The sequence below is a fragment of the Anolis sagrei genome, chromosome 1 (assembly GCF_037176765.1).
Source record: "Anolis sagrei isolate rAnoSag1 chromosome 1, rAnoSag1.mat, whole genome shotgun sequence".
NCBI lineage: Eukaryota > Metazoa > Chordata > Lepidosauria > Squamata > Dactyloidae > Anolis > Anolis sagrei.
The window spans coordinates 161,621,734-161,765,912 of NC_090021.1; the positions used below are offsets into that span (position 1 = coordinate 161,621,734).

The 144,179-nt window shown below is 43.3% G+C and overlaps 1 protein-coding gene and 1 long non-coding RNA gene across 2 annotated transcripts; both read left to right on the forward strand.

The window, feature by feature from the left end:
- Nucleotides 1–16,256: 16,256 nt before the first annotated feature.
- SH3BP4 (SH3 domain binding protein 4) lies at nt 16,257–106,468 on the forward strand. The gene is made up of 5 exons (XM_060783772.2): nt 16,257–16,439; nt 78,206–78,463; nt 89,059–91,412; nt 101,391–101,579; nt 105,871–106,468. Exons 2-5 carry the CDS (start codon nt 78,346–78,348, stop codon nt 106,096–106,098), a joined length of 2,889 nt encoding a protein of 962 aa, XP_060639755.2. The 5' UTR covers nt 16,257–16,439; nt 78,206–78,345; the 3' UTR covers nt 106,099–106,468.
- LOC132761977 (uncharacterized) lies at nt 60,884–61,739 on the forward strand. Its single transcript, XR_009630038.2, has 2 exons — nt 60,884–61,437; nt 61,501–61,739. It is a non-coding gene; the product is annotated as an uncharacterized lncRNA (long non-coding RNA).
- Nucleotides 106,469–144,179: the final 37,711 nt, after the last annotated feature.

A 144,179-nucleotide genomic window follows, 5' to 3' on the forward strand; every position in this document is an offset into this window, starting at 1 on the left:
AGAAGCAGGATTATTGCATTCAAATCACCCATGACAGATGGCTATCCAGCCTCTGTTTAAAAGCCTCCAAAGAAGGCGCCTCCACCACACTCCGGGGCAGAGAGTTCCACTGCTGAACGGCTCTCACAGTCAGGAAGTTCTTCCTCATGTTTAGATGGAATCTCCTCTCTTGTAGTTTGAAGCCATTGTTTCGTGTCCTAGTCTCCAGGGAAGCAGAAAACAAGCTTGTTCCCTCCTCCCTGTGGCTTCCTCTCACATATTTATACATGGCTATCATATCTCCTCTCAGCCTTCTCTTCTTTAGGCTAAACATGCCTAGCTCCTTAAACCGCTCCTCATAGGGCTTGTTCTCCAGACCCTTGATCATTTTAGTCACCCTCCTCTGGACACATTCCAGCTTGTCAATATCTCTCTTGAATTGTGGTGCCCAGAATTGGACACAATATTCCAGGTGTGGTCTAACCAAAGCAGAATAGAGGGGTAACATTACTTCCCTGGATCTAGACACTATGCTCCTATTGATGCAGGTCAATATCCCATTGGCTTTTTTTGCCGCCACATCACATTGTTGGCTCATGTTTAACTTCTTGTCCACGAGGACTCCAAGATCTTTTTCACACGTACTGTTCTTGAGCCAGGCATTGTCCCCTATTCTGTATCTTTGCATTTCGTTTTTTCTGCCTAAGTGGAGTATCTTGCATTTGTCCCTGTTGAACTTCATTTTGATGGTTTTGGCCCATCTCTCTAATCTGTCAAAATCGTTTTGAATTCTGCTCCTGTCCTCTGGAGTATTGGCTATCCCTCCCAATTTGGTGTCGTCTGCAAACTTGATGATCATGCCTTCTAGCCCTTCATCTAAGTCATTAATAAAGATGTTGAACAGGACCGGGCCCAGGACTGAACCCTGCAGCACTCCACTTGTCACTGTTTGCAAGAATACCGTTTAGAAGGTGGAGTAAATTTATTTTCTGCTGCTTCAGAAATTAGGACACAGAGCAATAGATTCAGAGCATAGAAAAAGTGATCCCACCTAAACATTAGGAAGAACTTCCTGACAATAAGACCTGTTCAGCATTGGAATCCACTGCTGCCTTGGAGTGGATTGCCATTTTGTCAGGGGTGCTTTAATTGTGTTTTTATGCCTAGCAGAATAAGGTGAGACTGGATGACACTTGTGGCCTCTTCCAACGCTATGATTCCATAAGTACCATTGACCTAAATCCAGGGTGCACTTACACTGTAGAATTAATGTAATCCGATGCCATTTTAACGGTCATAGTTGGGTGCTATGAGACCATGGAAGTTGTAGTTTTATCAGGTCTTGAGCCTTATCTGCTAAAGAGTGTTCCAAATCATTGAGTCATGACAACTAAAGTGGTGTCAAACTACATTAATTCTACAGTGTAGATGCCCACCCGTTTTGTTGTTCCCAATTAGAATATACCCATTCATTCAATCAATGGGAACTTGGAACATCAATACTTGATGCAGTAAGTTTACTCTAACTGACATTAGCACTTGGATTTAGGCCATACTTTTAGTGGGCTTTTCCCAACTCTATAGCAGCCCTAGTTGAAATGTAGACATGAATGAGTTTGCTGCCTCCTGTGTTCAGTTTTAGAAAATCTCATTCTAACAATGCTTTGAAGAAATTTTGGAAAATTTTGAACAAAAATCAAACAAATCAAATTCCCAACTATCTGTGTTGGGTAATTTGACTGAGTGCACTGTTTGAGGTAAGGAAACACTATGGCTGCATTCTTTGAGCCACAAACTTCAACACGCATAATCTCGAGGGCTTTGAGTCTCACATATTCCCTTCTTAATTAGGATTTTTTTTTAACATACAGTAAAAGATGGGGAACAATCAGGTGTATAGGAAAGTAGGAAGTGGTGAGTCTCACTTATTCCTTTCTTAAGACTGCAAATAGTAAGCCTGTTTCTTTTGCATGAGCTAATTTTCTTCCATATAAACTTCAACACGTGCACACAAGGTTCATTGAAGGTCTTTGACTGCTGTTGCTAAACCAACACTTTCTGTGATCATTTTGAAAACAATCTTCTTCATACTCAAAGTGTACAATCATGCACTATTTTAGCAGTGTGCCTCCAATGAAGAAAAGCCCATTTAATGCCTTTTACAATGAAAGGGCTTTCTTGTCACAGTTTTGTTTCCTCTAATGGGATACACTGTGTTCTTGGAGGGGGAAGGGTATAAGAGAGAGGAAAATAGCTTTTTATTGTGATAACACTGTGCCTCTGAATCTCTCCAGTTCAAGGCTTCCTCTCTCAGGTCTAGGTTTCCTTTCTGATTTTCAGCAACAGATTCTAGATTTGTATGATCCTACTGAACTGAAGCTCAGTTATATTCCACTGACATAATTTTTTTTTGTCGTGTCAGGAGTAACTTGAGAAACTGCAAGTCGCTTCTGATGCGAGAGAATTGGCCATCTGCAATGACGTTGCCCAGGGGACACCCGGATGATTTTGATGTTTTATCATCCTTGTGGGAGGCTTCTATCATGTCCTCGCATGAGGAGCTGGAGTTGATAGAGGGAGCTCATCTGCACTCTCCCCGGATTCGAACCTACAACCTGTCGGTCTTCAGTCCTGCTGGCACAGGCGTTTAACCCACTGTGCCACCAACATAATGTCACCGCCACTGACATAATGTGAAAGAGTGAAACATCTGTCTCTCCCATTGAAACCAATGGTATTTTCAAGTACTTTATTTTGCCTGAAATTGTGTCCCACATTCCTTCAACTTGATGTCCAGGCATGACACAAAAGGGCATCACGGTTGGGTGCCACCGACCTTCCTATTGGCTCTGTTCTGGACAATGATAGATGTGGTAGCAAGGAAAAAGGTGAACTGGAAGAATCCCAGCTATAAACTGTACAGGTTACTTGGTATGTTCATTAGGGGATGGAGCATATTGATTATGCCTTTGCTGGAAAAAGGGAGAAATCACCAAAGAAGAATTCAAACAAATAGCCAACAACTGTAGGGAAAAGGTCCGCAAGGCTAAAGCACAAAACGAGCTCAGGCTTGCCAGGGACATTAAAAACAATAAAAAGGGATTCTTTTCTTATGTCAGTAGAAAAAGGAAAAACAAGGAGGCGATAGGGCCTCTTCGAGGAGAAGATGGGGCAATGCTGACAGGGGATAGGGAAAAGGCAGAATTACTTAATACCTTCTTTGCCTCGGTCTTCTCACAAAAAGAAAGTCATCTTCAACCTCAGCAAGACGGAGTGGATGAGGGATTTGAGGACATCCAACTCCAAATTGGGAAACAAGTCGTACAGGAATACTTGGCCGCTCTAAATGAGTTCAAGTCCCCAGGGCCAGATCAACTACACCCCAGAGTATTGAAGGAACTAGCGGAAGTCATTTCGGAACCATTGGCAATCATCTTTGAGAGTTCTTGGAGAACAGGAGAAGTTCCAGCAGATTGGAGGAGGGCCAATGTGGTCCCAATTTTCAAGAAGGGAAAAAAGGACAACCCAAACAACTACCGTCCGGTCAGCCTCACGTCAATACCAGGCAAGATTCTGGAAAAGATTGTTAAGGAAGTGGTCTGCAAACACTTAGAAACAAATGCGGTCATTGCTAATAGTCAACATGGATTTATCAAAAACAAGTCATGCCAGACTAATCTGATCTCTTTTTTCGATAGAGTTACAAGCTGGGTAGATGCGGGAAATGTCGTGGATGTAGCGTACCTGGATTTCAGTAAGGCCTTCGACAAGGTCCCCCATGACCTGCTGGCAAGGAAACTAGTCCAATGTGGGCTAGGCAAAACTACGGTGAGGTGGATCTGTAATTGGTTAAATGGACAAACCCAGAGGGTGCTCACCAATGCTTCCTCTTCATCCTGGAAAGAAGTGACGAGCGGAGTGCCGCAGGGTTCCGTCCTGGGCCCGGTCCTGTTCAACATCCATATTAATGACTTAGATGAAGGGTTAGAAGGCAGGATCATCAAGTTTGCAGACAACACCAAATTGGGAGGGATAGCCAATACTCCAGAGGACAGGAGCAGGATTCAAAACGATCTTGACAGATTAGAGAGATGGGCCAAAACTAACAAAATGAAGTTCAACAGTGACAAATGCAAGATACTCCACTTAGGCAGAAAAAACGAAATGCAAAGATACAGAATGGGGGACAATGCCTGGCTCGAGAGCAGTACGTGTGAAAAAGATCTTGGAGTCCTCGTGGACAACAAGTTAAACATGAGCCACCAATGTGATGTGGTGGCAAAAAAAGCCAATGGGATTTTGGTCTGCATCAATAGGAGCATAGTGTCTAGATCTAGGAAAGTAATGCTACCCCTCTATTCTGCTTTGGTTAGACCACACCTGGAATATTGTGTCCAATTCTGGACAACACAATTCAAGAGAGATATTGACAAGCTGGAATGTGTCCAGAGGAGAGCGACTAAAATGATCAAGGGTCTGGAGAACAAGCCCTATGAGGAGCGGCTTAGGGAACTGGGCATGTTTAGCCTGAAGAAGAGAAGGCTGAGAGGGGATATGATAGCCATGTATAAATATGTGAGAGGAAGCCACAGGGAGGAGGGAACAAGCTTGTTTTCTGCTTCCTTGGAGACTAGAACGCGGAACAATGGCTTCAAACTACAAGAGAGGAGATTCCATCTGAACAATAGGAAGAACTTCCTGACTGTGAGAGCCGTTCAGCAGTGGAACTCTCTGCCCTGGAGTGTGGTGGAGGCTCCTTCTTTGGAAGCTTTTAAACTGAGGCTGGATGGCCATCTGTCAGGGGTGAGTTGAATGCAATATTCCTGCTTCTTGGCAGGGGGTTGGACTGGATGGCCCATGAGGTCTCTTCCAACTCTTTGATTCTATGATTCTATTATTCTAAGGAACCTTCAAAATCTAGGGATCTTCCATTTGTAAACCTCCCATTTTTCCATCCTTTGGGACAAAAGCAAGAACATCCCTTATGGAGGAGAAAAACAAAACAGTACAGTGCTAACTGGCAGTCTCAGAGCCATCCTCCAGACACACATAGAATCATAGAATCAAAGAGTTGGAAGAGACCTCATGGGCCATCCAGTCCAACCCCCTGCCAAGACCCCCCTGCCAAGAATTCAAATCACCCCTGACAGGTGGCCATCCAGACTCTGTTTAAAAGCTTCCAAAGAAGGAGCCTCCATCACACTCCGGGACAGAGAGTTCCACTGCTGAACGGCGCTCACAGTCAGAAAGTTCTTCCTCATGTTCAGATGGAATCTCCTTTCTTGTAGTTTGAAGCCATTGTTTTGAGTCCTAGTCTCCAGAGAAGCAGAAAACAAGCTTGCTCCCTCCTCCCTGTGGCTTCCTTTCACATATCTATACATGGCTATCGTATCTCCTCTCAGCCTTCTCTTCTTCAGGCTAAACATGCCCAGTTCCTTAAGCCGCTCCTCATAGGGCTTGTTCTCCAGACCCTTGATCATTTTAGTCGCCCTCCTCTGGACACATTCCAGCTTGTCAATATCTCTCTTGAATTGTGGTGTCCAGAATTGGTCACAATATTCCAGGTGTGGTCTAACCAAAGCAGAATAGAGAGGTAGCATGACTTCTTTGGATCTAGACACTATGCTCCCATTGATGCAGGCCAAAATCCCATTGGCTTTTTTTGCCGCCACATCACATTGTTGGCTCATGTTTAACTTGTCCACAAGGACTCCAAGATCTTTTTCACACGTACTGCTCTCGAGCCAGGCATTGTCCCCCATTCTGTATCTTTGCATTTTGTTTTTCCAGCCAAAGTGGATTATCTTGCATTTGTCTCTGTTGAACTTCATTTTGTTAGTTTTGGCCCATCTCTCCAATCTGTCAAGATCGTTTTGAATTCTGCTCCTGTTTTCTGGAGTATTGGCTATCCCTCCCAATTTGGTGTCATCTACAAACTTGATGATCCTGCCTTCTAGCCCTTCATCTAAGTCATTAATAAAGATGTTGAACAGGACCGGGCCCAGGACGGGACCCTGAGGCACTCTGCTCGTCTCTTCTTTCCAGGATGAAGAGGAAGCATTGGTGAGAATCACCCTCTGGGTTCGTCCACCTTTCTTTCCTTTCTTTTCCTTACTTTCAGACTTTGGATAGTTTCTCTTGCTTCTTCACTCCGACCCTTTTTTAAAAAGCAATGTCTTTCTGTTGCCGCTGCCTGCATGCTTACCTTTATTAATGTATTGGTTATGTTTCTATATTACTCAATGGCCAAACTACTGAAAGTGACAAAGGAAGCAGAGTAAACACATTATTGTAAAATTGCAAAGAAGTGCAGCAACCACATAAAATAACATAAGCATGCTCAGATCAACCGTTTTTAGTTTTTATTGTCTAAAATCAATGGGGTAGATTTAATCTGAAACAGAATAAAAATGGCAGCACATATTATCCTGGCAATGTCTAAAATGTAATTATATGCATAAGAAAAATATTTATGTAGTTTTTGCTCAGTATGTGTGTGTCCCAGTCTTTGAGGAAATATTCTGCATAGAAATTCACATGGTTTTCCTGCTAAAGATTGTGGGGATTTTGTGTAGAAGCTGCATTATGCAAACATCCCACTCCCAATTTCAGAAACCAGCATGGGTTTTTCACAGAATGTGTTTATGGAAACAGTATCCTTTGTATGAAACAGTTTGACACAGAAACCTCAGCATTTCCATACATTTCAGCTGCCTTTATGGATTCTTGTGCAAAACAAAATCCTAGCAATTTGGCCCCAAACAAATCTTTTTTTTTCTTTTTTTTTTTTTTGCATTTTGTTCTGTCGCACGCTGGGCCTGTAAAGAATTTCCTTTAGAACAGGACATGCCCCATGACTTCAACCAAAGGAAGCCACCCATCTGGAGAGTCTCCGAAACCCTGGACTGCAAGCAAACATTTAATACAAAGCAAATAATATTGGAGTTCCTGGTACAGCCGTACCAGAACACATTTAAAATGTAATTTTCACAAAAATATATGATTTTCACACATACACAAATGTATTATTGCCCAGAATAATTTTCTGAAATAATTCATGGGTGAAAATGCATAGAAAACGTGACCTATGTGTTATTCTGCTCCACTTGGGGTGCATCTACGTTGTGGAACCAATGCAGTTTGTAATTAGCTGCCATGGCTCATTGCAATGGGATCATGGAAGCTATGTTGGTGCCTTGTCAAACCACAACTCCCACAATACAGCACTGAGTCGTGGCAGTTCAACTGCTGCCAAACTGCATTAATTCCACAGTGTAGATGGGTCTACAGGTTTGGGGAAACCCATTTTTCAGCCATGAAACAACCTAGAAAATTCTTTGCACCCCAAGGGAGAGGAGCACCCTGGGTGGTTTTCCCCTGCTCTGGTGATGGCTATGCAGCAACATCAGCAGAGCTTTCCTGTGCAATTAGGATAGTATGTGATCTTGTCCAGGGCTGTAGTGGAGCCAGGTGTCTCCGCCTGGAGCACCAGCACTTTTTGATCAGTTGAGACTAATCTGCCATTCCCCGGAGGGTTTCTTGCCTCCTCTGGGCTTACATGTTGTCTTCACAGCAGGAGAAAGTGATGGATATTGCCAACAGCAAGACGTTATTTGTGTTGCAATGCAGAGTCTCTCGGAGAGGATTGGTTTTGAATGAGCTATTAAATCTCATTAGGTTATCTGGTCCTGGAGGAGATGCAGACTGTTAGAACTAGTATGTTGAAAAATAAAGTTCTGGAAAGTCTTGAGCTGGATATCTTATGTTGTTTAAAATGATGTCCGTCCCCCCCCCCCCCTTTTCACCATTTTCATGTAGTGTTTCCAGTCCTAACGCAGTGGCCAATACACTAACCTTTGTGAACTTTTTATGCTATGACTAACAGTTGTTCCTAATAACCTGGATGGTGGGGCGAGGAGAGAGTGAGAGAGATATCAATACAGATAGCTGTATAGTCGAAGGCTTTCATGGCCGGAATCACTGGGTTGTTGCTGCCCCAGCTCACCTGCCATGTTCTAGAGTAATTCTCTCCTGATGTTTCACCTGCATCTATGGCAAGCATCCTCACTACCTCTGAGGATGCTTGCCACAGATGCAGGTGAAACGTCAGGAGAGAATGCCTCTAGAACACGGCCATATAGCCCGAAAAAACCTACAACAACCCAGGTGGTTACACTATGTAACATGATTTTTGTTCCTGGGTTATAAATATAATTTCCTAATTTGTTCTATCATAAAAGACACAGGAAAAGTTAATTACCCTACTTAGGCAGAAAAAACGAAATGCAAAGATACAGAATGCCTGGCTCGAGAGCAGTACGCATGAAAAAGATCTTGGAGTCCTCATGGACAACAAGTTAAACATGAGCCAACAATGTGATGTGGCGACAAAAAAAGCCAGTGGGATTTTGGCCTGCATCAATAGGAGCATAGTGTCTAGATCTAGGGAAGTAATGCTACCCCTCTATTCTGCTTTGGACAGACCACACCTGGAATATTCTGTCCAATTCTGGGTACCACAATTGAAGAGAGATATTGACAAGCTGGAATGTGTCCAGAGGAGGGTGATTAAAATGATCAAGGGTCTGGAGAACAAGCCCTATGAGGAGCGGCTTAAGGAGCTGGGCATGTTTGCCTGAAGAAGAGAAGGATGAGAGGAGATATGATAGCCATGATATGATATGTGGCTTCTCTCACATATGTATAAATATGTGAGAGAAGCCACAGGGAGGAGGGAGTAAGCTTGTTTCCTGCTTCCATGGAGATTAGGACAAGGAACAATGGCTTCAACTACAAGAAAGGAGATTCCATCTGAACATGAGGAGGAACTTCCTGACTGTGAGAGCCGTTCAGCAGTGGAACTCTCTGCCTCGGAGTGTGGTGGAGGCTGCATCTATTCAAATCACCCATGACAGATGGCCATCCAGCCTCTGTTTAAAAGTTTCCAAAGAAGGAGCTTCTTTGGAAACTTTTAAACAGAGGCTGGATGGCCATCTGTCATGGGTGATTTGAATGCAATATTCCTGCTTCTTGGCAGGGGGTTGGACTGGATGGCCCATGAGGTCTCTTCCAACTCTTAGATTCTATGATTCTATTAAACTGAAAAAGCTTTCTTTTTGTGGGAGACCCTGCAGCACATTTTGCTCTAGCTTTTCAATGAATGTCTCACAAAGACATTCATCACTGAGCCTGGAACCCCAGGTTCCAGTGACCAGGGGGGCTTTTGCAAAATCAAAGCTTGTGCACCAGTTGCCCCCTTTACCTTAGGAACTCAGACCTGGCCACGGTATTCCATGCTCTGGTTGCATCCCGTATGGACTACTGCAATGCACTCTACGTGGGGTTGCCTTTAAAGACTTTTTGAAAGCTTCAATTGGTCCAATGTGCAGCAGCCAGATTACTAATTGGTTTGGGCTACAAGGGAGGATATAACCCCCCTGTTGTGCCAGCTCCACTGGCTGCCAGTCTGCTATTGAGCACAATTCAAAGTGCTTGCTTTAGCCTATAAAGCCCTAAACCAGTGGTTCTCAACCTGTGGGTCCCCAGGTGTTTTGGCCTACAACTCCCAGAAATCCCAGCCAGTTTACCAGTTGTTAGGATTTCTGAGAGTTGAAGGCCAAAACATTTGGGAACCCACAGGCTGCGAACCACTGCCCTAAACTGTTCTGGCCCAGCTCACCTGTCTGAATATATCTCCCTCTATGAACCATCTCAGAGATTAAGATCATCTGGGGAGGCCCGGCTCTCGGTCCCACCTTCTTCGCAAGTGCGGTTGGTGGGGATGAGAGACAGGGCCTTTTCAGTGGTGGCCCCTTGGCCCTGGAACTCCGTCAACAATTAAATTAAATCAGCACCTCCCTCCTGGCATTCAAAACTTCGCTGTGGGACCAATCTTTTAGGCAGTGAGCAATACAAGGAAGGGTCAGGAATATTTGGAATGGCCAGGATTACGATTGTTGGATTGCGTGATTTTAATTGTTTACATTGATATGTTTTTAATTCCAAGTTTTAATGTTAAATGATGTCACGTTTATGATTTAATTGATAATCATATGTTATTATTGTTATGTTAGGTTTCTGTATGCGAGGCATTGAATTTTGCTGGGAACCACTTTGAGGCCTCCGCTGGGGTGAGAAAAGCAATATACAATTGAAGTAAATAAATAAATAAATAAACAAACAAATTCAACACAGTTTGGGGCAGCCACAAAACGACGTTTCTGTAGTATATCAACTACTTTCAAAGTAAGTACTGCACAATTAAACAGAAAATCACACTTTCAAACCAGGAACAGAAAAAATTTCAAATTTTGTTACATAATATTATGGGTGGCAAGCAAAGGTATCTTGCCAATCCTGCTTGTCACTGTCCTATGCCATTGCCTGGCTCCTGTTGACAACTCAATGATAAAAAAACCCCCAGATTTAACTGAAAATGTTGTCAACATTGATATTGAAGACACTGGTATCTGTCATGGTTTTTATTTGTCTAAAAGTAAGGCAAACACTGCTTGCTGAAATACAAATCAAAACAGAGTACCGTATATTCCGGCATATAAGACTACTTTTTAACCCAAGAAAATCTTCTCAAAAGTCAGGGGTCGTCTTATACGCAGGAGTCGTCTTATACGCTGGAGTAGCCTTATGCATGGGAGTCGTCTTATATTTGGGAGTAGTCTTTTATGTTGGGAGTTGTCTTATAGAGCGGGTGCTGAACCTTCTAATCCGGATTGGAGAATCTGTGGTTGCTGCATATTTTGGGGGGGGGGGGCTCAAAAATGTCAGTGGCCGCGTCCCTGCCGTATGCAGCGACTGTATGAAAGCATTAAGGGCAACGCTGTACAAGTATGGTAGAAGAAAATCCATTCATCAGGATTCGTGGATTTAATGTGGTCCCGATGGTGAGGTGAAGGGGCGCCTCACCAGGAAGGTGTAAGTGAAGGGCGGAGCAAGCTGCAGGTGCCTGGGGCGCTTGGGGTATGGAAAAAGGGATAGAGTGGCTCTGGGCCCAGAAAAACACATCTCTTTTACCTGTCTGGCCCGCCCTTGTATCCTATTACCGTACCACCTCCTCTGCCTCTCAGATCTCGCTCCTGAAGACTGCAGTGAAGCGGTGCAGGTGCACATGTGTGAGATCTGAGAGGCAGAGAAGGAGGTATGGTAATAGGAAAATTACCATATTGAAATCAAATCTGATGCTTTTTAAATTTTTATTTGGTGTGCGTTGGAAGAGGGGCAGTCTTATACAGCGAGTATATCCCAAACTTTATATTTTAACTGGAAAAGTTGGGGGTCTTACACACTCAGTTGTCTTATATGTCGGAATATACGGTACTCACTGTGCACCTATAAAGTAAACAGGGGCAGATGAGGGCAAGAAACCCACTTGATCAAACATTATTGCTGTCATCTGTTTGCTCAAAAATGTAAAGGATGTTCACCCCCGATTCTTTTTCTGACACTGTCATAAACCTCTTCTGGATTTCAGTTTCTTCCTGAAAGAAAGCTAGACTACAAAGTGTACAATTAAGTTTGTACAGAATAAAAATTATTAGGGTTAATGGTATCTTTTCTTTAATGGACATGACTCAGAAATAATTGAACTCTTATTGCTGTATATCCAGGGAACCATTCCCCAAATGGCAAGGCCATAAATATAACCAGCAATTGTTACACATTAGTTAAATTCATACAAAGCCTCAAGTGATGGTCTGACAGTTGGATTATGACTCTGGAAAACCTGCTCAGCCGCTGAAACTCACAGAGTCACCTTGGGCAAGTTATGCTCTCTCCGCCAAAGAGGAAGGCAGGGTGGACATTATCTGAATAAATGCTGTCAAAGAAACCCCAGGACAGGGTCACCAAGAGTCCAAATTGACTTGAAGACACACAACAACAACCATTTCAAAATGTAAGCTCATTCATATATCTTGACCCAACAATGTGATGCGGCGGCAAAAAAAGCCAATGGGATTTTGGCCTGCATCAATAGGAGTATAGTATCTAGATCCAGGGAAGTCATGCTACCCCTCTTTTCTGTCATGGTTAGACCACACCTGGAATATTGTGTCCAATTCTGGGCACCACAATTCAAGAGAGATATTGACAAACTGGAATGTATCTAGGGGAAGGTGACTAAAATGATCAAGGGTCTGGAGAACAAGTCTTATGAGGAGCGGCTTAAAGAGCTGGGCATGTTTAGCCTGAAGAAGAGAAGGCTGAGAGGAGACATGGTAAGGGCCATGTATAAATACGTGAGAGGAAGTCATGGGTAGGAGGGAGCTAATAAATCATCTCGGTGGCTTCTGCTTCAACTTGGTGAGATTTATTTTGCAATATTGGCTTCTCCTTTCTCACCAGGCAATCCACAATGGCTTGGGCCTAATCCACAGCCATTCTAAATTGCTCTACAACAGTTATGTGTCTCTAAGTCAATGCCACCGCATCACATTGTTGGCTCATGTTTAACTTGTTGTCCACGAGGACCCCAAGATCTTTTTCACATATACCACTGTCGAGCCACAAGTCCCCCATTCTGTATCTTTGCATTTCATTTTTTCTGCATATCCTCACTCTCTTCCGGACTACGGCTCCCAGCATCCCCTAGACCAGGCCTTTTAGGAGAAGATGATCCAAATGCACTTCTTCCAAGATGCAAGTTTTCTTCTCCTTGGATCTCTCTGAGAGCATCCCAATCCCTGCATGTTTCCAATTTCCTATTCCTGGACTGCAACTCCCAGCAATCCTCCAGATCAGAGGTCCTCAAACTTTTTAAACAAAGGGCCAGGTCACAGTCCTTCAAACTGTTGGAGGGCCGGATTATAATTTGAAAAAAAAAATGAATGAATTCCTATGCACACTGCACATATCTTATTTATTGTGCAAAAACACTTAAAAACAATATAATAATTAAAATGAAGAACAATTTTAACAAATATAAGCTTATTAGTACTTTAATGGGAAGTGTGGGCCTGCTTTTGGCTTATGAGATAGGATTGTTGTTGTAGTTGTGTGTCTAGTCGTTTCAGACTTAGATTGACCCTGAGCGAGGGCCGGGTAAATGACCTTGGAGGGCCGTGTCCGGTCCCCGGGCCATAGTTTGAGGACCTCTGCTCCAGATCGATAAGATAAATAGATTAGATCAGTGGTTCTCAACCTTCCTAATGCCACGGTCCCTTAATACAGGTCGTCATGTTGTGGTGACCCCCAACCATAACGTTATTTTTGTTGCTACTTCATAACTGTAATTTTGCTACTGTTATGAATTGTAATGTAAATATCTGATATGCGGAATATATTTTCAGTCCCTGGACCAAATTTGGCACAAATACTCGATACGCCCAAAATTTGAATACTGGTGGGGTCGGGGAGATTGATTTTGTCATTTGGTAATGCTGGAGTTACTGGGATTTATAGTTCACCTTAAATCAAAGAGCCTTCTGAACTCCATCAATGATGGAAATGAATCAAAAATGGCACACAGAAATCCCACGACTAAGAGAAAATACTGGGAAGGTCTGGTGGACATTGACCTTGGCTTTTTGGAGTTGTAGTTCACCTACATCCAGAGAACACTGTGGACTCAAGCAATGATGGATCCGGATCAAACTTGGCACAAATACTCAATATGCCCAAATGTGAACACTGTTTGGAGAAAATAGACCTTGCCATTTGGGAGTTGTAGTTGTTGGGATTTATAGTTCATCCACAATGAAATAGTATTCTCAACCCCACCAACGATACAATTGGACCAAACTTTCCACACAGAACCCCCATGACCAACTGAAAATACTATGTTATCTGATGGTCTTTGGCGACCCCTCTGACACCCCCTCATGACCCCAACAGGGGTCCCGACCCCCAGGTTGAGAAACACTGGATTAAATAGAGATAGATAGGTAGATAGGTACATAAATCAATCAGGAGGACTGCTGGGATTTGCAGTCCAATAATAAGTAGAGAAGGAAGAAAGGGGAGAAGGAGAAGGGAAAGAAAAGGGGGGGGGGAGATGAAGAGAAGGAAGGAAAGAAAGGGAGGGAGGAAAGGAGAGAAAGAAAGGAAAGAGGGAGGGAAGGAAGGTTGGGCACAGCAACGCATAGCGGGTACAGCTAGTAAATAAATCATAGAATCATAGAATCAAAGTGTTGGAAGAGACCTCATGGGCCATCACGTCCAACCCCTGCCAAGAAGCAGGAATATTGCATTCAAATCACCCCTGACAGATGGCCATCCAGCCTTTGTTTAAAAGCTTCCAAAGGAGCCTCCACCACACTCCAGGGCAGAGAGTTCCACTGCTGAACGGCTCTCACAGTCAGGAAGTTCTGACTGTGAGAGCCGTATATGGTGAGGATGTATTGTCGGAATCACTGGGTTGTTGTAGGTTTTTCGGGCTATATGGCCATGGTCTAGAGGCATTCCCTCCTGACGTTTTGCCTGCATCTATGGCAAGCATCCTCAGAGGTAGTGAGGTCTGTTGGAACTAGGAGAAAGGGTTTATATATCTGTGGAATGACCAGGGTGAGACAAAGGACTCTTGTCTGCTGGAGCTAGGTGTGAATGTTTCAACTGACCACCTTGATTAGCATACAATGGGCTGACTGTGCCTGGAGCAAACTTTTGTTGAGAGGTAATTAGATATCCCAGCCTGCTTCCTCTCTGTTGTTGTGCTGCTGCAATTTTAGAGTTTTTCAATACTGGTAGCCAGATTTTGTTCATTTTCATGGTTTCCTCCTTTCTGTTGAAATTGTTCACATGCTTGTGGATTTCAATGGCTTCTCTGTGTAGTCTGACATGGTGGTTGTGAGAGTGGTCCAGCATTTCTGTGTTCTCAAATAAAATGCTGTGTCCAGGTTGGTTCATCAGGTGCTCTGCTATGGCTGATTTCTCTGGTTGAAGTAGTCTGCAGTGCCTTTCATGTTCCTTGATTCGTGTTTGGGCAATGCTGCGTTTGGTGGTCCCTATGTAGACATCTAATTACCTCTCAACAAAAGTTTGCTCCAGGCACAGTCAGCCCATTGTATGCTAATCAAGGTGGTCAGTTGAAACATTCATACCCTAGCTCCAGCAGACAAGAGTCATTTGTCTCACCCTGGTCATTCCACAGATATATAAACTAGGGCTGGGCAGTTTCATTTCGTTAATTCGTAATTTGTTAATAATTCATTAATTTTGTTGATTACGAAGCGATAACGAACCATTCTGGAGCAATTTTTTAAAAAAACGAATTTTTAAAGACGTTTTGTAAATGCTTCATATTTCGTTATTGTATTCGTTTCGTTATTGTTCTGAGGTCGTTTCGTTATTATTTCCGCATATCTGGGCCAGTTTTATGGTTTAATTAGTGAAAAAAAATTATAATATCACACCAACAGTCAACAACAGAGGGAGAGGGAAGCTTCAGAAGTTTTTGGAGGTTTTTTAGCGTATTTTGCGGTTGCGTCTGCCATTAACGAATCGATTCGTTATTGTTTCGGAAATCGATTCGTTATTTTTTTAGCATTTACGAAATTTCATAAATATCGAACTTTTTAAAAGGAAAATTTTGTAATTATTTTAAATATCGAAACGCAAAATCCCCCAAAAAATGAATGGATTTTAGAAACAAATTTTTCCGTTGTTACCCAGGCCTAATATAAACCCTTTTTCCTAGTTCCTCAGAACTACCTCTGAGGAGGCTTGCCATAGATGAAGGTGAAACGTCAGGAGAGAATGCCTCTAGACCAGGCATGGGGAACCTTCGGCCCTCCAGGTGTGGTGGACTTCAACTCCCACAATTCCTTGAGGCTCGGCATTTGTCCCAAAGGCTTACCTTGGCCCAAGGAATTGTCGGAGTTGAAGTCCACCACACCTGGAAGGCCGAAGGTTCCTGACCCCTGCTCTAGACCATGGCCATACAGCCCGAAAAAACCTACAACAACCCAGTGATTCCGGCCATGAAAGCCTTCGACAATACATTGTTTCTTTATTTTTACCTGCTTTTTTCTCTCCACAAGGAGACTATTATTATAATTATCTTGCCCCGTATAGGGGGCAGCCATTCTCCCCACACACCTCCCCTCCGCCTTCCCACCCTCAGGTTGAAAGTTCTCCTTGCTCCCCACTTGTGGCTATCGGGGGCGCGCGCTCTCCCTCTCCTCCCCTTGGGCGCGTGCCCTGGCGTGGCGAGGGGGCGGGGCTCTTCCTCCGGGCTTCCCCCTCCCGGCCCCTCCCCCTGCTCCTTCCCTCCCCTCTCCCTCCCTCCCCCCCCTCCCTCCCCCGTGACATCAGCGAGGAGGTCCCTGCCGCGGCCGCCCAGGGGACGCCCCCGCCTTGCCTTGCCTTGCCTCGCCTCCCTGGCGGAGAGAAAGGATGAGAGAGCCCCGGAGTTGGCTGCCTGCTTGACCCCCTGACCGCCTGCGCTGGATCTATCTGCCTTGGCCGCGCTTCTACTCCTCCACATCCGGCTGGAGAGCAGCGGAGAGGTAAGCCGCTCCGAGAGGCGCCCATGGAGTGGGGGGGGGGGGGGGTCAGTACTGAGTGCCTCCTCTCTCTCTCTCTCTCTCTCTCCCTCGCCCCCCCCCCCCCCCCCAAAGCGCCAGCCTGCAAAGCGGAATGGATCCATTGGCTGGATGCCTCCTTGAGAAGGCGCCTCGGGTGTTGGAAGGAGCCACTCCCACCACACTTTCCGAGACTTGCTGCGGGTTGCTTCTTGATGCGGATTAGTTTCCCCTCCCCAGGGCCCCCCGCTCCTGGGGTCTGTAATTGTATCGAGTTAGTGGAGACTTTCCACGGGAAAGGGAGGGGGGCTCGTTTCTCTTCGGCATGGCTTCGGGGCTTTAGGGGTGCCCCCCCCCTTCTTTGGACTCCAGGTCTGGGGGCGTCTGCTTCTCAGGCTGGGGAGTCTCCCCTCCCAAAGAATGCCGCCTGGACTTCATTCCACGGCCAGTGTAGTGCAGACCCATAGAAACACATACTTTATATGGTCTACGCCAGGCATGGGCAAACTTCGGTCCTCCCTCCAGGTGTTTTGAAGTCCAAAATACCTGGAGGGAGGGCCGAAGTTTGCCCATGCACGGCTGTTGGGAATTGTGGGAGTTGAAGTCCAAAATACCTGGAGGGAGGGCTGAAGTTTGCCCATGCACGGCTGTTAGGAATTGTGGGAGTTGAAGTCCAAAACACCTGGAGGGAGGGACGAAGTTTGCCCATGCACGGCTGTTAGGAATTGTGGGAGTTGAAGTCCAAAATACCTGGAGGGAGGGACGAAGTTTGCCCATGCACGGCTGTTAGGAATTGTGGGAGTTGAAGTCCAAAATACCTGGAGGGAGGGACGAAGTTTGCCCATGCCTGGTCTATACTGACCATATAAGGTAAAACCTTTCCCCTGACATCAAGTCCAGTCGTGTCCGACTCTGGGGGTTGGTGCTCATCTCCATTTCTAAGCCGAAGAGCCGGCATTGTCCGTAGACACCTGCAAGGTCATGTAGCTGGCCAACCTGCATGGAAGCTTTTAAACAGAGGCTGGATGGCCATCTGTCAGGGGTGATTTGAATGCAATATTCCTGCTTCTTGGCAGGGGGTTGGACTGGATGGCCCATGAGGTCTCTTCCAACTCTTTGATTCTATGATTCTATGAACACCCTTACCTTCCTGCTGGAGGTAAGGTACCTATTGATCTACTCACATTTGCATGTTTTCGAACTGCTAGGTTGGCAGAAGTTGGGGCTGACAGCGGAAGCTCACACCACTCCCCGGATTTGAACCTACAACCTTTTGGTCAACAAGTTCAGCAGCTCAGCGGTTTAACCCACTGCGCCACCGGGGGCTCCATATAGCGCAGTCCAAACTGCATTCCTTTGCAAACGTATCCCATGGCTTTTTCTTGGTCCATTTGGAGGCTTTCAATGGGAGAAGAGCAGGCGGGAAACCCTGGTTCCCTGCGAGATTTTGGAGGGTTATTGGTCGGGTTTTGCATATGGAGACACTCAGAGCGAGACTTGTTGTCACTGGCTTGGGTTAGGATCATTGGGTTGGAACCTAAGCCCCTTCCACACCACACAATTTCTGCTTTGAACTGGAATATATGGGAGTGTGGACTCAGATAACCCAGTTCAAAGCAGATATTGTGGGATTTTCTGCCTTGATATTCTGGGATATAGGGCTGTGTGCAGGCCCGTAGCCAGGATTTTGATTCGGGGGGGGGGGGGGGGGTGAGTTTGATTCTTGGGGTGGGGCTGAGTCTGGGTGAAAGAGGGTCTACCTTAGCAAACCTTTTGTATCGTTACCCCAATACACATGAGATATATTGAGCATGGTGATCAGATCATGATATTAATAAACATAACAGTTTAAATAATGTACCAGTAAGGCCTTCTCACGGACCACCATGAGAATTTGGGGGGGGGGGGGGGTGAAGCTACATGCCTGGCTGTGTGGAAGAGCCCCTAGCGGACCCTGTGAATTTGTGGGGCAAACACTAGGAAGGAGGAGGATCATAAGGTTGGAAGAGACCCCAAGGGCCATCCAATCCAACTCTCTGCCCAGCAGGAAAAGCACAATCAAAAACCCCTGACAGATGGCCACCTAGCCTCTGTTTAAAAGCCTCCAAAGAAGGAGCCCTCACCACACTGCAAAGCAGAGAGTTCCACTGTTACATAGCTCTCACAGGACGTTCTTCCTCAAGTTCAGGTGGAATCTCCTTTCCTGTAGTTTGAACCCAGTCCTAGTCTCTAAGGCAGCGGAAAGCAAGCCAGTTCCCTCTTCTTTATGAAATTCCTGGCAATCATGTCTCCTCTCAGCTTCCTCTTCTTCAGCCTAAATATCCACAGCTCTTTTAAGACACTATTCATAGCGATTTATGGTCTCCAGATCTTTCATCATTTTAGTCTGGCTGCTTTTTTATTTATTAGGTAAAATAATGCCTTGTCCATGTGCTGGGCAAAAGCACTCAGAGGATTTCCTTGCCTAAGGGAACTTGAAGGCACACGCATTGAAGCAGATCAATCCATTCAACATCCCTAGAACTGGGAGGATGCCCTGATACATTCTGACAGCCAGCATGGGATAGTGCCTTTTGGCTGTGCCTCTGGAGCAGGGGTCCCCAAACTATGGCCTAGGGCAGGGGTCCTCAAACTAAGGCCCGAGGGGTGGATACAGCCCTCCAAGGTCATTGCCTGGCCCTCGCTCAGGGTCAACTTAAGTCTGAAATTACTTGAAAGCACACAACAACAACAACAACAACAAGCAGTCCCACATTTCCCATTGAAATACCAATAAGTTTATGTTTGTTACAATTGTTCTTCATTTTAATTATTATAGTGTTTTTTCACTACAAATAAGATATGTTCAGTGTGCATAGGAATTCAGTCATGTTTTTTTAAATTATAATCCGCCCCTCCAACAGTTTGAGGGGCTGTGATCTGGCCCTCTGTTTAAAAAGTTTGAGGACCCCTGGCCTAGGGGCTGGATACGGCCCTCCAAGGTCATTTACCTGGCCCTTACTCAGGGTCAACCTAAGTCTGAAACAACTTGAAAGCACACAATAACAATCCTATCTCATCAGCCAAAAACAGGCCCACACTCCCCATTGAAATACTAATAAGTTTATGGCAAAAGTATGATAGCTGGGACCCAATACCGAGACAACACAGCGAGTGAGAGACACGGGTGCAACAGAGTTGTGGCAAGATAGTTTGCCAGAAAGGACAACAAACAGCCAAGCATAGTGCTTAAGGCTATCCAGATATCATATGCAAATATGTTCAAATACGTAAGTCTTCATTTCTTTAATTCTGACCTGCGTCGCGCAACCAGCATTGGGTCCCAGCTATCACACTTTTGCCAAGTTCATATTTGTTAAACTTGTTCTTCATTTGAATTATTGTATTGTTTTTAAGTGTGTTTTTTTGCATTACAGATAAGATATGTGCAGTGTGCGTAGGAATTCATTCATGGTTTTTTTTTCTTCGAATTATAATCAACAATTTAAGGGGCTGTGACCTCGCCCTCTGTTTAAAAAGTTTGAGGACCCCTGCTCTGGAGGCTAGGGTTTGAATCTTTGATGGCCATAGGGATCCACTCTGTGCCTAGGCAAGTCACGCACTCTCCACCTCAGAGATGAAATGACTGAGGGCCCTTCCAGGCAGGTCCTATATCTCAGGATCTGATCCCATGTTTTCTGCTTTAAACTGGATTATATGAGTCCGCACTGGCAGATAATCAGGAATAAACAGAAAACCTGGGATCAAATGTCTGGAAGGGCCCTTAAAGACAAAACAGCAGCAAGAACAGCACCAACTCATGGTAGCGAATAGGGTACCTATTTTTTGCATTAGAATTTTAGCTGTGTATATATTACAGTGCATATATATGTGTAGCTATATCTATATATCTATATCAGCACTGTAAAACATATTGTAGAAGAAAGTGTTTTCAGACCTCACAATCTCTGAGGATGCTTGCCATGCATGCATGCGAAACATCAGGAGAGAATGGCTCTAGAACAGGGGTCCCCAAACTACGGCCCGTGGGCTGTATGCGGCCCGCCGAAGGCATTTCTCTGGCCCGCGCGGCCTGGCCTGGCCACGCCCACCTGGTGCCGCTCCGCCAATTGCGGACACCCTCTTCTCCGGCCACTCTGCCTGTGTGGGAGGGAGAAGCCTCCCAGGTGGGTCCTCTGCAGAGCAGAGGGTGTCCGCAATTGGCGGAGCGGCGCAGGGTGGGCGTGGCCAAGGAATGTTGGCTTCCCTGGCCACGCCCACCCGGCATCGCTCCGTCAATTGCGGACACCCTCTGCTCTGGCCGCTCTGCCTGTGTGGGAGGGAGAAGCCTCCCAGGTGGGTCCTCTGCATAGCAGAGCGGCTGGAGCAGAGGGTGTCCGCAATTGACGGAGCGGCGCTGGGTGTCTTGTGTCCAAAATTGGTGTCAATTCGTCCAGTGGTTTTTGAGTTCTGTTAATCCCACAAACAAACATTACATTTTTATTTATATAGAAGTGTGGGTTTTTGTTTTTTGATTTTGGGGGGGGGGGGGTTGCACTGCAAATAATATATGTGCAGAGTGCATAGGAATTCATTCATTTTTTTTTCCAAATTATAATTCGGCCCTCCAACAGTTTGCGGGACTGTGACCCGGCCCTCTGTTCAAAAGGTTTGGGGACCCCTGCTCTAGAACATGGCCATATAGCCCGAAAAAAACCTACAACAAACCAGTGTTTTCTGTTTGCTTAACCCTGAAAGAAGATCCTCTTGCAGCAACACCAGAGGCACTCCAAGTGGCCAGCTACTGGTCAAAGGACATTTAATCAACTACCAAACTTGCAAACTTTGTGTTTTTGTTTGTCTGCTTGTTTGTTTGTTAAAAAAATGCAATGCAATTGTTTGGTCTGCCCCTGACACGATAAATAAGTAAATAAATACCTTGAAAGAACACATAGTATCAACCTACTATCAATTTTTGGAGTTGAGTAAACTGCTTAATCTAATTAGCCACAGAACAAGAATCAGTAGAATAGTTTCTGTTTAGGCAGTGGATGGTGTAAAATTGGATACCAGGTATTTATTACCCGCTTAACAATATTTGCAGCACGGCAGGGAAGACACTCACAGCATTCATTCTCTGGGCTGAGTTAGAAATGTAAACCATCTTAACTTTATTTAATAAAACAAAGATATAAGAGTGAAATAAGTCAGAAATAACTTGGATCACATAACAATAATGCATTGATTGAATTAATTATCATTTCAAATGAAGGCCCTTCCCTCTGTTCTGTTTACACTTGGAAATAAGCCCAGTTGAGAATGATTGATACAGTCTACTTCTAAGTAAACAGACATAAGATTAGTTTTCTAGTTCTTAGGGGAAAAGCCTGTCTGATTCTTCCACCCACACATTCTTGCTTAATAAAAAGATTTTTTAAAACCCCTTTGAAATTGTTTTTTAAATTAAATGTTTGGCTCACACACTACTTGTTTTGAGGTTATCCTGAGGATTTCACATAAGAAAGGGATAGAATTTAAAGTCATATACTGCCTTAAATGTGATCCAACCTTTCAGAAAAGGTCTCAAGAGGTGATTATAGTTCATTGTTTTTGTTTCAAACTTTTTAATTCAAGGCAGCTGAAAATACTGGCATTTCCTCATGAAGGGTATAGAACTTCTTGTTTTTGACTAAAACGTATTAGAACAATTCTGGGAAGCTCATGGAGCCACTTGTGAAGCAGTTTCATGCTACGGATTTGTGCCCCCCCAAACATTGCTGGCTTGAAACTCCTATTAGCCATGGTCAGCGTAGGGTCTTGAGTCCCCGGTGGTGCAGTGGGTTAAACCCATGTGCCGGCAGAACTGAAGACCGACAGGTTACAGGTTCGAATCCGGGGAGAGGCAGATGAGCTCCCTCTATTTATTTGCATTATTTCTACCCTGCTCATATCAGCCCGAAGGCTATCAGCTCCAGCTCCTCATGCAGGGACATGAGAGAAGCCTCCCACAAGGATGATAAAAACATCAAATCATCCGGGCGTCCCCTGGGCAATGTCCTTGCAGACGGCCAATTCTCACACACCAGAAAAATATAGGGCCTGCCCATATGCCACTTTGAAAATATCTGAAGGGCCATGGTTGCCCATCCTTATCTTAGGACAGGGATGCCAAATACATTTTCATCAAGGCTGACATCAGCCTTATGATGGCCTCAAGGTGCAGTTGAATCCATAGATGGAGAATCCATGGATACAGAGGGCTGACTACCTGCAGATCTATATAATAGAGGCTGATGCTCTTTAGTTTTTACTGAATTTGGGTCCCCAGTTATTGTTGAACTAGCCGTCCCCTGCCACGCGTTGCTGTGGCTCACATGGGGGTTCTGTGTGGGAGGTTTGGCCCAATTATGTAGTTGGTGGGGTTCAGAATGCTCTGTGATTGTAGATGAACTATAAATTCCAGCAACTACAACTCCCAAATGTCAAGATTCTATTTTCCCCAAACTCCACCAGTCTTCACATTTGGGCATATTGAGTATTTGTGTAGTTTGGTCCAGACCCATCATTGTTTGAGTCCACAGTGATCTCTGGATGTGGGTGAACTACAACTCCAAAACCAAAGGACATTGCCCACCAAACCCTTCCAATATTTTCTGTTGGTTATGGGAGAACTGTGCGCCAAGTTTGATTCAATTCTATCGTTGGTGGGGTTCAGAATGCTCTTTGATTGTAGGTGAACTATAAATCCCAGCAACTACAACTCCCAAATGACAAAAATCAGGTTTTTTGAGTGAAGGACATTGGGTTGGTAGGTGTCTTGTGTCCAAATGTGGTGTCAATTTGTCCAATGGTTTTTGAGTTCTGTTAATCCCACAAACGAACATTACATTTTTATTCATACAGATGACAACTCCCATCACTTTTGATTATCCACCATGCAGACTGGGGATAATGGGAATTGCACCCAACAACACTTGTGGTTCTGACGTTGGGAAAAGGGTAAAGGACATTTTAACATTAGACATCATACCCACGAGCCTTGTATATAAAGTCAAACCCAGCTCTCCTAACTAAACAAAGCAAACTGCAGCCTTCCAGATGTTATTGTATCACAACTCCTGTCAGATCTAGTCATTATGTCTAATGATGAGGAACAGAGGAGTTGTAGTCCCCATAAATGGCATGATGGGCTGGATTCGGCCCATGGGCCTTGCGTTTGACACGAGTGTTAGGATATCAAACTAAAAACTAAAAGCATGGATATGGGACCAGGCCTTTGAGTAATATGGCAAATAGACAAAGGACAACGACGACTAGAATTGATAGGATTTGACATTGTGGAATGAATTTACGGATTCTGAGCTGGCGAACGTTGAGCATTAGATTGGTTTTATTGATTGTGATATATAATTGATTGTTTTAATTGTTTTATAATAACTGTTTATATATGTTTTATCCTATTGTTTGTGTTGGCATCGAATTGTGCCTTTTGTAAGCCGCCCTGAGTCCCCCTTCGGGGGTTGAGAAGGGTGGGGTAGAAATGCGCGAAATAAATAAATAAATAAATAATATTTGATTTCAAATTAAAGCAAAATTTAAGAAGCCAACCAAACAATGGTTGTTAACCAATTGCATACATTATAGTAGTGATGGATAGTTTCACAAATACTTGTTTACAGAAAGGAGAGTTGTTTTGAGAAGCATAATAAAACTTTGTTCATTCGTTCAGTCGTCTCCGACTCTTCGTGACTTCATGGACCAGCCCACGCCAGAGCTCCCTGTCGGCCGTCACCACCCCCAGCTCCTTCAAGGTCAGTCCAGTCACTTCAAGGATGCCATCCATCCATCTTGCCCTTGGTCGGCCCCTCTTCCTTTTGCCTTCCACTTTCCCCAGCATAATTGTCTTCTCTAGACTTTGCTGTCTCCTCATGATGTGGCCAAAGTACTTCAACTTTGTCTCTAGTATCCTTCCCTCCAATGAGCAGCCGGGCTTTATTTCCTGGAGGATGGATCTTCTCGCAGTCCAAGGCACTCTCAGCACTTTCCTCCAACACCACAGCTCAAAAGCATCGATCTTCCTTCGCTCAGCCTTCCCTAAGGTCCAGCTCTCACATCCGTAGGTTACTACAGGGAATACCATGGCTTTGACTAGGCGGATCTTTGTTGCCAGTCTGATGTCTCTACTCTTTACTATTTTATCAAGACTGGACATTGCTCTCCTCCCAAGAAGTAAGCGTCTTCTGATTTCCTGGCCACAGTCTGCATCTGCAGTCATCTTTGCGCCTAGAAATACAAAGTTTGTCACGGCCTCCACATTTTCTCCCTCTATTTTCCAGTTGTCAATCATTCTTGTTGCCATAATCTTGGTTTTTTTGATGTTTAGCTGCAACCCAGCTTTTGCGCTTTCTTCTTTCACCTTGATTAGAAGGCTCCTCAGCTCCTCCTCGCTTTCGGCCATCAGAGTGGTGTCATCTGCATATCTGAGGTTGTTAATGTTTCTTCCAGCAATCTTAACCCCAGCCTTGCATTCTTCAAGCCCCGCACATCGCATGATGTGTTCTGCATACAAGTTAAAAAGGTTGGGTGAGAGGATGCAGCCTTGCCGTACGCCTTTCCCAATCTTGAACCATTCTGTTGTTCCGTGTCAGTTCTTACTGTTGCTACTTGGTCCTTGTACAGATTCCTCAGGCGAGAGACAAGGTGGCTCTAAACTTCCTAATGACTGAGTGACTAATAGATACTAAGTCTGTGTGTGAAGCATAATAAACCTACCAAAGTAAATTGCTTCACCTTTCCAATAACCTGTTGATACTTTTTGCATTGTAATGAATTGCATGTTTATAGCAACAATATCCCGTTATGGTCAATGCTTTGCTTGATGCCTTTCATAGCCAGTGGTAGTCTGAACTCTTAGAAAGCACTTGGTGAAAAATCAGAAGATAATACTAAGTCAGAATTTATTCTTTGCGTTTTACGTCACTCTCTCTGTTTCGTGTTTGCTCCCTCAAACTGTGGGGAGCCAGGCATTGTCTTAAAAAGCAAACAACCCAATTGCTCTGCAGCAGCTCATGAGAGGCAGTCAATTCAAGATTTTTGCCTCCCCGGAACAGTGCATATAATTTCAAGGTTAATGTGACTGCTGGAGAGGATGTATTAGTATGGCGACCCAAAAGGTTAAAAAAGTTATAAATAGCAGGAGACTTGCTGTTAGGACTTCCTTCTAACACTGCCATGGCCACTGGTTCTACTTAACACATTGTATTATCCTGGAGGAGGAGTTGTTCCCGGCTGGACTGTGGTTTCCACAGTGGATGCGAATGGCCCACTGAACCATGAATATGACTAAATGCCATTCAATAATATAGCATACGATTACATTGGAAGATGTAGAGCAGGGGTCCTCAACCTAAAGCCCATGGTTACGTCTTTTCTTTCCATTCCTATAGCCCTTCAAGGACATGTACCTGCCCCCCCCCCCCCCGCATCCTAAATTTAAGACTTAGGATCACTCTTGGTCTGAAACAACCTGAAGGCACACAACTGCAACAATCCTAATTCATGTGGCTATCTCTACAGCCAAAAGCAGACCCACACTTCATAGAATCAAAGAGTTGGAAGAGACCTCATGGGCCATCCAGTCCAACCCCCTGCCAAGAAGCAGGAATATTGTATTCAAAGCACCCCTGACAGATGGCCATCCAGCCTCTGTTTAAAAGCTTCCAAAGAAGAAGCCTCCACCACACTCCGGGGCAGAGAGTTCCACTGCTGAACGGTTCTCACAGTCAGGAAGTTCTTCCTCATGTTCAGATGGAATCTCCTTTCTTGTAGTTTGAAGCCATTGTTCCATGTCCTAGTCTCCAGGGAAGCAGAAAACAAGTTTGCTCCCTTCTGCCTGTGACTTCCTCTCACATATTTATACATGGCTATCATGTCTCCTCTCAGCCTTCTCTTCTTCTGGCTAAACATGCCCAGCTCTTTAAGCCACTCCTCATAGGGCTTGTTCTCCAGACCCTTGATCATTTTAGTCGCCCTCCTCTGGACATATTCCTCCTCTGGACATATTCCCATTGAAATGCTGGTGAGCTTATGTTGGTTAAAATTGTTCATCATTTTAAATATTATATTGTTCTTTTCTTTTTTTTGCCCTATAACTAAAATATGTGCAGTGTGCAAAGGAATTCATTTATTTACAGAGTATACACACACACAGACACAGACACAGACACACACACACACACACACACATATATATATAACAGTATTTATATACCGCCTTTCTCACCCCTGGGGGACTCATGTTTTCTTCATAATCCATCTCACCAAAAGTCTGAAGGACTGTGAATTGGCCCTCCGCTTAAAAGGTTGAGGAATCCTGACATAGAGATTCCTAGAGAAATACCTGTCTAGGAATTTGCTAGATCCTCAATTTCCAGGGAGACGCACGCTATAGAATCACCTGGAAGACCCAGCATATTCTTGCATTGTGCTTTTCCTGCATAGTAGGGGGTTGAACTAGATGGTCCATGTGGTCTCTTCCAACTCTGTGATTATATTCCTAAAGAGACAATTTTCCGTGAGTGTGAGAAAATGGAGATGAGTTCCATAGTTACCAGGACTGTATTGTGTATGCCAATATAAATGGCTGCTGCAAGTAATGGTGGTGTGACAGAGACAACCCCGATAGAAAAAGAAGTTTAGTTTTGTACACTTTACTATACTTAGGCTATAGGAATGGATAGAAAAAATGTAACTAGTGGGGAAGGCGAGTGTTGTACTCCATCTTTTGATATATAATCCACTTCTGTCCCTTAAGCCAAGGGTGGTAGGAGGTACAACTCCAAGCAGTGCCTAACTAGCAGCACCAAGAGTGAGGAATGTTGGGAACTGCGGGAGTCTTTGGGGATGGGAGGGGATGTTACATGATTCCTTCCAACTCTCAACTATTTGGATGTATCTTGTGGAGAACCTGGAAAGTGAGACAGAGGGTAGGGTTAGCATCCTCTCTTTTCTCATTCATAATGCCTTGTACAGTACTGTGCTGGGATGTGTGTTGGCAACATGGAACAAATCACTCTGCTCATTCATTTTAATGACTCTAGCCATGTGAGCTGTTTGTGACTTTGGTTGTAAGAGTACGTAAACAATATTGCATGACCTTGAGCATAATTTATCTTCATTACTGTTCTCATTTTGCTTGTATGTTACCTGTTATGGGCAGTACATTGGTAACTATGCTTGCAGCTCTCTGCATATTTACTGGAAAGTAAATTCTATGTTCAGTCTCTATAGGATAAGTTCAAAGGCAGTGGTTAACTCTTACTAAGTTGTCCAGTTGAATCAATGGAAACTGCACAAGCCAACAATTATTTCAGTTCCACTGATTCACAAAATACTACTTATCCATAGTAAGTCCTCCATATCCACAGATTCTGCAACTTGAAAATATTCAAAAACAAATTTCAAAAAGAACACCGTGATTTTGCCATTTTATACAAGGAGCATCATTTTACTTGTTGTTGTTGCTCATTCGTTCAATCGTTTCCAAGTCTTCGTGACTTCACGTACCCTTTAATGTAGAATCTACATTATATATGATCACAGTGTAAACATTTCTATAAATGCTTCAGAAATTGCTTTATTTCAGTAATAAGTTTTCACTGTCAAAGTTATTAGACATAGAACTTGACCCCTGAATTCCTCCTTCAAGGGATTTCAAGCAGAATCTTGTGTCTGTATGAGATATAGTACAAGTCGCCTGCTGATTTATGGCAACCCCGTTAATTTCAAAAGCAAAAAAAAAAAAAAATGCTCAGAAGTGGTTTTTTCAGTTCCTTCCTGTGAAGTATAGCCTACAGCATCTTATACTGGACAACAAACTCAGTACTCTGGAAAAAAACTATGCTTTGATATGGTTGAAGTATTAATGTAATGTAAGCATGTAGGATGTATTCTGAATTCCAGTAATTTCGAAAACTTAGCTACAAAATGTTTGTAAATGAGATTATATTATTCCCCCAAGCTAGCAATAAATGGGGTGATATGTGTGTGTCGTGTCAGGAGCACGTCGCTTCTGGTGTGAGAGAATTGGCCGTCTGCAAGGACGTAGCCCAGGGGTGAACAACTGCTATTAAATATATTAACACCATCTTAAAAGAAATCCTATTAATTTCATTTGTAATTGAAGAGTACTATGAAAAGTTAAATAATATAATTTGAGAGAAGAAAAAAAGGACTGATCTGTAATCTGCTAATCCAGTGTTTTGGATCAAGCAGAGTTAAGGCAAAGTCAGTTCATAGATTTTGAAAACATGTTTAGTTCATGTTGATTTCCTTTGTATGTAATGTGTCACCCAGCCTTGCAGACCATTGCTCAGTTGTATGAGTATTAGCAAAGATGCCTACTTAAAAATACCAAATGCTATCTTGTACATTTCATATTTTGTTAGAAAGACTAGAAGGCTTACTTTTAGAGTTTAGTTTACACTGTTTACAAATTTGTCATTACAATTGTTCTAGTGTTTTTGTGATCATGGAAATATGTGTAAACAACATATACCTCAAGATTTTTTTAAAATTAAGAACAGAACTTTTTAAAAATAAAAAACCTAACTGATATTTTTACAGCTGATATTGCAAAAAAAAAAGGGGAGGGGGAGGGGGATTTTCTTCACTAGTCTAACACAGAAAGAAAAATAACACTTCCTTTCTTGCATGTTAAAGCCCAAATTGTGATAACTTTCAGGAATATTTTGGAAAATGGCATTAATGACTTTTTGGACACCTTTTGGAGATCATAACTTTTTAGTTAGAAAAGCATGACTTTTCAGAGAAGAGCCAAAAACCCTTTACAGAAGAATCTTTTTTTGTGGTATACAACCAGATTTGGGTTTTTTTGGTCGTGTCAGGAGTGACTTGAGAATCTGCAAGTCGCTTCTGGTGTGAGAGAATTGGCTGTCTGGAAGGACTCTGTCCGGGGGACGCACAGATGTTGTGATGTTTTAACATCCTTGTGGGAGGCTTCTCTCATGTCCCCGCAGGAGGAGCTGGAGCTGATAGAGGGAGCCTATCTGCACTCTCCCCGGATTTGAACCTGTGACCTGTCAGTCTTCAGTCCTGCCGGCACAGGGGTTTAACCCACTGCGGCACCGGGGGCTCCTATACAACCAGATATAATAATGGAAGGCAATGATTTCAGTTTTTAGACTGAATGACATGGTATCTCTGATCTGTTAGGAGAACAGAGGTTTGCCAGTACATAAAAAACCAGCAGTGCTTCAGAAGTGTTTTTCAGTGCCCAAAAGTGTATATACTCTGCCATAAAACAACTTATTTTATATCATGCACTCAAGAGACAAAATGAAGTAGACTTTGATAAAAATAATATATTTGGTTTACTCTCAACCTTCATGTGCTCAGCATACACAGGTACAAAACGTATCAGTCCAGTTTCAGATATGTTTGAGATAATTCTCTGTGCCATCTGGCCAGGACATATCTTGCAGCAAAAGAACTATCAACAGATCACATAGTCAAAAGGAGAGAGAGAAAGAACATGTGGTCTGGATCCCCTTTTATAACTTCTCAGGAACTATAGAGTAAAGGAAGCTGCATACCAGAACATAATGCAGGAAACAGTAAGCAACAGGATCATAGATAAGCTTTACTAGAGAGGGCTTGAAGAAGGTTGCAATTTCCAACAGAATAAGCAGATTTTATGCACTGATGAATTGAGAAGGCTGGCCTATATAGAAACCAGGTATCTATTCTGTCTTTCAAGATGATGCATGTTTTGCAAATAGTGGTATTTAGATGCCAGCTGAGAAATCAATGTAGTTTCCAATGATAATTTTAATTGGTATTTGTCTCCTAATAAAATAGATAACCTAAATTCTTATGAGCCATTATAATATCACTGTAATGTACGTGTATTTGGCCAATTTGAATATGTTTTCATTTCATTATGTCCATCTTAGCAAATGCCTGGAAGTCTTGGCTCTCTACAGAGCTTCTGGTGTGCTTAGGCTTGGACATGGCAGCTTCCTAGCCATGAGAGAGCTTGCTGACATGACCTCTGCTCCATTTTTACATTACTGTTTGATAATATTTTTCCTATCCTCATTTGGATTGCCTCTAAATGTGCCTGCTTTCTCCTTCTTTCCAAGAGAAGAGGGCAATTGTGTACAACAAGGGATAGGAAAATATGAGAGATCTGAGAGCTAGAGCCGATGTAGTGGTTTGAGCATTGACTATGAGCTTGGAATTCATGGTCTGAATCTCTGCCCCAACATAACAAACTACCGGGTGACCTCTGGCAAGTCACACTCTCTCAGTCTCAAAAGGAGGCAAAAGCAAATCCCCTCTGAACAAATTTTCCCAAGGAAGCACCATGATAATTAGGTTCACAACACCATACTGGAAACATGTAGAGTAGTGGTTTGAATGTTGGATTACCACTCTGGAAACCAGGATTTGAATCTCTGCTCAGCCATGAAGCATAGATAAAGATAAGAAAACCCAAAGGTCAGAAACAGCTTGAGGGCACACAACAAGAAGTCAGAAATGACGTGAAAATACACAGTAACACCAACAGCAGTGATAGATTTCCATACAGATTAAGCATTCACACTGTCCTGTGGGTCAAAGAGGCAACGGTTAGGTGATCGTTATCAAGAAAATCAAAGATTGTTTAGTGTTTCCGTTTTACTACCTTGTCCCTTAATCTGAGCTAAAGTCTGCTCAAGACCCAGATTAAAAAAAGCTTTTCAAAGAAGATGTTAATGGAACTGTTTGGCTCATTTCAGTTTATTCTTGGTGAATGTACTGTTTTGTGTGTAACTCCTCTGACATCTGAAAGTTTGTGTTATTGAAATTAAGCCATATATGGCTAACTTTAGTGCTAACATTTGTTTCTGGTGAATGAACAGATTGAAAAGTAAATTATTTTCTGTCATTTGAGGTGCTATATGTGGAATAGGGAGCAAGAGACCTCAAGCAAAGGGTTTGCAAGCCTTCTGCACCAGTGAAAAGTCTGGAATAATTGTATTGCTTTCTGTCAAGTCCTGTTTCTGTTCCTTGCTTTTGACAAATGCCAAATGTATCTGACATCAGTCGTGACCCAGTTTATTCCACAGTACGTGCAGCCTTCTTTTGTGCTTGCTTACAGTTGCCATGGGTTTTTTTGGGGGGGGGGGGGGGGGGTTGTGGCTGACCACAGAGCCACAGATTTGGAGGTTGCCGTTCTAGCATGGAATAAAAATTGGAAGAGGGGTGTAAGGGAGTTCTAGTCTTTGGAGGTGGCAACTGCGAGCCTCAATAGAGGCTGAAACCCCCTGTTTGTGCCATGCTTAATGGAGGCCCTTTTCAGGAGGCTAGATTCCAGTGAGCTATAAGTGGATATTTACAAGCCTGATTATTACAATCAATTTTTCAGCAAATCATTGTACTTGTAAAATTTCAGTGTTCCCCCGCTCACTCCATCCAATGCAGTAATTACTTACTGTCGTGATTACTATTTGAGATATGACGGTTGAGATATTTCATACATTTGTTGTATAATGTGGGGCGCATTACTGATCATACAGGTTGAGTAACCCTTACCTGAAATGCTTGAGACCACAAATGCTTTGGATTTTGGATTGGGGGGGGGGGGGCTCTTTGGCATACCTGCATTTACATAATGGGATATCTTTGAGACGGAACCCAAGTTTAAACACAAAATTTCACTTTTTTGTGGTTTATATATAGCACTAGCTGTATCCACCACTAGTTGCTGTGGCCAACCTTCCTTCTCTCTTTCTCTCCTTTATTTCTTTCCTTTCTTCCCTCCCTCCCTCCTTCCTTCTTTCCTTCTTTTCTTTCCTGCTCTCCTTTCATATTTCTCATCCTCTTCCCTTCCTTCCCCCCCTTTTCTTTCCCTTCCTCTTTCAGCCCTTCCTTCCTACTCTACCTATGCTTGGACTGATCGATCTTTCTACCTACCTACCTCTATCTAAGGATTGCTAGGAGTTGCAGTCCAGGAAATTGGAAACATGCAGGGATTGTGGTGCTCTCAAAGAAATCCAAGGAGAAGAAAGCTTCCATCTTGGAAGCAGTGCATTTGGATCATCCTCCTCTCCTAAAGGGCCTGGTCTAGGGGGTGTTGGGAGCTGTAGTTCGAAAGAGAGTGTGGAAATACGATTGTGTGTTTTGTTTGCTGAGGGAGTCGTTTTTGCGCATGCACTGTTGTGTCTTTTTGCTTCTTTGGATTTTTAAGTCCCTTCCGCTTTGTTTTTCAGTGTTCTATGAATGATGGTCACTCAATGGCGTGATAGGTGTATTGTGTCCAAATTTGACAGCAATTTGTCCAGTGGTTTTTGAGTTATGTTAATCCCACAAACGAAAATTACATTTTTATTTATATAGATAAATAGTTTTATATACATTGTTTTTAAAAATGATTTTGTACATGAAACCAAGTTTGTGAGCACTGAACCATCAGGCAGAAAGCGTGTCACTATCTCAGCAACGCATCTGGACACTTTTGGTTTTTGGAGTGCCGTACTTTGAATTTTGGAATTCCAGATAAGGGATGCTCAACTTTAATTTCACCCTTGCCATTCACCCTGCTTCTGCACAGATATGTGAACATCTAAAATGGCCTTATCCAAACCCCAGAAAACTTTCAGTCTTTCACCGGCAGTCCCCGAGTTACAAACATCTGATGCACAAACAACTCACAGTTAAGAACAAGGGTGAGTCAACAGGAGTGAGAGAAATGCATCGCTCAGAAGGGAAATTCAGTCCTTAAAGAGTTTTCATGGGGAAAAGGTATATCTACTGAAGCTTTATTACCAATGCCTGTTTCAACAACAAGCCAAATATTTCAAAATCCAATTATCACAGAGACAGAAAGTGAGGTGAAATCTTCTGAACAGGGGCGCAAACACCGAAACAAACACCACAGGGACACCCTATGTGATCTAAAGCTCCCCTTTGCAATCCAGAGTGTAACCCTAGCTATATATCTATATAAATAAAAATGTAATGTTTGTTTGTGGGATTAACATAACTCAAAAACCACTGGATGAATTTACACCAAATTTAGACACAATACACCTATCAGGCCAACAAGTGACCATCACTCATAAAAACACTGGAAAACACAGCATAAGAGACTTAAAAAGCCAAAAAAAACCCCAAAAAATTACATTACAACGCATGCTTAAAACCACATATATATACGCAAACACACATATAGACACATACACACAAATATAGACACACTCAAAACGCATCTACACAGACTGGGCCACAGCATCACGTGGCAGGGGACAGCTAGTATAGTTTAAAAATGAACCTGTTCCAACTTCAAGGAAGGTTGGGACAAAGTGTTTCCCTTCTTACTGTGTTGTGCACAAAACAAAAAGTTTAAACAGAACAGCACCTTCTGGAGCAAAATTTCCAATCATGGCAGGTAAGCAGGATCAGGCCTAGTTAGAAGGTGGACTTGGAGCTGACAACGAAGGGTGATATGAGTCCTGTATTGGGAGACATGCAGTATATAAAACAAATAAAATGGGTTTTTATTTCAGAAAAAAAAATGGCAAACTCTCTGGCAGTGTTCTTTCCCTAGCCCAGGAGTCCCAGAACTAAGTTCCACAGGCTGGATGCAGCCCTCCAAGGTCATAAAATTTAGACTTAGGATTGCCCTCAGTCTGAAATGACTTGAAGGCACACAACAACAATCCTATTATCTTGGCTCCCTCATCAGTCAAAAACAGACCCACACTTCCTATTGAAATACTGGTACATTTATGTTGTTTAAAATTGTTCTGCATTTTAAATATTGTTATTTTGTGGAGATGGGGTTGCACTACAAATAAGATATGTGCAATGTGCTTAGTAATTCAGTCATATGTTTTTCAAACTATTGCCCTGCCCCCAACTGTCTGAGGGACCGTGAATCGACCCATGGCTTTAAAAGTTTGTGGACCCCTGACCTAGGAAAACCCTAGTTGCTTTAAGTCAACAGGCAGCTTGAAGACATATATGCATACATAGATTCTATAGATTGCACATTAGGCATTAGTGTTATTGTTACCGCTGTCATCAGTCATGTGGTTGTTTTTGAAATTGTGTGCCTTGAAGTCATTTCTGACTTGTGACAAACCTATCATGGTTTTGGTTTTTTTCTTGGCAGGGTTTGTTCAGAGAGGGTTTGCTTTTGCTTTGCTCTGAGGCTGACCGAATGTGACTTGTCCAAGGTGACCCAGTAGCCATGGCCAGGTGGGGGTTCAAGTCTGTGATCTTCAGAGTTGAAATTACACCACACTGGCTTTCAGTATAACACTGCAGATGGTGAAACTGCATTGCAGAAGTAGTTACATTAACCAGTTTGAGGTACGTGCAAATGTATGGTAGACTTGTGTTATAGGCTGCTGTTAAATCTGAAATGAGGTCAAGAGAATGCTTTCACCTTGCTTGTTACAAATTAACTAGTCACATTTGACTGTATTCATCCCAAAATTGACATGGGCTAAAATTTGTTTTATTCTGGAGTATTATTGCAGTTTCTTTTCACACTAGAGCTGAAGGAGTACGCAAAGAGTCTCCATTCCATCTGAAATCCTGTGGCTGCCTCCTGCAGAATTCTGGGGCTTATAGTTTAATGAGACCTAGGACTTCTCTGGCTGAGCATTTCAAAGGCCTATCTCCTAAAATACAGGCCCCAGAATCCTTCAGGAGGCAACCACAGGATTTCAGATGGGATGCAAACTCTTTGCCTACTCCTTCAGATTTAGTGTGATACTGTCCTTAAGAGATTTGAGACTTTGAAACGAACAAAACAAGTAGGAAGTATAAAACCATATACTTGCATAAAACCAATCTCTTTTTAACCCGAGCTGCAGTGGTTGATGCTTAAGCAGCAGCATGGGACTCTTAACTCAGCAGCCGATTTAACTACTGTTTTATGTTTCATTATTTATCTTTTCAACATCTTGAAAAGATGAAGTACTTTCAGTGGGTAAACATGGTTTTATAAAGTGTTGTTTTCTGATCGTACTGGCGCAAACCACCTTTGATCAGAAGCAAGGAACTGTAAAGAACAGTTCTGTTAAAGTGCTTCCCACATTAAAGTGTTTCTACATTAATTGCCCCCTTTCTTCCATCTAATCACCATCAATTACAGAACTGCAGAAGCAAAATTCAATTTAGAATATGCTGTAGCAGGAAACAATAAACTGCAGTTGAAGATTTGTAAATAGGAGATGCAGATGTTGTTCTCCCCTTTCAAAAGCAGGGGAAAACCCACCGCAACCATTTTTGGCTTAAAATGCCATCAGCATTTTGTAAATAATTAGTAATTGATCCACTCACAATATATTCAATCATAAATTGTGGTCTGACATTAATGAGGCTCTATGGGATAGTGAGTTATGCCCACAATTTCCACTACATGAAAGTATACCAAGATCAACTGCAATTACTTAGCTGGTTTTTGAGTCTGATGACTTATTATGAAATAAAGCTGAAAATAAAACTGGATGAGATCTCGATTGAGGAATTAGTGCCCACCTTTGCTCTGTCTGCCAAGAGCCCTTTTTAATGGGGCAGTAGTGACCTAAAATAGTGAAGAGACATCACACTGGCAATGAAGATCCGCATAGTTAAAGCAATGGTAGGGAAGGCTGAGCAAAGGAAGATAGATGCTTTTGAACTGTGGTGCTGGAGGAAAGTTCTGAGAGTGCCTTGGACTGCGAGAAGATCCAACCAGTCTATACTTTAGGAAATAAAGCCCGACTGCTCATTGGAGGAAGGATATTAGAGACAAAGTTGAAGTACTTTGACCACATCATGTGGAGACAGGAAAGCTTAGAGAAGACAATTATGCTGGGGGAAATGGAAGGAAAAAGGAAGAGGGGTCGACCAAGGGCAAGATTTATGGATGGCATCCTTGAAGTGACTGGCTTGACTCTGAAGAAGCTGGGGGAGCTGACAAGGAGCTCTGGTGTTGGCTGGTCCATGAAGTCACGAAGAGTCAGAAACGACTGAATGAATGAACAACACAACAACAAGTGACTTAAAATATAAACATGCATGCAACCTGAACGGCAAACAAGCAAATCATCTCACTGGAAGGAAGAGGAATAGTACTTCATCTTTTGCATTGGCAGAGCCTACCTACCATGGTTGAGTTAGAAACGTTTACTCCCAGATACATTCGCATGAGTGAATTCTGTCTCAGTTACTGAGGAATCTCTGTTCTGAAGATTAGCATGCAGATTACAGCAGCAAACAAAATATATCAATTTCAACTGCATTAAAGTCTTTCTCAGTTGTCATTAGAATTAATTTGCAGAGCCATCTCTAAAAAAATTCTGGACCCATCTACACTGCCACATAATGCAATTTGAAATGGCATTATGTGTTCAGTGTAGACTCATATAATGCAATTTAACTGCACCAAACTCCATTATATGACTCAGCATTGACCATATAATGCAATTTCAAATTGCATTATATGGCAGTATAAATGAGGCCAAAGTTGTGGTGGGAAAAGTAGGTTAATCGTAAACAGTATGTTTTCCCTTTAACATTAAATTTTCTCTTCTTCAGGCTAAACATGCCCAGCTCCTTAAGCCACTCCTCATAGGGCTTGTTCTCCAGACCCAGTTTGAAATCCACAAGCATGTGGACAATTTCAACAGAAAGGAGGAAACCATGAAAATGAACAAAATCTGGCTACCAGTATTAAAAAACTCTAAAATTACAACAGCAAAACAACAGAGAGGAAACAAAAAGGACTTCTAATCACCGCTCAACAAAAGATTGCTCCAGACACTGCCAGGCAATCAAATGCTAATCAAGATCTTGGAGTCCTCATGGACAACAAGTTAAACATCAGCCAACAATGTGATGTGGCGGCAAAAAAAGCCAATGGGATTTTGGCCTGCATCAATAGGAGCATAGTGTCTATATCTGGGGAAGTAATGCTACCCCTTTATCCTGCTTTGGTTAGACCACACCTGGAATATTGTGTCCAATCCTGGGCACCACAATTCAAGAGAGATATTGACAAGCTGGAATGTGTCCAGAGGAGGGCGACTAAAATGATCAAGGGTCTGGAGAGCAAGCCCTATGCGGAGTGGCTTAAGGAGCTGGGCATGTTTAGGCTGAAGAAGAGAAGGCTGAGAGGAGATACGATAGCCATGTATAAATATGTGAGAGGAAGCCACAGGGAAGAGGGAGCAAGCTTGTTTTCTGCTTCCCTGGAGACTGGGACGCGAAACAATGGCTTCAAACTACAAGAAAAGAGATTCCATCTGAACATGAGGAAGAACTTCCTGACAGTGAGAGCCATTAAGCAGTGGAACTCTCTGCCCCGGAGTGTGGTGGAGGCTCCTTCTTTGGAAGCTTTTAAACAGAGGCTGGATAGCCATCTGTCAGGGGTGATTTCATAGAATCATAGAATCATAGAATCAAAGAGTTGGAAGAGACCTCATGGGCCATCCAGTCCAACCCCCTGCCAAGAAGCAGGAATATTGCATTCAAATCACCCCTGACAAATGGCCATCCAGCCTCTGCTTAAAAGCTTCCAAAGAAGGAGCCTCCACCACACTCCGGGGCAGAGAGTTCCACTGCTGAACGGCTCTCACAGTCAGGAAGTTCTTCCTAATGTTCAGATGGAATCTCCTCTCTTGTAGTTTGAAGCCATTGTTCCGCGTCCTAGTCTCCAAGGAAGCAGAAAACAAGCTTGCTCCCTCCTCCCTGTGGCTTCCTCTCACATATTTATACATGGCTATCATATCTCCTCTCAGCCTTCTCTTCTTCAGGCTAAACATGCCCAGTTCCCTAAGCCGCTCCTCATAGGGCTTGTTCTCCAGACCCTTGATCATTTTAGTCGCCCTCCTCTGGACACTTTCCAGCTTGTCAATATCTCTCTTGAATTGTGGTGCCCAGAATTGGACACAATATTCCAGATGTGGTCTAACCAAAGCAGAATAGAGGGGTAGCATGACTTCCTTAGATCTAGACACTATGCTCCTATTGATGCAGGCCAAAATCCCATTGGCTTTTTTGCCGCCACATCACATTGTTGGCTCATGTTTAACTTGTTGTCCACGAGGACTCCAAGATCTTTTTCACACGTACTGCTCTCGAGCCAGGCGTCCCCCATTCTGTATCTTTGCATTTCATTTTTTCTGCCAAAGTGGAGTATCTTGCATTTGTCACTGTTGAACTTCATTTTGTTAGTTTTGGCCCATCTCTCTAATCTGTCAAGATCGTTTTGAATTCTGCTCCTGTCCTCTGGACTATTGGCTATCCCTCCCAATTTGGTGTCGTCTGCAAACTTGATGATCATGCCTTCTAGCCCTTCATCTAAGTCATTAATAAAGATGTTGAACAGGACCGGGCCCAGGACGGAACCCTGCGGCACTCCACTTGTCACTTCTTTCCAAGATGAGGAGGAAGCATTAGTGAGCACTCTCTGTGTTCGTCCACTTAACCAATTACAGATCCACCTCACCGTAGTTTTGCCTAGCCCACATTGGACTAGTTTCCTTGCCAGAAGGTCATGGGGGACCTTGTCGAAGGCCTTACTGAAATCCAGGTACGCTACATCCACGGCATTTGAATGGAATATTCCTGCTTCTTGGCAGGACTGGATGGCCCATGAGGTCTCTTCCAACTCTTTGATTCTATGATTCTAAGGTGATCAGTTGAAACATTCACACCTAGCTCCAGTAGACAAGAGTCCTTTGTCCCACCCTGGTCATTCCACAGATATATAAACTCCTAGTTCTAACAGACCTCACTACCTCTGAGGATGCTTGCCATAGATGCAGGCGAAACGTCAGGAGAGAATGCCTCTAGAACCTGGCCATATAGCCCGAAAAAACCTACAACCCTATAAGTAACATTATTACTTTTCTTCTTCTGTATGATTTTAACATTTTTACCTAGTGAAGAAGCCAATAAAAACTTTGAAAACTTACTTGATTTATTTTGGGCCAATAAAGATAGATCCTAATTTAATATGAGAGTTGAAAGCTGCACAAATGTTCATTAATTGTTCAGATGTCTCTAGAGCAGAGAGTCCAAAATAACCAACATGTTTAGAAAAACATAATAGAGGATTGCCATTTCTGCATCAGTTTGAGTTTCTCGAAAATAATGTTGGGCAGACAGCATCTTGCAGACCAGTCTGCAAAATGTCCAAGACTTGAAGGAGTATGAGAAAAGCCCATTGTTACAGTGATGATCAAAGAAACGTTCAAATCAGCCAAAATCTGCAATAGAATCCATTGAAGAATTGCATTTCCTCCTGTAAGAGTGGCTTTCATTGGATAGTCATAGAGCAAGAAATACGTTCATGTTTTGAATGTGTGTTTTTCCATAGCAGTATAAAATGAAGGCTGGTTTGGCAAAGCACCAGGTCATTCTTTTCATGTTTTGTCACAAACCTCTGGGGACCTATTCTTAGTTTGCTGTTACGTAATGCCATTCTTTTGCAATGAAAGAGAAAAGAATTCATATACAGTCGTATCCTGTAGAATTAAAGAACTTTGCAGGACACTGCAAACCAAACAAGCTATTTTTGGTTAGCTTGTTGGTTTTAAGGGTACACTTTCAAGCTGCTGGGTAGAGAACAAGAGTCTGTGGTGATCACAGTAAAAGTACATGGCCAAGACCTTTTCCTCAAGAACAACTTTCAAAGATCTGAAGTGAGAAAAAATTCCTCTTTGATCTGGTTTTATCTATTTGGCCCATAGCTTCTGACATGTGCCTGAATTGTTGCCAGGTTAGGACTGTCTGTTTCAGCAATCAGCTTTGAACTATAGTGTTGGTGAACTTAGCCACCTATTGCAGCTTCTCATTGCAGCTTGCTTTAAATTTAAATGTGTATTTACATGTAGTGTCTGCATTAGTATGTCCTGGAATCGATGTATCACCCTGAAACCATTTTTAACATTCCAGTGATGGGGATAGAAAATAAATCCCATTAATTTTGTAATTGGACAAAAAGTGAAGATAGATTTAGATCCAAATTCTTTTGTTGGTTACTTACTTACTTACTTAGGTGATCCCTTGTTGTCCAAGTAGGATAGCTTTCCAGGATCAGTGTACTGGCGGTAGGTCCGTAGGTGACTGTGGAGCCCTATTCTTGATCTGCATCTTCTCCCACAGAGAGGGCATTGGTTTCCAGGTGGAAGGTGGTCCCAGTCGGGGTTGGCTTGATGCGCCTTCCTCTTGGCACATATCTCTCTTTCGCCCTCCATTTGTGCCTCTTCAAATTCTGCAGCACTGCTGGTCACAGCTGACCTCCAGCTGGAGCGATCAAGTGCCAGTGCTTCCCAGTTCTCAGTGTCTATGGCAGAGTTTTTAAGGTTGGCTTTGAGCCCATCTTTAAATCTCTTTTCCAGCCCTCCAACATTACGTTTTCCGTTCTTGAGTTCGGAGTAGAGCTATTGCTTTGGGTCAGGCATCCGGACAACGTGGCAAGTCCAGTGGAGTTGATGACGAAAGACCATCGCTTCAATGCTGGTGGTTTTTATTCTTATTATATTATTATAACTTTATTTGTACCCCGCTAGCATCTCCCGCAGGACTCGATGTGGCTTACATAGGCCAAGGCCTCAAAACACAATACAACAGTGCAATACCTAGAGCAAATTAAAAACAGTTAAGCAGAAAAACAACAACAATAACAATACATCGAGACAACAAGACAATATAAAACTGGGCCAGGCCAGAGTGATGGGTACAAGATTAAAAGTGCTGATGTGGCAGGAGGTATGTAGGATTATAAAGCAAGTGCAGTGTGCAGTGATCTTAATTCTACTAAAGTGCTTCTAGGACTTGGTATTGGGGGTTCCTAATCTGGAAAGGCACATCGGAACAGCCAGGTCTTCAAGTTCTTTCTGAAGACTGCCAGCGAAGGGACCTGTCTAAGATCTTTTGGGAGGGCGTTCCAGAGTCGGGGGGCCACCACAGAAAAGGCCCTGTCTCGAGTTCCCACCAAGCGCACCTGCGATGCGGGTGGGATCACGAGCAGGGCCTCTCCAGGTGACCGGAGTGAGCTTGTGGGTTCATAGACGGAGATGCGGTCACGTAGGTAGGGTGGTCCCAAACCGTTCAGGGCTTTGTAGGTAAGCACCTGCACCTTGAATTGGGCTCGGAAGATAAACGGCAGCCAGTGGAGCTCCTTGAACAGGAGAGGGTTGACCTCTCTCTGTAATGAGCCCCGGTTAACATCCTGGCTGCTGGTTGGAATTTCCGAGCCGTTTTCAAGGGCAGCCCTACGTAGAGCGCATTGCAGTAGTCCAATCTAGAGGTGACCAAGGCATGGACCACCCCGGCCAGATCAGCCTTCGCGAGGTACAGTCGCAGCGCACAAGTCTCAATTGTGCAAAAGCCCTCCCGGACACCGCCGACGCCTGAGCCTCAAGCGTGAGCGATGAGTCCAAGAGGACTCCCAAACAGCGCATCTGACCACGGCGATGGACTGCCGAAAGACTACTGCGACCCCTCCTCCCCGGCCCCCCTGTCTGGCCTGCTGATGCACCCCGAAACCCGGTGGACACAACTGAGTGAGATTTACTCCCCCCAGCTCATCCAACCAAGTCTCAGTAATGCATGCCAGATCCGCTCTCTCATCCAGAATCAAGTCCTGAATGGCAGCGGTCTTACCATTAACGGATCTAGCATTAATCAGCAGGACCTTGAGATCGAGGGGACTGCCATGGAGCCTACCACTTCCTACTTTCTTCAGGGTCGCAAGAACTCTGTTGCGCTTCTCCCTGGGGTGTTGGTGACCTGCAATTCTCCTCCCCCACACGACCTGAATGGCGCCCCCCTCCTCCGGGCCCCCCTCCCCCCCTACATGGTTGAAATCTGTGGCTAGTCAGCTCTCAGAAGAAGTAAGGCTGGTGTATAGTCTCCCTTGGGTGTCAGGTAGGGATGCTTCCGATGTTGAGGAGGACAGAGAATCAGCGAGGGAACTAAGTGGGCTGAAGAGGGGAAGTGTTCTTGGGTGGGAAAGTGTGGCTGATTGTGTGGGGACAACTGGGGCAGATGGGGTCTCAAATTGATACGAGCCAGGAGGGGAGGCCCTAACCGGGGAGCTATCTGTGGAATTTTGCTTCTTCCAGCACGCTGACGTTTGTCCACTTGTCTTCCCAAGAGATTTGCAGGATTTTCCGGAGGCAGCACTAATGGAATCGTTCCAGGAGTTGCATGTGACGTCTGTAGACAGTCCACGTCTCGCAGGCATTCTAATTGTTATAAACATATTGGATCAACAGAATTTACTTATGTATTCATTCACCATGTAACGATTAATTGAATGGATCCCTTCTAATTGGGAATAATTAGCAATATGTTTCCTAGATGGTTTGAACCACAAGTCCTATGCATTTTATCCAACATGGTCAATGATCAGGGAAGCTAAAAGTTGTACAGACACCCACCCCGTATCCCTTGGCTTTCATGTAGGATAAGAGATCTCAATCTTGGATCTCGAGATTATGTTAACATTAAAGCACCACCAGCGTGGCTACCTCTCGTGGATTTTAGGAGTCCTAGTCCAAATGGGTGACTGCTAATATACAAATCCCATTTTCTCACTATGTTGCAGTTTTCCCTCAGACAAGGGGCCCATTGGACTATAACTCCCCTTTATTTGACATGGTTCCCTTCTCTTCTTTGTGACCTGGCCAGAGGCCCTGGGGAGGATTCTGTGTCTACGGGTTGAAGACGCCTCTCCCATAACTGCCAATTCCAGGATTCCACAAGATGTTGCAAGGACTCATAAAGTGTAATTGCAATGCTATAATTCTATAGTGTGAAGGACCTCCTGATTTGGTAACGCTGCCTGTAATTCCAAGGCATAACTGTCAGGGATCTCTGTTCACTTGGTGAAGCAGATTGGGCTTTCCCCTTTTCATCATTTACATAGGATTGCATGGCTTCACAATAATGCACCTTCAGAGCTTTCTTTAAAGTCAGTTTTGGAAAGCGATAAACATACCTTGACCATTATTGTGCAAAATATAAAATTCTTGTCTTCCAGAGTTCTGAATATGAATGTACAAATGTCAGCAAGGATGCATGTGAATAAAAATACAATGCATAATGTGAACAGTGAACAATGAACAAAATGTGTATTAATATATGGGCACAGTTAGACAATGATAAGTGCTTCTGAGCCGAACTGATTACAATGGAAAAGCTAAATGTTGTCAGTGAGACAAAAGTATCCTACTGTATCAGGACAATGTGCTTGTCTTTCATATAATACAATTCTGGTGCTCAAATGCTTGCTTATATTCTCTCAGTAAAACGTTTATGCAGGTTGAGTATCCCTTTTCCAGAATACTGTAATCCAAAATGGGCCACACAGCTTTTTGATAGTTCGATTTACACAGAATGATTGTGTATAAAATTACCTTCATCCTATGTGTATAATGTGAATATGAAACATAAATGAATTCCATATTTAGAATGACTCTCATTGCTACATTCGTAATAATACTACATTATTACATTCGTGGAGCCCCTGGTGGCGCGGTGGGTTAAACCGCTGAGCTGCTGAGCTTATTATTATTATTATTATTATTATTATTAATTTTATTTGTACCCCGCTAGCATCTCCCGAAGGACTCGATGCGGCTTACAAAGGCCATGGCCTCAAAACATAGCATAAACAATACACAACTAAAAACAAATCAAAACAATTAAAGCAATATTAAAACAACAAAACAATAAAAGCAACACAGTAAAACTGGGGCCGGGCCAAAGTAATGGGTACAGATTAAAAGTGCTGATGTGACAGGTGTTGTGTTGGATTTCAGGGCAAGTGCAGTGTGCCAGCAATCTTAAGTTCTACTAAAGTGCTTCTGGGACTTGTTGTTGGAGTTTTCCTATTTTGGAAAGGTGCATTGGAACAGCCAGGTCTTCAAATTCTTCCTGAAGACTGCCAATGTAGGGGCCTGTCTAATATCTTTGGGGAGGCTGTTCCAGAGTTGGGGGACCACTACAGAAAAGGCCCTGTCTCGCGTCCCCACCAGATGCGCCTGCAATGCAGGTGGAATCACAAACAGGGCCTCTCCAGATGAACGAAGCGAATGCGTGGGTTCATAAACGGAGATGCGGTCACGCAGGTAGGATGGTCCCAAACCGTTTAGGGCTTTGTAGGTAAGCACCTGCACTTTGAATTGGGCCCGGAAAATAAACGGCAGCCAATGGAGCTCCTCTCTGTAGGGAGCACCAGTTAACATCCTGGCCACCGCCCGTTGGACCAGTTGCAGTTTCCGGGCCATTTTCAAGGGCAGCCCCACATAGAGCGCATTACAGTAGTCCAATCTAGAGGTGACCAAGGCATGGACCACTCCGGCCAGATCAGCCTTTGCAAGGTACGGTCGCAGTTGGTGCACAAGTCTCAATTGTGCGAAAGCCCTCCTGGATACCGCCGACACCTGAGCCTCAAGCGTAAGTGCTGAATCCAAGAAAACTCCCAAACTGCGGATGTGTGGCTTCAGGGGGAGTGTAACCTCGTCCAACACAGGTTGCCACCCTATACCCCGATCAGATTTGCGATTGACCAGGAGGACCTCTGTCTTGTCAGGATTGATCTTCAGCTTGTTCCTCCTCATCCAGATAGACACAGCAGCCAGGCACTCGTGCAGCACCCGAGAAGCCTCCTTGGAGTTGGGTGGAAATGAGTAATAGAGTTGCGTGTCATCTGCATAGAGGTGGCACCTAACTCCAAAACTCCGGATGACCTCTCCCAGCAGTTTCATGTAGATGTTAAAGAGAATGGGAGACAGGATAGAGCCCTGCGGGACCCCACAGGTCAAAGGCCAGGGGTCCGAGCAGGCATCCCAGCTTCACCATCTGGGATCGACCCTCCACGAAGGATCGGAGCCACGACAAAACCGTGCCCCCGAGACCCATCCCAGAGAGTCAACCCAGAAGGATACCTTGATCAATGGTATCGAAAGCCGCTGAAATGTCCAAGAGAACCAACAAGGTCAAACTCCCCCTGTCCTGCTCTCTACGGAGGTCATCCACCAAGGAGACCAAGGCGGTCTCAGTGCCGTGACCAGGCCTAAAACCAGACTGTGACTAATCTAGGTAGTTGATATCGTCTAGAAAGCCCTGGAGCTGGGAGGCAACCACCCGCTCCAGCACCTTGCCCAGAAAAGGGAGGTTGGAGATTGGTCTGAAATTGTTCAGCACCATGGAGTCAAGGGAGACCTTTGTAAGGAGTGGACGAACCACAGCTTGTTTCAGTCGAGATGGAAAAACCCCCTGCTCCAGCGATGCATTAATGATCAACACAAACCAATCAACCAACCCCTCCCTGGCCGATTTGATTGGCCAAGACGGGCAAGGGTCTAGAGCCGACGTGGTCGCCCTCACAGCACCAAGGACCTCTTCCACGGTCTCAGGAAGTACAAGCCTAAAAGAATCCCACAAAATTGAACAAGCAGATGCCTCAATCACCTCTTCTGGCACTGTGGTGAAACTGGAGTCCAGTTCAAGGCGTATCTGAGCAACTTTGTCTGTAAAATGGCGTGCAAACTCGCGTCACTGAGTTGCTGGGTCATCGAAGGTCTCCTCCACCACAGGTGGCTGGAGGAGTTCCCTGACGACCCGAAATGTCGCAGGTTCGAATCCGGGAAGCAGCCTGCCCCAGCTTCTGCCAACCTAGTAGTTCGAAAACATGCAAATGTGAGTAGATCAATAGGTACTGCTCCGGCAGGAAGGTAACAGCGCTCCATGCAGTCATTCTGGTCACATGATCTTGGAGGTGTCTACGGACAGCGCCGGCTCTTCGGCTTAAAAATTGAGATGAGCACCAATCCCCAGAGTCGGACACGACTGGACTTAATGTCAGGGGACAACAGTTACCTTTTTACTCATTACTACAAATCTCATTATATACAAATATATCAAGTTCAAGTTCAGTTTATTATGGTCAATGACCAGCTCATGAGAAGAGGGACACAAATATATCAAAATCTGAAAGAAATTTCAAAAAACCGTTCTGGTCCCAAGCATGTGAGATATAATCAACCCCTTAAAAATTCCTGCTTCATCCTTTGGCCTGATGAGGTTGAGCAGTTTTGTGATGGAGAGCAGTTACCTTTTCCAGTGATTCCTATTTATGTGCCAATCATGCTAAGTCCAGAACATGGGTGAGCTACCTGACTTGCTAATGGAAAATCTACATAGGCACATTCATTGCCTTTTCCAATTATATGTAGAGGAGCAAGAACAATATTGAGGACAGGAAGTGTGACTCTATAGGTAACTCAGTATATTATATAATGGTTTCAAACTGCAAGAAAGGAGATTCCATCTGAACATGAGAAAGAACTTCCTGACTGTGAGAGACGTTCAGCAGTGGAACTCTCTGCCCCGAAGTGTGGTGGAGGCTCCTTCTTTGGAAGCTTTTAAACAGAGGCTGGATGGCCATCTGTCAGGGGTGATTTGAATGCAATATTCCTGCTTCTTGGCAGGGGGTTGGACTGGATGTTCCAACTCTTTGATTCTATGATTCTATTAATTGACAATGCTACTTTGAATAGTAACATTTTCCTGTAGGCAGTTAAGATTTGGAGAAATATGCATTAAATATCGTTACTCGCCAACATAGTTTTCCATTTCTTATTTTGTTGGATTTATGTTTAAGGGTGGAAACATAGTCTACAGAAGCTTATACTTGCAGCGTTTTCTCTCAGTCCCAAAGGTGCCACAAGATCCCTTTGCACACTAATATTTTATTATACGAGTTGATGTTTCAGTGCAAAGCATTTTTGTTCTGGCCATTCTCCACTTGATACCCCACTGACCTTATTGTGTGTCTTGGTCATCAAAGCATGGAGCCTGCAACTTTGCATCGTGCGTGTCTCTCATTCACAGGCCATCACTCCTAGCAACTCAACAATAGCACTTTGTGCACAAAGCCAGCTGCACAGCTGAATAGAGCATAGTTGCAGCGTTAAGCAGTGTTAGCACACAATTCAGAATAGCCCCTGAAACAGCATCCAGATATTGTGGTCTCCCTAGCATTCCCAGTGCCGCACCAACTGATTAAACCCACAATCCCATGATGGACTCTCATGGCCTGTTCACACAACACAACAAGAGCACTAATATTCCAGTGTAACTGTCATGACTCTGTTCTATGGAACTGGCAGCTAAGGGAGGAATACTTAGAATGTTCTGCCAGAGAGTCCCACTGCTTCATCTGCCTCATCTGCCATAGGACAGAATCATGGCAATTAAAATGGAATAGTGGTGTTAATGGACCCCTGCCCCATTTATGGCTACACTTTGGAATTTTTATATTGACAGCCTGTTCCTTTCTGCTCTACCTTCACACATTTCAGTGTGCACAACACTGTACATTTGATTCTGCAGTGCCAAGCTGCCCACTTCTGTCTTTGTGTCTGTGTAGTTCCTTTTTTTTTTTTTTGTCGTGTCAGGAGCGACCTGAGAAACTGCAAGTCGCTTCTGGCGTGAGAGAATTGGCTGTCTGCAAGGACGTTGCCCAGGGGATGCCCGGATGATTTGAAGTTTTATCATCCTTGTGGGAGGCTTCTCTCACGTCCCCGCATGAGGAGCTGGAGTTGATAAGAGGGAGCTCATCCGCCTCTCCCCGGATTCAAACTTGCAACCTGTCGGTCTTCAGTCCTGCCAGTACAGGGGTTTAACCCACTGCGCCACCGGGGGCTCCCCTTCACAAGGTGGAAGTGGGCAATTGGCAGGACTTGCTGCTCTATGCCATTTTTCATAGGGGCTTATAGTATGAGCCTCGCCTTGAGAGGCTTTGCAATCTGCTAATGTCTTCAAGCAAGGCTTATATTTAAAATGATGTAGAATAGCAGCAGATGCAGCCTCTGGGCAATATTTCAGATACCTGCTTCTGCCTCACATCTTAAAGCATCCATGTGGGTAGTGGTCCCCCATGGATACTGAGGGCCCAATGCAATAGGGGGTTTTTTTTGGTTTGTTTTTTGGAGTGGGGGCTTGCCATTGCAGACCCTCTTATCACATGGAAGAACATATGACAGAAGGATTGCAACCTTTTTTATTGTGGAGTGCTCAGATTTCCTAATGAACTATAGAAATGGGAAAAAGCAATTATTCTAGCAGTTTAAAAATGTATACATGTACTCTACAGAGTGACTCATAATGGCCTAGTAAGTTCTAGTAAGTAGTCCCAGCTAAAGTAGAACTATCAAATCAATTTTTGAATTGTGAGTTGGCAGATCTAGTCTACTTGGGACGAAGAGCAGCATTCAGACCAAAGTGTTTATAGATTTCAAAGGATTGTGCTTGTGAGAAAATTATTTAGTTTTACTCAAACTGTCATAAATACAAGTGTTCTTGTGTCATTGATTACAAACAACTAGAATAACTATATACCTGTTCAAAAGCTCTACCACAATTCTGCGTGAGACATGTATTTACCATGTCATAGCTGTACTTTGTCTCCTAATATGAACTGCTAAAACTCATCTTAAAACCTGGACGCTGTATTGAGTGAAGAACCTTGTGGGGAGAAGGGCGGGATAGAAATGTATGAAATAAATAACCGGGGGTGGGGAAGAGAGAGGGGCCCAGCTCATCCCTGCCACTGAGGAGCCCCCCCCCCCCACTGAACCAGGGGTGGGGAAGTGAGGAGGCCTTCTCGCTGTTGGGGAATGGAGGAATTTTCCATCGCCGCTGCTATGACTTCCACCATCTTGAACTTATTTAATTTATTTTTTGGCATCTATGTGAGTTACATTAATTGTACTGTTTTATTTGCTTGCTGTTTTGTTTTTACTGATGTGTTGTTGGGCTTGGCCTCATGTAAGCCGCCCTGAGTCCCCTTGGGGAGATGGTGGTGGGGTATAAATAAAGGATTATTATTATTATTATTATTATTATTATTATTATTATTAATAATGCTGATAAGCTGGTTCCTTCCTGCCAGACAGTTGCAGCATGATGGGAAGTTGCAACTACACTTTGTTGGGGCCTCTGTTTCTGTTCAATATATTGTACCTTACTGGCGAGAGGATTGGAGGATATGTCATCCTACCTGTTTTAAAGGTGTGTTCTAGGGGCCTTTGCAGTCATGGCAATGATGCCACACCAATCAATGTGACCATCCAACAGTTATGAGGTTTTACATCTTGTGTACAAAATCACAACTGTGTATTGGGATGTGAGCCTGTTATGAAGTTTTCCAAAATTTAAATTAATGATATTCAAAAAACATTTTACTGACAAAAATTAAAAAGGCAGGAAAAGGAGGAAAGAACAAAACTGTGATAAATCCACATTTTGTTTTCCTAACAAAATGAAGCATGGAGTCCATACATTAGGTATCCACTACTGAGCAATTAGGGTCTCTTTTCTCAGACTGCTACCCAGCCCTGGAATGCAAGCTGTCGGCTTCACCCTGTCACTCCTAAACTATTGTTGATGAGCTCTGTGTGATGGCATTTGGATACAGTACTGTCTTTCCTAGGTGGTATTTTAGTCTCCCTTTGATCTCCTCGCTCTTCCATAATTTCTCTGAATTACCTCTCAACCACCACCCCACCACTGTCTTAGGGACCAATTAGGTATGTTCTAGTCATCTCTGCAGGTTATATTTGATAGGGGTGGTAAAAGTTCATATATGTGATCCTACAACTGTGTCATTCCAGTTAGGTAATAATAATAATAATAATAATAATAATAATCTTTATTTATATACCACACCATCTCCCCGAGGGGACTCAGAGCGGTTCCCAGGTAACATCACAAAACATACAAAGTAAAAACAACATAACCATAAGATTAACAAAACAAAATATAAGCATAAAAATTGTCGTCATAACACACATATTTTAAAAGTAACCCTGCCTGTTCAAGGCAATTACAAAATTTAAAAGGGCAGGCCAAGATTTGTGCAAGTCCAAAAATTCTAGGGGGCCCGGGAATTAAGTGCAATGTTATGGCAGGCAACAATAATATTAGGTACGGGTCTGTGGCTGTTCATTCCGGGGCCGATTAGAGGAAAAAATCTGGGTAATTGGTAGGAAGAATAAGGCAGTATTCAACAATGTGTAGGGCTGAGTTAGAACCGGTCATTTTCAAAGGCTTGTTGAAACCACCAGGTCTTCAAGCTCTTACGAAAGGAGGGGAGGAATGGGGCCTGTCTTATTTCCCTTGGAAGTGTGTTCCAGAGGTGGGGGCCACCACCAAGAAGGCCCTCTCTCTCGTCCCCACCAACCGTGCTTGAGACGGTAGTGGGACCGAGAGGAGGGTCTCCCCAGAAGATCTTAGAGCTCGTGCTGGTTCATAGAAGGAGATGCGATTGCGGAGATAGTCAGGGCCCGAACCGTTTTGGTACTGGTGTGTACAGTTGGCCCGCCATGTCCACGGATACTGCATCGACAAGTTCAACCATCCACAGCTTGATGTTTTTTAATTCGTAAAGGTAAACTGTGATTTTGCTATTTTATGTAAGGAACATTATACTGTGACATTGTTTGAACTTGAGCATCCATGAATTTTGGTATCCACGGAGCCTCCTGGAACCAAACCCTGGTACATTACTTAGTTTTGGGAGTAAGTTGTGAAGTGAGGTACCTGGGTTAAAAGAAAGGTATGAACATACACAGTTTTGTACATCTACCTGTGAATATGTGAACACAGGATGAATTGATGTTTATTGTAATATTTATTTATTTATTTGACTTGTATACTGCTACTCCCAATTTGGCTCGGAGCGGTTTACAGCAGCAGATTAAAACAATACTATTAACTTTAAAATACTATAAAAAAAAAGAACAGACACCCATCAAAAGCTTGTTAGGAGAGAAAGGTTTTACAGGCTTTCCGAAAAGCAAGTAGGTCTCGGATAAATCGGGTTTCAACAGGCAAGGCATTCCATAAATAAGGGGCCACAATCGAGAAGGCTCTCTGCCTAGTAGAGGACAGATGATAAGTCCAGATGTTGGGGACTTCAAGCAAATTTTGGTCTTCAGACCGAAGTAATCTCTGGGGTTGGTAGGGGGATAAGTGGGCCCTCAGGTACGCCGGCCCCAGAGACCATATAAGGCCTTAAAGATTAATACTAGCACCTTTAAAGTAATCCGGTACTCAATCCGTAGCCAGTGCAGCTGTTGTAGAATTGGGGTGATACCACACCTCGCCGGCACCCGGGCAAGAAGACGAGCCGCCGCATTTTGCACCAGCTTCAGTTTCCGGATAACTGACAAAGGAAGGCCAATGTAGAGGGTGTTACAGTAGTCAAGCCTCAAGATGATATGTGAATATCTCATATTTTTTTTGCATTGCTGCACGACAGTAGACTGCTGTGCAGTCTACTATTGACAACAGTAGACTGCGGGATGCATTTTTGGCAAAAAGTCTCTTTCTATTAAAACAACTGGGCTGAACAGAAGGCACAGCCCCTAGGACTCTTGGCATATGATAATCTCACAGATTCTTAGCTACATATGTCAATAATCTATTGGTCTTTAAGGTACAATAACACTCACTGTTGTCTTCTGCAGCTTCAAATGACTGCAATGGTTTTGTCATGAGCAGAGCACCCTAATATTTAATCATCTTTCTCCTACAAGCAGACTTTCTAATATTTGGGGAATATTTGGGGTTGTTTTAATCTCTTCCAGTTAAATTACATTTTTCTGTAGTTACCCCTCAATCTAGGTCAACAATGAAATTGCTCAAGTCAGGCAAACAATCCCCCTAGTTTAACTTTAGCCTGTGAATTGTTGCTGTTTGGAGGCTGCATCCTAACACAATTTGCCGACAGCGCCTTCAGAACCAGAGTGCTCTAATTGCTGTATGCTTCAATTACTCTCAAAAATTCTTTTCCTATGACATCTTAGTTTGTAACAATTTAACCTACTTGAGCTGATTTGTTTCCTGGCAAGAGGAACGCCTTGTAAAATTCTGCTTTTTCAAATTGCTTCCTGGTAATCCGGAGTTTTAAAAAGCCCCACCAAGGACTTGGAATGTGGTTTGGAGAGAGATGACGACCATACATTGTGGCGGCTTTCGTTACACCATTTTTTTTCCTTTTCAAAAGAAGGGGTTAATACCGCTTGTGTTTTTGATCACTTCCTTTATAAAGTGTATGGATGAAACTCAAAAATAGGCAAGTCATTCTCCTTGTTTTGTGATGACGCACCTGTCATATTATGTCAACAATGCCTGAGAGTAAATATTTTCCTTGACAAAGTATTTTTCCTCCGGCATTTGTTTAAAAGTTTGACTCCTTTGGTCTTAGGCATAGTCTCTTTAAATAATATTTTTCTAAAGCAAGCTCTTAAAAACTGATAAGCAGAAACAATATATGTTTCTGCAACACTGTGATATAAATCTGTTCAGGAAAAGGTTCAGAGGTTCTGTTTTCTGAGCAGTTCACGAGGTTGTCTAGTCTGCTTTAGCAGGTTTGGTTTTAATATGGAGTTAAATACTAGTTTTCACTATGTTGAACCAGCTGTCGTAAGTGCAACCTGAAATCTTCATTATTGAAAGTTTCATTTTTAAAAGTTTCATTTTGGCATCTGTTTGTGTGTGAGTAAGTGCAGCTAAACATAATAAAGTATAATATTAAAGTCATAGAATCAAAGAGTTGGAAGAGACCTCATGGGCCATCCAGTCCAACCCCCTGCCAAGATGCAGGAATATTGCATTCAAATCACCCCTGACAGATGGCCATCCAGCCTCTGTTTTAAAAGCCTCCAAAGAAGGAGCCTCCACCACACTCTGGGGAAGAGAGTTCCACTGCTGAACGGCTCTCACAGTCAGGAAGTTCTCCCTAATGTTCAGATGGAATCTCCTCTCTTGAAGTTTGAAGCCATTGTTTCACGTTCTAGTCTCCAGGGAAGCAAGCTTGCTCCCTCCTCCCTGTGGCTTCCTCTCACATATTTATACATGGCTATCATATCTCCTCTCAGCCTTCTCTTCTTCAGGCTAAACATGCCCAGCACCTTAAGCTGCTCCTCCTCAGCAGTGTTGCAAAAATGTTCTCCAGACCCTTGATCATTTTAGTCGCCCTCCTCTGGACACATTCCAGCTTGTCAATATCTCTCTTGAATTGTGGTGCCCAGAATTGGACACAATATTCCAGGTGTGGTCTAACCAAAGCGGAATAGAGGGGTATCATTACTTCCCTGGACCTAGACACTATGCTCCTATTGATGCGGGCCAAAATCCCATTGGCTTTTTTTGCCACCACATCACATTGTTCGCTCATGTTTAACTTGTTGTCCATGAGGACTCCCAAGATCTTTTTCACACGTACTGCTCTCGAACCAGGCATTGTCCCCCATTCTGTATCTTTGCATTTCGTTTTTCCTGCCTAAGTGGAGTATCTTGCATTTGTCACTGTTGAAAGTAAGATTAGCCATCATATAACAATTGAAAGGATCTCACAACAAATCAAATATAACACTCCCCATTAAGATTTTCAGCAGCCAGATGGACTGATTCAATTTTTTTTCTCCAATGGTAGAAGTTCAAAAGGAAAGAACCAAGGAGCCTAAGACACTCTCATTGGAAGAAAGTTCGACAGCCTTGTAGAAGCCACTGAAAATTTCCCTACATTTCCCTACATTTCATATTAACACCCTGTATACTAAATGTAGATAAGACATTAATATAAGCCATTCCCCTTGTGCATAATATCCAGACCAGTAGGAATTTCTAAAGAACTAAGATTAAAAGTTAAGATTAATTGAGGAATCATAGAATCATAGAGACATGTTTAGCCTGAAGAAGAGAAGGCTGAGAGGAGATATGATAGCCATGTATAAATATGTGAGACGAAGCCACAGGGAGGAGGGAGCAAACTTGTTTTCTGCTTCCCTGGAGACTAGGACGTGAAACAATGGCTTCAAACTTCAAGAGAGGAGATTCCATCTGAACATGAGGAAGAACTTCCTGACTGTGAGAGCCGTTCAGCAGTGGAACTCTCTGCCCCGGAGTGTGGTGGAGGCTCCTTCTTTGGAAGCTTTTAAACAGAGGCTGGATGGCCATCTATCAGGGGTGATTTGAATGCAATATTCCTGCTTCTTGGCAGGGGGTTGGACTGGATGGCCCATGAGGTCTCTTCCAACTCTTTATTTCTATGATTCTATGAGCGGGCCACATGCACATAAAATGATTTAAAAACTCAGGGTGAGATAAAGGAGCAGATATATTCCTGCTTCTTGGCAGGGGGTTGGACTGGATGGCCCATGAGGTCTCTTCCAACTCTTCGATTCTATGATTCTATGAGTTATTTTTAAGTGAGAACTCGTAGAGAGACAAGGGGCGGAGTACTCCTAGGGCAGGAACATTGAGGGGAGCAATAACTTAAGATTATGTAACTACTCTCCAAAAGCGCAACAGCAGAGCCAGGTCTTGAGATTCTTTTTAAAGGTTTCTAAGGTAGGGGCTTTCCTAATCTCTCCGGGCAATGTGTTCCAGAGTCGGGGGGGGGGGGCACAGAGGAGAAGGCTCTCTCCCTTGTACCCACAAGGCGAATCTGAGAAACTGGTAAGGTAGAAAGGAGGGCCTGCCCCGAAGATCGAAGAGCTCGGGCTGTGAAAGAGGTTATAGCCCTCGATGTCTACATTCCAGCGATAGGAGTCATCCCACCAGGTTTCAGTGATACCTATGATATCATATTTGTGGTGTTGTGCTAAAAGTTGGAGTTCGTCTTGTTTATTTCCCATGCTCTGTGCATTAGTGTAAAGACATGTGAGCCCCTGAGATCTTCCCCTGAGCTGTTTAATTGGGATTATTGTGTTCTTGGTACTTGGTCCTCGTTGGTTTGTGCAGCCCTCCGTTTAGCCTTCTGGCAGTTCCCTGACATTGTGGGTAAAGTAGGGTTCGCAACGCTGTTGTCCCTCTCCCCGGTGGACCTAGTTTAAAGTGCACCTAATGAGGTTTGCGAGTCTGTGAGCAAAAAGATGTTTTCCTTCTTGTGTGAGATGCACCCCATCCCTTGCCAGTAGGCCATCCTCCTCAAAAAGCAGGCCATGGTCGAGGAAGCCAAAGCGTTCCCCCTGACACCATTTTCTAAGCTAGTTATTGGCGTGTACTATTTTTCTGACCCTTGTAGGACCGTGTCTTACATTGACTCTCTGTAGCTTTTCTCAAAAGGTTAAGACAATTTCCTCTACTTTTTCTGTATTTCATTATAATGGCTCATTAGGCTTAAGGCGAGGATTGGGAAAACTGTGGCCCTTCACTTGCTTTGGACTTAAACTGTTAGAACACTCTAGACGAGGCAGGAGGAGGTTGATACTTAAATGGCTAGGGGGATAATGCTGGGAATAATATTCATTTTTAAAAAATGGTTTGGCTTTCTCAAGCATCAAGAACCCCAGCCTAGGAAAATCTTAGACAATTGAGAATTTCGGCAGTTCAAGACACATTCGGCAAAAAATATTGCACATCCTTGCACACAAAAATATTTCTACACAGAAAACAGCATTTTCCATACAGAAGAGAGAGAGAAAGAATGAGTAGGGAGAGCAAACAGATTATGTCCCAAACTACAAATAGTCCTCAAAAGGTACTTCAAATAATAACTTGTTAATCATTACACAGATGTTGTGTTTTCAGTGGGGACAAGTATGGGGAGATGAAAAACTGGACAAAATTCCCAAACCACAAAATGCAGGGAGCACACTATTTCATATTGTGACTTAAATAGTTTTCTACATTTTTAAAATTATCTCTTTTTTTCTCCAAAACATAAGCAAATAGGGGATCAAAGGTATTGATAACTTCCATTAAGTTTGTATGCAGTATGCACAATGAAGCAATAATCCCTATCACAGACTAGTGGTTCCCAACCTTTGACTCTCCAGATCTTTGAATGTCAATTTCCAGAAACCAAGTCAGCAGAGCTGTACATTTTTTGTGGGTCAAAGATTGAGGAACTCTGGCATCCAGCTCTCTCCAAAATGGCTCTTTCAGAATACACATAAAAGCTATTTTGCCATATTCAGATTATCTGGCACATTTCTAAACTGCACCATTTTCAATCCATGAATCCATGATAAAATACAAAAGGGTTTCAGGGAAGACACTCTCAAGACTGCTGATTCAGGGGTTGTCAAAGTGAGTTGTTGGCTAAAAATAATGTAGTATCTAATCGCTTGCAGAGCAGCAGCAGACCTCAGTTCTAATTAGTGGGCTGGCATAGTTACAAGAACAGTTACAAAAACTTCTTCTAGAACAGTGAAAAGGTTATTGGGAAACTTTTGTTTCCATTTCCAGATTTACCACTGTTCAATGTGTTTTCTGAATCCTGGCATACCATAGGTAAAGGAAGCAAATCCATGACCATTCACTTCACTTCACTTTATTTCTTAATTACTCACTCTCCACTAAGGAGCTCCGAGCGACTTACAATCTAAAATAGCATTTACACAATATAAAAACATTCAACATAAAAACATACAACAGTGACTATTTGGCAAATTAGATCTGATCACTTTACTTAAATGCACAACCAAACAGCCAAGTCTTGAGTGCCTTTACAAAAGGTTGCAACTCTGACATTGCTCTAATATATGGAGGCAATGAGTTCCACAGAATTGGAGCATAGGTCGAAAAAGCTCTACGCCTTGTAGCTTCCAGGTGTACCTCCCTAGGGCCCGGTATGTATAGGGGATTTTCTTAGGTGGATCGAGGTAACCACTGATGGAGAAAAGGAATGAGGTGGTCCCTAAGATATAAAGGTCCTTGGCCATTTTGAGCTCTAAATGTCAGGATCAGTATCTTGTAAGAGATCCGATGTTCTATTGGTAGCCAATGCAGTTGTTGCAGAATCGGTGTAATATGGGATCTTATAGGTGATCACACTAGCAACCTGGCCGCCGCATTTTGGACCATCCGAATCTTCTGAGTTGTTGACTTCGGAAGGCCAGCATATAAGGCGTTGCAATAGTCCAACCTAGTGGTGACTGTTGCGTGGATTACCATTGCCAATGCTTCTACCGAAAGGTAGGATGCCAATTTCCTTGCCTGGCGAAGATGAAAAAAGGCCTGCTTACTTATGGCAGTGATCTGGGCCTCCATCGTCAGCGATGAGTCCAATGCAACCCCAAGGCTTTTAACAGTGGCAGATGGAACCAGAGCTTCCCCATCGAAATCAGGCAGAGACTGGATTAATTCAGGCAGCTGGCCGGGCCAGAGTATCTCAGTTTTTGCAGGATTCACTTTTAGTCTGCTCGCTCGCAGCCAACTCATCACTGCTTCCAAACACAGCCTAAAGTTCTCAGGAATCACGGTTGTCTGAGGTTCGAGATGCGAGAGTAGCTGGGTATCATCTGCATACTGGTAGCACTCTATGCCAAAGCTCCGCACCAGTCCAGCAAGTGGCCGGACGTAGATGTTAAATAACAGGGGCGAGAGGATAGCACCCTGTGGAACTCCACAGCAAAGGCAGGAGCTCTCAGAGCTTTGGCCTAACCACTCCACCCTCTGTCTCCGGTCCCGGAGGAATGAATTGAACCATTTCAGGGCTAAACCTCGTACACCAGACATAGCCAATCGATGAATCAGCAAGTCATGGTCCACGGTATCGAATGCAGCTGCGAGGTCCAAGAGTACCAATATTTTATTTATTTATTTATTTCCGTTACTTTTACCCTGCCCTTCTCACCCCCGAGGGGGGACTCAGGGCGGCTTACAGAAGAAGGCACAATTCGATGCCTTTATAACATATACATACATATATAAAAGCAATTAAACAGTTACAACTTAAAATTAAAATCATCAGTACAGACAATACAATAACACAATAGTAAACTAAACCTGAGCTCAGCGTTCAGATTTCCGTAAATCCATTCCGTTTGATCCACCTCGGTCTAATTGATGACGAATTCATCGGTAATAGCTACCAAGACAGTCTGTCCCATGACCTGAACAAATGGCCATCCAGCCTCTTTTTAAAAGCTTCCAAAGAAGGAGCTTCCACCACACTCCGGGCAGAGAGTTCCACTGCTGAACGGCTCTCACAGTCAGGAAGTTCTTCCTCATGTTCAGATGGAATCTCCTTTCTTGTAGTTTGAAGCCATTGTTTCACGTCCTAGTCTCCAGGGAAGCTGAAAACAAGCTTGCTCCCTCCTCCCTGTGGCTTCCTCTCACATATTTATACATAGCTCTCATCATATCTCCTCTCATCCTTCTCTTCTTCAGGCTAAACATGCCCAGCTCCTTAAGTCGCTCCTCATAGGGCTTGTTCTCCAGACCCCTGATCATTTTAGTCGCCCTCCTCTGGACACATTCCAGCTTGACAATATCTCTCTTGAATTGTGGTGGCCAGAATTGGACACAATATTCCAGGTGTGGTCTAACCAAAGCAGAATAGAGGGGTAGCATTACTTCCCTGGATCTAGACACTATACTCCTATTGATGCAGGCCAAAATCCCAAAATTGGCTTTTTTTGCCGCTACATCACATTGTTGGCTCATGTTTAACTTGTTGTCCACGAGGACTCCAAGATCTTTTTCACACGTACTGCTCTCGAGCCAGGCATTGTCCCCCATTCTTTAGATATTTGGTTATAGGTGTCCAGTCTGTTTTTCCCTTGTCTTCCCTTTGGATATCAAATAAGTTAGCCTATCCATGTTCCTTATATCCATGATTTTTTTATTCCAATCTTCCAGTTTGGATATATCCGTTTTCCTCCATACTCTGGCGTAACACATTCTTGCAGCCGTTGTTACTAAAAAGAGGAGTTTATCTGTATTGTTGTCTATTGTTTTGATCATTTATTCCCAGTAAAAAGAGTTCTGGTCTCAATGGTATTTTTATTTTTAATAATCTTTTGTAGATTTTCATGTATTTCCTTCCAAAAAAATTGGGTCCTTTTGCATGTCCACCACATATGATAGAAGGTTCCTTCCATTTGTCCACATTTCCAATATTTCGAATTGATGTTTTTATAATTTTTTTTAATTTATGTGGTGTCATGTACCATCTATGCATCATTTTTGTCCAGTTTTCTTTTAGATAATAAGCACATGTATATCTTAATTTTTTATTCCAGATTTTCTCCCATTCTTCAATTCCTATAGATCTCATTTTATCATGCATTCCTTTACTCTCTCTTCCTCTGTATTCCAGTCTAGTAATTTCTTATATATTTTGGTTATTGTTTTCTTTTCTGTTTTCAATATTTTATCCCATGTATTTTCTGTCATTGAGAAGCCGAATTCTTTGTCTTTTATAAAGTACTAGCTTGGGGACCCGGCGCTGCCCGGGTTATTAGAGAAAGTGGGTAATGGTGGTTCTCTATGCCAAGTTTGGTCTTTATTGGTCATTGTATGATGGTTGCATTGTTTTCAGGAAGTGAGTGAAGGTACTTGAAGTGCCATCATCCATGGTCCACCCTTCTCCAAACAGCAGCAGGATATAGACTGGGTCATGGGGGCTCTGTGTGCCAAGTTTGGTCTTTATCAGCCATTGGGTGAGGGTGGTAGTGGTTTCAGTAAGTGAGTGAAGGTAATGCAAGTCCCATCATCCAAAGTCCATCCTCCTTCAAACTGCAGCAGGATGTAGAGTGGGTCATGGGGACTCTGTGTGCTAAGTTTGGTCTAGATTGGTCTATGGATGAGGGTTGCAGCAATCTTGGGAAGGAAGTGGAGGTACTTGAAGTCCCATCATCCATGGTCTGTCCTCCTCCAAACTGCACCAAGATGTAGAGTGGGTCATGGGGGCTCTGTGTGCTAAGTTTGGTCTTGATCAGTCATTGGATTAGGGTCACAGTGGTTTCAGTAAGTGAGTAAACATACTGCAAGTCCCATCATCCATGGTCCATCCCCAGCCAAACCACACCAGGACGTAAAGTGGGTCATGAGAGGTCTATGTGTCAATTTTGGTCCTGATCAGTCATTGGATGAGGTTAACAGCAGTCTCAGAATGTGAGTGATGGTACTACAAGTCCCATCATACATGGTTCATCCTCCTCCAAACTGCAGTAGGATGTCAAGTGGGTCTTGTGTGCTCTGTTTGCAAAGTGTGGTCTGTATTGGTAATTTTCTGACAGAGCCCCTGACCTTTCCTTTCCTCTCTTTGTCATCTCGGAATCTTGGAATTGAGGCTGGCCTATCAGAGACCATATGCAAATTTCCTTCTGTCATGTCCCTGTTTCTGTCATGAACCCTTTTCTCCACCAGGGGCTCCTGTTGAAGCAGGCCAATCAGGGATCTTATGCAAATAGCACAACAGCAGCAGCCAGTCAGAATCTTGGAACTTTCAGGCTGGCCAATCAGAAAGCCGGCACATACACCGCCACACATCCGCCGCATACAAATTTTGACTTTTATTATATATATAGATTGTTTTATTTGCCAATATTGCAGCCATGTTATATTTGTAAATCTCTCCTTTATTTTTGTTTGCGATTTTAATACTATTTCTCTTCCCTGTTTCTTTATTATGTCTTTGTAGGTGGGCCAGTTATCCCACCCATTTTCTCTACGTTGGGTGGATTCTAGCGAAGATACCCATAGTGGTGTTTTGTTATATATCCTTTCTTTATATTTTTTCCAGATTTTGGTGATAGACGGCCTTATGAAATGATTCCCGATATTTTTTTCATTTTTTGCTTTTCCGTACCATACTTATTTTTGGGGGGAAACTGTATGTTAAAAAGATTAAATTATAATCTATATAAATAAGAATGTAATGTTCTTTTGTGGGATCAACAGAACTCAAAAACCACTGGACGAATTGACACCAAATTTGGTCACTATACCCCTAACAGACCAACAAGTGACCATCACTCATAACCCTCCCCAAAAAACAGTGGAAAGGACTTAAAAACCCAAATATGCTAAATGATTAAAAGCTAAATGACAATACAGAAAAAAGGAAGGAAGGGGAGAGAGAAAGAGAGAAAGGAAGGAAGGAAGGAGAGAAAGAGGGAGGGAAAGAAAGAAGTAAAGGGAGAAGGAAGCATGGAGGCATAGAGCAAAGGAAGGAAGGAAAGAGGTAGAGAAGGAAGAAAGGAGAGAAATAAAGAAGGAAAAGAAAAAGGGGGAAGGAAGGAAAGAGGTAGAGAAGGAAAGAAAAAAGGGAGGGAAGGAAAGAGGGATAGAAGGAAAGAGAAGGATGGAAAGAGGTAGAGCAAGAAGAAAGAGAGGGAAAGAAGGAAAGAAAGAAGGAAAGAGAGAAGGAGGGATAGAAGCAAAAAGAGAAGGAAGGAAGGAAGGAAAGAGGTAGAGAAGAAAGGAAGGAAGGCGAGAAGGAAAGAAAAAAGGGAGGGAAGGAAAGAGGGAAAGAAGGAAAAAGAAGGAAGGAAAGAGGTAGAGCAGGAAGAAAGAGGGAGGGAAGGAAGGAAGGAAAGAAAGAAGGAAAGAGAGAAGGAGTATAGAAGCAAAAAGCGAAGGAAGGAAGGAAAGAGGTAGAGAAGGAAGGAGAGAAGAAAAAAGGGAGGGAAGGAAAGAAAGAAGGAAAGAGAGAAGGAGTATAGAAGCAAAAAGCGAAGGAAGGAAGGAGAGAGGTAGAGAAGGAAGGAAGGAGAGAAGGAAAGAAGAAAAGGAAAAGAAGGAAAGAGGGAGCAAAGGAAGGAGGGAAAGAAGGAGAGAAAGAGGGAGGTGAGATCGGTCACAGCAACGCGTGGCGGGTACAGCTAGTATCCTAATATAAGTCAATGAGGTAAGATTGGCAATTCAGATTTTATTTGGATTTAACTGGAGCCCCCGGTGGCGCAGTGGATTAAACTCCTGTACCAGCAGGACTGAAGACCAACAGGTCGCAGGTTCGAATCCGGGGAGAGCACGGATGAGCTCCTTCTATCAGCTCCAGCTCCTCATGCGAGGACATGAGAGAAGCTTCCCACAAGGATGGTAAAAACATCAAAACATCCGGAGGTCCCCTGGGCAACGTCCTTGCATACGGCCAATTCTCTCACACCAGAAGTGACTTGCAGTTTCTCAAGTCACTCCTGACACGATAAAAAAATGGATTTAAGATCCAAAGTAGAATGGATGTGGGTTTTGGTTGAATTGGGCTCCAATCAGAATTGCTGTAAGAACCTCCAAATTGTGTTGAGGACCATTACAATGATAAGGGTCTTGTTACCACCTCCATTGATATTATGGAGCCTATATTCTCCCAAGTGACTGTTAAAAAGACTGTATTTCAGAGAGTTTTTAGTGCAAACCAGTCGTAAGGGGGAAGTTTACATAGTTTTTGTTCTTCTGTACCATGTTTCCACTTCAAATTATTGCTTCAACAGGTACATTACTTTGGGTTTTTAAAATAAAAAATGAGGAATGGCACATAATTTTATTTTTATTTATTTATTATTCGAACTTATATGCCACCACTCCCCTGCGGCTCGGAGCGGCTTACAAGAACAGGCTAAAATCGAACACAATTTAAAAACAATTTAAAACAATTTAAATGTAGGTGTATTCCCCCTACCCCCACCTCCTGTTACTACCCATGGCCTGGCAGCAATTTACCATATTACTGTAAGATTAGTAAATCCCTTCTGTTCAAAGGCTAATCCATTCTTATTTCATATCCATCAGCTGTGCCATTAATTGGAGTAATCCTCATTTCATTTGTCAGAGCTTTGGTTTGAATTTCACTGTGAATGTGACTGTGACAGCTTTATGTGGCAAAAAGTGTCAGGGCAGATGGCTGGGCTACCTCCAGTCGATAAATGGAGCCAGCTTACAAAGTCTGTGTGTGTGGGGTGTGTGTGTATATACACGCACACTTTACCATGCCTTCTGTTTTTCTGGTGCTGCCACAGTAATTGATGTTCTGGCATGTTGCATGCCTTGTTAGAACATGTATAAAGTTCTCGCTCCCTAGTTATTGTGTATTTAGTCGCAAGATGGGTAGATAAACAACTTGAAATGACAAGATGAATGCTCCCTCATTAAGCATGGTAAACTTCTAGGGCTAGGATTTCCAAATTTGGGAGTGCAGATGAAGGTGAGTTGAATCTGACTCCATCTAATGTGTAAAAGTGGAATTTTGCTTATTATCAGAACAGTTTCCAAGCTGAAACAGATTTCCAATCTTGACAGATTAGAGAGATGGGCCAAAACTAACAAAATGAAGTTCAATAGTGACAAATGCAAGATACTCCATTTTGGCAGGAAAAACGAAATGCAAAGATACAGAATGGGGGATGATGCCTGGCTCGAGAGCAGTACGTATGAAAAAGATCTTGGAGTCCTCGTGGACAACAAGTTAAACATGAGCCAACAATGTGATGTGGCGGCAAAAAAAGCCAATTTTGGGATTTTGGCCTGCATCAATAGGAGCATAGTGTCTAGATCTAGGGAAGTAATGCTACCCCTCTATTCCGCTTTGGTTAGACCACACCTGGAATATTGTATTCTTGTGTATCCGTAGGTGGCTGTGGAGCCCTATTCTAACTCCAAGAAATTGGGCACCACAGTTCAAGAGAGATATTGACAAGCTGGAATGTGTCCAGAGGAGAGCGACTAAAATGATCAAGGGTCTGGAGAACAAGCCCTATGAGGAGCGGCTTAAGGAACTGGGCATGTTTAGCCTGAAGAAGAGAAGGATGAGAGGAGATATGATATGTATAAATATGTGAGAAGAAGCCACAGGGAGGAGGGAGCAAGCTTGTTTTCTGCTTCCCTGGAGACTAGGACACGAAACAATGGCTTCAAACTACAAGAAAGGAGATTCCATCTGAACATGAGGAAGAACTTCCTGACTGTGAGAGCCGTTCAGCAGTGGAACTCTCTGCCCTGGAGTGTGGTAGAGGCTCCTTCTTTAGAAGCTTTTAAACAGAGGCTGGATGGCTATCTGTCAGGGGTGATTTGAATGCAATATTCCTGCTTCTTGGCAGGGGGTTGGACTGGATGGCCCATGAGGTGTCTTCCAACTCTATGATTCTACGATTCTGTGAAAGGTTCTGTAGCATTGAAATGTGTTCTGCGTTTATGTTTAGAAACAAGTGGGTTAGCTTTCTCTTCTCCAGCCTAAAGCTCAGCCCCTCTTTCCTATTTTGCATATCAGAGATGTGACTCAGTATGTTGCCCCTCAAACACAAATTGAAGGGAGTGATGGCATTTGAATGTTCAAAGCCTAGCTCCCTTGCCCAAAGATGTGTTGTGATCAACTGCAGTTATTATCAATTGCTAAAAAATTAAGACGTCAATGCAACATTCCTTGTAATGTTCAGAACCCAACTTTCGAAAATGTGATCAAAGAGATGCATTTTTCTTTTCAGTGTGTCTGATCCTTTGAGGCAAAGAAGCACTCTGAACAAGACTTTCAACCGAGTTAATGGTAAAATCAATATTGTAGCCGAATAACTCCAATCCTAATTGATAGTATCAGCTCTAAAGCTCAACTAAGACTTATGCTAGCTGCAGTTTAGAACTCAAGAAAATTCTGTTTTGAACAATTTTTTACCCATGTTTTAATGTTTTACCCATTTTTTAAAGTTGTGTGTCTGCTCTGCCCACCACATCTACTCAGTGCCCAATTTCTTGGAGTTAGAATAGGGCTCCACAGCCACCTACGGATACACAAGAATACTGATCCTGGAAGACTATCCTACTCGTCCAATGATGGATCGCCTAAGTAGGGGGTCACTGGACTAGGGCTTCTTGATTAAGACATCACACTAAAGCCCAGTTATTATAACCCATAGTTTATGAATTCACTTGAAGCATGTTGTCTAATTCTAGATGTACAAGCACTACACCAAGCCATGGCTAAATCTCCTTTGCTATGGCTTGGAGTGAGGGCTGAATCAATCCTACATCTCTCTCTGCTGGTGGCTTCTCTCTCAGTACGGTGGTGAATCTGCTCCATATTTTAGTCTGAACTTATCAGAAGCCATCTGGGGTCCTGAATCCTGTTTCCAAAATAGGATAACTAACTTGGATATCTTCTTTAAGGTTCAGACTACCACTTTTAATAGATTTGCTGCCCCAAGGATATGGAACTGTTTTGCCTATTTTGATCATTTTGGAATGCACACCTGTTTGTACAAGAGTTCAGAATTCCCTGTCATCACAGATTCTGTTCTGAAAATCAAAACACGCATGTTTTGTTGGAAGATCCCTATCACAGGATGGCTTTTTCATAACTTGGAAGTGAAACTAAGTCAACTACTTTTTTAGTCTTGATGCTAGAACTCCATCTATTGCCACGATTTCATCCTGTCCTTCATGGCCCATTCACACTGCACAATTGTAACACTAGTATTCCACCTTAATTGCTGTGGTTTCATCCTATGGAATCCTGGTGGGGCACTAGAGCACGCTTACAGAGAATCCTCCATTCCCTTCCATAAACTACCAGTCCCAGGACTCCATTGGATGGAATCATAGCTGTTAAAGTGGAATGATAGCACCATAATTCTGTAGTGATTGAAACCTTAATTTTAGGTGAAAGGTATGCCTGCATGCTCAACTATGGAATAATAAAAAAGAGAGTGATGAATTTAGCCTCTTTCATGCCAACTGATCTGATTGACAAGAGCTTTCATGGATATAAAAGCCTCATTTTCAGATACCCTGATCTATTAAAATGCATGCTAAAACAGATCAGTTAATCTAAAAGGTATAGGTAGAACATTCCTTATCTAAAATGATTGAGATCAGAAGTGCTTTGGATTTTGGATGTTTTTTAATGGCACCCGGATTGTGGCGCAGCTGGCTGAGTGTCAGGTGCATTAAGATCACTCTGACCAAAAGGTCATGAGTTCAAAGCCAGCCCGGGTTGGAGTGGGTTTCCAACCAATTGTGTAGCCTGTTGTCAACCTTTGCAACCCAGAAGACAGTTGCATCTGTCAAGTAGTAAATTTAGGTACCACCTTAAAGTGTGGGGAGGCTACATTAACTAATTTATGAGGCCATAAAAAAGACTCCAGCAAAACACTCCAGCAAAAAAGCATGCAGGGAATGCGGAAGTACTTCATCAGTGTCGCAGATGGACGATGAAAGCGACAGCTCCCCTGGTGGCCAGAAAAAGTTAAATAGCCTCTGTCTATGTCTGTATATGTTGTATGGCAAAATTGGCATTGAATGTTTGCCATATATGTGTACACTGTGATCCACCCTGAGTCCTCTGCGGGGTGAGAAGGGCGGAATATAAAAGCTGTAAATAAATAAATAAATAAATAAATATGTCCCCGTCCCTCCCAAGATTATGGAATACCTGTATTTGGATATATAAACACAAGAAATATCTTAAGGATGGGAACTAAGTCTAAACTCAGATGTTATTTATGTTTCATATATGTGTTATACACATAGCCTGAAGTTACTTTTATACAGAATATTTTAATAAGTTTGTGCATGAAACAAAATTTGTGCAAACTGAACCGTCAGAACAGAAAGGTGTCTTAATCTCATCCACAATTTTGAAGTGTATTTCAGAATTTTGGATAAATGTTCAACCTGTAATGCTGGATTCTTTCCTTCCACTTTTTCCCAGTTTACGTTGCAACAGACTAACAGAACTATTTATCTGAAATCAGCAAGAGGAATTTCACCAGCATAAATCCATGTAATGCTTTCATTCTAGTGTGGTTTTCATACGCTATTTCTCTTCTCTGTATAGTAACAATCATTTTGTTAATTAAAGCATTTCTGAGTCACTGTTTGTGCTCCAGATGGCCCCATGAGATAGGTACAATGCTAAAACTATCTCATATAAAAACAGTCAAATTCAAAACAGAATGAACCTTCTTCAAAGCATTTCCAGATTAAAGTGAAACTCTGAAACAATCAGTCAGATAAGATTTTATTTAGATTGGCTTTTGTGGTCTTCTCCAAATTCAGGAAAGATTGGGCAATTGGAGCATCTTAAGTATGGAATTCCACCTTCAGGGAGCTGCCATAATATGCTCTCCATATGTGCCTTCAAGTTACCTGTTAATTTATGGTGACCCAATCTGGTTGGGTCACCATAGGACCTTCTTAAGCAAGGAATTACCAGAAATGGCTTTGTCATTTCCTTTCTCTGAAGTGCAACATACAGTTGGTGTTCTCCCATCCATGTACTAGTGAGGGCTGACCCTGCTTAGTTCCCAAAATCAGGAAAGATCTGGTGCCTTTAGGCCACAACATACTGCAATAACCTAAATGGGAGATAATTGGGACATGGATCACTGTGAATGGCTGTGTCTTTTCTAAGAAGGAATGGAGCAAGCTTACCAATTGAAGTTGGTGAGAGAGAACATTAATACGAGGGGTATTTTTAAAGTAAGGTCCGTTGGAACACAAGTTTATTTCAAACAAAAGTTTATTTCAAAAAAGTAAATTTATTTTCAGAAAGTACATACTTCACTCTATTTTTCGACATAGTTGCCAAGTTTGTTCAAACACTTATCATACCTCTGAACCAATTTTAAAATATCCTCTTCATAAAAACTTGCCACCTGCTCCGATAACCAAATAGTCTGTAATCAAAGAAGGGCGACCGGAGCGGTCCTCACCATGGACGTTGTCATGGCCATCTTTGAATTGTTGTACCCACTTATGCACTTTGCTTTCACTCATAACAGTATCACCGTACACTTCACAAATCTATTGATGAATTTCTGCAGCAGGCTGGTTTCTTGCTGACCAAAACCGTATCACTGAGCGAACCTCACATGTGGTGGGTGAGTTGATAGTCTTAAACATTTTTAAAGCATAGAACAGAACCGTACAGGTTAGCTACAGAGCAGAAACTGAGAACAGTTGTTCCCGAGGCATACTGGTACATGACGCACGCGCTCGTTGCGGCATGCGTGCGAACTACTAGTGTCTACAACAAAACAGACCTTACTTAAAAAATAACCCTCGTAGTTCAGAAGCAATGTTAAGTTTAGGAGCGCCCCCTAGAGTAGTAGTGGAAAACCTGTGTCCCCCCATGTGTTTGGGCCTTTAACTCCCAAAAGCCTTAGCCAACTTGTCCAGTGGTCAGGAATTCTGGGAGCTGAAGTCCAAAGCACTGATTTAGAGGGAATGTTCCTTCATTCACAGATTGGCTCCCAACAGAACTTCCATTTTGTCCTTAGTTTATCACCAACATGCAGATCTTTGGTTGCCTCCAGACAATAGTTTAGGACCTTTTTGGCATCCACTGAAAAACAGAGATAGAGCTGTGTATCACCAGCATAATGTTTTCTCTGGGTCCAGCCTTTCCAAGAGTCTTAAGTTAATGAGATGTCAACTTGGATAATGCCTGGATATTGATATTTCTGCCTAGTCATTCTTGGCTATGAGGCCCAAAAGAGAATTAGGACCAAAATGGAGGGGTGTCTGTTTTTGGCTTGCCCAGAGTAATGCCATGAAAGTAACAATATTTATTAAGCATGGTTTATACAGTGATATTGTGACTCTGTAGAGTAGGGTTTGAATCCTCTCTCATGGTACTAAACTTTGACTCTCTGTAGCTTTTCTCAAAAGGTTAAGAAAGATTCCTCTCTACTTTTTGTGCATTTCATTATAATAACTCATTGGGCTTAAGGCCAGGATTGGGAAAACTGTGGCCCTTCACTTGCTTTGGACTTAAACTGTTATAATCAACCATTTGACCTTGAACAAATCACATTCTCTCAAAGTTGAGCCTCCTGAGAATGAGACTTGCCAATCAAACCCCATCTTAGGGACTTGAAGGCATACAGCAAGGTTTATATAGAAGGTGAACCACTTTTGTGTTATCAGAAGGAAGACGGCAGTCTAATTAATCATCTGAGGTGTTGAAACATAGTAGGCAGGTACCATGAATAATCCATAGTGTAGAACCTGAAAAGGAGAATCCAATAAACATCCGGAAAATAGTTAACATTTTGCTATTTTATTTTATTTATCGTGTCATCCGCAACCAGACCATTGTATTACATTTCTAACAGAACAAAACAAACAAACAGATAAAAAAAAACCCACAAATTTTGCAAACTTGGTAGTTGATTAAATGTCCTTTGACCAGTATCTGGCCACTTGGAGTGCCTCTGGTGTTGCTGCAAGAAGGTCCTCCATTGTGCATGTGGCAGGGCTCAGGTTGCATTGCAGCAGGTGGTCTGTAGTTTGTTCTTCTCCACACTCGCATGTTGTGGATTCAACTTTGTAGCCCCGTTTCTTAAGATTGGCTCTGCATCTTGTGGTACCAGAGCGCAGTCTGTTCAGCACCCTCCAAGTCGCCCAGTCTTCTGTGTGCCCAGGGGGGAGTCTCTCATCTGGTATCATCCACGGATTGAGGTGCTGGGTTTGAGCCTGCCACTTTTGAACTCCCGCTTGCTGAGGTGTTCCAGCGAGTGTCTCTGTAGATCTAAGAAAACTATTTCTTGATTTAAGTCGTTGACGTGCTGGCTGATACCCAAACAAGGGATGAGCTGGAGATGTCACTGCCTTGGTCCTTTCACTATTGGCTGCTACTTCCCGGCGGATGTCAGGTGGTGCAATACCGGCTATGCAGTGTAATTTCTCCAGTGGTGTAGGGCGCAGACACCCTGTGATAATGCGGCATGTTTCATTAAGAGCCACATCCACTGTTTTAGTGTGGTGAGATGTGTTTCACACTGGACATGCGTACTCAGCAGCAGAGTAGCATAGCGCAAGGGCAGATGTCTTCACTGTGTCTGGTTGTTATCCCCAGGTTGTGCCAGTCAGCTTTCGTATGATATTGTTTCTAGCGCCCACGTTTTGCTTGATGTTCAGCAACATTTTGCTGATCAGGGAGGAATAATATTGCGGATGAGTAATCAATCATTCAAGGCCCCTTCACAGCACAGCTACTTGCCTTGGAGCAGCTGGAGCAGATATCCAGTAGCAAAATAAGGGCAGAGGGAAATATTTTTCTTGCTTGGATTATGAATACCATGCAAGGCAGCAACAATGAAGTGCTCTCCCTTTAACACAGAAAAGAATGTCAGACAGTAATCTTGGCAATAGTGGTAGTGAGTTGCATGCAGCCAGTCCACACTTAGTTATATGTATAATCAATTTTTATATTGTCATAAGAAAAGCACTGGCCCAGTAGGATTGGTGCTATACTCAGAAATGCTCCAGTATGCAGCCTGAAGAGAATGAGGTGCTACTCTAACTAGAGTGTGTTCACCTTCTTTCTTCCACACAAGGAACACTTGCTCTCAGGTTTGCATCCTCATTAGTACCTTGCAGTTTGAAGAAGGCTTTTTGATGCAGTGAGAAGTACTTTTATGCCCATTCCACTTTTACATGCCCCTTTTCCAAAGTGTCACCAGCCTTTCAAATTAGATTTTAAGGTAGAAAGATGGGAAAAAGAAGGGAGAAACAGCCAAAAATCACCAACACTGCACAAGTAGTAGAAACTAGGCATGGTTAGGTACTGTCAGAATCTTCATAATTCGGAATACAGTAGGAAACAATACCTTTTTGAAGCAATTTCGAAGTTTTTAAGAAAACCGAAAGTCCCTTTGACCTACCAAAGCTTTTTCCACCATTTTTGTTACGACTCATGAAGTGAGTCGGAAATGATTCAGCTGTTCCCGCTTCTGGTCCCTGGCCTCGGCTCAAGCCAGAGAAGTCAGTTTTAAACCAGAGAAAGAAGGAATTTCCTCCACTTGCTTTTCCCCAGAGAAGCCAGTTTTAAACCAGAAAAGGAAGGAATTTCCTGGCCTCGACTTAAGCCAGAGAAGCCAGTTTTAAAGCCAGAGAAGGAAGGAATTTCCTCCACTTGCTTTTCCCCGCTTCTGGAGTAAAACAAGTACTTTCAAAGTAAAGACTACCCAATGAAACAGGAAATAACACTTTCAAATCATTAACAAAAAGATTCGGAAGTCTCAGAAGTTTTGAAAAGTTTTGAACATTTTTTTCTGTGAAAATTGTAATTAACTTTAGAATCGAACCACCAGCTCCCCCTACATCCAAAACAAGTTTGGAACCATTTTTTTGATCAACAAAGCCTAGTAGAAACCTCAATTGGATCAAAAGGCCATTCTGTGTCTTTTAAAAGTTCCTTCTCCTCAAGGTGTTCATTAAAGGGAGTGGAGGAATATGGAAATGAATTGACCCTGCAAGAATGACAGTGAATTGAAGCAGCGACATTGGCATACAGCATGGCCCCTGTATGCATGGGGGTGCATTTCAAGACCCCCTTGCAACCACAGCTAATACAGAACCTTACACTTAGGCTTGCCTTTTCAGGCTGAATTACATGACAAAAAAGGAGATGCATATTAGATTTGATGGTGCATTTTTGGAGCACAGATAGTGAAGCCATGGATATTGAATTCATGGATAATGTATAATTGGGCGAGGTTATTGTCTCTCACTGGAATAGGACTGGTATGAAAACCTATACCTAATTTAGTGTAGAAAACTAAGTGTAGAAGTGAAATACGACATAATCTCTCTTTGCTTAACAAGCTTATGATTTAAATCCTGTATTTGTAATAAGATACAATTTTGTTTCTCCTGTTGCCTCGCTACTCCTTGGAAACAAGCATATATGAGCCAAGTAATCAGTCATTTCCTTGCTTGGGGATTCATAACCGTCCCAGGGCTGGACTGGGTTTTTACATGTCAGGCTTGATAGCACCATATCCTTATTCATTCAAGCAGGCAGGGAGAGTTTTGAGCTTGCTGGACTAAATCCAGAGCTGGCCAGTATTGTGTATTGATTAAAAATAATGTAGCTGAATGAAGAAGGTAACATGGCCTGTTATCACACTGTAATATTAATCTCTACTGTGTGGCTTTCAGACAGTTCAAGATGTGTTTTATTAAGATAAATGATTAGATAAATGATTAGAGAATTCAGACTCAATATTCCCATTCAACTCAAGGTGAAAGTGAATATAATTTTGTTATATTTTTATTTAATATTAATTGTTACAGTTGCATTTAATTTGTGCATCATTTTTCATAAGCCTATAATGTCACTTGCTGTTGTTGATATGTTTTGTTTGTAATCATTGGGGCTTCATTAGGGCAGTCAATTGCTCTTAAATTGTATAGTACATCTTCCTGAAACTGTTACACATAGTGGGTTGTTGTAGGTTTTTTCGGGCTGTATGGCCATGGTCTAGAGGCATTCTCTCCTGACGTTTCGCCTGCACTTTGGCAAGCATCCTCAGAGGTAGTGAGGCCTACTGGAGCTAGGCAAAAGGGTTTATATATCTGTGGAATGACCAGAGTGGGGCAAAGGACTCTTGTCTGCTGGAGCTAGGTGTGAATGTTCCAACCGACCACTTTGATTAGCATACAATGGGCTGACTGCGCCTGGGGCAAACTTTTGTTGAGAGGTAATTAGATGTCCCTGCCTGTTTCCTCTCTGTTGTGCTGTTGTAATTTTAGAGTTTTTTTAATACTGGTAGCCAGATTTTGTTCATTTTCATGGTTTCCTCCTTTCTGTTGAAATTGTCCACATGTTTGTGCGTTTCAGTGGCTTGTCTCTGTAGTCTGACATGGTGGTTGTGAGAGTGGTCCAGCGTTTCTGTGTTCTCAAATAATATGCTGTGTCCAGGTTGGTTCATCAGCTGCTCTGCTATGGCTGATTTCTCTGGTTGAAGTAGTCTGCAGTGCCTTTCGTGTTCCTTGATTCGTGTTTGGGCAATGCTGCGTTTGGTGGTCCCTATGTAGACTTGTCCACAGCTGCATGGTACAAGGTAGACTCCTGCAGAGGTGAGAGGATCCCTTTTGTCCTTTGCTGAATGTAGCATTTGTTGGATTTTCTTGGTGGGTCTGTAGATAGTTTGTATGATGTGTTTCCTCATCAGCTTCCCTTAGATATCTACATAAAAACTCCAACCATCATCCAAGTCAAAAAAGAAGCACCATTAAAGCCTTGGCAGACCGTGCAAAAAGAATCTGCGAACCCCACCTCCTCCAAGATTAACTGAACCACCTCAACTGGGCTTTACAGGCCAATGGATACTCCACCTCAGACATCAGAAGAGCTGCAAGACCAAGAACAAGCCATGAGAATAAAGACGAAGATCCACCCCAAGGAAAAGTGTTCCTGCCATACATCAAGGGACCTTAACCTTTATATGTTTTTGGTCCGTTTTGTTGTAGATACTAGTAGTTCGCGCGCATACCGCAACGAGCCTGTGCATCGTGTACCGGCATGCCTCGGGAACAACACTACTCAGTTTCCGCTCTGTAGTTAACCTGTACGGTTCTGTTCTGTGCTTTAAAAATGTTTAAGACTATTAACTCACCCGCCGCATGTGAGGTTCGCTCAGTGATACGGTTTTTGTCAGCAAGGAACCTGCCTGCTGCAGAAATTCGTCGACGGATTTGTGAAGAGTACGGTGATACTGTTATGAGTGAAAGCAAAGTGCGTAAGTGGGTACGACAATTCAAAGATGGCCGTGACAACGTCCATGATGAGGACCGCTCCGGTCGCCCTTCTTTGATTACAGACGATTTGGTGGCTTTTGGTGGCGGCAAGTTTTTATGAAGAGGGTATTTTAAAATTGGTTCAGAGGTATGATAAGTATTTGAACAAACTTGGCAACTATGTCGAAAAATAGAGTGAAGTATGTACTTTCTGAAAATAAATTTACTTTTTTGAAATAAACTCAAACGGACCTTACTTAAAAAATACCCCTCGTAGTATGACCCCCATATCTACAGGGATGCATTCCTGAACTTACCATAGATAACAGAGAACCCTATTGGAATGAATGACTTCTGGTGGAAGAATACATTAGAAACTGTGAGAGGAAGTCTCAGGGAGGAGGGAGCAAGCTTGTTTTCTGCTTCCTTGGAGACTAGGACACGGAACAATGGCTTCAAACTACAAGAGAGGAGATTCCATCTGAACATGAGGAAGATTATTTATGGAGAGGAGATTCCATCTGAACCTGACTGTGGGAGCTGTTCAGCAGTGGAACTCTCTGCCCCGGAGTGTGGTGGAGGCTCCTTTTTGAAAGCTTTTAAATAGAGGCTGGATGGCCATCTGTCAGGGGTGCTTTGAATGCAGTATTCTTGCTTCTTGGCAGGGGGTTGGACTGGATGGCTCATGCGGTCTCTTCCAACTCTATGATTCTATGATCACACTTTCTAGAAAATGCCTAGAAAGACTACTTCTCTAGAATTTCTAGGTCCTTCAGCAACAACTTTCAGCAGAAACATATCATAGAATTTTGCTGGAGGACATAGAAAATGCCAGGAGGGAACACTTTTTTCAAACATGGGTAAATACAGGTTCCACAGATACAGGAGTTGTGCTGTAGTGATTTTTATTCTACAAGCCTACTTCAATCCCACTGTCGAGAAAAAGGTGGGATATACTGATGCCCTGAGGCCGTTAATGGATGGTTGCATGCCAGCAGGTTGAGGGTGAATCCAGCGAAGACGGAGATCCTTTGACTGGGCCGTCCGGGTGGGAGGGAGATCCAGCTGCCTACCCTGGATGGCGAGACACTACGTCCGTCAACTTCTGTAAAAACTCTTGGTGTCTTATTGGACCTTCTGCTTACAATGGAGGCCCAGGTCTCTGCTGTGAGCAGATCTGCATTTTTCCATCTACGTCAGGCTAGGTGACTGGCTCCCTACCTATCTAGGAACGACCTGGCTACGGTGATCCAGGCGACGGTCATCTTGAGGCTTGCTACTGTAACGCCCTCTACATTGGCCTTCCTTTGTCAGTGATCTGGAAACTGAAGCTGGTGCAAAATGTGGCAGCTTGTCTTCTCGCCGGGGTGCCGGCGAGGTGTCGTATCACCCCAATTCTACAACAGCTGCACTGGCTTCCGATCGAGTACCAGATTACTTTCAAGGTGCTGGTACTAACCTTTAAGGCCTTATATGGTCTGGGGCCGGCGTACCTGAGGGCCTGCTTATCCCCCTACCAACCGCAGAGATTACTTCGGTCTGAAGACCAAAATTTGCTTGAAGTCCCCAACATCCGGACTTATTATCTGTCTCTACTAGGCAGAGAGACTTCTCGATTGTGGTCCCTTATTTATGGAATGCCTTGCCAGTTGAAACCCGAACCATCCGAGACCTACTTGCTTTTAGGAAAGCCTGTAAGACCTTTCTTTTCCGACAAGCTTTCGATGGGTGAATAACTCGGGACTATGTCGGTTCTCGTTTTTATTGTATTTTAAAGTTGATTGTATTGTTTTAATCTGCTGTAAACTGCTCTGAGCCAAATTGGGAGTGGCGGTATACAAGTCAAAATAAATAAATAAATAAATAAATATACTTGTAAGGTGTCTTTCAAAGTATGGCTAATAGCAGCTTAACTATAGGAATACTCTGAGAACAAGCTGTCATGACCATACAACAATTCCTAGTATTTCTCATGGTTAATGAAAAAATTGCTTGAATGCAAGCAGCCATCTGGAACAGGTTACTGGAAATCTGCTGGTCTGATTGAATTGCATGGTGTATGTGTTCCCTGCCCTGCTCCCCTGCATCCTGTTGAAAATCTTGTCTGTAACATAAGGGTATTGGCATTTGCAATATAATTGGTCTCTCAATCTAACCTAGTTTAGATTTCATAGAGATCATTGTGTAACAATCTAATGTATTTTTGTTCATAGCAGTGTCATGGCACCATATTAAGTGCAGCTTCCATGTTTACACTGTTCATTAAGCTTGATCTCTCAAAAAAATCTTGGCGTCATTAATGGAGTTACTATGAGGTAGCAACGTGTGTGAAACCAGTTGATAACATGTGCAGCTGTGGGAAACGACATAGTTGCTGGAAATACGTCAGCTGAGAACCTGCATTTGGAAGTATAAAGTTCCATGAGATAATAATAACACTTTAACACTTTATTTATACCCCGCTACCATCTTCCCAAGGGACTCGGTGCGGCTTACATGAGGCCAAGCCCAAAATACAACAATACAAGCAATAACAATAACAATACAAGCAATTTAAAAACAACAAAACAATAACACAAGCATTATCAATAATTATCAATAAGACAACACACTTTAAAATCTATGGGTAGGCCAAATGTAATTAAATTTAAAAAATTAAAAAATAATGCTGGACATGGGCGAAAAAAGTGATGGGGCGGTTTGTGGGAACAGACGAGCAGACCTAAAACAATATAAAGTGCTTTGGAAGACAAAGTGCTATGGGATCATTATTGTGGGAAGGCACACTGGAACAAGCACATCTTCAAGCTCTTCTTAAAGACTGCCAAAGAGATAGAACTACACCACATTTCTTGTTCCCCCTACATTCAAAATCCACCTTTTCATATTGTTTCTGCCCAGGCAGAACTACTCAGTTACTAATGGAGTGTAGTACATGGCAAAAAGTCATCATCACAATATAATCTCCCACCAGCATTTTAGTATAAAAATGACCTCAAGGTAAATATGAAATGCATTGGGATCCATCAGTTGGCAGTCACCCTTTTGGGTCTTATCTTGATCGACCCAAGAAACTGAGGCATTTGGCATGTGAGACAGACTTTTATTAAGTCAGTTTCATACCTTGTGAGAGTTTTGGTCTCTGACAAACCCCTAAATCTGGGTTTAGACCACTTCCCATCTTGCAAGACTTGAGCTCTGCACATGTCACAGCCACACTTGAGCTAGGCTGGGAACAGAGAAAGCTATGAGGAAGCCCCAAATATTTTTTTCACCAGGGCCTGAACCTGCATTCAGCAACTCTGGTGACTTGGATTTGTTCTCTCTTCCACAGCTAGTTTTTTCCCCTTTACAAAGAGATGAAATGTGGGAGGAGAGGGCTGCCCATATATACAAGTAGAAAACAGGGCATAGTATAGACATTGAGAAGATTCAGATAACCAATTTGGTGATGTAGCTGTTATCAGATTTATCCTTCTTCCAAGAAGTTCAGTGCATCATAGATCCTTGCAAGGACCCTGCCAGGTGGATTAAATTGAGCCAAGTAATGTACAAAATTACGAGGGGTATTTTTTAAGTAAGGTCCGTTTAAACATAACTTCACACCAAAAGTTTATTTCAAAAAAGTAAATTTATTTTCAGAAAGTACATACTTCATTCTATTTTTCGACATAGTTGCCAAGTTTGTTCAAACACTTATCATACCTTTGAACCAATTTTAAAATACCCTCTTCATAAAAACTTGCCACCTGCTCCGATAATCAAGAGTTCACTGTAATCAAAGAACGGCGACCGGAGCGGTCCTCATCATGGACATTGTCACGGCCATCTTTGAATTGTCGTACCCACTTACGCACTTTGCTTTCACTCATAACAGTATCACCGTATCACTGAGCAAACTTCACATGCAGAGGGTGAGTTGATAGTCTTAAACATTTTTAAAGCACAGAACAGAACCGTACAGGTTAGCTACAGAGCGGAAACTGAGCACAGTTGTTCCCGAGGCATGCCGGTACATGATGCACGCACTCGTTGCGGTATGCGCGCGAACTACTAGTGTCTACAACAAAACGGACCTTACTTAAAAAATACCCCTCGTATTTCTGTTTATGGTGCTTCCATAACTCTTTGGCAAGTTGACATTGTAGAGAAAAGAAACATGATTTTACGTTGTTTTATCCTGGCCCACTGGAATAATACAAAGCACTTCTTTTGAAAGGATCCTTTGCAGCATTTCATGTGGCCACCAGTTTCTGGGGAAAAGAGAGCTCTTGCCCAATGGTTGTATGAACATAGCGATAAGCTGGTTATCTGCATTCCTCCCTTATTCAGAAGTTATCGGAATTATACATGGTCATAAAGTAATCTACGTTTGTTTGTCTGGAGTGAAGTGTTTCCAATTACATAATGACAGGCTTTTACAATGTAATCACACAATATAGTTGGAAATACCTCTTCATGAAACCATGTTCAAATTATAATTATTTTCTTTTCAGATTTTCCTCAAGTTAGAGAAGTTTGAAAGTGGAATGATGCTTGTCACTAGACTATTTGAAGATAAATGACGTAACATTTGACTCAACACTTCTGGAGAAGATGGCCTTTTAGATATTCAGGGAAGGACACAGATCTCACCATGGCAGCCCAGCGTATTCGCTCTGCTAATGCCAGTGGTCTCCCACGGTGCAAGTCTGAGGGGACACTGATCGATCTGACTGAAGACTTTCCAGAAACGAGCTTCAGTTCTGTCAAAGGTAAGATTTTTCTCTGTAAGTTGAGTTAAACCAAAATGAAATTGCAGGCAGTCCCTGGGTTGCAAACATCCAACTTACAAATGACTCCTAATTAAGAATGGGGGTGAGACAACAGGAAGTGAGAAAATGTAACCCTTGGAAGGACAGTTCACACCTGAAAAAGTGATCATGGGGAAAGGTGTCTCATCAGAAGTTTTCTCACCAATCCTTCTTCCCAGAATAAGCCACTTTTTCAAAATCCAATTATCACAGGAACAGAAAGCAAGGTGAAATTTTCTGAACAGAGACACAGACAGCAAAACAAACCACAGGGGTGTTAACCCTTCCGTATGCTATCCAGAACACTTACGTGCGCTCACACCCACCCACCCACATATATATTTGACTGGAGTTATGCTTAAAATGTACATTTTCTTACAAATTCAACTTAGGAACAAACCTACAGAACCTATCTTATTCATAACTGGAGGACTGACTGTATCTACAACAATTCTGTAGAAACTTCTTAGTTCAAACATTTCATTGTAAAACAGAAGCCAAACTATGGTTTAGGGTTGCAACTGTTGAGCAGACAAACGGAGATTAGAAATGTTCACCTGCTCCACATGCTTTGCCTCTATCCTGCCCAGTATCAATACAATAGCCATGAGGGACAAAGTGATACCTGTAGATTTCTTCTTGTTTTTATCTATACTAACCTTTCAGATGAGAAACCTCAATGGGCAGTTTGAACAAAACAAATACAAATCAATAAATAAAACATTTTTTAAAAAGTAAGAGACTATCATCAAAGCCTTTGCTCAGTACTTTACGGACAAAGTCGCGTTGATCCATTCAGGCTTTGACACCACGTTAACGGCAGTCTCTGAGGATGTAACACGAGCACCTGCTTGTCCAGTTTTGATGGATTCGTTTCAATCTGTTCAACTCGAGGATATTGTCAGGATTCTTGGAGAGGCGAGGCCAACCACATGCATCCTAGACCCCTGCCCATCCTGGCTGGTAAAGGAAGCCAGAGGGGGTTTGGCAGAGTGGGTGAAGATGGTAGTTAATGCCTCCCTTTTGGGAAGGCAACATTCCAGCCAGCTTAAAACAAGCTGTCATAAAACCGCTGTTGAAAAAGCCATCACTGGACCCCACTCAATTTGTCAACTTTCGGCCAGTTTCCAATCTCCCTTATTTGGGCAAAGTCCTGGAACGTGTGGTGGCCTCGCAACTCCAGGAGTTCCTGGTAGACACGGATTATCTGGATCCGGCGCAGTCTGGCTTTAGGCCGGGACATGGTACCGAGACAGCCTTGGTCGCCGTAGTGGATGATCTTCACCGGGAACTAGACAGGGGGAGTGTGTCCTTGTTGGTTCTGCTGGACCTCTCATCGGCCTTCGATACCGTTGACCACGGTATCCTTCTGGGACGCCTCGTGGGAATGGATCTCTGGGGTACTGCTTTGCAGTGGCTCCAGTCCTTCCTTGAGGGTCGATCCCAGAAGGTGTTGCTAGGGGACTCCTGCTCGACCCCACGGCCATTGTTCTGTGGAGTCCCGCGGGGTTCAGTACTGTCCCCTATGTTGTTTAACATATACATGAAGCCGTTGGGAGAGATCATCCGGAGTTTCGGGGTGCGGTGCCATCTGTACGCAAATTATGTCCAACTCTGTTACTCCTTCCCACCTGCTACTAAGGAGGCTATTCAAGTCCTGAACCGGTGCTTGGCCGCTGTAACGGACTGGATGAGGGCCAACAGATTGAAACTAAATCCAGACAAGACAGAGGTACTCCTGGTCAGTCGAAAGGCCGAACAGGGCATAGGGTTACAGCCTGTGCTCGACAGGGTTACACTATTATTATTATTATTATTATTATTAAACTTTATTTGTACCCCGCTAGCATCTCCCGAAGGACTTGATGCGGCTTACAAAGGCCAGGGCCTCAATACACGACATAACAATAAACTTAAAGCAAATTAAAACAATTGAAGCAGTATTAGAACAACAAAACCACAAGCAATAAACAATACATCAAACAGGATAAAACTAGGCCGGGCCAGAGTAAAGGATACAGGATTAAAAAGTGCTGAATGTGACAGGTGATATGTAAGGATTAAAGGGCAAGTGCAGTGTGCAGTGTGCGGCAATCTTAATTCTAATAAAGTGCTTCTGGGACTTGGTATTGGAGATTTCCTAATCGGGAAAGGCACATCGGAACAGCCAGGTCTTCAAATTCTTTCTGAAGACTGCCAATGTAGGGGCCTGTGTAAGATCTTTGGAGAGTGTTCCAGAGACGGGGGGCCATCACGGAAAAGGCCCTGTCTCGTGTCCCCACCAAACATGCTTGCGACGCAGGCGGGATCACGAGCAGGGCCTCTCCAGATTAGCGTAGTGAACACGTGGGTTCGTAGATGGAGATGCGGTCACGCAGGTAGGCTGGTCCCAAACCGTTCAGGGCTTTGTAGGTAAGCACCTGCACCTTAAATTGGGCTCGGAAGATAAACGGCAGTCAGTGGAGCTCCTTGAACAGGAGGGGTGACCTCTCTCTGTAGGGAGTACCAGTTAACATCCTGGCCGCTGCTCATTGGACAAGTTGGAATTTCTGAGCCGTTTTCAAGGGCAGCCCCACATAGAGCGCATTACAGTAATCCAACCTAGAGGTGACCAAGGCATGGACCACCCCGGCCAGATCAGCCTTCGCGAGGTACGGTCGCAGTTGGTGCACGAGTCTTTATTGTGCGAAAGCCCTGAGCCTCAAGCGTAAGCGATGAGTCCAGGAGGACTCCCAAACTGCGGACCTGTGGTTTCAGGGGGAGTGTAACCCCATCCAACACAGGTTGCCACCCTATACCCCAGTCGGGTTTACGATCGACCAGGAGGACCTCTGTCTTGTCAGGATTGATCTTCAGCTTGTTCCTCCTCATCCAGATAGACACAGCGGCCAGGCACTCATCCAGCACCCGAGAGGCCTCCTTGGAATTGGGTGGAAATGAGTAGTAGAGTTGTGTGTCATCTGCGAAGAGGTGGCACCTAACTCCAAAACTCCGGATGACCTCTCCCAGCGGTTTCATGTAGATGTTAAAAAGCATGGGAGACAGAATGGAGCCTTGCGGGACCCCACAGGTCAAGGGCCAGGGCTCCGAGCAGGCGTCTCCCAGCTTCACCAACTGGGATCGGCCCTCCAGGAAGGATCGGAGCCACGACAGAACCATGCCCCCGAGACCCATCCCAGAGAGACGACCCAGAAGGATACCATGATCGATGGTATCGAAAGCCGCTGAGATGTCCAAGAGAACCAACAGAGTCACACTCCCCCTGTCCAGCTCTCTACAGAGGTCATCCACCAAGGCGACCAAGGCTGTCTCGGTGGCGTGACCAGGCCTGAAACCAGACGGACTGATCTAGGTAGTTGATGTCATCCAAAAAGCCCTGGAGCTGGGAGGCGACCACCCGCTGCAGCACCCAAAAAAGGGAGGTTGAAGATCGGTCTGTAATTGTCCAGCACCGTGAAGTCGAGGGAAGCTTTTTTGAGGAGTGGCCGAAGCACAGCCTGTTTCAAATTAGATGGAAAAATCCCTTGCTCCAACGATGCATTAATGATAAACACAAACCAATCAACCAGCCCCTCCTTGGCCAATTTAATTAGCCAAGATGGGCAAGGGTCTAGAGTCGAAGTGGTCGCCCTCACAGCTCCAAGGACCTCTTCCACAGTCTCAGGAAGAACAAGCCTAAAAGAATCCCACAAAATTGGACAAGGAGATGCCTCAATCACCTCATCTGGTACTGTGATGAAATTGGAGTCGAGCTCGAGACATATCTGAGCAACTTTACCTGCAAAATGGTGTGCAAACTCGCAACACCGAGTTGCTGGGTCGTCGAAGGTCTCCTCCACCACAGGTGGATGAAGGAGTTCCCTGACAACCCGAAACAGCTCCGATGATCTATTTGCTGCAGACGCTATACGGGTGGCCGTGAAAGATTCCCTGGCCACCTGAATAGCCACGGAATATGCCTTAAGAGAGGCTTTAGCCCGTGCTTGGTCAGACACGTCCTGGGATTTCCTCCAAATGCACTCTAGCCCCCTTCTCGTGTGCTTCATCACAGCCAGCTCCCCAGTGAACCAGGGTGATGGCCTGTCACAACGCAACGTGATGGGGCATTCGGGAGCGATCGTATCTATCGCCCTGGACATCTCCCTGTTGTAGAGATCCACCAAGGCGTAGATAGAATCGCCAGGCTCCATGGCAGGAAGAACCCCAAGATTCCTCAGGAATCCATCCGGATCCATCTCCTGGGGCGGACCATCTTAATCTGTCCTCCACCCCTGCGAAGGTTGAGTGTTGCAGAAAGTCTAAAACTGATCAGATAGTGATCAGACCATGACACCGGAAGGATGTTTTGTTCTTCCACTCTGATCATTCCACTGTCCGCCACAAAAACTAGGTCGAGTGTATGTCCAGCCTTATGGGTGGGTCCAGATATAATTTGTGACAGTCCTATGGTCGTCATGGCGGCCATAAAGTCCTGAGCTGCACCGGACAAGGAGGTCTCGACATAGATGTTAAAGTCTCCCAGCACCACCAGGCGCTGGGAGGCCAGGGCCGAATTGGAGACCACCTCTGCAAGCTCAGACAAGGAAACTGCTGGGTCACGGGGTGGGCGGTACACCAGCAGAAACCCCACACTGTCACGGTTCCCCACCTTCAGGTGGACACACTCAAACCCAGGTGCTTACACTCCCCCTGAAGGCGCAGATTCGCAACTTGGGAGTGATCCTGGACTCATCGCTGAACCTGGAACCCCCGGTCTCAGCGGTGGTCAGGGGAATTTTGCACAATTAAAACTTGTGCGCCAGCTGTGCCCGCATCTTGGGAAGTCTGACTTGGCCACGGTGGTCCACGCTCTGGTTACATCCCGTATAGACTACTGCAACGCTCTCTACGTGGGGTTGCCACTGAAGACTGCCCAGAAGCTCCAATTAGTCCAAAGAGCAGCAGCCAGATTACTAACAGGAGCAGGGTACAGGGAGCATACTACTCCTCTGTTGCGCCAGCTCCACTGGCTGCCAATTAGCTTCCGAGCACAATTCAAAGTGCTGGTGTTAACCTATAAATCCCTAAACGACTCCGGCCCAGTTTACCTGTCCGAACGGATTCTCCCCTATGAACCATCAAGATTGTTACGATCTTCTGGAGGGGCCCTGCTCTCGGTCCCACCACCCTCGCAATCGTGTCTGGTGGGGACGAGGGACAGGGCCTTCTCGGTGGTGGCCCCTCGGCTCTGGAACTCTCTCCCACTGGAGATTAGAACTGCCCCTTCCCTCCTGACCTTTAGAAAACAGGTGAAAACCTGGCTCTGGAATTTGGCATTTGATGAGTGAGTCAATAACTCGTGACTACACAGACGGATGGTGATGAACTACGATTTCATTTTGACGACTTGGCCTATGTAATTATATGATTGTATTTTAGTATTTTAATGTTTTAGTGTATTACGGGATGTGATGTTTTTAAACGAGTGTGTGTGATACTGTTGTTGTGAACCGGCCTGAGTCCCTCTGCGGAGGTGAGAAGACCGGTATATAAAAGTTATAAATAAATAAATAAATAAAACCAAGATTTCCCCATCTTTTGTGGAAATAACTAAAATATTTCATTTATTGCCAAAAATAAAATTAAAATGGTTTTAAGGAAACATCTGGGAAGGGAAGATACAGAAATAAGATGTAATCACTTAAAGGTCTCTGCCTCTGGCACCCACAAGTCATGATTTTACATCTGTCCATAGTTTCTAAATTTGAAACTATCAATCACAGACACAGTCAGTCTGTAATGTTATTTTGTTACTGTATTCATACGTTTTTTAATGTAATTTTGATGCTGTTACTTGTTCCTTATGTTCTGTTTTTTGTTTGTTTGTTTGTTTTGTTTGTTTTTTTGCTGTAATATGTTGTCCAGGCTTGGCCCCATGTAAGCCACTCCGAGTCCCCGTTGGGGAGATGGTGACGGGATATAAATAAAGATTATTATTACTATTATTATTATTATTCTTCACTGACTCTGTGTTTGTGGATTCAGCCATTCATGGCTTGAAAATATCCCCCACCCACCATTCCAAAAAGCAAACCTTGACGTTACCATTTTTATATAAGGGTTGCCATTTTACATTTTACTGTCTATAGTGGGACTTGAACATCCATAGATTTTGGGATCCACGGAGGGTATTGGAACCTAACCCTGGTGGATGTCAAAGACCCATTCCACCACCAAATTATAATTTTAGCATCCCATCAAACTATCACTAAGGAAACTGTAGCATCATGTGACTTCATTTTAAAAATTAGATTACCTCTCCTGAGATAATAACTCAGGAGAAAACAATTCAAAAAGAACCACAACTTTGTTTAATTCTGCATGTTTTTAAAGCACTCAATTGAGTTGATATCATTTCCACAATTCACAGTAGCTGAAGCTGAGAAGTACCAGCTTGCTGATAAAACTTGGGGGAAATTTCATGTCCATGTTTCGTGAAAAGCTTGTTTAGCCATAATAAGTATGTCATATTTTATGAAGATGTGAAAATCTCATAGCAAAGGGCGCCCTAGGCATTTCATGACCAAAACGGTTCATACTGTGCCTATATTTGCTACACAATCCTGCTGTGGAATTTAGTGAGTTGATACAAGCTTTGGAGAGACACAATGGTTAACCAAAATAAACTTAATCCAGAGATGGGAAATTTGGCCCTAGGCAAAACATAGCTTGAAGTGGGTATGTATGTTGCTACTGTGTTCAGTTTTGATTCCCCTTTATACATAAAAGTGGGAGGAGGAGGAATCATACTACAACCACCACCTCCACCCCCCCCCCCCCCCCCCCCACACACACACACTTATGTGTGGAATACTCTGGACTTTTTTCCTTGCAGAAATAGTTGATTTGCCTTTTGAATCAATTAATACCCTTTAAGATTGTGTCCAATTCTGGGCACCACAATTCAAGAGAGATATTGACAAGCTGGAATGTGTCCAGAGGAGAGTGATTAAAATGATAAAGGGTCTGGAGAACAAGCCCTATGAGGAGCGGCTTAAGGAGCTGGGCATGTTTAGCCTGAAGAAGAGAAGGCTGAGAGGGATATGATAGTCATGTATAAATATGTGAGAGGAAACCACAGGGAGGAGGGAGCAAGCTTGTTTTCTGCTTCCCTGGAGACTAGGACGCGGAACAATGGCTTCAAACTACAAGAGAGGAGATTCCATCTGAACATGAGGAAGAACTTCCTGACTGTGAGAGCCGTTCAGCAGTGGAACTCTCTGCCCCGGAGTATGGTGGAGGCTCCTTCTTTGGAAGCTTTTAAATAGAGGCTAGATGGCCATCTGTCAAGGGTGATTTGAATGCAATATTCCTGCTTCTTGGCAGGGGGTTGGACTGGATGGCCCACGAGGTCTCTTCCAACTCTTTGATTCTATGATTCTCCTTAGTAAATCCAGCATGGATCAATCCAACATCAATTAAGATCCAGAATTTATTACCTAAAGCTTTAGCTTCCAAATGAAGCAGTGACTGTTTGAGGACCGGGACATCCGTAGGGATACCAAGGTGCTTGTTTATAAAGCTATTGTCCTCCCAACCCTGCTATATGACTGCTATATGCTATATATGTCATCCACCCACCTCACCCCCCCCCCCCCGCCAAATCATTCTTTTTATATATATATTCATTCATTCATTCATTCATTCCTGGGCTTGCCTCTCACTTACTCATCCCCCCTCCCTTACTTGCTTTTTCCTCTCCTCTATAGAAATTGAGCTTTAAAAAGCTTGGCTTGCATTTTCTTTGAAAGCTTTTTTAAAAAGCTGATTGCTATCAAGTGAAGGGTGATTAACCCTTCCTGTCTTAGTTCTGAGTGCTCCACCAGCCCCAGTGCCTATAATGAATACATTCATTTCAGGAAAACAGCTTCCATTTGTCCATTTGTGAAAGGGCACACGTTAACCTAAAAGCGTCAGGCCCTGTTTGTTCTTGGAAGCTAAACAGAGACCACCTTGGCTACTATTTGGATGGGAAACCACCACTGGATATCAGGTGCTGGAGGCTGTATTTCAGAGAAAGGAACTGGCAGACCCAGTTCTGAGTGTTCCTTGCCTAAGAAGTTGCCGTAGATACCTAGGTGGCTTGAAGGTACATATACACATGGTTTACAGCAATAAGAAGGTCCAAATTATTCTCCGGTCTTAATTATTAAGTATGTCCCCATAGACATACATACATATATATGAGAGAGAATGAATATGATTGTTCTCTCTCTCTCTCTCTCTCTATATATATATATATATATAGGAGAGAGAATAAATGATTTTACACACACACACACACATATACACACACATGCCTCAAAATATTACTAGCCTATTACAAGAGGCTGGCTTTTGCAGGTACAGCATATTTAGCAGAGCAAATGGGGAGGGATAAAGGTGGGTGGGGGAGCACATGGGACCTAGAGAAGTACACTTGGAAAGTACCATACGCAGGGCTTTTTCTATTTCTGCCCCTGCCTTTTGGAATTCCTTGCTGCCTCTATGAGAGCCATGTGTGACTTAGGGCCTTTTACTCTAGCACTTAAGATCTGGCTTTTTACTGGAGCATTCAATCTCTGTTAATTTTTAAATTCTGTATGTATGTATTTTATCTTTTACAATTTAGCTGTAAATCACCTAGAGCATTCTCGGATGGAGGGCGATTAATAAGTAATTAAATATGATGATGATGATGTGTGTGACATAATGCTTATGCCATATTTGTGGCATGACAACATTTTTCTTGAAATGAAACTGCATGTCTTTGCTTTTTTAACATTTCGCACCTGGGGAATAGTTTTTCTTTTAGCCATGTATAGGGCTGGAATGGAAGAGAGCATCTGATTTGTATGTATTTCTGATAATGAAGTTTCATCTGTGGAAAGTGGAGCCTCCGGTGGCGCAGTGGGTTAAACCTCTGTGCCGGCAGGACTGAAGACCAACAGGTCGCAGGTTCGAATCCGGGGAGAGCGCAGATGAGCTCCCTCTATCGGCTCCAGCTCCTCATGCATGAGAGAAGCGTCCCACAAGGATGATAAAACATCAAAACATCTGGGCGTCCCCTGGGCAACGTCCTTGCAGACGGCCAATTCTCTCACACCAGAAGCAACTTGAAGTTTCTCAAGTCATTCCTAACATAACAAAAAAAAATCCATGGAAAGTACGGATGTGCTGGGATTCTTGCCTTAAAGAGGAGGGTTGGACCAGTAATCTGCACTGTTACCTTGGGCTAAAACTACTGTCCTGTCTCCTTTAATATGCTCAGATAGTGATTATCTAGTAACCCAGATTTGTGTGTATTAAGACTCCTAAGCTTCTCCGTCTCAGATTAGTATCGTCATTTCTTCTCAGTCATTGCCTTGCCCTGCTGAGTGCCGTTTTCCTCAATCATAATAGATGCAATTTATTCCTTAGGCATGGCTTTTGTCTTCTAGGAAGTTCCCGTGAATATTTTCATACTGCAGTGGTGTCCTAGGCGTGCATCCTTAAACTCTATTCATCAGTGTGTACTGTTTTATTGATTTATCCTCTGACTCTCTTATTCACCACAAACCATTGGGATAAGGCAGTGTAGCTGGAGAAACAAAATCCAATAATCCATCTTTATTGGCCAACCAAAATACACAAAACACGCCATGCAGACTTTCAAACCCCTGTCTCTTGCTTCATTGGGACAAAGATGTTTAAACAATCATAAAGGAGGAAAGAAAAATGAAAAACTAGGTTTGCTTCACAGATAAAATGTAAGTTTTAACTCTTAACCCTACAATTTGATTTTCAATTAAGGAAAATGTGAAATGTCACCTCTAAAACCTCTACCAGATTCCTATTTTTTGTTTATTTGAAACTGGTGAATCTGGAGTTAGTGAGACAGTTGTAAAATAAGATATAGGACTAACATGATACTTGCAAATGTAACCACAACGATTATTGGTTCAGACCTTGCAACTGTTTAATCAGCATAAGAAAAACTGAATTGGTTCATGATCAAGGCCATTCCTGCTATTCCATTATTTCTATGTTATTTTCCAAAGCCACAGTAGCATAGCATCTCCTTAAGGTTTTAATTATGATTTTTTAAAAATCGACAACAATTCTGCGGACTCTTAAATCGGAACTTTCCTTGAAGATTTACATTGCAATCCTGTATGCATCCACTCAAAAGTAAGTTCATTGCTTACTCCCAAGTAAGTGAGCATAAGATTCCTGCCTAAGTTGTACATATTTCGGTTCTCTTCTGACAGCATTAAGCAACCTGGTGCTCTCCAGATGTTTTGAACATCAACTCCCTTTTGGTTCAGTCCCCATTGCCAATGGTCTGAAGATTGCAGATGTTATAGTCCAAAAACGTATGAAGTGCATCAGGTTGCAAAGCCATGTCTTTAGAGGATTTCCTAAAAAAATGTTATTTCTCACATATTAACTTGGTTATGGAAATTCAGATGTTCTGGGGGGAGAATGTGCAGCATTGCACAGCATTTGTTCAATCTGGAGCTGTCTATTTACATTCTACTTTTTGTTTTGCTTTCCAGTGCCTTCTCCTAGTGCCTTGATGGTAGACAATCCTACATCATTTGGAAATGCAAAGGAAGTTGTTGCAATTAAAGACTATTGCCCAAACAACTTCACCACCTTAAAGTTCTCCAAGGGGGACCACCTTTATGTCTTAGATACCTCAGGAGGTGAGTGGTGGTATGCTCACAATACCACAGAGATGGGCTACATACCAGCTTCCTATGTCCAGCCTATCAATTACCGAAACTCTTCACTGACGGACAGTGGAATGATAGACAATCTGCTAGAAAGCTCTGATGAAGGAGCCAAAGAACTTGATCTCCTCGGAGACTGGACTGAAGCAAAGTGGAGCTTAGCCAAAAACAACCCTTTCTTGAATAACCGGCAGACTAATCCTTTTCTCAATGGTAATGTGCAGAAAATTCTGGACAGAGAAAAAGAATCGTCCCTTCATGCCCCAGTGGATTTGTTGCTCTTTGACACAGATGTGCCTACATTTACAGGGTCAAGTTCTGCAACAAATAGTAGTGTTGGGAATCATCTTGATGAGATTCCATTGATGAATGGATTTCAGTTGGATCAACCAAGCAGGCGGGACAATCCTTTTTTCAGAAGCAAACGCTCTTACAGTTTATCAGAGCTATCGGTGCTTCAAGCGAAGTCAGAAAATCCAATGCCCTCAGGTTTATTCTCTGGACTGAAGTCTCCTACCCCAGAACAGTTCCAAAGCAGAGAAGACTTCAGGACTGCATGGCTGAATCATCGAAAGTTAGCGAGATCCTGCCATGACCTGGATCTGCTGGGCCAGAATCCTGGTTGGGGTCAGACACAACCTGTAGAAACCAACATCGTTTGCAAGTTGGATAGCTCTGGAGGTGCAGTTCAGCTTCCAGATACAAATATAAACATTCGTATTCCAGAAGGCCATGTGGCTGCTGGAGAGACACAACAGATCTCTATGAAAGCTCTGCTGGATCCACCTTTGGAGCTCAACAGTGATAGATGCAGCACTATAAGCCCTGTGCTAGAAATTAAGCTGAGCAACATGGAGATTCGAACCTCCATCCTGCTAGAAATGAAGATTTCAGCTGAAGTGAAGAATGATATTGTTAGTAAGAGTTTAGTGGGGGTACAGTGTCTGCGAAGTGACATGAAGGAAGGCCCGTATACGCCAGTACAACTCAAACAGTGCTATGGAGACACAATCCAGGTCCAGTTGGAGAACCTAGAACCTTGCATGTACATTGCAGCTGTGGCCCAAGGACAGAATATTTTGTATCCTTACACAGTTTGGGATCATATCCTTAAAAAGATCACTGTGGGTGTCTATGGTCCAAAACATATCCATCCTTCTTTTAAAACAGTGGTGGCTATCTTCGGACATGATTGTGCTCCGAAGACTCTGCTAGTGAATGAAGTTACGCGCCAAGTGCACTGTGTTGCACCTGTGGCATTGCAGTTGTGGGGTAAACACCAGTTCATCTTAGGAAGGCCACAAGACCTAAAGCTTTGCATGTTTTCAAATATGACCAATTATGAGGTGAGAGCCAGTGAGCAGGCAAAAATAGTGAGAGGCTTTCAAATGAAGCTGGGGAAAGTCAGCCGCCTCATCTTCCCCATCATATCGCATGATCCCAATGAGCTGTCTGACTTCACACTGAGAATACAGATCAAGGATGATAAGGATGCCATCCTGACTCAGTTCTGTGTCCAAACACCCCAGCCTCCACCCAAAAGTGCTGTGAGGTCCACTGGACAGAGAAGGTTCCTGAAGAAAAAGGAAGTTGGCAAGATCATCTTGTCCCCTCTTGCAACTATCAGCAAATACCCAGTTTTCCAAGATCGGATGGTGGGGAGCTTAAAATATGGCAAACTGCTGAAAACAGTGGTGAGGCAAAACAAGAATCATTACCTCTTGGAGTATAAGAAGGGAGATGCCATAGCCTTGCTAAGTGAGGAGAAAATCAAGTTGAAAGGCCAGCTCTGGACAAAAGAGTGGTACATTGGATACTATCAGGGTAAAATTGGCCTGGTCCATACCAAAAATGTTTTAGTTGTTGGGAAAGTCAAGCCAAATTATTTCTCTGGACCTGAGCTTACCACTAGCATGTTGCTGGAGCAAATCCTGAGGCCTTGTAAATTCCTCACCTATATATATGCGTCAGTAAGGACTTTGCTGATGGAAAACATTAACAGCTGGCGGGCATTTGCAGATGCCCTGGGGTATGGCAACTTGCCACTTGCTTTCTTCTGCCGAGCAGAGTTGGACAGTGAACCGGAATGTGTGGCTTCTGTGCTGGAGAAATTGAAAGAAGACTGCAATAATTCGGACAATAAAGATAGGAAATCTTTCCAGAAGGAACTGATGTCAGTAAGTATTCCCCTCACTTGACATAATCTTAATTCCAAAGTAGTTGTCAGATCTTTTAGAATTTTGTTGGGTTAAAGAGTTGAGCTGAACAGTCTGGGTTGAATGCTACTGCATGCTTTAAAAACAGACTTTAAAACCCCACCCTTCAATGTTATTAGATGCTTATACCAGCCGGAGATTTGTCCTGAAATTGAGATAGCTAAGGTACAAAATGGCTAGAGCAACTCTAAAGGCCTTTGCTGATACTCAGGTTACAAATATTGTAAATAACAAAAGTTGTTTTTGGTCTGTGATATGGTGGTAGAAGTTGATGTGCAGCTGTTTATTATGATAGACCTTGTATAAGCAGACCAAATTGTGGGGTGGTTTGTTGATCCGTGTCAGTTTTCATTTGCACCAAGAGTCTGTTGTAAAGCTCATGGCTTTTAATAATCCATTCAAAAACAAAAATCTATGGATTTCAACAGATGGCTCACAACACCAGAGTGCTGGTAAAGTGCTAGGAACAACCCACCCACTTCTGTTATTTTGAGGGTTAGAGTTGAGGGAATTGGCAGACAACATCATAATTGCAGTCTCTGCCTCTGCTCCAACATTGATCTGATTCTCAAGACCCATGTATTGTTTTAGTCTATAAATCAAACTATAGAATTGGGTTGTTGTAGGTTTTTTCGGGCTGTATGGCCATGGTCTAGAGGCATTCTCTCCTGACGTTTCGCCTGCATCTATGGCAAGCATCATCAGAGGTAGTGAGGTCTGTTGGACTAGGAAAAAGGGTTTATACATCTGTAGAATGACCAGGGTGAGACAAAGGACTCTTGTCTGCTGGAGCTAGGTGTGAATGTTTCAACTGACCACCTTGATTAGCATACAATGGGCTGACTGTGCTTGGAGCAAACCTTTGTTGAGAGGTAATTAGATGTCCCTGCCTGCTTCCTCTCTGTTGTTGTGCAGAGAAGCCATTAAAATCCACAAGCATGTGGACAATTTCAACAGAAAGGAGGAAACAATGAAAATGAACAAAATCTGGCTACCAGTATTAAAAAAAACTCTAAAATTGCAACAGCACAAGGTGCTGGTACTAACCTTTAAGGCCTTATATGGTCTGGGGCCGGCGTACCTGAGGGCCCGCTTATCCCCCTACCAACCCCAGAGATTACTTCGGTCCGAAGACCAAAATTTGCTTGAAGTCCCCAACATCTGTCCTCTACTAGGCAGAGAGCCTTCTCAGTTGTGGCCCCTTATTTATGGAATGCCTTGCCAGGTGAAACCCGATCTATCCGAGACCTACTTGCTTTTCGGAAAGCCTGTAAAACCTATCTCTTCCGACAAGCTTTCGATGGGTGAATAACTCGGGACTATGTCTGTTCTTGTTTTTATTGTACTTTAAAGTTAATTGTATTGTTTTAATCTACTGCTGTAAACCGCTCCGAGCCAAATTGGGAGTAGTGGTATACAAGTCAAATAAATAAATAAATAAATAAATGGTGCATTATACTTGAGTAAATATTGGTATACCCATTTTCCCCGCAACTGGTTTTGAGCGTCATTATCTTTCATGCTCATAAAGAGATTAAGAGAGTAAAAAGTAATAGGAACATCTCTGCAAGCAAGGCTCCCCCAGTGAATCCAAAGTTTGCCTTGATAGTGGCTACAGCGCAGCTTTGTGATGCCTCTATAGCATGGACAGAATGCATCAGCCCTCTTGTTCTCTAAGCCTCTTTTACACCATGTGGATTATTTGAAAACAAGCAGGGAAAGAATGAGATTTATATAATGCAGCTTGAGCTTCCTTGGGGAAGAAGAGTGGAATGGAAAATGTAGTTTGCAGAAGGAGTTTAATATGTGAATAATTGTTACAATTATTTTTGTCCCCTGCTTATGGTTCACTTGTTCACAATTAATTCGGTTAAGTCAAACACACTGACTTGTGTTCCCCGGTGTTATGACAGGGAACTAATAAAATAGAGTATGTGTACATAGCAGGAGGGGCAGAATGACAATGGTTTCTATTTTTTAAATTCAAACAAACTGTCATGGTAATTAAGGACCTAATATTTACTGTAGGAAAACCTCAGTTTAATTATCATGACAGTTTGTTTAAAAGACGAACCCTATCATTTGCTGCTTCTCTTCCTTGATACTAGTTCTTTGTCTGAGCACCAGGCATGTCTGACTGACAGGATTCATTATGAACTAGGAAAAGCATTAGAAAAAGTTGGAAAATGATGTATGAAATTCTCATGGTGGTCTGCGAAAAGACCTTACTGGTACATTATTTAAACTGTTATATTTATTCATATCATGATCTGATCACCATGCTCAATATATCTCATATGCATGAGGGTATTGGGGTAATGATACAAAAGGTTTGCTAGGGTAAACCCTCTTTCACTCAAACTCAGTCCCCCCCCCCCCCCCCCCCGAATCAAAATCCTGGCTACGGGCCTGGATGAATGGATTGGATTTTGTAGAATGGTAATACGTGTTATTTTAATTAGATGTTGAATAGTCTCGTCCAGAGCTTCTCAAACTGTGTTCCACCAGATGTTTTGGACTTTACCTCCCACAATTCGTAACAGCTAGTAAACTGTATTGTCGAAGGCTTTCATGGGTTGTTGTAGGTTTTTTTCGGACCCCCCCTGGTCATTCCACAGATATATAAACCCATTTTCCTAGTTCCAACAGACCTCACTACCTCTGAGGATGCTTGCCATAGATGCAGGCAAAACGTCAGGAGAGAATGCCTCTAGACCATGGCCATATAGCCCGAAAAAACCTTCAACAACCCAGCTGATAAACTGGCTGGGATTCCTGGGAGTTGAAGTCCAAAACACCTGGAGGAGCAGAGTTTGAGAAACACTGGATAGTCCATTCAAGAAGAAATAAGAAATAATAACAAATCATTGATTGAGATAAGAATGGGCCAATGGGTGAAAAGTGAGAGAAATGAAAAAGTTAAGTCAAAATTTATGTGAATGCTTCCTTCATTATCAGATAAAGATGACATTAACAAATCATCTTTATATGTCTACGCACTCGATTTGTTTAGGACCAGGAGCCCCATCCCGCAGACCACAAATTTTGAATGCGTCCACCTGAGGGTGGGTGACCGGGACAGAATAGGGATTCTGTTAGTGTACCGTCCACCTCGCTGCACTACAGTCTCCCTACCTGAGCTAGCGGGGGTGGTCTCGAGCCTGGCGGTGGAGTCCCAACGGCTTCTTGTGCTGGGGGACTTCAACATCCATGCCGAGGCAACCCTCACAGGAGCGGCTCAGGACTTCATGTCCGCCATGGCAACCATGGGGCTGTCCCAACGAATAACTGGCCCCACCCACTGTGCTGGACATACATTGGACTTGGTCTTCTGCCAGGGATGGGAGCAAGGTGGCGGCGTGGAGGAGTTGTCTATCGCTCCGTTGCCATGGACCGACCACTTCCTGATTAGATTTAGGCTCACTGCGCCCCCTAACCTCCGCAAGGGTGGAGGACCCATTAGGATGGTCCGCCCCAGGAGGCTAATGGATCCGAATGGATTCCTGACGGCTCTTGGGGAGTTTCCCGCCGCCGCGGTAGGTGATCATGTCGAGGCCTTGGTCGCTCTCTGGAATGGGAAGATGACCAGGGCTATTGACAAGATCGCTCCGGAACGTCCCCTCTCGAGTAACCGAGCTAAACCAGCCCCTTGGTTTACTGAGGAGCTGGCAGCGATGAAGCGAAAGAAGAGGGTTCTAGAGAGCGTGTGGCGCTCAGACCCAAGCGAGTCAAACCGAACACGGTTTGTGTCCTTTTTAAGGGCATATGCCGCGGCAATAAAAGCCGCAAAGAAAACTTTCTTTGCGGCCACTATTGCGTCTGCAAAAAACCGTCCGGCGGAGTTGTTTCGGGTTGTCAGAGGTCTTTTAACTCCCCCTACTTCAGGTGGGAGCCCTGACAACTCGGCAGCGCGCTGTGAAGCATTTGCTCGGTTCTTTGCAGACAAAGTCGCTTTGATCCGTTCTGAGCTGGACGCCACATTAGATGCAGTCTCTGTGGATGTGACACAAGCACCTGCTTGTCCGATTTTGTTGGATTCTTTTCAGTTTGTGAAACCCGAGGATGTGGACAAGATACTTGGAGGAATGAGACCCACCACGTCCATCCTAGACCCCTGCCCATCCTGGCTTCTGAAGGAGGCCAGAGGGGGATTGGCCGAGTGGGTAACGGTGGTGGTTAATGCCTCCCTCCGGGAAGGCAAGATTCCAGCGAGCCTAAAACAGGCTATTGTAAAGCCGCTGTTGAAGAAACCATCACTTGACCCCACTAAATTGGACAACTTTCGGCCTGTTTCCAATCTTCCCTTCTTGGGCAAAGTCATGGAAAGCGTGGTGGCCTCACAACTCCAGGTATTCTTGAGAGACACGGATAATCTGGATCCGGCACAGTCTGGTTTCAGACCGGGACATGGTACCGAGACGGTCTTGGTCGCCTTAGTCGATGATCTGCGCCGGGAGCTAGACAGGGGGAGTGTGTCCCTGTTGGTGCTCCTGGACCTCTCAGCGGCCTTCGATACCGTCGACCACGGTATTCTTCTGGGGCGCCTTGCAGAGATGGGTCTTGGGGGCACTGCTTTGCAGTGGCTCCGGTCATTTCTGGAGGGTCGTACTCAGAAGGTGTTGCTGGGGGACTCCTGTTCAGCGCCACAGCCGTTGATCTGTGGCGTTCCTCAGGGTTCCATCTTGTCCCCCTTGCTGTTTAACATCTACATGAAGCCGCTGGGTGAGATCATCCGGAGTTTCGGGGTGCGGTGTCACCTGTACGCAGATGATGTCCAACTCTGTCACTCCTTCCCACCTGCTACTAAGGAGGCCGTCGAAGTCCTGAACCGGTGCCTGGCCGCTGTAATGGTCTGGATGAGGGCGAACAAACTGAAACTAAATCCAGACAAGACAGAGGTACTCCTGGTCAGTCACAAGGCCGAACAGGGTATAGGGTTACAGCCTGTGCTGGACGGGGTCGCACTCCCCTTGAAGGCGCAGGTTCGCAGCTTGGGTGTGACCCTGGACTCATCGCTGAGCCTGGAGCCTCAGGTTTCAGCGGTGACCAGGGGAGCATTTGCACAGCTTAGGCTCGTGCGCCAGCTGCGCCCGTATCTTGGGAAGTCTGACTTGGCCACGGTGGTACACGCTTTGGTCACATCCCGCCTCGACTACTGCAACGCTCTCTACGTGGGGCTGCCCTTGAAGACGGCCCGGAAGCTTCAGCTAGTCCAACGCGCGGCAGCCATGTTGTTAACGGGAGCAGGACGCAGAGAGCATACAACGCCCCTGCTGTCCCAGCTCCACTGGCTGCCGATTCGCTACCGGGCCCAATTTAAGGTGCTGGTGTTATCCTACAAAGCCCTGAACGGTTCCGGCCCAAAATACCTTGCAGACCGCATCTCGGCCTATGAGCCCACGAGGGCCTTGAGATCTTCCGGGGAGGCCCTCCTCTCGGTCCCGCCTGCCTCACAGGCACGTTTGGCGGGGACGAGAGAGCGGGCCTTCTCGGTGGTGGCCCCCCGGCTGTGGAACGCCCTCCCTGTTGAAGTTAGACAGGCGCCCTCCTTGATGGCCTTTCGTAGGGGCCTAAAAACATGGCTCTTCGAGCAGGCCTTCAATTGAGTGTATCTTGAAACGACACTGGAATGAACTAGGATTATGAAATTTGGCTATGACCCCAGGACTTGACGAAGCGGATTTTTAGTATAAGTATATGTTATGTTGTATTGTCTAGTCTGTACTGTCGTGATTTATTGTACACTGTTCCTTTCTGTTGCTGTTCACCGCCCCGAGTCGCCCTCGGGCTGAGAGGGGCGGTCAATAAATGCAAAAAATAAATAATAAATAAATAAATTTATATTCTTGGTATATATTTTAAGAACACTATAATGAAAATTAGGGGAAACAACCATCTCCCTTTATTCAACTACAGACAGTCCCAGAGTTACAAACATTTGAGTTACAAACAAGGGGGGGGGGGGATGAGACAACAGGAAGTGAGAGAAATCTGTCCTACGGAAGGGAAATTCACTCCTGGAAGAGTGGGGAAAAGGTGTCTCCGCTGAAGCTTTCTCCAATCCTTGTTTCCACAAGCAAAATTTTCAAAATCCAATGATCACAGGGACAAACAGTGAGCTGAAATCTTCTGTTAAATTGTCAGCCTACAATTCCTGTTTCCTTCCTTTATGGACCGTGAGACAACATAAGATAGTTGTAGTTCTCCTTTAAAAACTAGCTTTTTGAAAGCTCTGATCAATACCTAGCCTTCCCGTAGCACTTCCAAAGGGTTCCCAGTCCTTTACATCCATTATCTTGCACTTGAGCATAATACCAACCCTATAATCAGCTTTTGTTCCATGTCGTCTCCATATTCCAGACAGAGAGCTGAGACAAAAGGTAAAGGAGCAGCTGCTTTATAGCTGCTTGATGACCATCTGATAGCGGAAACTGAGACCAGAGTTGTGGATTTGACCACAGCTCTTCATGGGGAATGGACAATCTGTTGTGATGGTATGTGGGCAAGGATGCTTTCTGAAATTTCAGGATGATGGCTGAATAAGGTTTCTAGGATCAGGCAACCATACAGCCAGCCTTCCACATTTGCTGACATTAGGAACACAAGACATCCACAATACTGGAAAACTGAAAATAAAAAATATGATTTTAAAGAATAGCTATTTAGGAATGACTCCATGGAGGACTTCTGCTGGAAATTGATCATAGGATTGTACTGGAGGACCTAGAAAGACATCTGACAGAAGTTGACTCTAGAGTTGCACTGGAGGGTCTAGGATAGCGGTTCTTAACCTGTGGGTCCCCAGATGTTTTTGGCCTTCAACTCCCAGAATCATAGAATCATAGAATCATAGAATCAAAGAGTTAGAAGAGACCTCATGGGCCATCCAGTCCAACCCCCTGCCAAGAAGCAGGAATATTGCATTCAAATCACCCCAGAAATCCTAACAGCTGGTAAGTTGGCTGGGATTTTTGGGAATTGAAGGCCAAAAACATCTGGGAACCACTGTTCTAGGAGATTCCTAGAGAGAACATTTGAATAAAATTCGTGAATAATCAAATCTGCAAATATCAGACATGAGAATCATAGAATCAAAGAGCTGGAAGAGACTTCATGGGCCATCCAGTCCAACCCCCTTCCAAGAAGCAGGAATATTGCATTCAAATCACCCCTGACAGATGGCCATCCAGCCTCTGTTTTAAAAGCCTCCAAAGAAGGAGCCTCCACCACACTCCAGGGCAGAGAGTTCCACTGCTGAACGGCTCTCACAGTCAGGAAGTTCTTCCTCATGTTCAGATGGAATCTCCTCTCTTGTAGTTTGAAACCATTGTTCCGCGTCCTAATCTCCATGGAAGCAGTAAACAAGCTTGCTCCCTCCTCCCTGTGGCTTCCTCTCACATATTTATGCATGGCTATCATATCTCCTCTCATCCTTCTCTTCTTCAGGCTAAACATGCTCAGCTCTTTAAGCCGCTCCTCATAGGGCTTGTTCTCCAGACCCTTGATCATTTTAGTCTCCCTCCTCTGGACACATTCCAGCTTGTAAACATCTCTCCTAAATTGTGGTGCCCAGAATTGGATACAATATTCCAGGTGTGGTCTAACCAAGGCGTAATAGAGGGGTAGCATTACTTCCCTAGATCTAGACACTATGCTCCTATTGATGCAGGCCAAAATCCCATTGGCTTTTTTTGCCGCCCCATCACATTGTTGGCTCATATTTAACTTGTTGTCCACGAGGACTCCAAGATCTTTTTCACACATACTGCTCTCAAGCCAGGCATTGTCCTCCATTCTGTATCTTTGCATTTTGTTTTTTCTGCCAAAGTGGAGTATCTTGCATTTGTCACTGTTGAACTTCATTTTGTTAGTTTTGTTAGAATGTGGAAGGCCAACTGTATTTCAGTGGCCTTTCTGTAGCTCCTTGCTGAATCGCAGAAGTAGAGTAAATTATGCAGAGTAAGATATGTAAGTGTGCCAAAACTTATTCATTAATAAAATTCTGCTTCTTCCATTGGGATTTTTTTTTTGCTTTGGTATGGATTAAAGAAATAAAACTTGGTGGAAAAACAGATTAAACCGCTGAGCTGCTGACCAAAAGGTTGGCGGTTTGAATCCAGGGAGTGGGGAGAGCTTCTGCTGTTAGCTCCAGCTTCTGCCAACCTAGCAGTATAAAAACATTCAAGTGTGAGTAGATCAATAGCTACTGCATCTGAGGGAAGGTTACTGCGCTCCATGGAGTCATGCTGGCCACATGACCTTGGAGGTGTCTACGGACAATGCCGGCTCTTTGGCTTAGGAATTAAGATGAACACCATTTCCCAGAGACACACACAACTAGATTTAACATCAGGGGAAATCTTTACCTTTACCTTAATACTGAGAACTGTGACATAAATGCCTATAAGCTAATTAACATAAAAACCAAATGTCCAGAAGTGAAAGTCTGCCCCTTTTCAGGATGTCACCCAAACATAATGTGTGTGTGTGTATTAAATTAGTATTCTTCCTAGCCGTTGAATGTCAGATATCCATCTTTGGTTGCCTACTATTTTTCTGTACAGCAAACACTTCAGTTAATAAATACCATAGATGGGCATTGTGAACTCCAGGTTGTAAGGCACAGGAAACAATAGCACAGCCTCAGGCTGGCTGGTGGTGAGGCAAGCAGCCGATGATTGCAACAGAAAAGTGTTGAAGGAAGAGATCCATCTGTTTTTTAACACATTCTGGTTTTCCAGAAGAAAGGCTAATAAAGAACTCCAATGCCTTTTGTCTAATTTGCTTTTCCCAGCAGGAGGGTGATTATTACTTTAATAGCACATAGACTATAATGTAATTATTGCCAGCTATTAAATCATAGAATCAAAGAGTTGGAAGAGACCTCATGGGCCATCCAGTCCAACCCCCTGCAGGAATATTGCATTCAAATCACCCCTGACAGATGGCCATCCAGCCTCTGTTTAAAAGCTTCCAAAGAAGGAGTCTCCACCACACTCCGGGGCAGAGAGTTCCACTGCTGAACCGCTCTCACAGTCAGGAAGTTCTTCCTCATGTTCAGATGGAATCTTCTTTCTTGTAGTTTGAAGCCATTGTTTCGCGTCCTAGTCTCCAGGGAAGCAGAAAACAAGCTTGCTCCCTCCTCCCTGTGGCTTCCTCTCACATATTTATACATGGCTATCATATCTCCTCTCAGCCTTCTCTTCTTCAGGCTAAACATGCCCAGCTCCTTAAGCCGCTCCTCATAGGGCTTGTTCTCCAGACCCTTGATCATTTTAGTCGCCCTCCTCTGGACACATTCCAGCTTGTCAATATTTCTCTTCAATTGTGGTGCCCAGAATTGGACACAGTATTCCAGGTGTGGTCTAACCAAAGCAGAATAGAGGGGTAGCATGACTTCCCTAGATCTAGACACTATTCTCCTATTGATGCAGGCCAAAATCCCATTGGCATTTTTTGCCGCCACATCACATTGTTGGCTCATGTTTAACTTGTCCATGAGGACTCCAAGATCTTTTTCACATGTACTGCTTTCGAGCCAGGCATCATCCCCCATTCTGTATCTTTGCATTTCGTTTTCTCTGCCAAAGTGGAGTATCTTGCATTTGTCCCCGTTGAACTTCATTTTGTTAGTTTTGGCCCATCTCTCCAATCTGTCAAGATCGTTTTGAATTCTGCTCCTGTCCTCTGGAGTATTGGCTATCCCTCCCAATTTGGTGTCGTCTGCAAACTTGATGATCATGCCTTCTAACCCTTCATCTAAGTCATTAATAAAGATGTTGAACAGGATCGGGCCCAGGACCGAACCCTGCGGCACTCCACTCGTCACTTCTTTCCAGAATGAAGAGGAAGCATTTTCTTCTTCCAAACCTACATCAAAGATTTGCTACTGGTGCACAGAAGGTGGATTTCCTTAACTGTTGCTTTGCCTTCTTCCAGGCCTTACTGAAAATGGACTGCCAGGGCTTGGTCATCAGGCTCATTCAGGATTTTGTGCTTTTGACTACTGCTGTGGAGGTGGCCCAGCGCTGGAGAGAGCTTGCAGAGAAATTGGCCAAGGTCTCCAAGCAACAGATGGATGCCTATGAAGCTCCCCATCGGGACAAGAATGGAGCTGTAGATAGCGAGGTAAGAAAGCAAATGTGTAATATATTCAGGGCTTGCTGGATGGCTGGTTCTGTACAATAGATTGTGAAAGCAGCTCATTGTTGTGTTCAGTGGCCTTTCTGATCTTGAATGATGACAAAAGCTTAGGAAGGGACACCTCACAATTTTTGTTGTGTGGTCACCGGGGCCAAAAAAATGCAGCCACATAGAAAGGAAGTACCTCCTTTCTTATAACTTATTTTCTCTTCGGTGGACTCATACAGGCTTCATTGATCACAAAAACCTATTGTGACACGTTATAGGTGTGAATATAAATGACAAATGCTTGCAGACATAAACTGCATTTCTCAACCTTGGGGAAGCTGGAGCTGATAACAGCTGACTTCTTTCTAAGTAATACTAATATATATAGATACATTACTGAAAGCACAGATATGTGGAACAGCATGCTAGTTATTACAAAAATGTGTGCATTACTTATTATCAGAATGACAGCCAGGTTTTTGGATTTGATGTGACGGACAACATTTCCTTACCCTTGCTCTCCTGCAAGGTAGGTTTTTATAGATCAAAAACCAGTCAACCCTGAGCTCATTATGATATTTTCTTACAAGTTCTAAGCAAGACACTGATTTGTACGTTTCCCATAAAGTTTAATGCCAAAACAACCTATGTTTGGATAGCTGTGAATATGAAGGTCTTTTACATGAGGAAAGCTAAATCAAAGGATCAAGATGCTCACAATAGGCTTCAACGTGCTAGGAGGGAAAGCAGGCAGCAAATGAATTGGGGAGATGGTCCCAAGAAAAGTGTTTTTACCCATTAACCCCAAGCACTGATATCATACGGGGAAAGGCAGACGACATTTTGTGCCATATTTTGCATTGGTGAAGATGGTCTCCTCTGTGTCTCCCTGGGGTAGTCAACTTATAATTCTAGGATAATTCAAGCAGGACCTGTGCATGATAGTTTTAAACTGGTATTAACCTTTTTAATGTACTGTATATACTTGAGTATAAGCCTAGTTTTCCAGCCCCTTTTTTAGGCTGAAAATGCTCCCCTCGGCTTATACTCGAGTCAAGGTTATTTATTCTTTTACTCTGTTTTTAGTATTATTTTATTACATTTATTATTTTACTCAATTATTATATTTACATTATTTTGCTCTGTTATTATTCTATTTATTATTTTACCCTATTATTAATATTATTACATTTATTATTTTAATATTATTATTATTATTATTATTATTACATTTACATTATTTTACTCTATTATTACTGTTTTTATTGCATTTTCATTATTTTACTCTATTATATTTATTATTTTAATAATAAGTACATTTACATTGAAGGAGGTTAGAATAATGGTTTAATAAGAGTTGGACAGTTTTATCTCAAATTACAGTTTTATATAAATATTCAGAAACATTTAGCCTATTGATGCCTCAATTAATGTAATTTTATTGGTATCTATTTTTATTTTGAAATTGACCCATAGTGGATGCATTTCCCACCGTCGGCTTATACTCGAATTAATTCGTTTTCCCAGTTTTTTGTGATAAAATTAGGTGCCTCGGCTTATATTTGAGTCGGCTTATACTTGAGTATATACGGTAATTGTATCCTAATTGCTTTAGGGTATATGTTGTAATGTTTTTCTCATGTTTTAGTTTACCATGTCTTATTGGATTTTTTTTTCATCTTGATGCCTAATTCTTTGTTGTAAGTTTACTGTTGTTACTGTGCATTATCTTGTATTATTTTGATGTGTTTGTATTCATTAGAGGCACTGAATGTTTGCCTTTTTGTTTTGTGAACTGCCCTCAGTCCCTTCGGGGAGAGAGGGCAGTCAGGAAATAAATTATTATTATTGTTATTATTATTATTATTATTACACAAGATGAGTCCACAGCAGACACTCTGCTGACTGTTTTATTGGATCACATGTCGGACACTTCTCAAGTGTCTAGGACTGTGTGATGTATCAGCGAATAATGCGTGCAAATCCCAGTAAGATGACCTTCTGTAGCTGGCAAATGGTAATTTTGTCAGTGCCGATTGTGTTTAAGTGCAGGCCAAGGTCTTTAGGCACTGCACCCAGTGTGCCAATCACCACTGGGACCACCTTGACTGGCTTGTGCCAGAGTCTTTGCAATTCGATCTTTAAATCCTCATATTAGGGACCGCCTCTCCTTCTCCCATCATCGGAGGTCGCAACGACCAGCCGGGTCCTAGAGAAGTGCACTTGGAAAGGACCAGACGCAGGGCTTTTTCTATTTCTGCCCCTGCCTTATGGAATTCCTTGCCATTCTACATGAGAGCCATGCGTGACTTAGGGCCTTTTACTCTAGCACTCAAGACCTGGCTTTTTACTAGAGCATTCGATCTCTGTTAATTTTTAAATTCTGTATATGTATTTTATCTTTTATAATTTAGGTGTAAATTGCTTAGAGCATTCTCGGATGGAGGGCGATTAATAAGTAATTAAATGATGATGGTGATGATGATGATGATATTGTGTCAGCTTTTCCAGTTGTTTCTCTTTAATCCTGCTGTCACCTGGGATTACAACATCGACAATCCACACTTTATTTTTTAACACGATTGTGAGGTCAGGAGTATTGTGCTCCAAAACTCTGTTGTTGTTGTTGTTGTTGTTGTTGTTGTTGTTGTTAAACGACAGTTTGTCACTTGCAACCATGCAGGTGAATACGATACAGAGTTTGAAAAGTGACATTAAAAACAATGCATTGCCGTTACATGTTAAAAGGTAATTCATAATAATTCCTCATTGCCATGTCGCAAACTTAACATGTTGCAGTATTATTGCATTGTTTATTAACCCTGAGTTGCTTTTTGTTATCTTTTTTGAGTATTGGAAAATGTAAGATAAATAAGATAATGGAATAACATGCAAAATTCATCTCAGTTCTAATGTTTTCTTTTATTAAGTAACATTGACTGGAAGATGGCTGTAAAGTCAACTCTCCTCATTTGCTGAAGTTAGGCATGCAGGACCCCTGAAGAAGTGGAAAAACATCAAACTAAAAAAAACACACACACGGGATTTTTAAACCTAATACAACTCTCTAGGAATCTCTAGGTTGTCCAGTGCAACATATGCCATAAATTGACCCTAGTATTGCACTGGAAGACCTGGAGAGATCATTTAATTAAATTTATGAATGATCAGATCTCCACAAGTGAAACCTACAGATGTGGAGGGCCACTGTATTCATGTATAAATATGTGAGAGGAAGCCCCAGGGAGAAGGGAGCAAGCTTGTTTTCTGCTTCCTTGGAGACTAGGACGCAGAACAATGGCTTCAAACTACAAGAGAGGAAATTCCATCTGAACACGAGGAAGAACTGTGAGAGCCGTTCAGCAGTGGAACTCTCTGGCCCGGAGTGTGGTGGAGGCTCCTTCTTTGGAAGCTTTTAAACAGAGGCTGGATGGCCATCTGTCAGGGGTGATTTGAATGCAATATTCCTGCTTCTTGGCAGGGGGTTGGACTGGATGGCCCATGAGGTCTCTTCCAACTCTTTGATTCTATGATTCGATGATTCTATGTTGTAAGCTGCATTGGGTCCCACCGTGGGAGAAAGCAAGGATTTTAAATAAATATTTATTTTATTTATTATTATTTGCAGCATTTATATTCCGCCCTTCTCACCCCGCAGGGGACTTAGGGCAGATTACAGTGTACACATATATGGCAAGCATTCAATGCCAATTTTGACATACAACATATACAGACACAGACAGAGGTATTAACTTTTTCTGGCTGCCGGGGGAGCTGACACTTTCATCGTCCATCTGCGATGCTGATGAAGTACTTCCACATTCCCCGCATGCTTTTTGTTGGAGTGCTTGCTCGAGTCTTTTTTTATGGCCTCATAAATCAGTTAATTTAGCCTCCCCACACTTTAAGGTGGTACCTTATTTTCCTACTTGACAGATGCAACTGTCTTTCGGGTTGCAAAGGTTGACAACAGGCTACACAATGGTTGGAAACCCACTCCAACCCGGGCTGGCTTTGAACTCATGACCTTTGGTCAGAGTGATCTTAATGCAGCTGACACTCATCCAGCTGCGCCACAATCCCGCTGCATTTATTACTTTTTATACTGGTAAAGTGATTTGTGTTGCTTCTTATAACATCATCTTTGAAATACAGTTTTCCTAATCCTTCACAAAGCACCCCATAACTTTTTGCAGGTAACTGTTTTACTTTTGACTTCCATACTCTGGTAAGACATAAATTCTCATGCTTGCAGCTTTTGTTAATGCCACTTTCTTGCCTTGGACAGGCCATGTGGAAACCAGCATATGACTTCATGCTAACATGGAGCAATCAGATGGGAGACAGTTATCGTGATGTTACCCAAGAACTCCATATTGGTCTTGATAAGATGAAGAGTCCTATCACAAAACGCTGGAAGCATCTCACAGGAACCCTAATTTTGGTGAATTGCTTGGATATACTACGAGCCGCTGCCTTCAGTCCACGAGAAGAACATGATGATTACGCCATCTGATTATGGGGATAACTTCCTCAGAACTCGTTCCTGTTTGTTTTTATGCTTTTAATTAATTGTGGGAGAAAGGGAGAGCAGTTCTGGCATGCCAAAGTTTTGAGCAATGATGCTTTGGGCCATGAGCGCAAACTCCTTATGCTTGCCTCTCTTTTACACAGATGACACCCGAGACAGTATTCTGTGCACAGTGTGGTTGACAGCTTTTCTTAATTTGTGACATTTAAAGTTGAACTTTTTAAAGGCGACGTTGGACTGGAAAGATGAAATCACTTTAAGGGAAAAGTTCCTCTTTCGATGTAACATAACAATTGTTTTTGTTCCTCTAATCACTTTGAATCATCAGTATGTATTAAAATGAAGCACAGTCTGACATCTCCTTACAAGGATTTGGATTTGTAATACGTGACTCAGAACTGTTTATCTGTAAACTCTCCTGCCCCTTGTGATCCTATCAGTGTTAGTAACTACTGGGTTTTTTTGCCACAATTTACTTTTATGGATACAGTTTTTGTAAGGGAGGAAAATGCACACTTTTTTTCAACTAGCTTACTTTTATAATCAGAATTTAGCACAAGATGTTACACCAGTGGGGAAAAAAAGGTGTGCTTCAAGCCCATCTGTTTCAGATTCAGAAAAAAGAAAGTCTAAAGTTATAGGACTTCCCCATCTTCCCCCATATTTAAAAGAAATGCATTTCACTGTGTGCCATTATGTGGCAAAACATTTCATTTCACTTAACATTTCAGTTCATATCAGCAGTTCTTTGGTCATATTCAGTGGTCTACATTTTACGGATATGAGGGGTATTTTTTAAGTAAGGTCCGTTTTGTTGTAGACACTAGTAGTTCGCGCGCATACCGCAACGAGCGTGTGCGTCGTGTACCGGCATGCCTTGGGAACAACTGTGCTCAGTTTCCACTCAGTAGCTAACCTGTACAGTTCTGTTCTGTGCTTTAAAAATGTTTAAGAATATCAACTCACCCGCCGCATGTGAGGTTCGCTCAGTGATATGGTTTTTGTCAGCAAGGAACCTGCCTGCTGCAGAAATTCATCGGCGGGTGAGTTGATAGTCTTAAACATTTCTAAAGCACAGAACAGAACTGTACAGGTTAGCTACAGAGCGGAAACTGAGCACAGTTGTTCCCGACGCACGCACTCATTGCGGTATGCGCACATACTACTAGTGTCTACCACAAAACGGACCTTACTTTAAAAATACCCCTCGTATATTTTAAAATATGGCAAGTGAGTGTTTCATGGATGGTTCTCAATCGTACCATCATTAAGCAGATGTTGGCTTCATTGAGGCAGTTAGCCAATGCCTGATCTGTATCTTTTCAAGCTCTATGTGGACAGCTCACAAGAGTGAATGCTAACTTCTCAATTTTTTAAAGGCAGGAACAGAAGGACTATGAAGGAAAATTTGCCATCTTATGAATCCTGATTATATCTTGAAGTATTTGCAGCCTAGATTTACTACCTGGGCAAGGTCTAGCTCTTCTTGATCTGGAATCTATGTGGAATCCACGATCAATTAGAAATTCTTCATTTGGCATGTCCTCCAAACATACGAATCATTGGCATTCAAGGATAGTGTTTGTCAAATAATGTCATGGGAAACTGAGAGTTGAAGTAGCTTCATGTTCATAAGAGCTATCAAAAGTAAGTCTAGTTGTTCTACTTTCACATGAAAGTTTCGTGAAACCCCTTCTGTCTACCTCTGGAAGATATTTCATGTCGGAAAGTTTGTTAGGGAGGATGATTATATGGGTGGGTGTTTGCTTTTTGCACAAAAATACATTTTCATTTAAAAAACACATAATATAATGAGGTGCTTTTCAAATATTGTATACTAAAGGGTTTCTCTTTTTCTGATCAAGATTTCCAGAGAACCATAAGACCTTGTAGTGTGGCTAGTATAGGTAAAATTTTAAATCTGGGTTTACTCACATGAAGGAGATGTTCCTGCTTTGCTCATCCATACAAGGTGACCTTTCAAACAACGTTGGGTTATACAACACAGTTTTTCTACTAGCAGTTCTGGAATTTTATGAAAGCAAAATCTATCTCATTGGAAGAGCATTTCTATTGCATTCAAATTCAATGGGACCTTGGGGGTGGGGGTGGGGGAGCACTTGTTATAATATTTCTCTTTCGCATCAGCTCTTTTTGTGTGGTCCCTCAGTTCACATTGTCAGTTCTATTATGTTGAAAGCACCTTAATTTTAAGATTTTGTTACAAGAGTTAGGGAGTAGACTTCCTATGCAAGTTTTCATAGCACAGATTTGAACTTGTTAGGTTATATAGTCTTTTCACATGCACATGGGATATTTATTTTTCCAGAGTATGTTTTTTCTCTCTCACCTACAAAATCAAGTACTGCACCAGATCTTGTGTAAGAGCATTGGAGGTAGGGAACTTTATCTGTTTTGTGCAACAGATAAAAGTATAATGCAGGTTATTGATTCAGAACAATAGCAGATTCTAGCTGTCGAAGCTTCTCTTTCCCTGTGGTATGGTCAGTACCAAAAGCAAGGCATGCCCAGGTTCTCTTTGTCTATCTCTTTCTCTGTCACTGTTTATAAACTACAACAGGAGGAGGGTGTATTATATGTGGTATAATATGTAATACGCTCCTTTGGAGACACATGAAGTGATGGTGGGTCATATGCACATGGATGTGGATGTTCTCACTGTGTTGTAGGCAAATACTGAGCTGTTGACGTCACAAAGAAGGAGATACGTATCCAAGTTAGCCGCTTTCTGCACACGGATCTGTGCCAGTCGTGCTCCCCCTGCTGGCACTATGAGCTTGGCACAGGAATTTTGGATGGTATGGATTAAACCATAGAATTAGTTGTTACTTTTTATTGTGAAGGCCAAAATTTGAGCCAAAGCAATTAGATTTTAATTAGTTTTATAAGCAGAATTTTTACAGCTAGATGTTGGAGAAGACTTCCTCTCCTGAAACTAGACCAGGTCTTCCATAACAGATTGGGGAGCGGGGAATGAATTGGTTTGCCTTGTTGTTCTGCCAGTTTTGTCAAACTACCTCAGGTCTTGCATGCCTTCTCATGTTTTGACTTAAAGCCTAGAAGCCTCCCTAGATGATTGCCACCAGACCGCCACCATCACAGAATCACACAAACGGCTTTTCTAGATTAGTCAATGCAATTGCTGCATGATCTCCCCAGCCTTGCTTTGAGTAAAATATCACCTCCCAGCACATAGTTGGAGTGCTTTTTATGTTCCGCCAAATGCCTTTCACTCAAAGTATGATCTTACAAGGTAAGCTTGCTTTGGATTTTACATTAATAAACTGTACAAGTAGTCTGTTGTACATTTTTTTAAACAATACTTATGAAAATTATACAATTAAAGCAGATATTTGAACACACCTTTGTTTGACCTGATTTATATTGTGAGAGCTTGGCTTGATTTTTTTCTTATGATTTTAAAACAAAACTCATCTGCACACTTTTGCTACACCACTGGATTGGACATAGATTTTGTTCTTGTGATGACTGAAATTTTAAAATATTGTGAAAATATGATATCATCTGGGACTAGGCTTTGACTCTATCAGGATTAACAGGATTGTAGTGATGCACACAACATGTTTCAGTTTTCCCTGTCTTCAAGACAGTTTGTGATATTTTGCTGCATAAAACATGAGAGCAAACTTCGCTGCCACTCCAAAATCAAGATGAATAGCATCTGTTCTGTCACGCGCTGGGCTTGAAACGAATTGCTTTTAAAACAGGACATATAACTTTAGCCCAGCGGGAAGCCAGGGGGCCAGAAAAGAAATTCATAAGGATTTTCACCATAAACAGTCTATAAGAGAGCTTGTGAAATATAACAAAGTCTTTATTGGTGAACAATCAACAGAAACTTCCTTTGTCTTCAAAGGGTTAAACAAATGCTTCCAGGCTTTTGTGCAACTGGTGGCTTCTAACTGTTACTTTTACTCTAAAGGAAAAGCCCTTTCCAAACTTCTCCCAGGCTAATTGTGAACCTAAACCTAACTGATGTGGATCCACTCCCAGGCTGAGCTGCGTCTCAAAACCGAGTGGACCTACCAGTAGGCCTGTAGTCACTTAGCTGGAGATCTTGATGTTTAAAGCTGTTATTCCCTCCGAAATTCCTCAGGGCTGTAAGGCTGTTTCCCTGGGAACCTTTGGGAATCTTTAGATGCTCTTAAGACTGTTCTCCTGTACATTGACTTCCTTTGCTGAGACTGACTGAAAATGGCTCCCTTCCTTTCTCAATTGTCCTGAACAGGGGGCGGAACCAAACTTAACGATGATGGACAGGGGACCTGCCCTATAACTGCAAACTTTAACAGGAAGCCACCCTTCTGCAGAATCCCAAGCCTTGGGCTGCAAGCAAACACTTAATACAAGGCAAATAAAGTGGGAGCTTCTGGTACAGCTGTACCAGCACAGCATCTTAGGCCAAATTGGTTCTTTTGACACCTATGGCTGAAAATCTCTCTTCTATGATGGAAGGAAAAATACAATATCACAGATTAAGTAACATTTGCTGCAACAATCTCCAATTTAAATAACACCTTCTGCCTGGGACAGTGTCCTCCCTCTGCCTAATGGTAGGTCTGGCCCTGTTGGAGTACAGGTTAAACAGAGGGCCAGGTCACATCCGGCCCTCAAACTGTTGGAGGGCTGGATTATAATTAGAAAAAAAATGAACAAATTCCTATGCACACTGCACATATCTTATTTGTAGTGCAAAAACACTCAGTACAGTAATTAAAATGAACAATTTTAATAAATATAAACTTATTTGTATTTTAATGGGAAGTGTGGGCCTGCTTTTGGCTGATGAGATAGGATTGTTGTTGCATTCTTTCAAGACTTAGGTTGACCCTGAGCGAGGACCAGGTAAACGACCTTGGAGGCCCATATGCGGCCCTCGGGCCTTAGTTTGAGGACCCCTGGATTAGAGGCAGCACTGAGGGAAAGGATGGCTCATAAATCACATGCAGTTTTACCATCAACCCTTTTAGTGAAAGATAAAGGTAAAGGTTTTCCCCTGACATTAAATCCAGTCGTGTCTGACTCTGGAGGGTGGTGCTCATCTCCATTCTAAGCCAAAGAGCCGGCGTTGTCCATGGACACCTCCAAGGTCATGTGGCCAGCATGACTGCATGGAACACCCTTACCTTCCTGCCGGAATGGTACCTATTGATCTCCTCACATTTGCATGTTTTCAAACTGCTAGGTTGGCAGAAGCTGGGGCTGATCACAGAAACTCACGCCGCTCCCCGGATTTGAACCTGTGACCTTTCAGTCAACAAGTTTAGCAGCTAAGCGGTTCAACCCACTGCGCCACCGGGGGCTCCTTTAGTGAAAAAAATCTAGGTAACTTTTCCTGAATTCTGGAACATTCAGGCTTAGGATTTGCTTAAACATTCCCAATACTGCCTTTGAAATATTGATAGCTTCTAATATGCATATCACATTTAGAAGAGATTTTCGATAGTTAGTTTTGGCCAGGATTGTTGCAATTTTTTCTGTTCAAGAGAAGAAACACATGCAAAACCATAATAAAAGCTTGATTCTGATAATTTTGACAGATGAAATTAATTTCCGAACATCACACTCTCTCCCTTACTCAGTTCTTTAAACCTAACATACTTCATAGGTTTGTTCTGAGGAGTCAGAGCATACACATGTCACCTAGCAGCAGTCATAGAATCATAGAAGAGTTGGAAGAGACCTCATGGGCCATCCAGTCCAACCCCCTGCCAAGAAGCAGGAATATTGCATTCAAATCACCCCTGACAGATGGCCATCCAGCCTCTGTTTAAAAGCTTCCAAAGAAGGAGCCTCCACCACACTCCGGGGCAGAGAGTTCCACTGCTGAACGGCTCTCACAGTCAGGAAGTTCTCCCTAATGTTCAGATGGAATCTCCTCTCTTGTAGTTTGAAGCCATTGTTCCGCGTCCTAGTCTCCAAGGAAGCAGAAAACAAGCTTGCTCCCTCCTCCCTGTGGCTTCCTCTCACATATTTATACATGGCTATCATATCTCCTCTCATCCTTTTCTTCTTCAGGCTAAACATGCCCAGCTCCTTAAGCTGCTCCTCATAGGGGTTGTTCTCCAGACCCTTGATCATTTTAGTCACCCTCCTCTGTCTACAGACGTCACATGCAACTCCTGGAACGATTCCATCAGCGCTGCCTCCGGAAAATCCTGCAAATCTCTTGGGAAGACAGGCGGACAAACCTCAGCGTGCTGGAAGAAGCAAAGACCACCAGCATTGAAGCGATGGGCCATCCAGTCCAACTCCGCTGGACCGGCCACGTTGTCCGGATCCCCGACCACCGTCTCCCAAAGCAGTTGCTCTACTCCAAACTCAAGAACGGAAAACAGAATGATGGTGGACAGGAAAAGAGATTTAAAGATGGGCTCAAAGCCAACCTTAAAAACTCTGGCATAAACACTGAGAACTGGGAAGCCCTGGCCCTTGACCGCTTCAGCTGGAGGTCAGCTGTGACCAGCAGTGCTGCAGAATTTGAAGAGGCACGAATAGAGGGTGAAAGGGAGAAGCATGCCAAGAGGAAGGCGTGTCAAGCCAACCCCGACCAAGACCGCCTTCCAACTGGAAACCAATGCCCTCACTGCGGAAAAAGATGCAGAGCAAGAATAGGGCTCCACAGCCACATATGGACCCACAAGAACACTGGAAGACAATCCTCCTCAGAAAATGAGAGATCGCCTAAGTAAGTAAGTAAAGTAAGGTCACGAAGAGTCGCAAATGAATGAACAACATAGTAGCACCTACCCACTCAGTACCCCTCAATATTTTTAATAATCCAGGAAGGGCAAGGATCCAGTATATATGTGGTTTTCATCTCTGCAAGAATCCTGTTGACATTCTCATATTGCACAAATCAAAGAAGTATCACAATCACACTGAAAAGGTATCCGTTATCACTGGACAAGCAAGATTCAAAGTTGCATCCAGTGAATCTGTTTAAATTATAGCATCCCAATCAGAGTAGAACTGAGCAATTTTATCTCCAGAATGCCAGGCTGTTGTGCAATCTGGATTTTCCTACTATGGGTCTGTTCATAACCCTCAAAACCTTGGGAATGCCATAGAGGCAAAAATCTGCCTTTGCTGCCTTGTAGTATTGCCAGAGCAGACTCTGAAATTAGCTTCAGCCTGTTTTTGATCAGGTCTCCTCTTAGTTTTCTGCCTTTTGATCGTTTTAGTCCCTTCTCACTTGTTTATTTGCCATCAGCTCCAAGAAAAACCACTCCATGAAAGGTGATGTTCAGGAATAAATTAAAAACAGCCATGATTCCAGAAAGCAGTGCTATGGAAAGCTGGTAGTTTAGGCAAAGTCACATTGACTGGGCACAGGGAACAGCCTGCAGCACTTTCTTGGATCAAAGGCATTGCCTTTTACAATCCTGCCACAAAAAACAACCAACCAATGTATGTTAATCAGATTGCAGGAAAGCTCACCACTTTAGCAAATCAAATTGTTTTTGCAAGCAATTAGTAGATCCAAACAGAGAGTCTGTTTTATTTTATTTTCAGAAACAATAAAGTTGTGCCATATTGATTCAAAACTGTCTCGCTTATTCTTCTTAAAAGCCTGGATTTCATTGTCAGTTTTTCTACCAGTCCCTGCATTGCGCTGCCCTCACATCGGGTGGATAGTGTGAAAGAAAGGAAACAGAGCTGCAACTGTGACTGCAGTCATCTTCCCAGCCTTGTTTTGGTCCCTTTCCTCACCTCTTTTTTGTTGCTTGTATATAGGACGTCTTTAATCAAAAAGAAGAACCATCTCTTTGCTTCTCAATCTGTGTATCACAGGTAATGAAACCATGTTTTTCTGGTATTGTCGAAGGCTTTCATGGATGGAATCACTGGGTTGTTGGAGGTTTTTTCGGGCTGTATGGCCATGGTCTAGACTAGAGGCATTGTCTCCTGAGTTTCGCCTGCATCTATGGCAAGCATCCTCAGAGGTAGTGAGGTCTGTTGGAAGTAGGAAAAAGGGGTTTATATATCTGTGAAATAACCAGGGTGAGACAAAGGACTCATGTTTTTCTGGACTGTCTGTTTTTTCACCTGGTAAATCTCAGCAGAGGATGGACCGAAGGCTCTGCCTTGTGTATTACAGGGAATCATCCTTGTCCCCTGCAACCAAAGCTCATCACTGTAATGTCAATTACAGACATATCAGAAAGAAAGGCACTCTTACTGCCTATTACAAGGAAAACCAGCGGATCCCTAATCCATCTAAAACACAGACATGTGTCTTTCACCTCAAGAACAGACAAGTATCCCGAGCTCTGGGGATTACCTGGGAAGGAATCCCACTGGAGCATTGCAGCGCACCCAAATACCTGGGAGTCACTCTAGACCGTGCCCTGACCTACAAGAAACACTGCCTGAATATAAAGCAAAAAGTGGATGCTAGAAATAATATCATACGAAAGCTGACTGGCACAACCTGGGGATCACAACCAGACACAGTGAAGACATTTGCCCTTGCACTGTGCTACTCTGCTGCTGAGTACGCATGCCCAGTGTGGAACACATCTCACCATGCTAAAACAGTAGATGTGGCTCTTAATGAGACATGCCGCATTATCACGGGGTGTCTGTGCCCTACACCACTGGAGAAATTACACTGTTTAGTCGGTATTGCACCACCTGACATCCACCAGGAAGTAGCAGCCAATAGTGAAAGGACCAAGGCAGTGACATCTCCAGCTCACCCCCCTGTTTGGATATCAGCAAGCACATCAATGACTTAAATCAAGAAATAGTTTTCTAAGATGTACAGAGACACTCGCTGAAACTCCTCAGCAAGCGAGAGTCCAAAAGTGGCAGGCTCAAACCCAGAACCTCAATCAATGGCTGATATCAAATGAGAGACTCCCCCTGGGCACACAGAAAACTGGGCGACTTGGAAGGCGCTGAACAGACTGCACTCTGGCACCACGAGATGCAGAGCCAACCTTAAGAAATGGGGCAACAAAGTGGAATCCACGACATGCGAGTGTGGAGAAGAGCAAACTACAGACCACCTGCTGCAATGCAACCTGAGCCCTGCCACATGCACAATGGAGGACCTCCTTGCGGCAACACCAGAGGCACTCCAAGTGGCCAGATACTGGTCAAAGGACATTTAATCAAGCTTGCAAACTTTGTGGTTTGTTTGTTTGTTTGTTTGTTTGTTTGTTTGTTTGTTTGTTTGTTAAAAATGAAATGCAACTGTTTGATCTGCCCCTGACATGATAAATAAAATAACCAGAAAGATCAAACATATAAATAGCTGAATGGCTATGTATGTCTCCAGAGCCTTGTACAACTAAAACTGAGAAATAACATCAAAAGAAATCTGCATGTGTATGGGTTTTCATACAACTGACATGAGAAACTGATAATACGGCCACTGCGTGCTTGTGCAGTTTCACACGCTCTCCTTTCATGCAGACCACAGAACCACACATTCTTCTCTGCATTTTCCCATCTGGCAGATGATTTCTTTCAGCCTGGTGGCAGCACAGATTCCAGTGGCTGTGAACTTTAAAAATGGCATCGATTTGGACTAAACCACTGCAGCCTCTCAGTAAAACTTTGGGGAGCCATTTCATTGTATCCATTTCTGTCCAGGACAATAACTAAAAAGAAATGCAGTAGTTAAACACTTCCCAGAGCTTTCAAATAAAATATACTTCCCGTTCCCTGCAGCCATCTTTGTAATGAAAGAAACTGATTCTCATTAAATGTTGGCTTTAGTGTAGTTTACGGGAGCCGACAATAAGAATTTCCTCCAAGATGAAGATTTACACTAAACCCTAAGCACAGTTTAAACCCTGCTTGTGATAAAGCGAGTCAAATGCAAATCACAAGGATTTGTAAATGAGTAATTTTGAATTGCATTCCTAGAACATGGCATAGAACAGCGTTTCTCAACCTGTGCTCCTCCAGATGTTTTGGACTTCAGCTCCCATAATTCCTAGCAGCTGGTAAGCTAGCTGGGATTTCTGGGAGCTGAAGTCCAAAACACCTAGAGGAGCAGAGTTTGATTAATACTGATCTAGCCCTAGAGGACTGGTTCTCAACCTGTGGGTCCCCAGATGTTTTGGCCTTCAACTGGCTGGGATTTCTGGGAGTTGTGGGCCAAAACATCTGGGGGCTCACAGGTTGAGAACCTCTGCCCTAGACCAAGTGTAGGAATCTTGTGGCTGGACTGCATAGAATCACAGAATCATAGAATCATAGAATTAAAGAGTTGGAAGAGACCTCATGGGCCATCCAGTCCAACCCCCTGCCAAGTAGCAGGAATATTGCATTCAAAGCACCCGTAACAGATGGCCATCCAGCCTCTGTTTAAAAGCTTCCAAAGAAGGAGCCTCCACCACAATCCAGGGCAGAGAGTTCCACTGCTGAACAGATCTCACAGTCAGGAAGTTCTTCGTAATGTTTAGATGGAATCTCCTTTCTTGTAGTTTGAAGCTATTGCTCCGCGTCCTAGTCTCCGGGGCAGCAGCAAACAAGCTTGTTCCCTCCTCCCTATGACTTCCTCTCACATATTTATACATGGCTATCATGTCTCCTCTCAGCCTTCTCTTCTTCAGGCTAAACATGCCCACCTCTTTAAGCCACTCCTCATAGAGCTTGTTCTCCAGACCCTTGATCATTTTAGTCGCCCTCCTCTGGACACATTCCAGCTTGTCAATATCTCTCTTCAATTGCGGTGCCCAGAATTGGACACAATATTCCAGGTGTGGTCTAACCAAGGTATTCTTCACTAGGGGCAATGGTACCTGAAGTCCAGCAACATTCACACAGCTACATACTTCTCACTCTGATTGAGAATCAATCTACACTGTAGAATTATTGCAGTTTTACATCACTTTAACTGTCATGCAATCCTGGGAGTTGTAGCCTTACAGTGTCTTTAACCTTATCTGCCAAAGAATACTGATGCCTCACCAAACTGCAAACCTCATGATTTTATAGCATTCAGCCATTACAGTTAAAGTGATGTCAAACTGGATTAATTCTACAATCTAGAGGCAACTTTAGAGCAATTGCTCTCAGTTCGAGATAGTGCCAGTAAAAAAAATTTTATATCACATTGTAGTCACTCACTCAAATATATTTATGTGGTGGAACAGATGTACAAAAAGCAAATAAGAGAGGAGGAGATATAACAATTATATGCTAAACATGACCACAATCCAGTTTTGCTTTCCAGGAGAATCTGTGCCATTACTTTTTAATATGTTGATTCCAGATTATATAAGGCTGCTGCAGAATCTTGAATCTAGTAGGACCAAAACAACAGAGCTTGTTTACAAGAAAGGGATTCATGACTTAGCAAAGTATTTGCAGTCCTGAATTTAAAAAGCAAGTCGGTAAAAAGCCCTTGAGAGAATGGCTTACCGAGCTGGCCTTAAGCAAAGAGCCCAGGTGTGAGCAGCGTTCGGATTTCTTGCTTCGCATTCCACACATTCCTGACTGTGTGGGCCTGGGGGAAGCTCAGTGAACACCTGCACAAGATACTTTGCAGGGAAGTCTGATTAGAATGGTTCAGCACAATCCTATCAGTCCAATCTCTTCTAAAAAACAACATCAGGGTCAATATTTATTTATTTATTATTTATTTACAGCTTTTATATTCCGCCTTTCTCACCCTGCAGGAGACTCAGGGCGGATTACAGTGTACACATATATGGCAAACTTTCAATGCCAATTTTTGACATACAAATATACAGACATACACAGAGGCTATTTAACTTTTTCTGTCCGCCAGGGGAGCTGTCGCTTTCATCGTCCATCTGCGAAGCTGATGAAGCACTTCCGCATTCTCCGCATGCTTCCCCGCTGGAATGCTTTGCTGGAGTCTTCTTTATGGCCTCATAAATCAGTTTATGCCTCCCCACACTTTAAGGCGATACCTTATTTTTCTACTTGACAGATGCAACTGTCTTTCGAGTTGCAAAGGTCGATAACAGGCTACACAATTGGTTGGAAACCCACTCCAACCCGGGCTGGCTTCGAACTCATGACCTTTTGGTCAGAGATATCTTAATGCAGCTGACACTCAGCCAGCTGCGCCATTTGGAATATGAACATCATTTCTTGGAAGCATAAAAGATAGCAATACATTGCACTAGGGCCCTAGGTAACTTTCAACGGTAAGCAAACAGTATTTTGCCCCCCCCCCCCCCAATCATTGATATCTCTTTTCTGTTCGTCGTGGGAGTTCTGTATGCCATATTCGGTCCAATTCCATCATTGGTGGAGTTCAGAATGCTCTTTGATTGTAGGTGAACTATACATCCCAGTAACTACAACTCGCATATGTCAAGGTCTATTTTCTCCCAAGAGCGCCTCAAAAGCACCCCTGGGAAAATCAACTATACTGCAAATGCTTACTTTGCGTAATGGTTGAGCCGCCCCTGACTAGGGCACTCCGAACCAGGGCTACCCAAACTGGTGGAACATGGAATGGTGCAAGTCTGCAAGCTACTGGCTGCTGCCACCCAGTACATTTCCAAGAAAGGAAAGGAAGCAAGGAAGGAAGGAAGAAAGAAAGGAAGAAAGGAAGGAAGGTGGTGCCACCCACTGGAACATTAAAGACATGGGGGGGGGGGGGGGGAATGTGCTAGCCTCCCAGTTTCATTTAGCAAAAGACATACTGTTTGAAAAAAATCTTTTTAAAACACCCTATGCTATTAATTCTTTTCTAAGCTTCTCTTTTCTGCCTCATTATTTTTTAAATTGATTCTTCAATATTACTTTGTCTGTGTTCTGGTTCACAGAGGGCAAGAGGTTCCCTACCTTGAGGGGTTTGCAATTTAAAATCTGATATAGGCGATACAACAGAAGAAAGGAAGGCAGGGCTAAGAAAGGGGCATTAAACGAAATGATTTCAGTCCTCTGTGCCGTAATATTAGCCACAGGTTGACTTTACACTACTACTACAGTTGTGCTATCATTGATAGGGGAGACTTGCCAGGTCGATGTTGCACTTTTAATATCCCATCTCTCTTCAATCATGCCGTTGTGCAAATTCACCAATTTGTGGTGTTGTGATCAAATTTCCCCGTGCCTCCAAAATGCTTCCTGCGTTGCAGTGGTTATCTTTTTATTTTAAGCACAGCTATGTAATATCAGCTTTTAAAACATAATAAAAATGAAAATATGTTTGTATATATGTATGTATGTATGTGTTTGTATGCAATTTCCAAGATGGCTCTCACAACCAGAGAGCCCTGTTATTCTCGTCAACAATGGATCTGGATATCAAATTTGGCACACAGACAAACACACACACACACACACCCATGAGGAGATTTTTTTTCTGGGGGAGGGTTGACCTCGGATTATGGGAGTTGTAGTTCACCCACATTCAGAGAGCACTGTGATCTCCACTAATGATGGAATTGGATCAAACCTTGCACACATAACCACCATGACCAACTCTTTGGGGGGCAGTGACAGAGGATAATGGGAATTATGGTTCACCCACATCCAGAAAACACTGTGAACCCTACCAATGATGGATCTGGGCCAAATTGGGCATTCATAGCCAACATGACCAACAGAAAGTACTGGTGGGGTTTGGGGGGGGGAGAGATTATGGGAGTTATGGCCTACCTATATGCAAAGAGCACTATGAACTTCATCCACAATGATTTGAACGTGGTGCAAATACTCAATCATGACCAGTTTCGGGGGGGGGGGGGGGGGTTGAGCATGGACAATGGGAGTTATAGTCTACCCAAATCTAGAGACCACCGTGAACTCCACCAATGAGGGATCTGTACCAAACATGGCACACAGATCCACCATGACCAACTACAACTACTGGTGAGTTTTGGAGGCAATGATGGATGGTGATAACATCCATACTCACATCCTTATCCATTTTCTAATGGGACCATTCATAAAATTCAAGAGCAATGACTTTAAAAAATAAATAGCATTACAAATTACCTACCCCAGATATTGTCAAGTACCTAAGCTAGAAATACATAAAACAAAAGGGAAATGGCTAGTATGAGAATAATAAGGCGGGGAGAGGAGGAAAACCCCATTCTCTGATGCTACGTGGCTGTTCGCACAGTGACCAGATATAGAAGAGATGCGTCACACCAAAGTGATGAGGACATTAAGGGATTGGGAAGTATTGGTGGGTTTTGCCAATCAATAGCTAAGGATTGGAGAATCATGGCAAAGAGGCACTAGGTAGTGAGCAAGGGGAGCAAGGAAGAAAATACCTGTTGAAAGGGCTTAGTTATGAATAAATCTAAGGCAGTTCAAGTGGTGTCAAAACTGCATTCATTCCACAGTGCAGATTTATCCTCAGAAACATTAGATTCTACCTTTGGTGTTACTAAGGCCCCTTCCACACTGTAGCTATAGTCCAGCGTCTGATCCCAGATTATCTGTTTATACCAGGGCCCTTCCACACAGCCATATAACCCAGAATATCAAGGCAGATAATCCACAATATCTGCTTTGAACTAGGTTATCTGAGTCCATGCTGCCATATAACCCAGTTCAACGTGGATTTTATACAGCTGTGTGGAAGGGGCCCCAGGTTATCTGTCAACGAAGATTCATATAATTCAGTTTAAAGCAGGTAATCTGGAATCAGATCTTGAATATACAGGACAGTGTAGAAGGGACCTAACTTGCAGCGTGGTTCAAATGGTACTAGACCAGTTTGCGAAGGTTCACAACTAGCAGGGGACACCTTAAGATGTCGGAACTGTGATCCAAGGATAAGATGTCCTCTATTTCAAGAATGTGTAGCACACAGAACCTGCCTTTTAAAAATTCAGATTTAAAGGTGTTATGGCACCTCTCTTCGCTTTTGACAGCTTCCTTGTAGACTCAGTCAGAACTGCTTGTGGGAAAGTCAATGATATTTTATACTATTTCTCAGCAATTTTGAAAAAATATGTTTTGATACATATTAAAAGGAAGTTTCAAAGGCTTTCTTTTTACTGTTCTTCCCTAGCTTTAGGGTGAAACAATTACAATCCACTTTACACAACGAATATCGTTCTCCTGTATCCAAAGAAGAAAACATTATAGGAAGCTTGTAAATCCGGCAAATGCACATTCACATCTTATACCACACAGTGTGATATAGTGGTTTGAATGTTGGACTAGGACTCTAGGAGGCAAAGATTTTAAGTCCTTCTCAGCCTTGGGCATTGGGCAAATCATGTGGCATCATGTAAAATAACCCACGTGTAATTCTCGTTTAATCAACCGACATACTGCCTTGCCAGAAAAAGAAAATATGCAGGTGAACAATAAAGAACAAGTAGTTTATTCTTCGTCGTTCAGAACAACATATGTACAATGTGATCAATTGCATCAACTCACATAATGTCCTTTTATGAGATATTTAAAATAGTATTTCTTTGTCCATGTGGATAAACTCCTTTAGCAGCTCATGAAGCAAGAGTACATACCAAAATCTGTCTCTTCCTGCTTCCCTCTTCATCTCTCTCTGCAGGTGTATAGCTCAAGCATGAACAAAAATGTAACAGTATCCAAAAGTCCCAGACTTGGCCATCTCCCTGGGCGTTGCTTGACCAATCAGCTTCATGCATCTTATTTTGCAGTTGACACACACACATTCACTGATTCCTTGCATGCTCCAACAAATCACACTCTCTCTGGCTTCAAGGAAGGCAATGACAAACCTCTTTGGAATGACTCTTGCTAAGAAGCATGTGTTGAGCAAGATGGGCCTTGCAATCCCTTCCAGGCCTAAGATTGGGTACTTTATGAAGGTACATAATAATAAAGAGCAGATAGAAATGATCTCTTCCCTGCCACCTGACTTTTCCCTGTTTTAGTGGAAATATAACAGGATTCAAAACTATCAGGATTCAAAACGATCTTGACAGATCAGAGAGATGGGCCAAAACTAACAAAATATTTAACAGTGACAAATGCAAGATACTCCACTTTGGCAGAAAAAACGAAATGCAAAGATACAGAATGGGGGACAAGGCCTGGCTCGAGAGCAGTACGTGTGAAAAAGATCTTGGAGTCCTCGTGGACAGCAAGTTAAACATAAGCCAACTATGTGATGTGGTGGCAAAAAAAGCCAATGGGATTTTGGCCTGCATCAATAGGAGTCTAGTGTCTGGATCCAGGAAAGTCATGCTCTCCCTTTATTCTGCCTTGGTTAGACCACACCTGGAATATTGTGTCCAAGTCTGGGCACCACAATTCAAGAGAGATATTGACAAGCTCATGAACTCGTGACCAGTACTTTGTAGTTACCTTACAAGTCCACCACATGTGAAAAAAATGTGCCCACCTGGTCACCACACTTCCAACATCTGTCCGGAATATTTTTAGTCAAAAGCACAAAATCCTGAATGAGCCTGATGACCAAGCCCTGGCAGTCCATTTTCAGTAAGGCCTGGAAGAAGGCAAAGCAACAGTTAAGGAAATCCACCTTCTGTGCACCAGTAGCAAATCTTTGATGTAAGTTTGGAAGAAGAAAATGCTTCCTCTTCATCCTGGAAAGAAGTGACGAGTGGAGTGCCGCAGGGTTCGGTCCTGGGCCCGGTCCTGTTCAACATCTTTATTAATGACTTAGATGAAGGGTTAGAAGGCATGATCATCAAGTTTGCAGACGACACCAAATTGGGAGGGATACCAATACTCCAGAGGACAGGAGCAGGATTCAAAACGATCTTGACAGATTGGAGAGATGGGCCAAAACTAACAAAATGAAGTTCAACGGGGACAAATGCAAGATACTCCACTTTGGCAGAGAAAACGAAATGCAAAGATACAGAATGGGGGATGATGCCTGGCTCGAAAGCAGTACGTGTGAAAAAGATCTTGGAGTCCTTGTGGACAAGTTAAACATGAGCCAACAATGTGATGTGGCGGCAAAAAAAGCCAATGGGATTTTTGCCTGCATCAATAGGTGCATAGTGTCTAGATCTAGGGAAGTCACGCTACCCCTCTATTCTGCTTTGGTTAGACCTCACCTGGAATATTGTGTCCAATTCTGGCCACCACAATTCAAGAGAGATATTGACAAGCTGGAATGTGTCCAGAGGAGGGTGACTAAAATGATCAAGGGTCTGGAGAACAAGCCCTATGAGGAGCGGCTTAAGGAGCTAGGCATGTTTAGCCTGAAGAAGAGAAGGCTGAGAGGAGATATGATAGCCATGTATAAATATGTGAGAGGAAGTCACAGGGAGGAGGAGCAAGCTTGTTCTCCGCTTCCCTGTACACTAGGACGCGGAACAATGGCTTTAAACTACAAGAGAGGAGATCCCATCTGAACATGAGGAAGAACTTCCTGACTATGAGAGCCATTCAGCAGTGGAACTCTCTGCCCCGGAGTGTGGTGGAGGCTCCTCCTTTGGACGCGAGATGGCCATCTGTCAGGGGTGATTTGAATGCAATATTCCTGCTTCTTGGCAGGAGGTTGGACTGGATGGCCCATGAGGTCTCTTCCAACTCTTTGATTCTATAATTCTATAACAGTTGAAGATAGTTATAACCCTTAGTCAATATGAAGAAATGATGGAAGAGTGTATGCAATGTATGCCAGTATGTGTTTCTTCTAACAACTCTTGCCTAAACAATAGTAAAGTGCTGGTTCTACATGACAAAGTTACAACTGAAAAAAGACAAAAAGATATGGAATTCTTTCTATTTCTGGCACTGAAAGAAAAACAAGTGAAATGAGGGACATCCAATGCATGTAGTCCATAACATCAACTCCCACCAGGGAATGGGGGGGGGGGGTGAAGTTCAAAGAATAAAAACGGGGGATCCCATAAAAAAAGAAATAAAAAATTCTCTGAGCCTGAAATACTTTCTTTTAGAATGGCTTTCATGTGGTTCCTGTAGTTCTGGATTGTAGGGAGTATATAAACTGGTTTCAGGCATAGGGCCAGGCAGGAGATAAGAAAGATGAGCCAAATGATGAATATGTACCCAATTAGCAGGTAGATTTTGAACTATAGTAACCTAGAGCTCATTTTAATGCTAAAAATCATAGACAAAGAGGAAATTTTAATATGGTAACACCACAACCTCACCACCCCCCAACTATTATCCAAATACAAATACACATGTTCAAAGATATGGATTTTTAGCAATTGTGTAATGCAGGCACAATTGCATTACACAATGCAATTGTGGGGGGGGGGGGGGGTCCGCGAAAAGGCCTTACTGGTACATTATTTCAACTGTTATGTTTATTCATATCATGATCTGATCACCATGCTCAATATATCCCATATGCATGGGGCTATTGGGGTTACAATACAAAAGGTTTGCTAGGGTAGACCTTCTTTCACTCAGACTCAGCCCCCCCCCCCTTGAATCAAAGTCAACCTCCCCCCCCCCCCCCCCCGAATCAAAATCCTGACTACGGGCCTGGTGTAATGTGATGGAAGTGCCACCACTTCCAGAGAGCACTGTAACTCCCTACAACGACAGATCTGAACCAAATTTGGCACACAAGCTCCCCATGACCTACAGACAGGGACGGCTCAACCCATTATGCAAAGTAAGCATTTGCAGTATAGTTGATTTTGCCCAGGGGCACTCTTGAGGCACTCTTGGAGGAAAATAGACCTTGACATATGCGAGTTGTAGTTACTGGGATGTATAGTTCACCTACAATCAAAGAGCATTCTGAACCCAACCAACGATAAACTTGGGCCAGACTTCCCACATAGAACCCCCATGAGCAACAGAAAATATTGTTTTCTGATGGTCTTTGGTGACCTCTCTGACACCTCCTCATGACCCGCCCAGGGGTCCCGACCCCCAGGTTGAGAACCACTGTCCTAGATGGTTTATAGGAGGAGGTACTTTTCTAAACTCCACCAATGATGGAATTGAACCAAATATGGCACACAGAACTCCCACGATGAACAGAATATATATATCAGTGATTGATTGGGGGGCAGGGGTGCCAAAATACTGTTTGCTTACCATTGAAAATTACCTAGGGCCGCCTCTGCCTACAGAAAATACTGGAGGAGTTGAGGTGGGGGCATGGTTGAGTCTGAATAATTCTCTGGTGCCCTTTATGTATATAATATCTTCCAATTATATTGATAATACTCTAGCAGTTTCATTTAGCTTCCTGCCATCCTCTCCTTCAGGCAAAAAGGAAACTGCTGCAGCCTCTTTGCTTGTGCTTATCCATTAACAACTTTTATCATTTTGGCAATATTCTGATGTTGGTTGGCCATACCTGTTCCAGCTATCACTGGCAAAAGATTAGACATATGCAACAATGAAGGCAGCAGATAACGGAGAAGAGAAGGTACTGCTATACTGGCAGCCCTACAAATACCTGGGAGTCACACTGGACTTTGCTCTAACCTACAAGAAGCACTGCCTGAATATCAAGCAAAACGTGGGCACTAGAAATAATATCACACAAAAGCTGACTGGCACAACTTGGGGATCACAACCAGACACAGTGAAGACATCTACCCTTGTGCTATGCTACTCTGCTGCTGAGTACGTATGCCCAGTGTGGAACACATCTCACTACGCTAAAACAGTAGATGTGGCTTTTAATGAGACATGCCGCATTTTCATGGGGTGTCTGCGCCCTACACCACTGAAGAAATTACACTGTTTAGCCGGTATTGCACCACCTGACATCCACCGGGAAGTAGCAGCCAATAGTGAAAGGACCAAGGCAGTGACATCTCCAGCTTATCCCCTATTTGGGTATCAGCCAGCACGTCAACACCTTAAATCAAGAAATAGTTTTTAAAGATCTACAGAGGCACTCGCTGGAACACCCCAGCAAGCGAGAGTCCAAAAGTGGCAGGCTCAAACCCAGAACCTCAATCAATGGCTGATACCAAATGAGAGACTCCCCCCTGGGCACACAGAAAACTGGGCGACTTGGAAGGCGTTGAACAGACTGCGCTCTGGCACCACGAGATGCAGAGCCAACCTTAAGAAATGAGGCTACAAAGTGGAATCCACGACATGCGAGTGTGGAGAAGAGCAAACCACAGACCACCTGCTGCAATGCAACCTGAGCCCGGCCACATGCACAATGGAGGACCTTCTTATAGTAACACCAGACGCACTCCGTGGCCAGCTACTGGTCAAAGGACATTTAATCAACTACCAAGCTTGCAAACTTTGTGTTTTGTTTGTTTGTTTGTTAAAAAATGCAATACAACTGTTTGGTTTGCTCCTGACACGATAAATAAATAGCCCTACAGAGTGGTCATTTTATGGTTCCCTCACCCAAAGGCCTCACCACCAGTATGCCTAGACAGGAGCAGTTTAATCATATTGAGCTGGGTGGAAAAAACTATCTCTCGGCACAACAACAGTCTTTTTTTAACTTTCAAAACAAGTAGGGCTAGATTATAAATGCTTCAATTGGAACAATTGCTTGAGGTGCTTCAGAAGCCAAGGGGGGAGGCACTGAAGCAAAAAAATATGGCTTGCTTCTCCTGCTTCCCTCTATACTTTCCGAACCTCCCAGTGTTTCAGATATTCTCAATATTTTGTGAATGGCTTGAGAGGCCAGTTAAAAATGCATGGGTTGAGGCTTTTAGTCTTGCTGAAGTCATAGGGTCGAAAATGAAAATACACATGAAAAAAAGAATGTGCTACTGTCTATTGTGCTTTGAATTTCATTTATGATTTATTCATTCAGTTGCTTATTTGACATTTATGCCATGGCTCCCAGGAGAAGTCAGAGAAGTACAGAAAAAGAAGAGTATTTTTGGAAGTGTTCAAGAGACTCAACTATTTTACATCAGCCTGGAGGTTAAACTTTCACACTAGGAGCAGATCCAGACAGGCCTTTATCACAGGAGAATCCAAGTTTTAAAAATGCAGATTTTCCTGGGGGCCTGTCCACACCCACCCCTGAAAGCGCGTGCTTTCTGGGATGGGTGTCCAGGTGTTCTCTCGGGACTAACCCAAGAGAACCTCTGGAGACCCTCCCCCCCTCCCCCAAGCCCTTAGACCCCTTAGAAAAGTAATGAAAACTTACCTGTCCCCCATTACATGCTTCAGTTAGCTCTCCCACCGCATAGAAATGATGCGCCAGGAGAGCAGGGGGAGCGACTTTCCTCCCTCCTTCCCCCTCCCGCTCTCCTGGTGTTTCATTTCTACTAGGCTTGGTTGATCCAGCTCGTTAATTTCTAATATCGTTATGAAATCGTAAATAAAATACCTTTAGAAGTGATATCAACGCATTTTGGCAACCCGGAAGTGTTTTTTGCCATATCGAAGCCGCGTCCGCCATCTTCCTTACGACTTCCGGCAGTGAATTGTAAATGCTGGGGGTGTGGCCTTCATGAACAGCTATTCTTACCCACGCCCACCTCCTTCCTCTTTGCATCGGCGGCTTTGCGAGGTGGGCATTGTGAGGTGGGCGTAGCTACCGGCGACAAGCGGCGATCTGGAAGAGCTGGCCGTAGCCACGCCCACCTTGCAAAGCCCACCTCGCAGAGCCACCGATTCAAAGAGGAAGGAGGTGGGGGTGGGAAAGAACATCTGTTCCTGAAGGCCATGCCCCCAGCGACCTCCAAGGAGCGCTGTGCTTGGCCACGCCCACCTCTCCTTTCTGCATGACTGACAGCTTGCCGGGAAGGGAAGGAAAGGTGGGAGATTTTAAATGTGCTAGTTTTAAAATCTCTCACCTTTCCTTCCCTTCCTGGCAAGCTGTCCATCATGCAGAAGGGAGAGGTGGGTGTGGCCAAGCACAGCGCTCCTTGGAGGTCACTGGTGGTGTGGCCTCCAAGGAGGACTGTGTTTGGCCACGCCCATCTCTCCCTTCTGTATGACCGACTGCTTGCCGGGAAGGGAAGGAAAGGTGAGAGAAGCTCGCCGCAAGGGAAGGAAGGGAAACTGCGAGATTTTAATGGTTCTGGAGGGAGGGAGGAGCACCTTCCATTAACGAAACAAAGGAAGCGATTCGTATTTCCTGGTATTTTCGATCTTTTTTTAAAGAAAATTTTGGAAATAATTTCAAAATTGAGCCACCAGCGCCCCCTATATACGAAACGAGTTTAGAACCATTTTTTTTCTTGATCAACCAAGCCTAATTTCTATGTGTTGGGAGAGCTGGCCGAAGCATGTAATAGAGGTAAATTTTTACTACTTTTCTAAGGGATCTGGGGGCTTGGGGGGAGGGGGTGCGTATTCCCACAGTTTACCGGACTTATTTAGCCTGGTAAACTGTGGAAATACTGTCTGGACTGCAGTATTCTGCAGTCTAGAACCAGACATAGTGGGTTTATCCCGTGCCTTCCAAGAAGACGCGGAATAAACCCACTATCTAATTAATTTGCTTCAAATCATTTGACATTCAAAATTTGTTCACAATTTCATGACATTTGACTTGTCATTGGTCATTGGTTATTGGTCAACAGTAGAGTTCTATTAGAAATGAAATAACTATTCTAAATCCCCTAACTTTTATATGGGTGGATGGGGCAAATTCAGTTTGGATTTTCCAGAAGGAGATAAATATTTAAAGTGGATTTTTAAGCCAAACAAATGTAACAAACCAGGGCAAGCAAGGCAATTAAAGCAGTTCTTTATGCATACCACCTGTCTGGAACTTATCTGTGTTGTTTGCAAGCTTGATAAGAAATGTGAGGAGGAGTTCAAACAGAGATAAACACAGGCTTACAGATTCCTTTCCCCCCTCTATCTGCATTTTCCTCCAGTTCCCTCATTTCCTTGACTTGATCTGAAACTTGTGAGAAGCAACATGGTGTCTGAGTAATTAATCCAGGATACCAGAGTAATTGATCCAGGATACCAGAGTTTAATAAGCAACCAGACAGACATGCATTTACACACGGTGTTTTGGGAAACTCTATTTTCCATTTAGAGTAGGGAGAAGAGTTGCCATATAAGACAAACTAAAGAAGTATCTTGACCAGATCTTGTAAAGAAAAAATAAATGGTCTGGAACAACAGCTGCCCGAATCATCCTGACAATATGACAATTTGGGGATCCCTGGAAATTGCAACTGAAGGGTCACTTTTCCACACTCTAAACATGCTTACTTCTCTGTGTAGGAAGGGTTCAAATGCTGCATTCTACTTTCATAATGAGTTTAAAATGACTGTGGACCTTTAAAGGTTTTTTTTGCCACTCTGGTTCTGGTCTCAATTCCCTGGCAGGCAGGTCAGGCAACCTCCCCATTGGCTTTTTGTTATTTAATGTAAAGGAGCCTCTCCCAATCTGGTGCCTGCCAGATGTAGTGGATTATGACCTGTTAGCCCTAGCCAACAATCGATTGCCAATTACTTCTGGAAGATGCTAAGCTGGGGAAGGCCAAGGTAGTCCAGTTTAAACCGCTTTGAGTCCCCTTCAGGGTGAGAAAAGCGATATACAAATACTGTAAATAAATAAATAAATAAATAAATATAATATAATTATCCTTTTGACATGTGTAACGAAACGCTATTATAAATCACGCCACGTGCCACCAATTATAACGTATATACTATATATCCCACAGCTGAACACCCCTGTAAAGGATTATATGTAATATCACACCACTGGACACCAGTATAAAGGAAAATATCACAGCCAGTGACGCGAGGCTGGAGGCTTATTGATACTGCACAGAGAATAAGAGGGAAAAGAAAATCTGTAAAGTAAGGAGGTCTGAGACTAGAGACAGAGTCTTTGGAATAAATAAAATATGTGTTGAAGAAAAAAAATAAAATGAATTTCTACCACACAACAAAAATATATTTCCAGAATATGTTTAAAGCATTTCAAAATCAGTGATACAAGTCATTACTGAGAAATGCAAAGTAGATAGTATATCTAGATAGTATATCTGTGGGTTACAAATTTTTCAAGAGGAGTTTGTCCAAATACGCCTGTAAGTACATGCCTGATCAGGTACAGGAAAAGAAACAAATGTCATTGTTTTGGCTGATTAGTGAATTATGAAAGGGTTTTAAAAATGTGGATGAAGAAAGAAAGCAAATAGAAGGGGAAGGTTACAGCTTGGACAAAGTAAAACTTTGTTTAAAGTTTTAGATGAAATTTTAGGCGTGAGGATAAATTTTACTAGTTCTGAAAGTTCTGCTGATCTCTGTTTGGAAATAAGTTACAGAGTACTCATGACAGAAGCATGGAGACTATAGATTATCTCAAAATATGAAGACCCCTAAACATTTGATTTGGAAAAACTGGTTTAAATTGTCAATCTGAAGATGTTTCCGTTTCCTGAAGTGAGTGGGTTCAGTGTACGTGGGGTGGGAGGGTGTAATGTCAACCTGCATGAGCATCTCTTGCCATAGGCAGAGACAGATTTGAGACGGGAGGATTCCTGTCATTGTATTAGGCAAACATTTCGGGTGACAAAAGACAGGAAGATCTTTGTGATTGGGCTTTGTGTTCAACTTGATAGCTATGCTAATCAAGATGGTCGGTTGAAACATTCACACCTAGCTCCAGCAGACAAGAGTTCTTTGTCCCACCCTGGTCATTCCACAGACATATTATTATTATTATTATTTATTTATTTATTTATTTATTTATTAACTTTATTTATACCCCGCTAACATCTCCCAAAAGACTCAGTGCAGCTTACGAAAGGCCAAGGCCCTCAATAAAACAACAGCATAACAAATACAACAATAAAACCCATAAAGCAAAACAATAAACATTAAAACAATAACACCATGACGCATTTAAAACTAAAGGCCGGGTTTTTAGAGGTAGGTGCGGTGTGCAGACAATCTTAAATCTCTAATAAAGTGCATTTGGGACATGATGCTAGGAGTTTCCTATTCTGGAAAGGCACACTAGAACAGCCAGCTCTTCAAGCTCTTCCTAAAGACTGCCAACGTTGGGGCTTGTCTGATGTCCTTGGGGAGAGAGTTCCAGAGTCGGGGGGCAACCACAGAGAAGGCCCTGTCCCTTGTCCCCACCCAAACGCGCTTGCGACACAGGTGGGATCGTGAGCAGGGCCTCTCCAGATGATCAGAGAGATCGTGTGGGTTCATATACGGAGATGCAGTCACGCAGGTAGGTGGGTCCCAAACCGTTTAGGGCTTTGTAAGTAAGCACCTGCACCTTGAATTGGGACCAGAAAATGAACGGCAGCCAATGGAGCTCCTTAAACAGGAGGGTTGACCTCTCTCTGTAAGGAGCACCAGTTAACAACCTGGCGCGTTGGAATTTCCGGGCCGTTTTCAAGGGCAGCCCCACATAGAGCGCATTACAGTAGTCCAATCTGGAGGTGACTAAGGCATGGACCACCCCGGCCAGATCAGCCTTCACGAGGTAAGGTCGCAGTTGGCACACGGGTCTCAATTGTGCAAAAGCCCTCCCGGCCACCGCCGACGCCTGAGCCTCAAACATAAGTGATGAGTCCAAGAGGACACCCAAACTGCGGACCTGTGACTTCAGGGGGAGTGTAACCCCATCCAGCAGAGGCTGCCACCCTATACCTCTCCCAGCAGTTTCATGTAGATGTTAAAAAGCATGGGGGACAGAATAGAGCCTTGCGGGACCCCACAAGTCAAAGGCCACGGGTCCGAGCAGGTGTCTCCCAGCTTCACCATCTGGGATCGACCTTCCAGGAAGGACTGGAGCCACGACAGAACCGTGCCCCCGAGACCCATTCCAGAGAGCCGTCCCAGAAGGATACCATGATCGATGGTATCGAAAGCCGCTGAGATTTCCAAGAGAACCAACAGGGTCACACTCCCCCTGTCCAGCTCTCTACGGAGGTCATCCACCAAGGCAACCAAAGCCATCTCGGTGCTGTGGCCAGGCCTGAAGCCAGACTGCAACTGGTCCAGGTAATTGATGTCATCTAGAAATCACTGGAGCTGGGAGGCGACCACCCACTCCAGCACCTTGCCCAGAAAAGGGAGGTTGGAGATTGGTCTGTAGTTGTTCAGCATCGTGGAGTCAAGGGAAGCCTTTTTAAGGAGTGGTCGGACCACAGCCTGTTTTAGTTAAGATGGAAAAAAAACCCTGCTCCAATGATGCATTAATGATCAACACAAACCAATCAATCAACCCTTCCCTGGCTGATTTAATTAGCCACGACGGGCAAGGGTCTAAAGCCCACGTGGTCGCCCTCACAGCACCAAGGACCTCCTCCACGGTCTCAGGAAGAACAAGCCTAAAAGAATCCCACAAAATCAGACAAGCAGATGCCTCAGTCACCTCCCCTGGCACTGTGATGAAATTGGAGTACAACTCAAGACGTATCTGAGCAACTCTGCCTGCAAAATGATGTAAAAACTGACAACACTGAGTTGTTGGGTCATCGAAGTTCTCCTCCACCGCAGGTGGGTGAAGGAGCTCCCTGACAACCCGAAACAGCTCCAATGATCTATTGGATGCAGACGCTATACGGGCAGTCGTGAAAGACTCCCTGGCTACCCGTATAGCCGTGGTATAAGCCCTAAGAGAGGCTTTAGCCCGTGCTTGGTCAGATATGTCCCGAGATTTCCTCCATATGCACGTTAGCCCCCTTCTCATGTGTTTCATCACAGCCAGATCCTCGGTGAACCAAGGAGATGGTGTGTCTCGACGCAACGTGATGGGGCGTTTGGGAGCGATCGTATCTATAACCCTTTCTCTTAGTTCCAACAGACCTCACTACCTCTGAGGATGCTTGCCGTAGATGCAGGTGAAATGTCAGGAGAGAATGCCTCTAGACCATGGCCATATAGCCCGAAAAAACCTACAACAACCCAGTGATTCTGGCCATGAAAGCCTTCGACAATATATCCATCCAAGGTAATCACAAAAGGTCCCAAGTCTTAGGTAGGCTTATATCTGCTTTACTCACAATGTTGGTCAATGGACCAATGATCCCTGACGCACTGGGAAGCCTGTCCGGTCTGAATTTCCAGAAAGGAAGGGAAGTGTTCTATTTTGCAGGCAAATATTTATTTATTTACCACTTTTCTCACCCCTAGGGTGAGAAAAGCAGTGTACAACATAATAAATGGCAAAAATTCAATGCCTCACATCCATATAAAAGCAATAGATTACATATCTAAAAATAATAACACATAACTACAAAACTGAGATCTATTAAAACTCTACAAACTGTCAGACATAACCATAAAACATTAAAACATTTAGACAGATTTAGTGTTGGACCTGGTGCACTGGGAAAATAATGACAATTCTTGGTGCCCCACATCATATAGCATCAGCTCTGCCTTATATAATTGAATCTGTGTTCGTGACCTTTTTCAAAACACAGAATACAGTTGCTTTCCCCAACTTCAGCGTGGCTCTCTCAGCGTTTCAAAGAGTATGTTATATCGGGGCTCTTGACATTTTGATGTACTCTGTATCACAGTCAGCTTTATCACCTTACCACCTTTTCTTTATGATTTTCACATCCTTGCTGTGTCTAAAGATTAAAGAAATGTCAGGAAACACAACAGACAAAGTGGTATTTTGCTCGAAACAACAGAGTTTCTTGGCATCACAAAATTTGTCATGAAATCAGCAAGTCAGCCATGCTATCCTTAGGTCCCTTCTATGGCCTCTTCTGTACAGCTGTAAAAAATCCAGATTAACTGCTTTGAATTAGATTATATTGCAGTGTAGATTCAGATAATCCAGTTCAAAACAGATATTGTGGAGTATCTGCTTTGATAATCTGGATTATATGGCAGTTAGAAATAGTCCTGTAAGGTTTCAGAGACCCATAGGTCCATATTTTTTCAGTAAGTTCTTCATTGCTGAAATAAACTGAAGTGAAAATACAACTTCTAGTCTGACTCTTCTAGGTGTGAGGATTTGAAAAAGGATGCCATATATGGTGGGTTAACTGCGGCTCAACCATTACGCAAAGTAAGCATTCGCAGTATAGTTGACTTTGCCCAGGGGCGCTCTTGAGGCGCTCTTGGGGGAAAATAGACCTTGACATATGCGAGTTGTAGTTACTGGGATGTATAGTTCACCTACAATCAAAGAGCATTCTGAACCCCACCAACGACAGAATTGGGCCAAACTTCCCACACAGAAAATATATATCAGTGATTGGTTGGGGGGGGGGGGCACCAAAATACTCTTTGCTTACCGTTGAAAATTGCCTAGGGCCGCCTCTGGTTAACTGGAGCACCCTGTGGGTTCATCCATTTAACCAATATGGCTGAGAAAAAAGAACATAGCTGGGATACAAACTCACTGAGTGCAATACATTCTGGCAGGAGCACAAGAAAGTGAAACAAACAAAAAAAGTGCAACAATCAAACCCTAGGCAAAACTACGGTGAGGTGGATCTGTAATTGGTTAAATGAACGAACCCAGAGGGTGCTCACCAATGCTTCATCCTGGAAAGAAGTGACAAGTGGAGTGCCAGAAGCAGGGTTCGGTCCTGGGCCCGGTCCTGTTCAACATCTTAATTAATGACTTAGATGAAGGGCTAGAAGGCATGATCATCAAGTTTGCAGATGACACCAAATTGGGAGGGATAACCAATACTCCAGAGGACAGGAGCAGGATTCAAAATGATCTTGACAGATTAGAGCAGGGGCCCTCAAACTAAGGCCCGGGGGCCGGATGTGGCCCTCCAAGGTCATTTACCCGGCCCTTGCTCAAGGTCAACCTAAGTCTGAAACCACTTGAAAGCACATAACAACAACAACAATCCTATCTCATCAGCCAAAAGCAGGCCCACATTTCCCATTGAAATACTAATAAGTTTATATTTGTTAACTTTGTTCCTCATTTTAATTATTTTATTGTTTTTAAGTGTTTTTACACTACAAATAAGATATGTGCAGCATGCACAGAGATTCATGTTTTATTTTTCAAATTATAATCCGGCCCTCCAACAGTTTGAGGGACTGTGACCTGGCCCTCTGCTTAAAAAGTTTGTTGACCCCTGGATTAGAGAGATGATTGGCCAAAACTAACAAAATGAAGTTCAACAGGGACAAATGCAAGATACTGCACTTTGGCAGGAAAAATGAAATGCAAAGATACAGAATGGGGGACAAGGCCTGGCTCGAGAGCAGTACATGTGAAAAAGATCTTGGAGTCCTCGTAGACAGCAAGTTAAACATAAGCCAACAATGTGATGTGGTGGCAAAAAAAGCCAATGGGATTTTGGCCTGCATCAATAGGAGTCTAGTGTCTGGATCCAGGAAAGTCATGCTCTCCCTTTATTCTGCCTTGGTTAGACCACACCTGGAATATTGTGTCCATTTCTGGGCACCACAATTCAAGAGAGATATTGACAAGCTCATGAACTCGTGACCAGTACTTTGTAGTTACCTTACAAGTCCACCACATGTGAAAAAATGTGCCCACCTGGTCACCACACTTCCAACATCTGTCCGGAATATTTTTATACATATGGCTTAATTGTTTAGGTGATAGATACCACCTATAGAACATTTTAATACAATTCTCTTTTAAATCCATAGCGTAAGTGTCGTGACCCACAGAACACAGAATGTCTGTTTCTGCATCACTCCTTGTTCTTCTCCTACTACTACTAGTAGGTATGGTGTCAGAATGCTGACTCACAACAGTAAGGGTATTTTAATTTTTTATTCCAAATTTGTTTCCATTCTCTGAACTGCCAAATACCATTATTTTTTACTTTGATTTGTTGATAATTAGGGAGTTCTAATGACAATAGGTGTGCACATGTCAAAAATACAACCACCACTCCAAAACAGAAGCTCTCCGGAGCTCTAGGTGCTCTTACTGCCAATTACAGGGAAAACCGGCTGATCCCCAACCCATCTAAAACACAGACTTGTGCCTTTTCACCTTAAGAACAGACAAGCATCCCGAGCTCTGAGGATTACCTGGGAAGGAATCCCACTGGAGCATTGCAGCACACCCAAATACCTGGGAGTCACTCTGGACCATGCCCTGACCTACAAGAAGCACTGCCTGAACATCAAACAAAAAGTGGGTGCTAGAAACAATATCATACGAAGGCTGACTGGCACAACCTGGGGATCACAGCCAGACACAGTGAAGACATCTGCCCTTGCGCTGTGCTACTCTGCTGCTGAGTACGCATGCCCAGTGTGGAACACATCTCACCACACTAAAACAGTGGATGTGGCTCTTAATGAGACATGCCGCATTATCACGGGGTGTCTGTGCCCTACACCACTGGAGAAATTACACTGCTTAGCCGGTATTGCACCACCTGACATCCGCTGGGAAGTAGGAGCCAATAGTGAAAGGACCAAGGCAGAGACATCTCCAGCTCATCCCCTGTTTGGGTATCAGCCAGCACGTCAACTACTTAAATCTAGAAATAGTTTTTTAAGATCTACAGAGACACTCGCTGGAACACCTCAGCAAGCGAGAGTCCAAAAGTGGCAGGCTCAAACCCAGAACCTCAACCAATGGCTGATACCAAATGAGAAACTCCCCCCTGGGCACACAGAGGACTGGGAGACTTGGAAGGCACTCAACAGTCTGCGTTCTGGCACCACAAGAAGCAGAGCCAACCTCAAGAAAAGTGGAATCCACAACATGCGAGTGTAGAGATGAGCAAACCACTGACCACCTGCTGCAATGCAACCTGAGCCCTGCCACATGCACAATGGAGGACCTTCTTGGAGCAACACCAGAAGCACTCCAAGTGGCCAGCTACTGGTCAAAGTACATTTAATCAACTACCAAACTCACAAATTTTGTATTTTGTCTGTTTGTTTGTTTGCTTTGTTTCTGTTAGAAATGTAATATAATTGACTGGTTGCCCTGACACGACAAATAAATAACCACCCCAGTCTGTCACCCACTAAAATCAGTTCACTAGCAGAGCTGTACTGGGGACATTGCTTCTGGTGATCAGATGCCTCTGGGTTCTGTTGTTTTGTTCAAGAGAAGTATTGGCAAACGCAAGGTGATAGGGAGCTGCTTTTTGTTAGTGAAATGGCAGTGTCCGCCCCAGTGCACTGTCGGCCCAGCCAGCTAGCTGGACTTCAAAAGAACATCAGGATGCTCATATACTGTATCCGAGGCAGCTCCTGAGCCATTTACTCCAGAACAATTTTATAGGTGTAGATGCAGCCTTAGATGGTGCTTCTAAGTGCGCTTCCAGACAGGACTAAAATCTGTGCCAAAGTGAGTTAATAAAACCCACTCTGGTGTGGATTTCAGTCCCTACTCTGCCCAAAAACCCAGGCTTACACAAGGTGGGTGGCTACATGCAGGGCGTGAGGAGGGAATTTATGGCAGCCAGGTACTTTTTACTTTACTTTTAGGGGTAAATTTATGGCTTGGGGAAAGGGAAGTGGCACCAACCCAATGCCTTTGGGCAGTGGGGACTTACCCCTAGGTAGTCCCAGGACTACCTAGTAGTGAGTACCCACAGGCCCAATACTCCATTTGACCCGGGCCTTTCAGAAAGGCCCAGATCAAAGGGGGTATCAAATTAATTTAGAACAGTGGTTCTCAATCTGGGGTCCCCAGATGTTTTTGGCCTACAATTCCCAGAAATCCTAACAGCTGGTAAACTGGCTGGGATTCCTGGGAATTGTAGGCTAAAAACATCTGGGGACTCAAGGTTGAGAAGCACTGATTTAGAACAAACTAGGGAAACCTTGGTTCTGAATGGATGCCAGAGACCTCCTAGCAGTTTTGATATCGAGCTAGAATTTGGAGGCTCCTGCCCAGGAGAGAGGAGCCCTTAGACCCACCAAAGAGAGTCCAAAATCCTTGGCAAGCGAAAGAGGAGAAAGGCCCAGAATTTTCCCTGATTTTTCCCAAATAAATCTCACCAAGGTTGAAGAAAACCCACCAAGATGTTTAATGTGATTCAGCTGAAAAGGATGCAGAGCTGCAATCATTCGCCTAACCTAAGCATGTGGTTACAGAAGTAAAGGCCATTTTTATAGAAAGTACAGAGCTGTGAGTTTCAAAATTCCCACTCCCCCCCCCCCCGCCCAGCTCGAAGGGGATTGGCTGACGCGCAAACAGCTGGGAGGAGACTTGGCCATCCCCCATGCATCAGGGCCAATCACAGGGCTTTCGTGGGAGGCTCCTGCTGCCTTGACGCTCCAGTGAATCAGAAGGGAGGGAGGCAGGATGAAGGGAGACAATGCATACTGGATTGGATTATGACAAGATTGTCCCTGAGGCTTAGTGAGATCCGGGTGAGGAGTCTGCCAGCCAAGCCATTCTATTGTGTTCATGAGTGAAGGCAATAAACATATGTTAAAGAAATCCGAGTTTTTCTGTCGCCATCAGATATGACACAAAGGGGAAGACTTGGGTGGAAGTTCTTTGTGGAGAAGTTTGAAAGAAAAACGGCTTGGAGAAAAAGAGGACTTTCCTAAGGTCATATTCCCCCCATTGTTATATGATTAAAAAGTCTGCCAAACAGAAATCCTAATGGTGGCCCAACTCCTTTACTATTGTCCATGCAAAGAATTTCCAGAGATAAGGGTTTTTTCATTATTGCTGATTGCTTTTCCAGAGGCAGAGCAGCTTCCTTGTAGATTTCCCCCAAGGAGAGGGGAAGGGGGCAAAAGGGTCAGGGCAAGGTCAAATACATGAAGGGAAATATAGAAATACAGGAGAAAATATGAAAATATAGAAATCATAACACAGAGAGTAAACCCAACTACCTTCCCCCATTGTCCATAGTTCATATTATTCATAGGAAGGTCCATAAAGGGAAATATTCATGAGGGGGAAAGAGAGACCCTTGTTTGTGAGATGGGGGACCATCAGGAACCCAGGTGTGCCTCAGATGGGAAAATTCAAATACTTTTGTGGCATGATTTTCAGTTATAAATTAGTTACTTTCTGCTGTAAACATATGAAAATAGAGCATAAAGCCTTGATTAAATGATACACACCAAACTGACCAAGGCTTAACCCTTATTATCCAGCCTGGCGTCCTTGCCCTTAGCAAAAATATAAGTTACTATCTCTTATGGGGGGGAGGTCATGTTCGACTTCAGTTTCGAGCAAGAGATGTCTTTTCAATCGACCAATTATGACTCTATGGTGGGTGGTGAAAGCAAGGATCTGACAGAGGGCCGTCTCACTGGAATGGTTAGATCCAAGTATCAGTTGAGGATTAGGCAAATTTGCAAGCGGCAAATGTTCCAGGCTCCTCTTGCAGACGTTAGAGTGTAATTCAATCTGGAAACTATGTCCCACCTCCGTTGGTCTTTGCTGCTAGTTAATTATACATTTCCTGTAATTATGTTTTTGAAGTCTCCATGCACCAGCTGAGTCTCTGGAGGACAAACTGAACCACAGAAAGTTGCTAAGCAACAGGACCTCAGGCTTAACCAGTGTTTGTCTCTCTGTTTCCATCTTTAGCACTCCCAACAGCAGTGGGTGGGAAGTGAGATGGAAGCCAGTAGGGACATTCTTGGGCCCCTTCTACACTGCCTTATATCCCAGGATCTGAGTCCAGATTATCATCTTCAGATTTGATTATATGAGTCTCCACTACCAGATAATCTGGCATAGACTGATATATGGGAATCATATCCTGGGAAATAAAGGCAGCGTGGAAGAGTCCTTGGCCATCTTTCTAATTGTTCTGGCCACCTTTCTTTTGACAGACACACACTACCTTGGAAAAGAGCTTTGTAGACCATTACTTGACTTTCATCCATTGTGTTCCTTCAATCATTTGAACAGAAATCACAGAAAAACTAATGTTATATACCAAATGTGACCCTTCATCCACGTGTATTTTCTCTTTACCTAATTTAGTATGTTAAAAATCCTTCTATTATTTTCAATAATAAATACATTTATTAACTGTAAAGGATAAAGGTAAAGATTTTCCCTTTACATGAAGTCCAGTCATGTCTGACTCTGGGGTATGGTGCTCATCTCCATTTCTAAGTCGAAGAGCCGGCATTGTCTGTAGACACCTCCAAGGTCATGTGGCCGGCATGACTGCATGGAGTGCCCTTACCTTCCCACCAGAGCAGTACTATTGAACAGATGGCAAGCTGTTTAACCTCAGCAGACTGAAAGCCAAAACCAAGGTTACAACAACATCTGTTATAGAACTCCAGTATGCTGATGAGAATGTCGTCTGTGCACAGAAGAAAATCTACAAGCCACTCTAAACACCTTCGCAGAAGCATACGAGAAGCTCGGCCTGTCATTGAACATCGAGAAAACCAAAGTGCTGTTCCAGCAGTCACCAGCCAACCCCTTCCCAATGTCAGAGATACAGCTTAATGGTGCAACATTAGAAAATGTTGACCATTTCCGCTACCTTGGCAGCCACCTCTCCACCAAAGTCAACATCGACACCGAAATACAACACCGCCTGAGCTCTGCGAGTGCAGCATTTTTCTGAATGAAGCAGAGAGTGTTTGAGGACCAGGACATCCTTAGGGATACCAAGGTGCTTGTTTATAAAGCTATTGTCCTCACAACCCTGCTATATGCCTGCAAAACGTGGACTGTCTACAGACGTCACATGCAACTCCTGGAATGATTCCATAAGCGCTGCCTCCAGAAAATCCTGCAAATCTCTTGGGAAGACAGGTGGACAAACGTCAGCATGCTGGAAGAAGCAAAGACCACCAGCGAAGCGATGGTCCTCCGCCATCAGCTCCGCTGGACTGGCCACGTTTTGTTCAAATGCCTAAAGCAGTTGCTCTACTCTGGACTCAAGAATGGAAAATGGAATGTAGGTGGGCAGGAAAAGAGATTTAAAGATGGGCTCAAAGCCAACGATAAAAACTCTGGTATAGACACTGAGAACTGGGAAGCCCTGGCCTGTGAGCGCTCCAGCTGGAGGTCAGCTGTGACCAGCAGTGCTGCAGAATTTGAAGAGGCACAAATGAAGGGCGAAAGAGAGAAACGTGCCAAGAGGAAGGCGCATCAAGCCAACCCCGACCGAGACCACCTTCCACCTGGAAACCAATGCCCTCACTGCGGGAGAAGATGCAGATCAAGAATAGGGCTCCACAGTCACCTATGGACCCACCAGAACACTGATCCTGGAAAACTATCCTACTCGGCCAACGAGGGATCGCCTAAGTAAGTAAGTACCTATTGCTCTACTCACATTTGTATGTTTTTGAACTGCAAGGTTGGCAGAGCTGGGATTGACAGCGGAAGCTCACGCCACTCCCTGGATTTGAACCTGCGACCTTTCAATCAACAAGCTCTGTACTTTACTGTACTGTACTGCACTGTAATTAACTGTAAAACAGAGGTAAAAAACCCGGAGTACTAGGACTGACAGACATTTGCAGGACCCAAAGGTGTCCCTGCCATTTTCACCTCTACTTCTGACACCATTGTGCATTGATGCAGGCATGCTGGACTTCTACATGGGAGCAAGGAATACTGACTAGTTGACTATTTGCTGTTTGATGAAGGACCATGTATATCATTTGCTTGGGCCATCTGCATAACATATGCAAGTGACACAAGCAAGTGAATCATGCTGCAAACAAACTCAGTGTGTTTGATTTCCTCCTCCTTTTCATTAATTCACGACTGTCATTCTTATGTGTCTTTATGTTGAATCTGACTTAAAGTGATCTTATCACAGGATATTCTTGGCAATATTTGTTCAGAAATGGTTTGCCATTGCCTTCAGTGTGCATAGTGGCTTAAATGGTGGATTAGGACTCTACAAGATGGGAATTCAGACCCACACTCAGCTATGAAAACCTCTTTGATGACCACATGCCCTGAAAACCCGGCCCTTTATTTACCATAGTTGAACACTCTGGTCCCTTAACTAACGTAAAAGGCAGAGTGGGAAAAAGTTACTTTGTTGGACTGCAGCTCTCAGAAGTCTTTAATCAATATGACCCTTCTTCAAAGGCAGACTTACATAGATTTTGTACCATGATCTTATTGGGGTGCTCTTAAGCCATAAGTCATATCGACCTACTCAGAAGACTTCCTGAATCTTATATGTTTAAAACCCATTGTGAAGAAAGAAATATATTCAGTATGCAAGAGGGCATGCTATTCTTTAATGTGACCTTCAATATTTTACTGTAGATGTCACACAAGAAATTCGATGTGCAGATTTGACAAATATGGATTTAATATGATGTGTGGGAATGAATGGAAGAATGGAAGGTTGTATGAATGGAGCTAATAATTTTGGAGACACCAGTATAATGGTGAGCCCTGCAATGACTAATACCTGTTTGCTGGACTTGCTAATGAGAAACGCTGATAAGAACGGGACAGTGATAAAGGAAATGCTTGCAACCTTCCTTATGTTAACAAGGAAGTCAGCACAAGCCTTGTGTTTGTTAACATCAATCAAGAAGATCAACACTGAGATGGATCCAGGATGGAAGACGTTTAACATTAATTTACAACTTTGGGACTACATCAACAGAATATTCCTATAAAAGACTCAGTGTAATAATGCTCAAATTGTGACAGACCAGAGGAGTCTGGTTCACCCGCCATGCTCTGCTCCATGGGAAGGAGAGAGATGGTGTATTCGGAGAGTGGCAGATCTGCACAGTAGCAGTCTGGTCACTTTGGGGCTTCTTTCTCAAGGGAAGAAGAAGAAGAAGTGCACTTCTGGAGTCTTAGATTTTGTGCAGGGACTCAGGTTCTGCTGTATGGAAAACAGAGATCTGGTCCTTGGCACTTTTCTTAGGAAAAGAAGTTTTGGCATTTTGGTGTTTTGAAGTTTTGGCGTTATGGAAGTTATGGAACTATGCGTTGGCAGGCTGCAGGAAATTAGGGTCTGGCTGAACAGGTGTTTCTTCAAGGAGGGAGAAAAGGATATGGTAATACTTTGGATGCATGTGGAATGTGAATGCATGCACATGTGTGTGAATGTTGAGTGAAGATGTAATTCCCCTTGGTTTGTTTGTTTGTTAACCAATGTAATTGTAAATCCAATGTAGTTGCATAGAATCTGTATGTCTGTATGTCCAATGTCAATTCTTTGTCTAAATGTTTTCTGTAATCTGATACACCTTTTCACACTAGAAATTGCAATGAAAAGAACCTATGCTTCAAAGTCATTGAAAAGTCATTCATGACATAATTGGTGTCAGAAGTGGGATATTCTTTTCCAATGTGGAAAAGTTATTCATAACATTATTTGGCATCATGAACAGGATTATTCATTTCCAGTATGAGAGAACAAAGTAACACTTTTGGTTTCTGGAGTGGGATATGATTGTTTTCAGTGAAACAAAATAAATTTGGAGTAATGAGAAGGATTTTTTTGCTTCAGAGAAATAAAGTGTTTATTAGATCATTTCATCTTGAAGAATTACAGACAATGAGGGAACAAGGGAGAGTCCTAATTCTCTGAAAGATAAAATTGCTGGAGTAGTTCAATGGATTGGAATCCCCATAATTCCCATATGGAGAGGGGGAAGAAGATCTTTGGTGTGGAAGCTTGCTAAGTTGCTTGTTGTTGTTTCAAGCCATGGAAGGGCTAAAGATGTTTAAAGTTTTTTTTAAAGGAATTTAGAGGAAAAAAATTCCAATGAGGGAAGGTAGCATTTGAATTTGAAGTTGTTTTTACAATAAATTGACAAAAGAGGGGGGCTCTGTGTCAAAGGTCAGAGGTAAAATATGTAGCAGAAGTTGCAGTTTAGGGCAAGATGCAGTTTTGACTCTTGAAATGTAGAAAAAGAGAACTAAATGGATTTTAAGAGTTGGTGCAGGAGGAGTCTTGGTGATTATAAAGGAAAATGTGAAGGAGGAAGATCATAGGAGATTTATTTTCTGAGGTTTTTTTGTGGAAACCTACCTAAGAAAAATTGGGTTTTGTTTTATTTTGGAAAATGTTTGTTTGGAAATTCAACTCATTTGAATTTCCTACAAAATATAATAAATTGGGGAAAAGTTTTGTTATTGTAAAAGAGGTAAATGAAATGGATATAAAGATAATTTTAAAAGGAATTTAATACAACAACAACAACAACAATATAAATCTTTATTTGTACTCGGCTGCCATCTCCCCAAGGGACTCGGTGCAGCTTCAAAGTCATTGAAAAGTCATTCATGACATAGAGGCCCATGAGAGAAATTCATGGATGGGATGTGACCTTTCTGTCAGGGGTGATTTGAATGCAATATTCCTGCTTCTTGGCAG

What these genes read in the sequence shown, in the direction of transcription:
- SH3BP4 (XM_060783772.2), top strand. Translation starts at nt 78,346, where the DNA reads ATGGCAGCCCAGCGTATTCGCTCTGCTAATGCCAGTGGTCTCCCACGG. An exon ending in TCCAGAAGGAACTGATGTCA is followed by an intron (nt 91,413 to 101,390) that starts GTAAGTATTCCC and finishes GCCTTCTTCCAG; the next exon opens with GCCTTACTGAAAATGGACTG. An exon ending in ATGGAGCTGTAGATAGCGAG is followed by an intron (nt 101,580 to 105,870) that starts GTAAGAAAGCAA and finishes TGCCTTGGACAG; the next exon opens with GCCATGTGGAAACCAGCATA.